At 46.6% G+C, this 144,179-nt stretch overlaps 1 protein-coding gene and 1 long non-coding RNA gene across 3 annotated transcripts; one reads left to right on the top strand and one right to left on the bottom strand.

The window, feature by feature from the left end:
- Positions 1 to 47,956: 47,956 nt before the first annotated feature.
- LOC146356446 (vomeronasal type-2 receptor 26-like) lies at positions 47,957 to 117,114 on the bottom strand. Of its 2 annotated transcripts, XM_084841115.1 has the most exons (9): positions 111,338 to 117,114; positions 99,936 to 108,917; positions 84,597 to 85,697; positions 65,031 to 65,322; positions 62,740 to 63,549; positions 56,300 to 56,527; positions 50,727 to 50,853; positions 48,384 to 49,328; positions 47,957 to 48,282 (listed from the first exon to the last, which is right to left on the bottom strand). In XM_084841115.1, the coding sequence occupies exons 3-8, from the start codon at positions 84,647 to 84,649 to the stop codon at positions 48,427 to 48,429; spliced, it is 2,412 nt and encodes an 803-aa protein (XP_084697241.1). In that variant the 5' UTR covers positions 84,650 to 85,697; positions 99,936 to 108,917; positions 111,338 to 117,114; the 3' UTR covers positions 47,957 to 48,282; positions 48,384 to 48,426. The 2 variants fall into 2 exon arrangements, with proteins under 2 accessions (XP_084697241.1, XP_084697242.1); XM_084841116.1 differs by lacking the exons at positions 84,597 to 85,697; positions 99,936 to 108,917; positions 111,338 to 117,114 and adding an exon at positions 64,449 to 64,598 and having other exon boundaries at positions 47,957 to 49,328; positions 65,031 to 65,137.
- On the top strand, positions 116,342 to 131,474 carry LOC146356445 (uncharacterized). The gene is made up of 3 exons (XR_014788654.1): positions 116,342 to 116,429; positions 125,726 to 129,166; positions 130,430 to 131,474. It is a non-coding gene; the product is annotated as an uncharacterized LOC146356445 (long non-coding RNA).
- The last annotated feature ends 12,705 nt before the right edge of the window (positions 131,475 to 144,179 follow it).

Here is a 144,179-nt window from a genome sequence, read left to right as displayed (position 1 = left end):
GCCCAAAGAACAGCCCGCTAAACAGGCCAACTCCTATTGACTTCCACTGCATGTACCACTGCAGGATTACATCTGACTTGATGAAAACTCTCCGTTAAATGGAATCGCTTTGGAAAACATCTCTGTGTTGATGGGGCCCAAGATTGTAGAATCCTGATTCTGGAAAGGAAATCATGATTACCACTAGTTAAATAGTCATAATTTGACCCCATTTCTCATATAAGCAAACTCATAAGAAAGTAGATTCAAATGCATTGGGGATACGGTAGGAATGCCAAGCCTGGAATTATACATTTCCTTTTCAAAAACCAGAGAAATGCAATGATAAAACAAACAAACAAAATCTGCCAAATTGGGCCTCAAAGACCAAGGGAAACTGGGGGTGCATTGAGGGCAGCTTGTAAACAAGCACAATATCTGACATTGCAAACTATCATCACTGATCACAGGCATATCAGTTAGGGCAGTGGTCTCCAAACTGGGAGGTGTGAGTGATGTAAGTGTGTCACCTATAAAACTCTCATAGCTGCACACTTAAAAAACATGGACATTGAATTTTCTAACCTGTTTCCAAATCTTCCACATGGAGCGTTTCAGGGGTTTTTGAATGCATTCGATAAAAACATAAAAATGCAACACCTTCCGATTAGTTTGCAAGAACAACAGGTTGACATCAGGGAAGATGGAAGTTTACTATCTGAATTTCAACAAAACCCTTTGCTTCACTGGTGGATGGGATTGAGAAATGTGGATCATGACTTACTAAGCGGAGCTAACGATGCACGTCTTCCATTTGGATCTCTGTATCTTTGTGAGGTGTCTTTTTCAGCTATGATACCCATTAAAACCAACTGTCAAAATAAGATTAGAAATCAGAAATCAGAAGCAGACCTTCAAATCGCTGTATCACAGAGTGTTGTACCAAGATTTTCAAAAATAATGAAGCATAAAATAATGAACCGTATTCAATCACACTGCTCACACTAAAAAGTAGTATTAATAATATTTTTTTAGTGAGACCAAAAAGGTTTTTTATACCATTAATAAATAAAATAAATTATTGTAAACATATTGCTTATTTCATCTTTATTTCATCCTTTTTTAATTTCTATTTGTGTATATGTTTTATAATGTACATAATATATTAGTACAGTAGTGCATGTATATCATTTATCAATAAATATACATATGTTAGGGGTGCGTACTCAAAAGACTTTCCCTGACATGGGTGCACGATCAAAACAGTTTGGAGACCACTGAGTTAGAGCATCCACCTTAGCTTCTGATTTTCTGGCTTTGCAGAGCTTGAGTCAACATGACGGAGCCCTAACTCTGGTCTTAAACTGCTAGGGTTTTGTAATCTTTACATAAGAAAGATTATTATATAAGAAAGACAGAAAGACCAACAACAGAGTATTAAAAATATATATCTTAAGATGCATGTTTCAGCTTCCACCCAAATCAGTAGTTGTGCTGTTAAAAGGACATCAGGAGTAGCACTTTACAATGCCAGGAGAGTAAAATTCATTAGGAGGAAAAACAATGAGTTATGATTTTGTAATTCTTACCTATTGTCCTCCAGATTAAGGCCATTTTGGCTAAGAGTTTTCAGTCTATATATCCAGAAATTTTCATTGTGTGTGTGTGTGTGCTATGTGTGTATGTGTGCTACATGTGTTATCTCATTTGTCTTCTCTCAGGCGTTGGCAGGATATGATGGATTTGTAATTAGGTCCTGGATTTGTCCTATGGTTGCTTATAATTGTTTTGATTATGTTGTCTGGGCAGTATCCAACTTTGTCACTCTGTCAGCAAAATGATATTCTGCCAGCAGAAACTAAGTTCCAAACTAAGCGCGAGGGAAGAATCCAATAAAGTTACATTTGCATGACTGTGGTTGTGCAAGCATTTTAGGATTATGCTTGTGCAATGCATTGTGTCACCTGTTGTGCAACTGGCTGTACAACCCATGAGGCATTCTGCTTCAGGTATGCAACTGCTTGCCCCCATTAGGCAAAAGGATGTGCAACCCCTTGTGCAACCCATTGCACAACTACTTTGCACCTGCTTTGTGACCAGTTGTGCAAGAGAAATATTCAGCAGAGCTTTGCTAGAGGTATTCGAGTTTGCGGAGCATCACAGTTGGATGCTGCTCTCTGTGTACACGCTGTCTGTTCATGTGATTTTATGTGAATGGTTATACACTTTGTATGATGTATTTTATTTTTTTTTTTAAATGTCCTGAGAGCATCAGTTACTTGAAGGCTGTGGATGGCTCTCTCCAGGAATGGAGCATGGTTTACAATCTTTGTTTTTTTAAAAAAACAAACAAACAGCAGATGGATATTTATTTACTTTAGAGACTGTTATTTCAGGGTAGGCTCTTCTGAGATTGTGGCTGATCTCTTTTAATTTCATTTATTATTTTTCAGTTTGCTATGTCCAAGGTACTGGCATATCCTGGCCTTCCTGTTTGCCATTCAGGAGATCAATCAGATTCCCAGGCTCTTACCCAACATCACCCTGGGCTATGACATCTATAAGTCCTATTTCGATGGCAGAACCACTTCCTATGCGATGCTACAGCTGGCTGCTGCTGGGGAAAGCAATCTTCCAAATTATCACTGTGGGAGACAGAATCACCCGCTGGCTGTCCTTGAAGCGGCTGAATCTGACCTCTCCATCCTGATTTCAACCATGTCAGGCATCTACAAAATCCCACAGGTATGAATTGGGAGTAGAAAGGATGCCAAGTGCATAGAAATGTGAGCTAAGCACTTGCTTGGCTCGGATTCAGCTTCAAAGTGCCTCTGCCCATTGGGGAAGCTGGTCCTCTTGAGTGTATGCTGGAGGTGAGTAGTGACAGTGGTGGAGCTTTGGAATGGGAGCCAGAGCATCAAAAGCACGTTTGGAGGAGGATGGTAATCATCTCTGGCGCCAGAGGTTGGAATGGCTGGGCAAGTGCCTAGGGACCATGGGCATCGGGCACACAACCCTTCAAATCCCAACTTCTCATCATTTGGTGGCATTGGGATGGAATCAGAGCCAAGACAGCATTTGGCTCCCAGATGCAGTTTTCAGCTACCCTGTTAATTACAGATTTAAGAATCTCCCAGGGCTCATCCTGACTTTCTGGGGTTCTTCAGTGTTTGTTGAAAAGATTCCTATCCTATCTCCTTTCTGTAGCTGAAATTACACTACAACATAAGGAAGTCGGCCCATTGCACATGACGACCGGGGAGGAGCTAAAGCAGGGGTGGGCAACATGGATACAACCCTGGTCACTGTCATGATTCTGCTGCTGCATTTCCCCACAGCCTGCCAGCGTGATTATGCCGGGAAACATGGCAAGCGCTCCCCACACAGTTTTCTTTCCCAGCAGAATCACTTGGAGTTGAGTCTAACTTGTCCCATTCATTTCAATGGGTCTACTCTAGGTAGGACTTTTGTTGGGCTCTACCCTTGGATTTCAGCCATGTGCCTTGTTTGGATGATAGTGGTGGCTTTTAGCCCCCGCAGGCTTCCCCTGGGCAAATGCGCCCCCAGATGCATGTTACCTCCAGTATCAGAGGCACTATGCCTACGTACACCAGTTGCTCGGGGATGTGGGACACCTGTCCTGCTCTGGGTTTCACATGGGCACTGGTTGGCCCCCTGGGGAACAGAATGCTGGACTAGATGGATGCTTGGTGTGATCCAGTATGGCTCTTCTTATGTTCCTATGATCTCCTTATGATGTTACTCAATGCTGAATGAAAGGCGCACCCCCAGAGACTTTTCTGCTCACGTTGTCAATTTATCGCTGTACTACCTGAATGAGGCTCTAGCATGCCCCCCAAACAGTTTCAGGAACATAAATGTGTGTGAGAGGGCTTAATATTCCCTGTACGATGGGCTCACTTGAGGCAAGGAGCAAGTTCAACCCACATCTAAAGGTGTCTTCAACTGTAAAGCTCTACTTGATTTTGGGTGAGTGAAAGCTTAGCCTTTGTTCTTCGGGAGAGCCCTTGAGATGCTGTTGCTGTGAGACTGGGTGGAGTAGCTTGGTTTCCACTGACAAGGAACCCAGTGCCCTTCTTTGGCAAGTGACAAGTCACACAAAGAATGGCTGCACCAAAAGGGATCCTTTGGGTGCTTTGGCACCCCACCTCAACATATACCCCACACCTATCAAAGTGGCATGCATTTTGTTAGATATTTATAATTTCTGGTAAACAGTTATTTCATCTATTTTATTTATTTTTTATTTATTTATTTATTTACAATAGATTAAAAAAAACAAGGTTTGAACATTAAAGCAAAATGAGAACTGTGCAGAATAAAACCAACTTAAAACCACCACCAGAATGAAACAAAACCATACAATATCCTCAAAAACACCAATGTTGAACACTAGTCTTTTCCTTTCCTCACTAGATGAGTTATGGCTTTGTTGCATATGTTCCTAATGATAAAACTCAGTTTCCTTTTGTCTACTGGATGGCCCCAAGGGAAGAAACCCAGTACCCAGGGATTGTCCAGCTCCTCCTGTTTTTCGGATGGACGTGGATTGGACTCTATGCTCCAGACACTGACAGTGGAGAGGGGTTCATGAGGGCCATGACACCCCTCATGATCCATCACGGAATTTGTGTTGCCTTCTCAAAAAGACTACTACGAAATATCTTGTACCAAATGTCCGAGAATGATCACCTGTCATGTGGAGAACAGTCAAAGTAATGGTTTTCGACGTGGACTCTCACTATGGCTTTTCTCCAATTCTCATTATACAATATATACTTGAAAATAAACAAACTGGGGCAAAACTCTGGATCACAACAACTTTTCAGGACATCAACATGATCTTGTCTGATAAACCTCATTTCTTTCCATTCCTCCATGGTTCTTTCTCCTCCATAATGAAGACCCCCAAAAGGACAAAATATGACTACTACGAACCATTTTCTTTAGCTACTAAACAGCTTTGGCAAACAGCCTTTCACTGTTTCTATTCAAAGCATGCATTATCCAAGAAAAGTTGGACCAGATGCACGCAGAAAGAGCAACTGGACAAGCTGCCCCAGGAGGAGAGAGAGAGAGTCCTGTCTCAAGACAGCTACAGTACGTACAACAGCGTCCAAGTTGTTGCACATGCCTTAGATGTGGCATATTCCTCCCGATCGAAACAGATGCTGATGGTGGGTGGAGGAGGCAGGTTGGAACATCAAAGGCTGCAGCCATGGCAGGTATTCCCTTCTCCTTTTGCAAAAATACCACCAGTGGAGGCTGGTGGTGGAGCGTATTTCAGTGGAGCTGCAAATCCACTCTGGGTTTTAGTCACAACTAGTACAACCTCTAAAGGAGCTAGCCAAGATGCTGGTCCCTGTTGCAAAATGGGTTCCAAACCTTGGATAGCTCCTTTAGAGTTCTGACTGAAACCCAGTGCAGATTCATATCCCCCTTGAAATAGCACCCAGAAGCCTCCACTGACAGCCTCAAATGGCAAAAGATTCAGGATCAAAATGACTGTGCATGTGTTGAAGCACATGATCATGCCTACAGTGTGGCAGTGCCAGCAACAAACAGAGCTTACTTTGTTTTTTGTTTGAAGCGATGGTTATCTTTTCTTGAACTACATTTGTTGCAGAAATCAGAGTCAGAGAGACCACGGGGTGAAGGAAAAAGAGTTTTTCTTTATTAACCCGTGGGCTTTATGGCTGGAATCTCTTCCAAAGAGCCAAAAGCCCCGATTTACATCAGCAGATTGTTTTTATAGATATTGTGACACATAGGAAACAGCTCCTCCTCTCCCTCCCTTGTGGGGTTGCAGTCCTCAACATTTCTTCTCCTAGCACCATTGTTTATATCCCAGGAAATGGGTTATAGGGCATGATAAGCAGAGAAGAGCAGAGAACAGCAGAGAACATGATATACAACTCTATGACCTTAGCCTTTGTTGACAAGATAAGAAATTCCTGTGTCTCGTCAGCTTACAAACATGTATTTCAGAGAGCAAGAGCTTAGTCTGACCCTCTACATTGCTACTACACGTTGAGGATAAAATCATGTGTCTTTGCAGTAAATTGATACTGTTCTTGTAGCAGATTCACTTGGTGTGTTTTCATGTTTTTTAAAAGCTGACTGTTTTCTCTCTCAATCTAGCTTCATACTATTTTAAGAGATGTCCAGTTTTCTAATGCTTCTGTGAGCAAACTGTATCTGGATGAGTGTGTGGAGCTGGAAGCTGACTTTGAATTCATTAACTGGGTGCTGTTTCCCAGTTCAACTCGAGGTAGAGTGAAAATCGGGAGTATAAAGAGACAAGGATCCACAGACAGAAAGCTCACCATTCACCCAGAAACCATTGTGTGGCCCAGGTATTTTAATCAGGTAGGGGAAATGATTAGTTTCATTTTGGGGGCTTATGGCATCCATTAATCTCTAATAATATGAGGTTAATGCATATGATGTGCCTAGAAGGGCTGTGTACCACTTGGGCCCGAGGTCCAACTCAGAATGGGCTGCTTTGGGCCACTTCAGACCCCTTCTGAGGTGAATTGGAGGGTGCACGAAGTGACCTGGAGCAGGTCAGGGGCTCTCTGAAGAGCTTGGGCGCACTTCAGCATGCCTGGCCCAGCTGAAGTTTGCCAAATCACCGTAATCGTCACCATCCCCACAGGAGGAGGAGGGCATGGTTGAGGAGGGGGTGGCGGCAGCAGCGGAAGAGGAAGAGTCAGCGGGGACCCACTGAAACAGCCAGAGCCGAATGGTGCCTGCCTCAGAAGCCACAAAGGGGCTTCTGAGTCAGATCGGGGGGTCCCTGCACAGCCATAGTGTGCAGTGATCACTCTTCACTGTTGTGTTTTATGGTCGTTTTTCTATTTCTCTTGTTAGTTCTGTTTTGCATTGGAGAAAGCAATCCTATGGCTGCCAGACAGTGGCTGGACAGCCATAGGATTTTGTGATTTCTGGGAACCACAATCCCTGCCCCTCCCCTGCCACCTCATACCTGGCAGTGTTTTCCCCATCTCCATGCTTGTAACTACCACACGGAGCAGGGGAAAAGGGGGTGCTCCCAGAGACAGGGAGGGGAGGAGACCACAGATGCACCGTTACAATGTTTCCTATGCATCATTCAGCCTCCTTGACCCCCACCCAGAAGCCCCTAGCTAAACAACCAAAAGCAGCTATTTGGCCTCCTTTGAGTTCAGACATCGCTGACTTTCCCAATAGGATTGCACCATTAGTTTATTTTGTTATTGTATCTCTCATCTTTCAGGTTTGCACTCTGCGTTCAATCTCATTATGTAGAAAAAACGTGTGATATCAATGTTGAAATGAACAAATGAACATCCAAAGAGCATCCTGGGGTCACTTCAGGTCAATGGGACTAGAAATCTCATCGGGTCCATTCCAAACTCTTAGATTCATTTCCATAGAAATAAACATTCCTAACATGTCTTCCTTTCTGCTCATTCTCTTTATCGCTAGACTGTGCCTCATTCCAGGTGTACCGAGAGCTGTCACCCTGGATACGCCAAGGAGGCCCAGGAAGGAGAGCCACCTTGCTGCTATGCTTGTGCACCATGTGCAGAAGGGACAATCTCCACTCAAGAAGGTGGGTGACCTCAGAGGAAAGGCTATTCCCTTGGGAAATAGAGCAAATATTTGAGCTTGGCTTTTTGCCTCAACACCACATTTGTAATCAGAGGCTCTCTTCTGGATCCCCCTGCCATCTGGAATGAGGGTACTGGGGACCTGATAGAGGGCCTTTTCAGTTGTGGCACCCCGCTAAAGGAATGCCCTCCCCAGAAAGGCTCATCAACTGTGATGCCATTCAAGTGCCAGGTGAAGATGCCTTTATTTGCCCAGCCATTTCAGCCCATAGAGTGAATCTGGTTTTAATCACAGGTTGCTCTGTTCTACCACATTTTGAGGCTGTTGTGCTTTGTTTTGTTTTTAACAATTAATTAATTGATTGATTGATTAAGCTTCTTTTCCTATCATTTCTTTTTCAGGTTTGCAAATCATCCTAACATGATGATGTTTGTAACTCATCCTATCCAAGCTGCTGCACCCATTTTAGGGATAGGGTCCAACACTTTGATAGCTCCTTTAGAGTTCTGGCTGGTCCTGACTGAAATGCTGAATGCATTTACAGCCCCACTGAAATCAGAGCCATCAGCCTCCATTGTGCATAGTGCAACCTCTTTTCCTTGGTTTAAGGCACCCCCTACAAGTAAGCACTGCAGTTAACATGACTGGGGCAGTGATGTCATTAAGACATAGGCCAGTCTACCAGTCTTTAGAGATTTTTTCTGTAATGTACTGTGATTCTGTGGCAGACATGCAGGCGTTCCTTGGCAGAAAGGGGGATGTGAAAAATGGTATAAAGCTGAAGATGCAAAGTTTGGAACCCTGTGCCCCACAATACCCCCCCCCCTCTGTTGATCAGACCACTCTCCTGTCCAGTGACAATTCATCCTTCTACACCTGTAAACCCCCTCAGCAAAATTGTCCATGAAAGGGAAAGATAAGAAGACTTTATGAAGAATTGCTACTCTGGGTTTGAAACTTAGGGAACTGCCCTTGGAAGTAGCCAGAATGATGACAGAGGTGACATGTTGGGCTTGGACAGGGGAGATCCAAGTTCAAATCCCTGCTCAGACACAGGGCTTGCTGCTTTGGCGTGATTGTTATGACTTAGAGAAAAAGTAGGATAACCACATAGATACTACCCTGACATATTGTTTAGCTACACGCAGCTGCTACTCGTGTCTTTGAACAAAATAGGAAATTTTGTCTTTACACCAAATCAACTCATCTAGCACAGCTTTGTATAATCTGACTTGCAGGAGCCCCGTGATCCCTCACAACAGTTTCCTGGCCACACTGTCTGGGATCCTGCATTTGTTATGAGGTTGTAGATTGTATAACCTGAACACAACACTTGTCCTCTACCAGAGAACATTGGTCTCTCTCCCTCCCCTACTACAGATTCTACTTTCCTGAATTCTCCAATTCCCTATCCTTGCTCAAAATGTAAGAGAACACCAACACTTCTGGATGGATGCCTGATCTTCGTCATCCTGAGGTGACTCTTCTTCTTTTCAGATGCATGCAGACCATTGCACCAAGTGTCCAGAAGAGCAGCATCCAAACAAGGACCAAGATCAATGTGTCCCCAAGGATATAACTTTTCTGTCCTATAACGAAACATTGGGGATCCTTCTGACTTCCTTTGTCCTATTCTTATCCCTAACAGCAGGTGTTGTTTTAGTAGTCTTCATTAAATTCCTCGAAACACCAGTAGTCAAATCTAATAACTGGGACCTGTCCTACATTCTCCTGATCTCCCTCCTGCTTTCCTTTTTGTCCTCCTTCCTATTCATTGGCTGGCCAAAGAAAGAGACCTGCCTTCTCCGACAAACAGCCTTTAGCATCATCTTCTCTGTTGCTGTCTCTTCAGTGTTGGCCAAAACAATCACTGAGGTGCTGGCCTTCCTGGCCACAAAGCCAGGGAACAAAGTGAGGAGATGGCTGGGGAAGAGTCTGGCAAACTCCATCATAATTTCTTGTTCCAGCATCCAGGTTGTCATCTGCTCCATTTGGCTGGGAATCTCTCTGCCCTTCCCTGACTCTGACATGCACTCTCAAAGTGGACAGATAATCCTGCAATGTAACGAAGAATCTGTGACCATGTTCTATACTGCACTTGGCTACATGGGCTTCCTGGCTGCCATCTGCTTCACGGTGGCTTACTTAGCCAGGAAGCTGCCTGGGGCCTTCAATGAAACCAAGCTGATCACCTTCAGCATGCTGGTCTTCTACAGTGTTTGGGTTTCCTTTGTGTCCTCCTACCTGAGCACAAAGGGAAAATACATGGTCGCTGTGCAGGTCTTCTCTATCTTGGCCTCCAGCACTGGGATACTGGGCTGCATCTTTCTTCCCAAGTGCTACATTATTTTACTGAGACCGGACCTGAATACAAAGGAGCATCTCATGATGAAAACCAAGCATGGCATCTGATGTTTAGTACTAGAAAGGGGTTAGAATTCTGGACTGACCAGGATCAGATAAGAACCATAACTTTTGGCAGGGGCAAGTATGGAAGGTGTCCATGTCTTTGGTTTCCAGTGGGATCCAGGTAGATCCAGAAATACTGGGCAGCCTTCCGGGCAGGGAACTCTCAAAAAATTGGAACCTTTTCATTTTGGGGTTACATCGCTCTAGCTGTGAAGAAAGGAAAAGTGTCTGCTTCTTTGTAGGGATGTCAGAGAATTTCCGGTGGTCAGAGAAAGCCAGTGCATTCAGCCCCCCAAAATCCATGGCGGAATGAAGCCCTCACCCCCCCCAACCCATGAAAGACGCGTGAAACGGAGTCCCCAACCTACGAAAGGCGCTCGAGATGGAGCACTTACCTGCTGCCGTCCGCACTGACTTGCGAATGGCGGCCGCCCTGCGGCCTCCATTCACTTCCTCATCATAGCTGTGATAGGCTACATAAATAATTATGTAGCCTATCATGGCTAATGCAGGGATGCCTTTTGCGTCCCTGCGGAGGCCGTGATAGGCTACGTAAGTATTTACGTAGCCTATCACGGCAGGCCAAAAAAAAAAAAAAAAACAGCTATGGCGGCCGCCATTTGCATTCCCTATTTTTCGCTGTTTTATCCTACGTAAATATTTACGTAGGATAAAACGGCAAAAAATAGGAAACACAAATGGCGGCCACCGTAGCCACCGCCATTTGCGTACGCTTTTTTTTGGGGGGGCCTGCTATGATAGGCTATGTAAATACTTAAGTAGCCTATCACGGCAGCCTGGCTGGTCGCAAATGGCGGCCGCTATGGCGGCCACCTTTTGCATCCACAGCAGCCCGTCTGCGACTGGAACTCTGACTGCGGATGGCCTTGGCCGGCTGCTCCATGGAGCCGCCGCGGAGCGGGGCCGGCCAGGCAGGATTCCAGGGTGGAGGACCGGATCTCCTCCCCCCCCATCGATGATTCTGGGGGGAGGGATGGAGCACCTCCCCCCCCCACAAATCACATCCGCAAAAAGGTAAGTGACTTTCATACATCCCTACTTCTTTGTTAGTTGAGGAGAGAAGGATGCATGATTGAGGCCCATGGTCTGCTTTTCAAAGAAAGCTATAGATTAGGAGGTTCTGGAAGGCTTCAGGGCTGGTCTTGAAAGAGGGACCCATGTCGCAGGGCCAAATTCCTTCCTCTTTTTTGTCAGCTCAGGTCCTGGCAAAGGGAGGGAACTGTTGGCCTGGTTTCACCTGTGTTACAGCAGCATCACCACCACTGCAGAGGCCCAGAGCTGATCACTCCAGTCTCCAGCAGAGCAGGGATCAGGGGACAAAAGGAGCCAACAAGGTCTCTGTTCCAGAGGCTGAGCCATTTGTGCAAACTGAGCTGCTGATCCTTCTGCTTTAACACCTGTGGGACAAAGCATTTTCCTTGGGCCGAGAATTAGGGTTGGCGGAGAATTTCTCCCCAAAACTTCAGGAGGCCGAGCGCCAACGTGTTCGGCCCCCCGAAGAAATTTCAGGGAGAAATTCTCCGCACCCCCCCCCCCGGGACGGGACTTACCTTTCCCGAATGTCCCTCCCGGTGGCGGGTCCCGGCGGCGGTTCGTCGGGTCTTCATCAGGGGTGGGGGCGGCAGCCGATCTTTCGACCGGCTGCCGCCGCCGCCATTCCAATAAAAGTAAAACAAAAACAAAAAAAAACGCCCCCGTGATAGGCTACGTGACGATTAACGTAGCCTATCACGGCTAGATTTGCAAAGTCAGCCATGATAGGCTACGTAAATTGTCACGTAGCCTATCACGGGTGACTTAAAAAAAAAAAAAGCGCGTATGGCTAATGGCGGCCCCCATAGGGAGCCGCCATTCACGTTCCTTATTTGGTCGCTGTAGTCTACGTAAATCTTTACGTAGACTACAGGGACTAAATAAGGAACGCGAATGGCGGCTCCCTATGGGGGCCACCATTAGCGTACGCGTTTTTTTTTTTTAAAGTCACCCGTCATAGGCTACGTGACGATTAATGTAGCCTATCACGGCTGACTTTGCAAATCTAGCCGTGATAGGCTACGTTAATCGTTACGTAGCCTATCACAGGGGCGTTGTGTTTTTTTTACTTTTCTTGTAATGGCAGCGGTGGCAGCCGGTCTTTCGACCGGCTGCCACCCCCGCCCCTGACGAAGACCTAGATTCATAGATTCATAGAATAGTAGGGTTGGAAGGGGCCTACAAGGCCATCGAGTCCATCCCCCTGCTCAAGGCAGGAATCCAAGTCAGAGCATCCCTGACAAATGGCTGTCCAGCCTCGTCTTGAAGGCCTCCAGTATGGGAGAGCCCACCACCTCTCCAGGTAATTGGTTCCATTGTCATATTGCTCTAACAGTCAGGAAGTTTTTCCTGATGTTCAGCCGGAATCTGGCTTCCTGTAACTTGAGCCCATTATTCCATGTCCTGCACTCTGGGATGATCAAGAAGAGATCCTGGCCTTCTTCTCTGTGACAACCTTTCAAGTACTTGAAGAGTGCTATCATATCTCCCCTCAGTCTTCTCTTCTCAAGGCTAAACATGCCCAGTTCTTTCAGTCTCTCTTCATAGGGCTTTGTTTCCAGTCCCCTGATCATCTTTGACCTGCGAAACCACCGCCGGGACCCGCTGCTGGGAGCGACATTCATGAAAGGAAAGTCCCATCCCGGGGGGGGGGGTGCGGGGGGGCAGAGAAATTCTCCCCGAACCTTCGGAGGACCGAATGTGTTGGCACTCAGCCCCCTGAAGTTTCGGGGAGAAATTCTCCCCCATCCCTAGCTGGGATGCAAATAGCATCCGCTACACCATTTGCGTCCCTGCTCTTTGCCATGACAGGCTACGTAGTGATTTACATAGCCTATTACTGCAAAGAACAGGGATGCAAATGGCGTCCACTATGACATTTGCATCTCTGCTCTTTGCTGTGATAGGTTACGTAGATATTTACGTAACCAATCATGACCAAGGTCAGGGACGCAAATGGCGTCCCCTACACCTGATGCCATTCACGGCTGCAGCCCGGCAGCAGATGGAAGTCCGGCTGTGGGCAGCCCCAGCCAGCAGCTCCAAGGACTCATCATGGAGCGGAGCCAGCCAGGGAGGATTCCGGGGGGAGGGACGGATCACCTTCCCCGCCCCAGCAGACACCCCAAATGGACGGGTGAGTGTGTTTCGTACACCCCGAACTGGGAAGTAGACAGGAGGAGTGTCTACCAGTTTTAACCCCAAAGCCTGCTGAGCCCCACCCAGAGCTCAGCTGCAGTACATTAGAGCTCTCTGGTCAGAGCCCTACTCATGAGGAGGCACTTTCTCCTGAGGAGATCTTCCTTGCAGTTGGGCACTTCTTACAGGAGCCCTGCTGATTGCCCTCTTTAGGAGATGATACGCCCTGTGACTGATGGGGGGGTTGTTGCTCAGCCTCTGTTTCTAAGCAGAGCTCCCCTCTTGCTCTGGGGATGGACCCATGGTCCTCTCCCCCGAGGGCCCAGGCTCCCCCAAGTCTCCTGATATACATGGTTCAAAGGCATTACTCTTTCTATGGGAGGTGTAGGTCCTTGGAGGAGGAGGAGCAGGAGGAGGAGGAGGCAGCCACCAGGAGCATGACATTGGGGGAGATTAAAAGGGCATCTAGACCCAGCCAGATAGCAGTGCTTGGGGTGCTGTCACCACAGCCAGGTATGGCCCTGGGCCCCCTGACAGAGCAGGGGCCTCTGGAGGACACTCGGGCCCCCTCAAACTTGGAGCAAGCCACGGCCTGTCCTCATGGATCTTCTTGGGATGTCAGCACAACCACCACTAAATCACAGGACACATCTGCCATGGAAGTGCTGGAAATGCTGGGTTCGTGATGTTTAGGGCTCAGTCCTTGGAGTCACGTGTGATCAGTGAAGGATTTGATGGTAGTTTGCAGAGAAAGTAGTTTGTCACAATCCTGCAAAATCAAGAGGATCCATTCTACTCAATCCATTTATCACCTCTGTGTTCATTTGGCCTAATGTCCATGTGTGTCTCTGTGTGTTGTGCTCTCCCCCACTCCAGAAACACACCTTTTCTCTCAGACACCCTGTGCTCTCTCAAGAGCATTTTTCTGTATTTGTGCCTCTCCCACCCCTTGCCTCTCTGGGTGCCCTTTCACTCTCCCTCCCTCTGACATTCCATTCTCTATCTTTGTGGCCCCTTTCTCTCCTATTGTGCCCTTTCTCTCTCTTGAGCCCTGCACCACCCTTCTCTCTCTCCCATCAGCCTCTGATGCAGGTTGTTCTGCATTCTGAACTCTTCCACCTGCTGCTGCCTGACCACCACAACTCCCGTTCCCAGGTAGGGAATTAGGGATTGTGAAAAGCCTGTTCAATTCCCAGATTGTCAGGCACCTTCTATTCCATCGTCCTCCCATTGGCAGACTCTGATTTTTCTTAGTTTCCAAACTTCTGCAAATTTGCATGGGCAAAATTCCCCCCAAAAGCACAAATTCCCCCCCCAAAAGCATTTTAACTCCCTAGCCTATGGGGAAAATGTGCATTTTCAGCCAGTTTTTTTTTTAAATTGTGACTTTTTTTACAACAAAATTTGTGCAGAACAGTCGAGGGTTAGAAACGTGGCTCCCCAAATCTGCAGAATCCACCCACCAGGGGAAAAGCCCATCCGCTGGTAGGGTTCAAAAAAATCTGAACTCTCTTAGTTCTCTTGCAGATTCCTCCAGCATCCCTACTCACAAGTCTCTCTGCCAGCCTGTCAAAAAAAGTCTTAAAAATAACTGCTGGGATGGGGCAGGGATGGGAGAACATGATCACAAAATGCAGGTGTCCAGGTTTGGGCAGTGGCCGGGGGTGAAGCTAGAGTACCAACTGTGCCCATTCCAGAGATGTCAGATCTGATCAAGGTGACACACACCTACGTTACACCTAGGGATTGTGGAGAATTCCGGCACGGATTTCAGTGAGGCCGAATGCTCTGGCATTCGGCCCCCCGAATCCCATGGCAGAATGGCCTCCCACCCCCACACCCCCGCGGAATCCCCCCCAGGATGAAAGCTTACCTGGGGTGGATGTTCCGGCAGCGGTGGCTCTGGTGGCGGCAGCTGGTCTCTCGGCCGGCTGCCGCCAACTCAAATGGTGGCCACCATGCCATTTGCGAAGGTGCCTTTGCCATGATAGGCTACATAAATACTTACATAGCCTATCATGGCAAGCAAAGCAAGAAACTGCAAACGCAAATGGCGGCAGCTACGGCGGCTGACACTTGCGTTCCCTTTTTTTCACTGTTTTAGCCTATGTACATATTTACGAAAGCTATTACGGTGAAAAAAGGGGAACGCAAATAGCATAGTGGGAGCCATTTGCATTCCTTTTTTTTTCCCACCGAAATAGCTTACATAAATATTTACGTAGGCTAAAACGGCGGGGGGGAAAGGAACGCAAATGGCGCCCACTACGCTATTTGCGTTCCACTTTTTTTCACCTTAATAGCTTACGTAAATATTTATGTAGGCTAAAACAGCGGAAAAAAGGGAACGCAAATGGTGGCCGCCGTAGCCACTGCCATTTGTGTATGCGGTTTATTTATTTTTTTCCGGAGGGCTGCCCCACGGCCAGATGTCCGGCTGCAGGCAGCCCCGGCCGGTGGCTCCGTGGAATCTCCACGGAGCGGAGCCGGCCATATCAGGATTTAGGGGGGAGGTGCAGAGCGCCTCCCCCCCACTTAAGTGACTTTCATAAATCCCTGGTTATACCCTGTTTGGGCTGCGGTAACATCCAGTATGTGGGGCTGCCTTTGGTAGGGCGGGTGAATGAGTGAGAATCAAGACTGCTAGGATCTTCCAAACATTGTATCATCGCTCATCACATTTCCTGTTCACGATGTCTGCTCACCCTGCAGGAACAAGGAAAATTGCACAAATCAAGCAGTAACTGAATGTGAAATGTCTGCACATTTCCCAAAATTTGTACCCATTTCCTGATTTGTGAAACTTTCCTCCGTAGACTAAAGTGGGGCTGAATCAGTCTCCAGGGAAATTTGCACAAATCGAACTGGGAAGTTGCACAAATTGAACACAAGCACACATCTGCCCATTTGCAAACATTTTCGCCAGACTTATGCTCATGATCACATTCAGAACTTCATTCTAGCAGTACTTGCGTGGTTTGCGAGCAAAAACAATATTCTCATATATCCCTGGTCTTTAGAAAGTGTTTCTAAACTGCAGACGGTGCAGAATGCTGCAGCCGGACTATTGACTGGGGCTTTTTACAGGTAAAATGGAACTCCCAAATTACAACAGCTTCACTGTTCGCTACTGGTCCATTTCCAGACAAAATTTATGGTGCTAGTTATTACTTAGAACGTCACGCATGACTTGGAATCAGGCTATTTGAAATATGAATGAATAGCATTTACTGCATTAATCCTTAGACCATAGTATCACAAAACCAAGTCACAGAACTTACTCAAAGTGACATAAGACTACAGTAATCGCTAATTAAAATTATTAGTTGAAATTGTTAGAATTAAAACAGATTCTTAAAATAACAAGCTTTACATCTACAATACATGATATTACAGACTGAGATAAGAATGCATTTCTCCTATTTTCCATTATCCCAGGCAATGCACCACAATGGGATCTACATACTTTCCCTCACATTTCCAGCCTTGACTGTAGAAGAAACAACCTTCCTGGCCACATCCTGGGGAGTTGCTTGTAGCAGAAAACACAATTTCCTCTCTACATCCCAACATTTCATTTCCCTTAAGAAGGGATCTAAATCACAATCTCTAATATCAGTATAGAGTTGACATTTGAGAATATAATGTGCCAAATCCCACAAAATGGGTTTCCCTCAAAGAGACAATCTCTCTTAGACTGGCACACCACAAAATCTACCCAGTTTCATCATTGAATCCATTCGTTTGAAGTGACATTAAGTGAAACCCTTCGACATTTTAGTGACAAGGGTAATATAAGGTACCCTTAGGATTGGTGCTGTCCTGTCATCCCTGCCAAGCACCTCACTGCTCTTAACCTATTTGGAATAGTGCTCAAGGTGACGAACAATACTAAAGTATAAGGTCAAATATAAATCTATAATTAAAACATAAATGCAAATAAGTTAAAGCCACATCAATAAAAGAAAAATTGCACCCGCCACTTCAAACCCACTTCAGCAAACAGCTTTGTAACCAAAACCTGCCCCGAATAAAGACCCCTTTGCCTGCTGCCGGGATGTCAACAAAGTGGTAGCTGCCCTGGTAACTTACCTTATAGGGATGTGCGAACTCACCCCCATCTCGGATTTCCGGGCACCTGCCCATCCCTTGCTCAGTTCTCAGATCCCACTTGAGCCCCTCCCATGCTCAGCAAGCAACCTGCACTCACCCCGGCAGCCTTGTTGAGCTCTGTGTTCGCCATTTTTTGAACAATAAAATGGTGATCACAAAATGCACATAGCACAAGAATGCACATTTTGTGAATGCGCATATTTGTGTGTGTGCAAAAATGCACATTTTTGCCACAATGATCATTTTTGCACATACGTAAATATGCACATTTTGTAATTTGGAGGGAGTTTCCTTGTAAAAGCCATAGAGCCATGTTTTTTTGCCATGGCGGTGCTGGAAATGATGGATGCATATTGTTTAGGGCTTAGTCCATGGAGTCCTGTGTGATCTGGGAAGGATTTGATAGTGGTTTGCAGGGATGGATCTCTGGGGCATCTTAGTACCTCAGCAGACTCACAGACATTACTTCTGAAAGTTAGGATATATAAATGAATGAAAGAAAGAATAATACATAGATACATAAACAATTAAAATAAAATGAGAAGCAGAAGGCGTAGAGAGAACCAAAACAGCTATGAGGGAGCGAGGAAGAGGGCGAAGAGGGTGGTTTCGGAGCCCTGGTCTCACCTCCATCCACAGAAACAGAGAAATCCTATGGCACTCTAAACACTGTCTATTACTGCACTGCAGAGCAAATCGACAACTGACCATGGCCAGGCATTTACTATAGAAGAAATATCACAGGAGACAATGCCAAGATACTCCTTTAGGATGAATGTCCACACAACACAGCCTGGCTGGGTACTGTACATTATGAAAGTTTATTCAGCTGAATTACAATGTCAAGCCAACGTGTACCAAAACTGAGTGTGTTAACCCAGGTAACAGCTCCTAGTGGAGGCGGGTGGCTCCAGTTTTGGTGGGGCTAGTTTCCATGCTGGTTCAGCACATTGGATTCCTCCTTTCGAGTTCTGACTGGTCCTGTCTGAAACCCAGAATGGGTTCACAGCTACACTGAAATCAGAGCTGCCAGCCTCCACTGGCAGCTGCCCCAAATCTCAGGCTGAGCATTTCAGGATCTAAAGTTTAAATGGCCTGGGACCAAAAACTGAGCAAATGACTATCCATGTCAAGTATCTCTCTGTTCAGGAGACTGTCCCCTTTGAGAAAAAACAATTCCCTCTGATCAAAAACATCATTTCTGTGCAGTAAATGTGTGATGACCATAGATGACAATGACAAGCAAGGAAAGGAAATTACCGAATTTAAATCCTGCATTCTTTGAGAATAATTCTTGATGACAACAAATGCATGAAACCATCATAGCAAGCAGAGTAATAATTGCAATAAACTAATCCCATATAACCACAAACAAAAAACCATTTTACATCTTGCCTTCAGGGCATTCCATGTGCCCTCAAAATGCAAAATGCTGGTACACTGCAGCTGTTAAGGGCCACACCTTCAGCAGATCCATTATTTAGACAGTGTGGGTATGGCATAGTCCCAGCCTCAACACTACCTCAGATGCAGATGGCGGTCACTGGCAGAGTAAGACCCTCAAGACTCAGCTTTCCCGATCTCCTGTATCAGAAACACTGAAACCGTGCAAGTGAAACGATAAGCACATCAAAACACTCTGTTAACTAAATCTCACCAAACTTGTATCTACTCCAAACCTACGCCAAATATTCTCCCACAACTTCTATGGATGAGATGCCCTTGTTTGTTTTGAACATGATATGCTCCTTCGTATTCAGATCAGGTCTCAGTACAATGATGTAGCACTTGGGAAGAAAGATGCAGCCCAACAGCCCAGCACTGGAGGCCAGGATCGAGAAGACCTGCACGGCCACCATGTATTTCCCCTTCGTGCTCAGGTAGGAGGGCACAAAGGACAGCCAAACACTGCAGAAGACCAGCATGCTGAAGGTGATCAGTTTGGCTTCATTGAAGGCCCCAGGCAGCTTCCTGGCGAGGAAAGCCACCATAAAACAGATGGCAGCCAAGAAGCCCATGTAGCCAAGGGCAGTATAAAAGAAGACAACAGATCCTTCATTGCATTGCAGGATGTTCTGTCCAGGCTGGGAGTGCATGTCAGAGGCAGGGAATGGGGCAGAGCTCCCCAGCCAGATGGTGCAGATGACAACTTGGACACCAGAACAAGAACTGACAATGGAGTTTGCCAGACTCTTCCCCAGCCATCTCTTCACTTGGTTCCCTGGTTTTGTGGCCAGGAAAGCCAACACCACCGTGATGGTTTTGGCCAACACCGAAGAAACGGCAACTGAGAAGATGATGCTGAAGGCCGTTTGTTGGAGAAGGCAAGTCACTTTCCTTGGCCGCCCCATAAACAGGAAGGAGGACAAGAAGGAAAGCATGATGAAGATGAGAAGAATGTAGGAGAGGTCTCGGTTGTTGGCCTTGATTATTGGAGTTTCTTGGTATTTAATGAAGATTCCTAATACGAAGCCCGTGGATAAGGACAAGAATAGAGCAAAGGAAATCAGGACAATCCCCAAAGGTTCTTCATAGGTGAGGAAGGTTATCTCCTTGGGGACACATTGATCTCGGTCCTTGTTTGGATGCTGATCTTCCGGACACTTGATGCAATGGTCGGCATCTGAGAAGATGGAGAGTGAGGATTCACATCAACTGTAGCTCCAGAAAAAAATGCAGTTGGGCAGGGAGAGAGTGAAACATTTGCCCACAGAGGACCTGTTTTGTGACCAGACCAGTCTATGACCTCATCACCAAGTGAGGACCTTAGTAGTAGCATGGACAGGAAAGGTACTGTAATATCTCTGCTGGGCATTAGAGAGTGGTTGTGAGTCAGAGAAGAACAGAGAAGAGTGGGCTAGATGAATTGATGGGCTGACTTGGAATAAACACAGCTCCCTGCCTGGTTTACATATGGAAAAGTATGGGTATTTATCCCAACATTGTTCAGGGTAAGGGAGCATCTGTGTGGTTATCCTGTTCTTATCTTCATAATAATCCTGTAAGGCATGTAAAGCTACCTGTCAGCTGAGTGGCTTGTGATTTATTTATGTACTCAACATATGCCCCACCTTTCTACCACAAGGCAGTGCTCAATGGACTCCTGGTTACGTTTGAAATCTGGAGTAGGAAAGGTCCATAAAGCTTTCTTATTTTTTAATCAAGTTTTACTAAACAGGTTTGAAGAAACAGAAGACTGAATCAGCATTGGTCAGGGGAGTACTCTGATCACCAAAAAGTGGGGGTTGCATCATTTTCATATCCCCTTTTCTGCCAGGGACCCCCTGCTTCCCTGCCACAGAATTGCAGCACAGTGCACACAATTCTCTGCGTATAATGGAGAAAGGCCCACCATGTCTGTACATGCTGCCTTGTCCCAATCATGGAAAAAGCAGAGTGATTTTTTTGGGGGAGGGGGCATGATTTATACCAGGAAGAGTGTGCACTAAGCATCCCCCCTGCTTTGCACCCCACAGATTCACTCCCATTGTCTTTTCATTCCCCTCACTTCATGGGATTAATGGTGGAGATTAAAAAAAACCCTGAAGCCAAGTAGGGGTCAGAGCTCAAAAAAGTCTGTAGCATCTGTTCCAAAGATGTATGAATATTCAATGTGTTAAATAAAATGCTTTTGAGCCTGCACATCAGGACAATGATCACAATGATGCACGAACTGGAAGAATAAAACATTGTAGAAGAAGAGCAAGTAATAACAAATAAAATTAGCTTTCAGTAGAATGGAACAAGTCTTCATTAAAATCACACTATGTACTAGAAGGGCATCATGAGGTATTTCAGGCTGAGCAGTAGTGAATGGCCCATGACCATAAGGGATTCCCATGATGTTTTGCACTTGGAGCAACAGTCATTCATGAAGCCTTCTTCTCTTACTTACTCATGGAATGTTTTGCTCAAGGGGTTTAAAAGAAAAGAAGACAGAATTAAAATAGGTCTGTGGAGACTATTTGGCGTACTCAAAGTGTTGCCCTCTTACCCTAGGGAACTCCCATTCTTCTGATCTGGCCTACCTTCCTGAATGGAGATTGTTCCTTCCGCGCATGGAGCACAAGCATAGCAGCATGGTGGCTCTCCTTCCTGGACCTGTTTGGTGTATCCAGGGTGACAGCTCTCAGTGCACCTAGAACGAGGAACTGTCTAGGATCAAAGAGAGGGAGCATCAAGGAAAACAGTGTTATGAATATTTGTGCCTATGGAAATGAGTCCTACAATTTAGACAGGACACAACAGGGATTCTAGCGCTTGTGGCCCAAAGTGAAATAGAGATGTGAACCCAGGTCCTTGTTTCAGGGAAGCACTTTTTATGCATCACAACATGGCATGGGAGATTTTGGTCTGTTTGTTTCAAAATGTATAGACAACCTATACTATACATGTACTCAAGCCAATATAAAAATAGGAGGGGAGAAAGTATGACAATGAAATAAACTAAAAGACAATCCCAGAGTTACAAAAATTACAAGCAACAGCAATAAAAGAACAACCTTCGAAACATGTGCATGCAATAACAGTGAACGATAGGGGGAGGGAGATGAGCTTTTTGTGGGAGGATAGGTACCACCATTGAAAAGGCCCTCTCCTCTTCCCTATTTTGATCTTCAGTGGCAGGGCAAAAGGCAAAGGAAGGATTGGAGGCCTCATGCCACAGCTTGAGATGGAAAGGCATTTTAAGAAGCAGGGGTAGAGCACCTTGGATAACTCTTATAGTTCTGGGTGGTTCTGACTAAAACCCAGAATGGATCCACAGCCCCACTGAAATCAAAGCAACCAGTCTCCACTGTACCAAACCACAGAATACATTGAATTAAATGAATACAAGCACTACGTAAAAACCGACAATTAAACACAAAAGGATCACAACATGAAAACCCCATTCAAATAATAAAAAGCCTCTTGAAACAGAAAGTACTTCCTGTGTGAGACTCATACCAGACCACAACATCCAGGGACGTTGTCACACCACTAAATGCCTTCCTGCCAATTGTCACCAGCCAAATCACAGCTGGCTGTGCCACTTGGAGGAGGCCTCATCAGATGCTCTAAGACAACATATCCAAGAGTCATGTGGAAGATGCCATTTTTACTAGGGCTGTTAATCACTTCAGTCTGAACCCTGAATCCCTAGCCTATCTGGGTGCTTCGGTCCAAAGTGGCGCAGTTCCGGAGCATGTCAGGATTAGGCCAAAGCATTCCAATATGGGTTGGATCACTCTGAAGAGCTTTGGGGTTTTCCAGCCTGTTGCAGATAGCAACCCCACCCTGTTGTGTGAGCCCCTCACTCCTTACCTGGTCTCCAGGGAATCACATGCAGCCATCACTCTTGTGGAGGGAGTTGCCATTTCCTTTCAAAATGGTGACTTTTCTTCTTCCAGGAAGAGGAAATACCATTTTAAAAAATAAATAAAAGGTGACTCCCTTTCAGAGGCCAATGGGTGCGGGCACTCCCGACAGATCCAGGTAAGGAATGGGGGTTCTGTGGGGGTAGCAACAACAGTGGGGGGTCACTCTCGGTGGGGTTTTCCCCCCTTCTGCTTTGGTTCTCTAGATGTTGCTTCAAATCTGGAGAAGTGGGTCAACCCGGCTTCAGGGGAGGTTGAGGCGAGGTCAGGCCCATTCGAGTCATCTAAATTGACTTCTGTATTAGGTTGGGTGGGCTGTGCACAGCCCTAATTTTTGCTACCCTGACACTTGTGTTGTTGTTGTTCAGTCGTTCAGTTGTGTCCGACTCTTCGTGACCCCATGGACCATAGCACGCCAGGCCTTCCTGTCCTGCGCTCTCGCCCGGAGCGTGCTCAGGTTCCCTTAATCTGCATCCTGAAGCTGAGCTTGAGCCAAAGAAGCTCTTTTAAAACAGGTGTGGTACTTTCTCTCTGCCCTGCCCCAGTTGTCAACTGAGGGGTCACCAGAACTCTCTCCACTGCCTTCAGAGGAAGCCCCACCGGGCACCTCCAAGCCTCCTTTCTGACCTCTGTACCACTCAAGCTTAGAGGAACGTCAGTCTTCCTGTGCTATTGCTCCCAAAATGCTCCATCCAAAAAGGATGATGGCATTTTGCGAATGGGTGAGGGTGGGAGGTCAGGGACAAGCAATAAATCCAAACCATATAAATGGGATAGGGGAGATAGGCATGAGAGAGGCAGGGAAGAACAAGAGCTGTATGTCCAAAGGGTAGAAACAAATGAGGACCAAGTAAGTTGTTTCCTGATGACTGGTGGCGGTGAGGGTCCTGGGACATCAATGCATTGAGCTGGAATGGAAGTACAGTAAAAGCTTTGTCCTCTGTGATGGATTAACTTGGCCAAAGACTTAGTCTTTGGCCAAGTTCAGATCTGGGAGATATTTTGCTCTTTCAGATTGCAGGGATGCTAAATTGTCCTGGAGGGGTCTTATCAGCAAGAGGGGTTATCACCCACCCTTCCTACAACTGCATGAGATGTGTGTGAAAGGGGGGAGGGCATTACTGTACTTTAAACCTTTTATTTTTAGGAAGATTCAGGTCTGTTAATGTAGCAAACTGCAGAGGCCAACCCTGAACCAGAATGATTTCATAATATCCCTCTATTGCTCCCCAGAACATATGGGGAGGATGGGCATCTCCTCACAAATCTCACCTTGACTCTGGCTCCAGAGTGTACTGCCCCCACTGGGCATTGTGTTACTCCTTATGGTCTCCCCCTTGTCTCTGCACTTAGAATCCGTACCACATCTCTTAACTCAATCCAATTCTACCCATACTGGGGCTGTAATTCAGCAGTAGAGTGCCTGATTTACATGCACAAGGTCCCAGGTTCAATCCCTGGCATCTCCTGGTAGGGCTGGAATAACTCCTGCCTGAAACCCTGGAGAGCCGTTACTAGTCAGTGTCAGCAATACTGGGTTAGATGAGCCTATATTTTTGGAGGCAGCTACATACATTGATCCTTGAATTCAGTATGAATTGGGAATAATGAATAACTGACTGGATAGACATGTAACCTAACACATATTTAGAAGCCAGGCGTGCGGGGTGGGACACACAACACAGGGTGGATATTATTAGAGCTTATAAGAGATGTCACAAGCCAATAATAGGACACAAATCCTTTCCCCTACCTCATTAAAATGGCCGGGCCATGCAATGGCTTCCTTCTTAACGGTGAGTTTCATGTCTGGAGATGCCTGTCTCTCCACACTCCCAATATTCACTCGAGCACGAGACTCATTGGGAAACATCACCCAATTCACAATATCATAGTCAGCTGCCAGTTCCCCAGCCTTATCCAGATAGAGTCCGCCCATGGAAGCATTAGAAAACTGGATTTCTCGTAAGAAAGGGTGAAGCTAGAATGACAGAGAAAATGGCCTGGATTTAGAAATCATGAAAATATAGTCAATAGCTTAGGCCTCATCACTTGAGCTCTAATCTTTGATGGTCAGTGGACATCCCATCTGGGCTCAGAATGCCATCCTTTGGCTGCAGAAGTAAACTTGCAGAACATTTTTTTTTTCGCATCAGGACGGAGGTGCAAGTCCACATTAGTACAAAGTGCGCCTTGGCACATGACCAGAATTTTCATACAAAAAAGTGCATCCCATCAATGAACAGATGGCAAAACTAAAGATGCCTGATCTTCTGCAGAGACTTTAAAACAAAACCTGTACATTCCTACTCATAATCAAGATACCAGGCATGTTCAGGCATCATGCTAAGCCATAGTGATTAAGGAATCTCTGCTAACCTTCATGGCTTAGCATGTCATGTGGGAGAGAAAACCACATTCCCCTTTCTGAGTAAGCCACCCCACTAACCACATACCTGCAAAAGTGTTAAGGGGCCCGACGTGACTTATTGTGTCATCTGGCGGGCTCCCCAGGGTTTCAACAGGCTCCAGAGGACTTCCAGGCCATGACCATAGAGTCTGCTGGATAGAGTCTCTTCTGCTGTGGGCAATGCTCTAACTGCCATGGGCCTTCTCTATGGCCAAGTGCTATTTTGGACCATGGAGCGGCCAACAGGAGTGACTGCCAGGAGCCCTTTCATGCCAAAGAAGATGGGATGCTCACAAAACACATCAGGAAGATAGCCAAATAACAATGGAGAGAGGATGGTTACCAAAATGAAAACAACATTGGTGGAAAAAGTCATATACCGTCTGGGATGCCACAGCTCAAGCGATCAAAGAATGATCACCAAATCTTAATTTCTGAAACCACCCCTGCAGGTAGCAGAGGAACTGGAGTTCAGTGCCTCCAACACCAGTGTAGAAGGCCCAGAAGGATACGAGGGCTGATGGAAGAATCATAGAATCATAGAATAGTGGGGTTGGAAGGGGCCTATAAGACCATTGAGTCCAACCCCCTGCTCAATCCAGGAATCCAAGTCAGAGCATCCCTGACAGATGGCTGTCCAGCCTCATCTTGAATGCCTCCAGTGTGGGAGAGCCCACCACCTGCTTAGGTCATTGGCTCCATTGTCGTATTGCTGTAACAGTCAGGAAGTTCTTCCTGATGGTCAGCCGGAATCTGGCTTCCTGTCACTTGAGCCCATTATTCCGTGTCGTACATTCTGGGATGATCGAGAAGAGATCGTGGCCTTCCTCTCTGTGACAACCTTGCAAGTACTTGAAGAGCACTGTCGTATCTCCCCTCAGTCTTCTCTTCTCAAGGCTAAACATGCCCAGTTCTTTCAGTCTCTCCTATTAGGGCTTTGTTTCCAGACCCCTGATGATCTTTCTTGCCCTCCTCTGAACCCTCTCCAGTTTGTCTGCATCCTTCTTAAAGTGAACTTGACCAGAACTGAACACAGTACTCCAGATGAGGCCTAACCAGTGCTGAGTAGAGGGGAACTTGTACTTCCCCTGATTTGGAAGCTGTACTTCTTTTAATGCAGCCCAAACTAGCATTTGCCTCTTTTGCAGCCACATCATATTGTTGACTCATATTCAGCTTGTGATCGACAACAATTCCAAGATCCTTCTCGCTTGTCCTTTGGAGCCAAGTCTCACCCATCTTGTAACTGTGCATTTGGGTTCTTTTTCCTAGGTGCAGAACTTGGCATTTATCCCTACTAAATTTTATATTGTTGTTTTCTGCCCAGCACTCCAGCCTATCAAGATCATTTTGAATTCTCTTTCTGTCTTCCACGGTATTAGCTATCCTGCCCAATTTTGTGTCATCTGCAAATCTTATCAGCATTCCCTGCACCTCTTCATCCAACTCATTAATAAAAATTTGGAAGAGCACTTGGCCCAGGACTGATCCCTGTGGTACCTCCCTTGTTAGCCCTCCCCAGTTGGAGAAGGTCCCATTAATAAGCACTCCTTGAGTCCAATTCTGCAGCTAACTGGATCCACCTGATGGACCCTTGCCAACAGTCCATCTTCCAGGAAGCAGTCAGGTTTTCAGTTTTCATGCTAAACACGTGGAATTTAGGAACCTTGCATCTGCCATGGAGAGGATTCCACCTGCCAAATTTCAGACAGTTTGGCAAAGTAGTTGTTGTGCTAGGCACTGCTAAAATGTGCTTTTCTCAGAAATACAAACCAAACGCAGAAGGAATAATAATCCGAGAAGTTAGCTGTTGAAGTGGAGGAGGTCACTGTCCCTGATCTTTGCTGTAGGTTGCTGTGAAGTGCCTCTATGCACTGCAACTTGCCTCCACATTCAGCTGCCCCACTACACCAGCACTCACTCTCTGGACCGGGGGAGGGCCTGACTGCCAACCAGGGCTGCTGATCCCAGCCCCACCTCGTCCACCTCTGCCCCTGCCAACAAGAACCTGAAGATGCCTCATATTGGGCTTGCTTACTTTGCAACACAGTGTAGTTTTGAATTGTTCAAATAATAGATGTTACCTTTTGTAGTGTTTTGCACCCCCCTCTTTTTTAAAAAAATGTGGACTGTATAGTGCTTTGACACACAGCGTTTGCTTGCAAACAACACAAACACAAAAACGAACACACAAACAGAGACAAAGAGAGACAAAGAGAGGGTCAAAAGAAAAGCAAATGCTGGACTACCTACAAGGCAGGAGGACAGCAGAAGACAAAGGGGATTTTAACTGCTGTTGTCCTTGCTGTTGTTTGAGGGAAATGTGATCAAAACTGGGAAAGGAAGGAATACAGGAATGGAGGAGGGTGGGGGCGGGTGGAGGAGAGCCACAAAAAAGGACAGGAGAGTAGTGTGTGTGTGTGTGTGTGTGTGTGTGTTTAAAATCTAGACAGAATGAAAGTAAGGGCAAACAGATGGCTGAGAATTGAGAAGGCTGGGGTGGAAGTGAAAGAAAGAGGCAAGGGAAGGAAAAGTAAAGTAGTTTTTATTTTATTTTTCCCTTTTTTAAAAAAAAAAAAAAATCAAGAAAAGAATGAAGTGGAAAACCTATTAGAGGAGGGGAAGGGGAAAGACAAAGAGCCAGGAACAGAAAGAGGGAAACTCAAACTCTGTACTTTTCAAGTGTTTGGTTTTTTAAGTCAAGGATCTACAATTGAAAGAAAGAAAAAATGAAAAAGAATAGTTGAATTGGGAAGGCAGAAGAAAGTACAAGCATACACACACCATATAGGTTTAGCCAAATCTCCTAACCAAAACTACCACATAATCAGTGCTCTCTCTCCATTCCTCCCTCTCTCTTTCTCTCTCCATCTCTATCACAAACACACATGCACACACACACACACACACTGAAATGAAAGCAGACTGATCTCTCCAATGTATCCACTCCAATACTGCCCCCCTCCTCCACCACTGTCACTGATTGGAGACTGCTGGGTTACACTCTGCCCTAATTGGGCAATTGGAGATGCCATTCACCAAGGCTCACCATTTCCTCCTCCCGCCTCCCCCTCCTCTCCCCCTCCCATATCTTTTGCAAGTTGCTACGTTGTGGAGATGGGTTGTCTGTGCTTCAGAAGGCATCAGAATGGATGGATGGACTCACCTCTGTCCAAGGCATGGGAGAGGTCCAAGAGCCCCCCGCCCAGCCTCGCAGCTTGCCTCGCAAGGTCATCCAAGAGAGCTGACCCACCCGCCTCCACAGGGGTTAACTGCTGGAGTCCTCAGCGCACATGGGCCCAGCAAGCAAGCCATCCTCTCTTTGCAAGGAAAAGATGGCTAGAGAGGGTGGTACGCTGAGGCCTCATCCAGACAATGCCAGCTGGGAAGAGCTTCCTTGATAGCTGACAGGGCAAGATGAGGCCTCAGTTCTGTATATAGCTCAGCCACACTTGCCATCTCCTCCTTGCAAGGAGGAGAGAGTGAGATTGTTTGGGGGGGTGAGAACTCGGGGCTGTTCCCAGCTGCTCAGAGGCCAGCACTGTCGGCTAGGGATGATAGAGAATTCCGCCACAGATCCCAGGGGGGCCAAATTCCAGTGAATTCGGCCCCCTGGAATCCGTGGTGGAACGGAGCCCCCCACCCCTCCGCCCCGCAAATGCCCCGCGAAACAGATGCGACCTGGCTGCAGCTCCAGCACCTCCAGCCACTGGCGGGCTGCTGTGGACACAAATGGTGGCCATCAGAGCAGCTGACATTTGTTTAGGGGTGGACGAAAGTCACTTACCTTTTCTCGCAGCTTGTTCGCGGTGGGGGGAAGCGCTTCGCTGCTCCCCCCGCGAAGTTCAGGCCGGGGGGGGAGGCTTCCCGCCTCGCCCGGCCGAAATTCAGGCCGGGGGGGGGGAGGCTTCCCACCTCGCCCGGCCAAAATTCAGGCCGGGGAGGAGGCTTCCCGCCTCGCCCGGCCGCGAACACGAAAGTAAAAAAAAAAAAAAACCAACGTCCCCTGATAGGCTACGTGACAATTCACGTAGCCTATCACGGCTAGATCTGGAAAGTCAGCCGCGATAGGCTACGTGAATCGTCACGTAGCCTATCACGGGTGACTTTAAAAAAAAAAAGCGCGTACGCGAATGGCGGCCCCCATAGGGAGCTGCCATCCGCGTTCCTTATTTAGTTGCTGTAGTCCACGTAAATGTTTACGTAGACTACGGCGAAAATAAGGGCAACGCTATTTGCGTTGCCCTTATTTTCGCCGTAGTCTACGTAAACATTTATGTAGACTACAGCGACTAAATAAGGAAGGGGAATGGCGGCTCCCTATGAGGGCCGCCATTATCTGTACACACTTTTTTTTTTTATGTCACCCGTGATAGGCTACGTGACGATTCACGTAGCCTATCACGGCTGAGTTTGCAAATCTAGCCGTGATAGGCTACGTGAATCGTCACGTAGCCTATCAGGGGACGGTTTTTTTTTTTTCTTTCATTGCAATGGCGGGGGCGGCAGCCGGTCAAAAGACCGGCTGCCGCTCCCGCCCCGCTCGAACACCGGATGAACCGCCAGCCGGACCCGCTGCCGGGAGGGACATTCAGGGAAGGTAAGTCCCGTCCTGCGGGGGTGCGGGGGGCGGGGGGGTGCGGAGGATTTCTCCTCGAAACTTGTTCGGGGGGCCGAACACGTTGGCGCTCGGCCCCCCGAAGTTTCGGGGAGAAATTCTCCGCCATCCCTAACTATTAGTACTTCCAGTGAGCTCATCAGAACTGTTCATTATCTTGTTTGGGAAGAAGTGAATTATATTCAACAAACTGGTTAGTTATGAACGCAGTTTGCAGAGAAAAATGAAATGTAAAGATAGGTTTAAGGTAACTAACTTTATTATTTGAAACATTCCAAGTGTTACATCTTTGAACTTTTCAAAACTTCCTTAAACACAGTGTTCTTGGTGTCGACTCCAGGGATGCCCCTGTAATGTCCTTGTTCTGGTCCATCAGTCACTTGATTCTGAAGGTTTACCAATGAGCGCACGCAACTCATGACAACATAGCATTGTCCGTGGCAGAAGAGAGGTGTTGGCAGACAACCATCAGCCAGAGGAAAGCCATCCAAGCTAACAACACAGAAGCAATTTCTGAGACATGGGAAACATTAGATCTTACAGTCTGAGCCAGAAACTTCATCATTCTGCCATCGTGATGGAGGCACAATGATACATCCATAGAAACAGCAAATGCAGCAGAGTTCTCATGCTCAAGGACTTCATTGACATGCCAGTTCTCAGTAGCACATGGGTAAACATTGAGTAGCATGTTAGTGAGTGACTCCAGCAAGGTGCAGCCCAGTGTGCTGTCCTCTGCTCGCTCGAGCCAAGCCATAGTGGCCTCATCGGTGTCAAGCATGTACAGCTGGCCATAGCTTGGAGGCGCATCTGACCGCACAGTGCTCATCAGATCGCAAAGTGACCGTTGTACTCTGAACACAAATGGATTGGGAGCTTGTGGCTGTGCAATCTTGAGGGGTGCATACCAGGAAGCAAAGCCTAGTGTACTGCTATCCTTGTGAATGTCCTTCAGAAATTTCTTGCCCAGAATGGAGCCATCGGTGACAATGTTGCATGGGAACCGAGGGTGGTGGTAGTGAAAACTTTCTGCCATTGCAACAAAGAGTTGACAATTTACACTCGAAAAGGAAGGTGTCACAGCACTCACAACCCTTAACACAGTTGCCGATATCAAACCTGTCGAGGTTGGTTACAGGACGCAGGATGAAAGGCGCAGTCTGCCTCCTGTGTCTGGGCTGGTTTCAGATGTTGATGGATGCAAGGCTGGCCAGAGCTTTGTCGGCTCCCAAAGCCAAGGGATTGCCTGCATATGTAAGCTTCTTGAGGCGGGGGTGGAATCATCCTGGCTGGGCCACAAAGCTCCTTCTCTAGGGCTGGAGGGGTAGAATTGGTGCAGTGGCATGAGTTGCACTGGGACTCATGGTTCACCTACTGGTTGCTGTTACCAGCAAGCGTTTCATGTCTAGGCATGTTAGTAATGTGTGGACTACTGTATATAAAGGCCATTTTGTTAAATGTAACAGCTTGAGACTTCCTTTCTGAGCAACGAATAAACTTTGGCTGGGTTACTTTTAACTGTTTGTTGTTAATTCGTTCAGTCACTTCCGACTCTTTGGGACTTCATGGACCAGCCCACGCCAGAGCTTCCTGTCGGCCGTCACCAGCCCCAGCTCCCTCAAGGTCGAGTCGTCACCTCCAGAATATCACCCATCCATCTTGCCCTTGCTCGGCCCCTCTTCCTTTTGCCTTCCACTTTCCCTAGCATCAGCATCTTCTCCAGGGTATCCTGTCTTCTCATGATGTGGCCAAAATACTTCAGTTTTGCATTTAATATCATTCCCTCAAGTGAGCAGTCTGGCTTTATTTCCTGGAGGATGGACTGGTTTGATCTTCTTGCAGTCCAAGGCACTCTCAGGATTCTCCTCCAACACCACAGTTCAAAAGCATCTATCTTCCTTCTCTCAGCCTTCCTTATGGTCCAGCTCTCGCAGCCATAGGTTACTCATCATCATCATGGCGATCACTCGTGACTGAGTAAGATTGTCTTCCAAAGATAGGGTCTATATGGATAACTCTTTATAAGGATTAGACATTCATAGAAGATAGGTCAATCAACACATTAATTTCTAGCTGTGGGTCTGCAGGTGGCTATAAATGCAGATTCTGGATCTACACAGCCTCCCACAGCAAGGACATAGGTTTCCAGGCGGAAGGTGGTCACAGTGAGGGTTTGCTTGACATGCCTTCCACTGAGCTCATTTCTCCCTTTCGCTCTGTAGTCGTGCATCTTCAGAGTCTGTAGCACCTTTAATATAGGCTGACCTCCAGTTGGAATGCTCATGAGTTAGAGCTTCACAGTTTTCAATGCTTATATTACATTTTTTCTGGATTAGCTTTAAGAACATCTTTCAATCTCTTTTGCTGTAAACCAATATTCCATTTTCCATTCATCAGCTGGGAATAGAGTAACGGCTTTGGAAGACGATAATCAGGCATTCGAATAACATGGCCGATCCAGCGAAGTCGATGTTGGAGAATCATTATTTCAATGCTGGTGGTCCATGTTTCACAGGATTTGTAGATGGTCCATGTTTCACAGGCATACAGTAAGGTTGGTAGTACAGTGGCTTTGTAAACAAGCATTTTGGTCTCCCTGAGTATGTCCTGAACCTCAAAAACTCTACATTTAATTCGGGAGAATGCTACAGTCGTAGAGCTCGGGCGATGCTGAATTTCAGCATCGATGTCGGCTTTTGTGGAGAGATGGCTGCCAAGATAAGAAAGGTGGTCAACATTTTCCAGCATCACACCATTAAGCTGGATTGATGGCACTACAAAGGGGTTGGTTTGTAGGGATATACGAAAGTCACTTACCTTTTCATGGAATGTTTCGCATTGGGGCTGGCATCCTCGACGGCTGGCTCCGCTCCCTGGCCGGGCCGTGGAGCAGCTGGCCAGGGCTGTCCGCAGCCAGATTTCAGCCATTTGCATCCACTAACGCAGCCGTGACAGGCTACGTTAGAATTTACATAGCCTATCATGGCTAACCCCCCCCCCCAAAAAAAAAGCGTACGCAAATGGCGGTGGCTACAGCAGCCGCCATTTACATTCCCTATTTTTCGCTGATTTATCTGACGTAAATATTTATGTAAGATAAAATGGCGAAAAAAAGGGGAACGCAAACAGCATAGTGGGCGCTATTTGTGTTCCTTTATTTTTTGCCGTTCTAGCCTACTTAAATATTTACATAGGCTAGAATGGCAAAAAATAAAAGAACGCAAATAGCGCCCACTATGCTATTTGCGTTCCCCTTTTTTTCTCTGTAATAGCCTACATAAATATTTACATAGGCTGGAACAGCGAAAAATAGGGAACACAAATGGTGGCCGCCTTAGCAGCCGCCATTTGCATACGCCATTTTGTTTTGGGGGTTTTTTGATTGGCTTGCCCTGATAGGCTACGTAAATACTTACGTAGCCTATTACGGCAAAGACCAGGATGACAATGGCGGCCACGGCAGCCGGTTGAAAGACCAGCCGCCCCCCCCCGCCGCCGGACCCTCCACTGGACCCGCCACCATTTGGAACATCCGCCCCAGGTAAGCCTCATCCCAGGGGAAATCTGGAGGGGCAGGTGGCAGGCCATTCCGCCATGGATTTCGGGGGGCCAAATGCCAGTGCATTCTGCCTCACTGAAATCCCTGCCAGAATTCTCCGCCATCCCTATCAATGGTTTGTGCTTGCTGGTAAAGCACTTTGGGGGTTTTTGATGTTAAGCGAGAGGATAGTTTAGGATAGTTTGGAGATCTTCCTCTGAATGTGCGCAGATTATGTTATCATCAGCATATTAGGGATGTCAGAGAATTCCACGACGGATCTCGATGAGGCCGAATGCCAGTGCATTCAGCCCCCCGAAAACCATCACGGAATGAAGCCCCCGCCCCCCCACCCCACGAAAACCACGCGGGATGATGTGCCCTCCACCCCCACCCCACAAAAGGCACGCGAAATGGAGCAGTTACCTGGTCCCATCCGCGCTGCTGTGCGAATGGCGTCCGTCCTGCGATGGCCATTTGCTTCCTCCTTCTTCAGCCGTGATAGGCTACGTAAATACTTACATAGCGTATCACGGCTAATGTAGGGGGGCCGTTATTCAAGGCCCCCCTACGTTTGTGTATGTTGGGGTTCCCCCCCGCCCCATTCACGGCAGGGGGGAACCCCAACGTATACAAATGGCTGTGGCTACCGCCATTTGCGTACGCTGGGTTTTTTTTTTCCCCTGCCATGATAGGCTATGTAAATATTTACGTAGCCTATCACGGCTGACTACAGGGATGCAATTGACGGTGGGTACGACAGCTGCCATTTTCGTCCCTGCAGGGCTGTCCAGTGGCTGAATGTCCAGCCATGGGCAGCTGGAGCCAGCTGGCCGGGATTCCGGGGGGAGGTACAGAGCACCTCTCCCCCCCCGCTGAAGATTCTGGGGTGAGGGACAGAGTGCCTCCCCCCACCTGCAGAGCCCTGCGGAGCCAGGTAAGCAGGGTTTCGTACACTCCTACAGCATATTGACATTCCATGACACAGGATCTAATTACCTTACTTTTTGCTTTCAGCCTACTGAAAAAGGGGTTTGTACCATGGTTTGTTGGTCCATAAATGGCCTTTTCAGCATTAAAACAGCCCCGTGAGTCATGGGCATCTACAAAATGCTGGATTTCTTGAGCTTTCTTTATCCACCAGGTCTTCTTAAGTTCTCTAGTTCTTCTATGGACCTCAGCCTTTGCACTGGCATAGATTTCTTTCTTAGCAGCACAGTTGATGTCTTTTTGCCATATCTGGAAATCTTTCCTTTTCTTATCAATAATATGTTCACTCTCCCTATCATTCTCATCAAACCAGTCCTGATGTTCCTTAGTTTGGTATCCGATAGTTTCTTCACAGGCTGCAATAATGGAAGTCTTCAGTTTATTCCAGTATTCCTCGACATTTTCAGGGGATTCCATAGGCAGATGTTCCCTGAGGGTTGTTTGAAAGCAGGCTCAGTTAATAGGGTCTTGAAGGGCTTGTGTGTTCATTTTACACCTTGGTTTTCTTCCTTGGAGCCTACGTTAAGGGACAATCTTAATGTCCATCATGGAATGAATTAATCGGTGGTCTGTCCAGCAATCGTCAGCATTCGTCATGCCTCTAGTGAAGAGTACATCGCAGCGGTCTCTGGCATGGACAATTACATAATCTAGAATATGCCAGTGCTTTGACTGGGGGTGCATCCATGATGTTTTAAACCTATTTTTCTGATGAAAAAGTGTGTTGGTAATGACGAGATTATGCTCTGCACATTTAGTCAGAAGTAGAATTCCATTCTGGTTGGTATTGCCGACTTCTTCTTTCCCAATGGTCCCTGGCCACAAATCAAAATCACGCCCAACTCTTGCATTAAAATCACCCAGGGTGATGATTTTATCCTCCTTAGGTATCTCTGATAAGATGGTGTCCAGATGGGAGTAACATTTTTCTTTGATGTCTTCATCAGCATCTAATGATGGTGCATAGGCACTTAGAATAGTTGCCTGCTGGTTTTGGTGAGTTTTATTCGAATGGTTGAGAGTCGTTCATTAATGCCAGTAGGAACTTCTGTCAAGAGCTTCATAAGATCATTTTTTAATAGCAAAGCCTACTCCATGTATTTGTCGTTCTTGTTCAGGCAGTCCTTTCCAGAAGAAGGTGTAACCTCCTTTTTCTTCCTTCAGTTGTCCCTCTCCTGCTCTTCAAGTTTCTTGGAGTGCTGCTATGTCAATGTTAAAATGTCTCAGCTCCCTTGCATTGATGGCAGTCCTGCATTCAGGGTGTTCACTATCTGTATTGTCCAGCAGTGTCCATATATTCCATGTTCCAAAGTTCATTTGTCTTTTGCAACCGCTAAATGGTGACCCCACTGGATGCGGTAACCCAGTGAGGGAGAAGATGAGGCAGACTGTGTTTAGAGCACCGTTTCTAGCCTCCTCCCCATACGGGGTGAGCGGAGTGGATCCTGAATAGGACTGCTCAGGTGTGGATATAGCTGCCAAACTACTCAACAGCCTCGGTCCTTGAGTCAGCATGACTGAATCTGTATCCACCACCCATGTGCCGGTCCATGACTAGAGGCTTCTGGATTTCACAGTCCTGCCCCCATTGCCATTCGCCGATCGACATGGGACTTTTGGTTGGTTGGGTTTAGCTTGGAAGATGCCTGTGCGTGAATTTGCTTTGTGTGGAGATCAGTATACAATGATCAACACACAGTCTTCACAGAAAAGGCTCTAATCCAATGGCATGAATATCATGACAATTGGTGGTCCTTTATCTGCTGCAGCCTTCATCCGCCTTCTCAGCCATTGTAACATACAGTCAGGGCCAGAAATACTGGAACAAGGATAACTGTTCTGGCTGTTGGCCTCTGTACACCACCACATTGAAGTTGAAAGGAAACTAGGGATGGCAGAGAATTCCACCATGGATTCCAGTGAGGCTGGATTCTTTAGAAATCCATAAATATTTACATAAGATAAATCGGCGAAAAATAGGGAACACAAATGGCGGCTGCTGTATCCGCCGCCATTTGCGTACGCTGGGGGGGTTTTTTTGGGGGGTTAGCCATGATAGTCTATGTAAATTGTTATGTAGCCTATCACGGCTGCTTGGCTAGATGCAAATCGCTACGGCGGCCGCCATTTGCGTCCGCAGCAGCCCGTCCGCAGCCGGAAATCCGGCTGCAGACGACCCTGGACGGCTGCTCTCTGGCTTAGCCGTGGAGTGGAGCTGGCCGTTGAGGATTCCGGGGGGGGGGGGATCAGATCGCCTCCCCCCCCATTGAGGATTCCAGGGGGATGGATGGAGCGCCTCCTCCCCACCGCGAAAGGTTCCGTGATAAGGTAAGTGAGATTCGTACATCCCTAATTAGGAAACACACCCAGATGGGAGTAAAGTCAGGACTTTCAGCTGTAATTCAAGGGGTGTGACAAAAGTGGGGCACTAACCATTCAGGAATTACAGGCAGTGGCATACAGAGGCCAACTGTCAAAACAGTTATCCTTGTTCCAATATTTCTGGCACTGAACGTACACTTTGTTATCTTCTGCCTGTTCTGCTGTTGAGGACTTTCCTGGATTGTTCTTTGTCTGGTTCCTCCCCCTTGACCTTGCCGCCATGGGTAACCCTGCTGGGAGTACATAACTCCCGATGGCTTCACTCACGGGGTTCACTGGAACACACAAGCCCACTCACCACAGCAAGGTGACTATCCAGCAGAGTAGGTTAGGAATTATACTAGTAATTGGGAACGTGTGGCCCTCCAGATAGCACTGGACTGCACATTCAGCAGCCCTAACTGGCCTAGCCCATGGGGAAAAATGATGGGAGTTGCAGTCCGAGAACATCAGGAGGGCCACATCTTCCCCATTCCTTATGCGCATGAAGGTGCACACTACTTGGGGGAGTTTCCCAGCCCTGCTCCCTTTGCAACCCTCCCAATTGCACTCCTTGTGCTGGATTAGCCAGGATTTTGTTGTTTATTCAGTCAGTCGCTTCCGACTCTTCATGACTTCATGGACCAGCCCACGCCAGAGCTTCCTGTCAGCCGTCGACATCCCCAGTTCCCCCAAGGTCGAGTCCGTCACTTCCAGAATGTCATCCATCCATCTTGCCCTTGGTCGGCCCCTCTTCCTTTGGCCTTCCACTTTCCCTAGCATTGACATCTTCTCCAGGGCATCCTGTCTTCTCATGATGTGGCAAAAGTACTTCAGTTTTGCATTGAATATCATTCCCTCAAGTGAGGAGTCTGGCTTTATTTCCTGGAGGATGGACTGGTTGGATCTTCTTGCAGTCCAAGGCACCCTCAGAATTTTCCTCCAGCACCACAGCTCAAAAGCATCTATCTTCCTTCGCTCAGCCTTCCTTATGGTCCAGCTCTCGCAGCCATAGGTTACTATGGGGAATACCACTGCTTGAACTATGCGGACCTTTGTTGTCAGTGTGATGTCTTTGCTCGATGCAGGAGAGCCATAGTGGCCTCCTCGGTGTCCAGGATGCACAGCTGGCTGTAGCTCATCAGAGGCTGAACTGAGCCTTGCACCCTGAACACAAGTGCACTGGGACCTTGCAGCTGCGCAGCCTTGAGTGGTGCAGACCAGGAAGCCCTGCCTAGAGGCCTGTTGTCCTTGCGAACGCCCTTCAGGAACAGCTTGCCCAGAAAGGAGCCATCAGTGTCAGTGTTGCGGGTGAAATCCGGACCTGCGAGTGGAGGTAGTGAAAACTTTCTGCCATGGCAGCTGGGAGTTGATGATTCAATATTGAAAAGACAGACGTTGCCGATATGGAAACTGTCGATGTTGGTTGCAGGATGCAGGCTGAAAGACACAGTCTGCCCCCATGCCTGGGCTGGTTTCAGGTATTGACAGATGCAAGGCGGGACAGAGCCTGTTGTCAAAAGGCCAAGGGGTTGCCTGCATATGCAAGCTTCTCCAGGCGGGGGTGGAAGCATCCAGGCCGGACCACAAAGCGCCTTCTCTAGGGGCTGGAGGGGTAGAATTGGTGCAGCGGTATGAGGTGTGCTGGGACTCATGGTTCACCTACTGGTTGCTGTTACCAGTAAGCATTTCATGTCTAGGCATGTTAGTAATGCATGGAATATGTAAAGTTCATTTTGTTAGATGTAACAGCTCAAGACTTCTTTTCTGAGCAATAAATAAACTTCACCTAGCCAACTTTTAACTGCAGATTTCTCTTAATCCCATCATGATTCGTTTGCCGGTTGTATGTTACTGGCATATAGGGATTAGGGATGGCGGAGAATTCCACCACAGATTTCAGTGAGGCCGAATGCACTGGCATTTGGCCCCCCGAAACCCAGGGCAGAACGTCCTGCCACCCCCCTGCACCCCTGCAGATCCCCCCGGGATAAGACTTACCAGGGGTGGATGTTCCGGATGGCAGCGGCTCTAGCGGTGGCTTCGGCGGTGGCTGGTCTTCCGACCATCTGCCACCACCACCATTTCCAGTCTGGTCTTTTTTTTTACATTGACATGATAGGCTACATAAGTCTACGTAAGTAAGACTACCTATCACGTCTGGGTAGGTGAAAAAAAAAAGCGGACGCAAATGGTGGCGGCTACCGCCGCCGCCATTTGCGTTCCTAATTTTTTGTCGTCTTAGTCTACATAAATATTTACATAAGCTACTACGACGGAAAAAAAAGGAATGCAAATAGCGCCCACTATGCTATTTGCATTCCCCTTTCTTTTCCCCATAATAGCTTACGTAAACATTTATGTAGGCTAAAACAGCGAAAAAAAGGGAACGCAAATGGCGGCCACTGTAGCAGCCGCCATTTGCATATGCAGGGGCTTTTTTTAGCTTGCCATGATAGGCTACGTAAATACTTACATAGCGTATCACGGCCTCCGCAGGGATGCAAAAGGCCTCCCTGCATTAGCCATGATAGGCTATGTAAGTATTTACGTAGCCTATCACGGCTATGATCAGGATGCAAATGGCGGTCTCAGGGCGGTCGCCATTCGCAAGTCAGCGCGGATGGCAGCAGGTAAGTGCTCCATTTTGCACGCCTTTCATGCATTGGGGGGGCGGGGGCTTCATTCCGCCATGGATTTTGGGGGGCCGAAGGCACTGGCATTCGGCCTCACCGAGACCCATGGCGGAATTCTCTGACATCCCTACTGGCATATCATGGTACTTTGGCCTGCACCTCTGTTTACCCAGGTGTTCAAAGACTTTTGTGTGTGTTCATATTTGCTTTCACTCCAATTTGCAATAGATTAATTAAACTTGACTGTTTTGATATTAAATATAAACCTTTATAGTACAGTATTGTATCCGTGGAATCCGCATGTCAAGAGCAGTCCAATGAAGTGTGTTTCAAGGGAATCTCGCAACAGGAAGGCAGTCGAAAAGGGATGGCAAACCTACTCCCAACTTGCAAATGGAGAGATACATGCACACGGACACACAATCTTCTGAGCTGGTGTCAGTACATGGTGTCCATGGGCAGTTTCCCAGTCCCTGTGCCCTGTCCTGGTCCACTGCTGATGCCCACCATGAGCCTCCCTCAATTTCCCCCCTGCCTAGCTGTGGCCTCCACAATTTTTGAGTGGATGGAGTAACCATGCAGAAAGGTAATGAAACGGGCAAAGGTGAAAGCACAGATAAGCAGACAGAGGTCAAAACACAGTTGGGCGGTCAGTCATAGGGATGTCGGAGAATTTCTCCACGAATCTCCAGGAGGCCGAATGCCAACGCATTCAGCCCCCCAAAATTGGTGGGGAAATTCTCCGCCACCCCCCGCCATTCCCCCCCGGGATGGGACTTACCTCATGCGAATGTCCCTCTCGGCAGCGGGTCCTCGCGGCGGTGCAGCGGCGGTGCAGCAGCGGCCGGTCTTCCGACCGGCTGCCGCTATTACAAAGTAAAAAACAACAACAACATGATAGGCTACATAAAGATTTACGTAGCCTATCATGGCTAGATTTTCAAAGTCAGCCATGATAGGCTACGTAAATCTTTACGTAGCCTATCACAGCTGACTTTGGGGGGGAAAAAAAGCACATACGCAAATGGTGGCGCCCATGGGCACCACCATTTGCATTCCTTATTAGAGCACAGGTAGCCTACATAAAGATTTATGTAGACTACGGTGAAAATAAGGGCAACGCTATGAAATGGGCAACGGTGAAAGCACAGATAAGCAGACAGAGGACAAAACACAGTTGAGCAGTCAGAGACCTTGCACAGTCCATAAGCAGAGTCAAGAAAAAAGCAAAGGTTTAGTAACACCAAGCATCCATCACAGGGCAAAGTCCACAAGGCAAGACAGAAGCCACAGAACCTGAAGGAACACCACTGATTCTAGCACTGGCTAGGCAGACACTGAAGTCTTTTAACTGCAAAGCCTGCTGAGCCCCACCCAGAGCTCAGCTGCAGTACATTAGAGCTCTCTGGTCAGAGATCTACTGATGAGGAGGCACTTTCTCCTGAGGAGACCTTCCTTGCAGTTGGGCACTTCTTACAGGAGCCCTGCTGATTGGCCTCTTTAGGTGATGATACTCCCTGTGACTGATGGGGGGGGGTTGTTGCTCAGCCTCTGTTTCTAAGCAGAGCTCCCCTCAAACCTCCCCTGCTTAGGACCCATGGTCCTCTCCCCACAGGGCCCAGGCTTCCCCAAGTCTCCTGATATACATGGTTCAAAGGCATCACCCTGTCTCTGGGAGGTCTATGTCCTTGGAGGAGGAGGAGGAGGAGGAGGAGAAGTCCAGCAGGGTCATGCCATCCCCTGACTTGGCCACCTCTGATCTAGCCACCTTTACATTCCCCACCATGTCCCCACAGTACCATTTCTCTGGGGCATTGGGGGAGATTAAAAGGGTGTCTAGAGCCAGCTTCCCTGATGTTTACAAAGGTCCGCATGGCTTATGGCTTTACTGAGTTACGCAAGCCCTTTCGCCACAACAAGGCAGTGATCCATGAAGGGGTCTTGCAAGGTAGACTCCAGCAATTCATGGAACGAGAATTGCCAGATGTACAAGCTGGGTTTCAAAAAGGCAGAGGAACTAGAGACCAAATTGCCAATATCCGCTAGATAATGGAGAAAGCCAGGGAGTTTCAGAAAAACATCTATTTCTGTTTTATTGACTATTCTAAAGCCTTTGACTGTGTGGATCATCACAAATTGTGGCAAGTTCTTGGTGGGATGGGGATACCAAGTCATCTTGTCTGCCTCCTGAGGAATCTGTATAACGACCAGGTAGCAAGAGTAAGAACAGACCACGGATCAATGGACTGGTTTAAAACTGGGAAAGGAGTACAGCAGGGCTGTATACTCTCACCCTACCTATTCAACCTGTACGCAGAACACATCATGTGACGTGCTGGGCTTGATGAAGCCAAGGCTGGAGTTAAAATCGCTGGAAGAAACATTAACAATCTCAGATATGCAGATGATACCACTTTGATGGCTGAAAGCGAGGAGGAGCTGAGGAACCTCATGACGAAAGTGAAAGAAGAAAGTGCAAAAGCTGGGTTGCAGTTAAACCTAAAAAAAAACACAAGATTATGGCAACCAGCTTGATTGAGAACTGGCAAATCCAGGGAGAAAATGTGGAGGCAGTGACAGACTTTGTCTTTCTAGGCGCAAAGATTACTGCAGACGCTGACTGCAGCCAGGAAATCAGAAGACATTTACTTCTTGGGAGGAAAGCAATGACAAATCTTGATAAAATAGTGAAGAGCAGAGACATCAAACTGACAACAAAGGTCCGCATAGTTCAAGCAATGGTATTCCCCGTAGTAACCTATGGCTGCGAGAGCTGGACCATACGGAAGGCTGAGTGAAGGAAGATAGATGCTTTTGAACTGTGGTGCTGGAGGAAAATTCTGAGAGTTCCTTGGACTGCAAGAAGATCCAACCAGTCCATTCTCCAGGAAATAAAGCCAGACTGCTGACTTGAGGGAATGATATTGAAGGCAAAACTGAAGTACTTTGGCCACATTATGAGAAGACAGGATACCCTGGAGAAGATGCTGATGCTAGGGAAAGTGGAAGGCAAAAGGAAGAGGGGCCGACCAAGGGCAAGATGGATGGATCATATTCTGGAGGTTATGGACTCAGCCTTGGGGGAGCTGGGGGTGGCGACGGCTGACAGGAAGCTCTGGCATGGGCTGGTCCATGAAGTCTCAAAGAGTCGCAAGCAACTGAACGAATAAACAGCAACAACAAAGATCCAGCTAGGTAGCATGATTTTTAGGGCTCAGTCCGTGGAATCACGTGTGATCTGTGAAGGATTTGATAGTAGTTTGCCGGGAAGGGATCCCATGATCCGACACACCTTTTCTCTCTGCCACCTTGTGCTCTCTCAAGAGCATTTTTCTGTATTTCTGCCTCTCGCACCCCTTGCTCTCTGGTTGCCCTTTCTCTCTCCCTCCCTCTGACATTCCATTCTCTATCTTTGTGGCCCCTTTCTCTCTTATTGTGCCCTTTCTCTCTCTTGAGGCCTGCACCACCCTTCTCTCTCTCCCATCAGCCTCTGTCACTGGTTGTTCTGTACTCTGCACCCTTTTCCCCCAGTCGCTGCCTGACCACCACAACTCCCGTTCCCAGGTTGGAAATTAGGGATTGTGAAAAGCCTGTTCATTTTGCGGATTGTCAGGCACCTTCTACTCCATCGTCCCCCCATCGACAGAGTCTGATTTTTCTTAGTTTCTGAACTTCTGCAAATTTACATGGGCAAAATTCTCCCAAAAAGCATAAATTCCCCCCAAATATACATTTTAACTCCCTAGCCTATGGGGAAAATGTGCATTTTCAGCCAGTTTTTTTAATTGTTTCATTGTTTTACAATAAAATTTGTGCAAAACAGTTGAAGGTTAGCAACAGTGTTCCCCAAATCTGCAGAATCCACCCGCCAGGGGAAAAGGTCATCCGCTGGTAGGGTTCAAAAAAATCTGAACTCAATTAGTTCTCTTGCAGATTCCTCCAACATCCCTACTCAGAAGTCTCTCTGCCAGCCTGTCAAAAAAAGTGTTAAAAATAACTGCTGGGAAGGGGCAGGGATGGGAGAACATGGTCACAAAATACAGGTGTCCAGGTTTGGGCAATGGCCAGGGGTGAGGCTAGAGTACCAAATGCACCCATTCCAGAGATGTCAGATCTGATCAAGGTGACACACGCCTAAGTGACACCCTGTTTGGGCTGTGGTGACATCCGGTATGTGGGGCTGCCTTTGGTAGGGACGGGTGAATGAGTGAGATACGAGACTGCTAGGATCTTCCAAATATTGTATCATCGCTCATCACATTTCCTGTTCACGATGTCTGCTCACTCTGCAGGAACAAGGAAAATTGCACAAATCAAGCAGTAACTGAATGTGAAATGTGTGCACATTTTCCAAAATTTGTACCCATTTCCTGATTTGTGAAACTTTCCTCCATAGACTAAAGTGGGGCTGAATCAGTCTCCAGGGAAATTTGCACAAATCGAACTGGGGAAGTTGCACAAATTGAACATGAGCACACATCTGCCCATTTGCAAACATTTTGCCAGACGTATGCTCATGATCACATTCAGAATTTCATTCTAGCGGTACTTGCGTGGTTTGCGAGCAAAAACAATATTCTCATATATCCCTGGTCTTTGGAAAGTGTTTTTAAACTGCAGATGGTGCAGAATGCTGCAGCCAGACTACTGACCAGGGCTATTTACAGGTAAAATGGAACTCCCAAATTACAACAGCTTCACTGTTCGCTACTGGTCCATTTCCAGATACAATTTATGGTGCTGGTTATTACTTAGAATGACATGCATGACTTGGAATCAGGATATTTGAAAAATGAATGAATACCATTTACTGCGTTAATCCTTAGACCATAGCATCAAAAAACCAAGTCACAGAACTTACTCAAAGTGACGTAAGACTACAGTAATCACTAATTAAAATTATTAGTTGAAATTGTTAGAATTAAAATATATTCTTAATATAAGAAGCTTTACATACGCAAAGCATGATATTACAGACTGAGATAAGAATACATTTCTCATATTTTCCAATCTCCCAGGCCAGGCACTACAGTGGGAGCTACGTATTTTCCCCCATATTTTGCAGCCCTGGCTGTAATAGGGATGTCAGAGAATTTCTCCACGAATCTCGGGGAGGCCGAATGCCAGCACATTTGGCCCCCAGAAATTGGTGGAGAAACAGTCTGCCCCCCCGCCCCCCCCCCCGGGATGGGACTTACCTTGCTCGAATGTCCCTGACGACGGCGGCTCCGGCAGCAGTTTGGCGGCGGTTCAGCGGCGGCAGCCAGTCTTCCGACCAGCTGGCGGCAGCAGCAGCCGGTCTTCCGACCAGCTGCCGCCGCCGCTGCCATTTCCAAGTAAAAAAACCAAACAAACATAATAGTCTACGTAAAGATTTACGTAGCCTATCACGGCTAGATTTTTAAAAAACGCTGCGATAGGCTACGTAAATGTTTACGTAGCCTATCATGGCTCGCTTTTTTTAAAAAAAAAAGTGTGTATGCAAATGGCGGCGCCCATGGGCGCCGCCATTTGCGTTCCTTATTTTAGCATGTGTAGTCTACGTAAACATTTACGTAGACTACGGTGAAAATAAGGGCAAAGCTATTTCCGTTGCCCTTATTTTCGTCATAGTCTACGTAAATGTTTACGTAGACTACACATGCCAAAATAAGGAAAGCAAATAGCGGCGCCCATGGGCGCCGCCATTTGCGTACGTGCTTCTTCTTCCTCTTTTTTTAAGTCAGCCGTGATAGGCTACGTAAACATTTACGTAGCCTATCACGGCTGACTGCAGGGATGCAAACGGCGGTGGCTATGGCCGCCGCCCTTTGCGTCCTGGCAGTAGATGACGTTTCGCAGCCGGAGGGATGGGGTGCCTCCCCCCCGGCCAGAATTTCGGCAGGGAGGGACAGGGCGCCTCCCTCCCCGGCCAGAATTTCGGGGGGAGGGACAGAGCGCCTCCCCCCCACCGCGAAGCAAGCTTCGGGATCAGGTAAGGGACTTTCGTCCTTCCCTAGCCATAGAAGAAGCAGTCCTCCTGGCCACACACTGGGGAGATGCTTGTAGCAGAAAACACAATTTCCTTTCTACATCCCAAAATTTCATTTCCCTTATGAAGGGTTCTAAATCACAATCTCTAATATCAGTATCTTTAGCAAAGGAGATCGTTACCTTGTCGTGGTGCTGGAGCTTGAGCACCTCAATGACATCATGAGCTAAACCGTGAAGACACCCAAGACGGGAAGGTCATGGCAGAGAGGTCAGACTAAATACAATCCCTGGGGAAGGAAACAGCAACCCACCCCAATATTCTTGCCATGAAAACTCAATGGATCAGTACAACCAGAGATATGTTGGTATTCCATCAGAAGATGGGACTCCCAGGTCGGAAGATGGTCAAAATGCTACTGGGGAGGAACAGAGGATAACTTCAACTAGCCCCAGATGTGATGACGCAGCTAGCTTCAAGCCGAAAGGGGGGCTAGCTGCCGATGGTGCTGGTGGTGAACGACGAATCCGATGTTCTAAAGATCAACACACCATAGGAACCTGGAATGTAAGATCGATGAGCCAGGGCAAATTGGATGTGGTTATTGCGGAGATGTCAAGATTAAAGATAGACATTTTGGGTGGCAGTGAACTGAAATGGACTGGAATGGGCCAGTTCACATCAAATGACCACCAGATCTACTACTGTGGACAAGAGGACCACAGAAGAAAAGGAGTAGCCTTCATAATTAATAATAAAGTGGATAAAGCAGTGCTTGGATACAATCCAAAAAATGACAGAATGATCTCAATTCGAATTCAGGAGAAGCCATTTCACCTCACAGTGATCCAAATATATGCCCCAACTACAGATGCTGAAGAAGCAGAAGTAGATCAGTTCTATGAGGATCTGCAGCCCCTACTGGATATTGCGCCAAACAAAGATGTTATTTTCATTACAGGAGACTGGAATGCTAAGGCGGGTAGTCAAACGACACTTGGAATTACAGGCAAGCATGGTCTGGGAGAACAAAGTGAAGCAGGACATAGGCTGATAGAATTTTGCCAAGACAACTCACTGTGCATAACAAACACTCTCTTCCAACAACCTAAGAGATCACTTTATACATGGACTTCACCACACGGTCGACATCGAAATCAGATTGACTACATCCTTTGTAGCCAAAGGTGGCGGACATCTATGGAAAATATAATGTACCCTTCGGACTGGTGCTGTCCTGTCATCCCTGCAAAGCACCTCACTGCTCTTGGAATAGTGCTCAAGGTGACGAACAATACTAAAGCATAAATCAAATATAAATCTATAATTAAAACATAAATGAAAATAAGTTAAAGCCACATCAATAAAAGAAAAATTGCACCTGCCACTTCAAACCCACTTCAGCATACAGCTTTATAACCAAAACCTGCCCCGAATAAAGGCCCCTTTGCCTGCTGCCGGGAGGTCAACAAAGTGGTAGCTGCCCAGGTAACTTACTTTATAGGGATGTGCGAACTCACCCCCATCTCGGATTTCTAGGCACCCGCCCATCCCCTGCCCCCACTCACCAGTTCCCAGATCCCACTTGAGCCCCTCCCATGCTCAGCAAGCAACCCTCACCGACCCCAGCAGCCTTGTTGAGCTCTGTGGTCACCATTTTATGACAAATAAAATGGTGATCACAAAATGCACATAGCACGACAATGCACATTTTGTGAATGCGCATATTTGTGTGTGTGCAAAAAAGCACATTTTTGCCACAATGAGCATTTTTGCGCATATGCAAAAATGCGCATTTTGGGATTTGGAGGGAGTTGCCTTGTAAAAGCCATAGAGCCATGTTTTTCTGCCATGGCGGTGCTGGAAATGATGGATGCATATTGTTTAGGGCTTAGTCCATGGAGTCCTGTGTGATCTGGGAAGGATTTGATAGTGGTTTTCAGGGATGGATCTCTGGGGCATCTTAGTACCTCAGCAGACTCACAGACTTTATTTCTGAAAGTTAGGATATATAAATAAATGCATGAATGAAAGAATAATACATATATGCATACACAATTACAATAAAAAGAGAAACAGAAGGCATAGAGGGAACCAAAGCAGCTTTGAGGGAGTGAGAAAGAGGGCGAAGAGTGAGGTTTCAGAGCCCTGGTCTCACCTCCATCCCCAGAAACAGAGAAATCCTATGGCACTCTCAACACTGTCTATTACTGCACTGCAGAGCAAATCGACAGTTGACCTTGGCCAGGCATTTACTATAGAAGCAATATCATAAGAGACAAGGCCAACATACTCCTTTGGGATGATTGTCCACACAACACAGCCTGATTGGGGATTGTACATTATGAAACTTTCTTCAGTTGAATCACAATGTCAAGCCAACGTGTACCAAAACTGAGTGTTAACCCAGTCAACAGCTCCCAGTGGAGGCTAATGGCTCCAGTTTTGGTGGGGCTAGAGTCCATGCTGGTTCAACACGTTGGACTCCTCCTTTCAAGTTCTGGCTGATTCTGTCTGAAACCCAGAATGGGTTCACAACTCCACTGAAATCAGGGCTGCCAGCCTGCACTGGCAGCTGCCCCAAATCTCAGGCTGAGAGTGTCAGGATCTAAAGTTTAAATGGCCCGGTACCAAAAACTGAGCATAGGATTATCCCATATCAAATATCTCTCTGTTCAGGAGACTGTCTGCTTCAAGATAAACCATTCCCTCCAATCAAAAACATCATTTCTGATGACCACAGATGACAATGACAAGCAAGGAAATTGAAGTACCAAATTAAAATCCTGCATTAATTGTGAATAGTTCTTGATGACAACAAGTGCATGAAATCATCATAGGAAGCAGAGCAATTACAATACACAAGCCATTAACAAGCAAACAAAAATCCATTTTATGTCTTGCATTCAGGGCTTTCCATGTGCACTCAAGCTGCAAAATGCTGGCACACTCAGCTGTTAAGGGCCACACCTTCAACAGATGCATTTTTTAGACAACCTGGGTATGGCATAGTCGCAGCCTCACCCTATCTCAGATGCGGATGGTGGTCACTGGCAGAGTGATAGCCCCAAGGCTCAGCTTTGCCTGTCTCCTGTAACACAAACACTGAAACTGTGCAACTGAAGCGATAAGCACATCAAAACGCTCTGTTAACTATGATCTCACCAATACTAGTATCTCTTCCAAACTTACGCCAAATATTCTTCCACAACTCAACTTCTATGGATCAGATGCCCTAGTTTGTTTTGAACATGATATGCTCTTTCGTATTCAGATCAGGTCTCAGTACAATAATGTAGCACTTGGGAAGAAAGATGCAGCCCAACAGCCCAGCACTGGAGGCCAAAATCGAGAAGACCTGCACAGCCACCATGTATTTCCCCTTGGTACTCAAGTAGGAGGGCACAAAGGACAGCCAAACACTGCAGAAGACCAGCATGCTGAAGGTGATCAGTTTGGCTTCATTGAAGGCCCCAGGCAGCTTCCTGGCGAAGAAAGCCACTGTGAAACAGATGGCAGCCAAGAAGCCCATGTAGCCAAGGGCAGTATAAAAGAAGACAACAGATCCTTCATTGCATTGCAGGATGATCTGTCCAGGCTGGGAGTGCATGTCACAATCGGGGAATGGGGCAGAGCTCCCCATCCAGATGATGCAGATGACAACTTGGACACCAGAACAAGAACTGACAATGGAGTTTGCAAGACTCTTCCCCAGCCATCTCGTCACTGTGTTCCCTGGTTTTGTGGCCAGGAAAGCCAACACCACCGTGATGGTTTTGGCCAACACCGAAGAAACAGCAACTGAGAAGATGATGCTGAAGGCTGTTTGTCGGAGAAGGCAAGTCACTTTCCTTGGCCACCCCATGAACAGGAAGGAGGACAAGAAGGAAAGCATGATGAAGATGAGGAGAATGTAGGACAGGTCTCGGTTGTTGGCCTTGATTATTGGAGTTTCTTGGTATTTCATGAAGATTCCTAATACGAAGCCCGTGGATAAGGACAAGAATAGACTAAAGGAAATCAGGACAATCCCCAAAGGTTCTTCATAGGTGAGGAAGGTTATCTCCTTGGGGACACATTGATCTCGGTCCTTGTTTGGATGCTGATCTTCCGGACACTTGATGCAATGGTCAGCATCTGAGAAGATGGAGAGTGAGTTCAGCAGGATTCACATCAACTGTACCTCCAGAAAAAAAATGTGCAGTTGAGCAGGGAGAGAGAGAAACATTCCCTCACAGAGGACCTGTTTTGTGACCAGACCAGTCTATGGCCTCATCACCAAGCGAGGACCTTAGTAGTAGCATGGCCAGGAAAAGTACTGTAATATCTCTGACTAGAGAGCAGTTGTCAGTCAGAGAAGAACAGAGAAGAGTAGGCTAGATGGATTGATGGGCTGACTTGGAATAAACACAGCTCCTTACCTGGTTTAAATTTGGAAAAGCGAGTCTATTTATCCCATCATTGTTCGGGGTAAGGGAGTGTCTTTGAGGTTATCCTCTTCTTATCTTTATAATAATCCTGTAAGGCATGTCAAGGTACCTGGTAGCTGAGTGGCTTGTGATTTATTTATTTACTCAACTAATGCCCCACCTTTCTACCACAAGACGGTGCTCAAGGGACTTCTGGTTACCTTTGAAATCCGGAGTAGGAAACTTCCATAAAGCTTTCTTATGTTTTAATCAAGTTTTACTAAAGAGGTTTAAAAAAACAGAAGACTGAATCAGCATTGGGCGGTGGGGTACTCTGATCACCAGAAAGTGGGGGTTCTACCATTTTCACATCCCCTTTTCTGTCAGGGACCCCCTACTTGACTGCCACAGGATCGCAGCACAGTGCAGACAATTCTCTGCATATAATGGATAAAGGCCCACCATGTCTATACATGCTGCCCTGTCCCAATCATGAATAAGTCAGAGTGGTGTTTTTTTGGGGGGAGGGCATGATTTATACCAGGAAGAGTGTGCACTAAGCATCCCCCCTGCTTTGCACCACACAGATTCACTCCCATCGTATTTTCTTTCTACTCACTTCATAGGATTAATGGTGGAGATTACAAAATAAACTAAAGCCAAGTAGGGGTCAGAGTTCAAAAAGTCTTTAGCATCTATTCCAATGATGTATGAATATTTAATGTGTTAATTAAAATGCTTTTGAGACTGCACATCAGAACAATGATCACAATGATGTACAGACCAGAAGAATAAAACATTGTAGAAGAAGAGCAATAACAAATAAAATTAGCATTCATTCAAATGGAACAAGCCTTCATTAAAATCATGTTATGTACTAGAAGGTCATCATGAAGTATTTCAGGGTGAGCAGAAGTGAATGGCCCATGACCATAAGGGAGTCCCATGATGTTTTACACTAGGAGCAACAGTCATTTATGAAGCCTTCTTCTCTTACCTACTCATGGATTGTTTTGCTAAAGGTGTTTAAGAGAAAAGAAGAGAGAAGTAAAATAGGGCTGTGGAGACTATTCGGCATATTCAAGGAGTTGCCCTAGGCAACTCCCATTCTTCTGATCTTGCCTACCTTCCTGAATGGAGATGGTTCCTTCCGCACATGGAGCGCAAGCATAGCAGCATGGTGGCTCTCCTTCTTGGACCTCCTTGTAGTATCCACAGCGACAGCTCTCAGTGCATCTGGAATGAGGTATGGTCTAGCAACAAAGAGAAGGAGCATCAAGGAAAACAGTGTTATGAAACTATGGAAATGAGTCCTACAATTTAGACAGGATCCAACAGGGTTTCTAGCTCTTGTGACCCTGAGTGAAGTAAAGAAGTGATCCCAGGTCCTCATTTCTGGGAACCACTATTATTCATCACAACATGGCATGGAAGTTTTTGGTCTGTTTGTTTCAAAATGTATATGCCCCCTATACAATAATGTACTCAAGCCAATATAAAAACTGGAGGAGAAAAGGTACGGCAATGAAGTAAACTAAAAGACAATCCCAGAATAACAGAAATTACAAGCAACAGCAATAAAAGGGCAATCTTCAAAACAGGTGCATGCAATGACGGTGAACGATGGGGGAGGGAGATGAGCTTTTTGCTGGAGGATAGGCACTACCATTGGAAAGGCCCTCTCCTCTTCCCCACTTTGACCTTATACCAACCATTCAACACAAAAGGATCACAACATGAAAATCCCATTCAAATAATAGATAGGCCTCTTGAAAAAGAAAGGACTTCCTGCCTGAGACTCATGGCAGACCAACATCTCCAGGGGCGTTGCCACACCACAAAAGGCCTTCCTGCCAATTGTCACCAGCCAAATCTCAGCTGGCCTTGCCACTTGGAGGAGGCCTCATCAGATGCTCTAAGGCGACATATCCAAGAGTCACATGGAAGAGGGCATTTTTACTAGGGCTGTTAGCCACGTCAGTCTGAAGCCTGAATCCCTAGTGTATCTGGGTGCTGCGGTGCAAAGGGATGCAATTCCGGAGCAGGTCAGAATCAGGCCAAAGCACTCCAATATGGGTTGGATCACTCTGAAGTGCTTTGGGGGTGCTTCAGCCCGATGAGGACAGCAACCCCACCCAGCTGTGTGAGCCCCTCACTCCTTACCTGGTCTCCAAGGTAAGACTAAGACGGTCAAAAATAAGGAGCGCAAATGGCAGTGGCCGTAGCCACTACCATTTGCGTACATGGTTTTGTTTTTGTTTTGTTTTTACGCAGAGCCATCCGCGGCCGGAAATATGGCTGTGGACAGCTCTGGCCTGGGCCTGGCCAGCTGCTCCATGGAGCTGCCACGGAGCACAGCCGACCATTCAAGGATTCCGGGGGGAGGAACGGATCGCCTCCCCCCCCGTCAAGGATCCGGGGGGTGGGACAGAATGCCTCCCCTCCACACACTATAAACATAATCCGTGGAAAGGTAAGTGACTTTCGTACATCCCTAGCCGCAGCCCGAGTTCTGGCCGCGGCTGGGCTGCTGCAGCCGCAAATGGCGGCCATTGTAGCGGCCGCCATTTGCGTCCTTCCAGGCTGCTGTGATAGGCTACATAAGTATTTATGTAGCCATTCACAGCAACGAGCAGGGACCCAAACAGCATAGCGGTGGCCATTTGCGTCCCTGCTCTTTGCCGTCATAGGCTACGTAAATACTTACGTAGCCTATCATGGTACCTGGAAGGATGCAAATGGCAGCTGCTATGACGGCCTCCATTTGTGGCTGCAGCAGCTGGCTGAGAGACCAGCTGCCACTGCCGGAGCGGCCGCCGGCCCACCGCCTCTGCACCTGCCCCAGGTAAGCTTCATGCTGGGCGATTCTGCGGGGTGGTGGGGGGTGGGAGGCCCTTCCGCCACAGGTTTCACCACCTCTTTAACTCAATCCCATTCTACCCATAGTGGGGCCATAATTCAGCCGTAGAGCACCTGATTTACAGGCACAAGTCCCAGGTTCAATCCCTGGCATGATCTCCTGATAGGGCTGCAATAACTCCTGCCTGAAACCCTGGAGTGTTGCCAGTCAGTGTCAACAATACTGGGTTAGATGAGCCCATATTTTTGGAGGCAGCTACCTAATTTGACCCTTGAATTCAGTACGAATTGGGAGTAATGAATAACTGACTGGATAGACATGTAGCCTAACACATGTCTGTCCAGGGGCTCGGGGAGATGCCAACATAACTGTGGTCACGGGCAGGGGGAGGTATGGCCTTGGCAGATTAACAGGCCAGTTGAGGAGAAGGGGGGCTAGACACCTTACAGCTGTCCCCTCTTCTGGTTCTTCCCCCAACCTGATGGTTCCTGACGGCCTTACCGGTCTGCCCTCGGGTCTGATGGTGCTGATGCTGAATGCCTGGTGGGCCCCAAATAAAATCTCCCTCATCCATGATTTGATTGTGGATGAGGGGGCTGACCTCGTATGTATTACTGAGACTGGGGTCTCACTGAGAGCCAGTGTGGTGTAGTGGCTAGAGTGTTAGACTGGGAGCCAGGAGATCCGGGTTCTAGTCTTCACTTGACCACAGAAGCTCACTGGGTGACTTTGGGCAGTCACAGACTCTCAGCCCAGCCTACCTCATAGGGTTGTTGTTGTGAGGCTAAATGTAGAGGAGAGGGATTAAGTATGCTGCCTTGGGTTCCTTAAAGAGGAAAAAAGGCAGGTTATAAATGTAATAAAAAAATGGGGTGGGGGAACTGGGAGGGGTCACTCTCTCGCAGCTGTGCCCTCCTGGCTACTCAGTGCAGCACCAACACCAACTTGAGGGCCGGGGAGGGGGGGTTGCCCTGGTCTATAGGAATTCAATCTCCCTCTCTAGGCTTCCTGCTCATTCGAGTGCAGATCTTGAGTGTCTTTACCTTGTGTTGGGTACGCAGGACAGATTAGGGATTCTGTTGGTGTACCGCCCATCCCACGGCCCATCAGACTCCCTGCCTGAGCTGATGCAGGTGGTCTCAGAGTTGCTGTTGAGGACCCCTCAGGTGATGGTCCTGGGGAATCTCAACTTCCATCCCAAGGCTGCTGTATCTGTGGCGACTCCAGACTTCATGGCCGCCATGACAACCATGGGGCTGTCCCAATATGTCATCGGCCGAACGCATATAAAAGGACACACGCTTGATCTGGTTGACTTGACTGGGCAGGAGGATGGTGATCTGAAAGTGGAGGAATTAACATCTGTCCATTTGGCATGGTCAGATCACTTCCTGTTGAGGTTTAGACTCCTGGCAGCCTTTCCCCTCTGCAAGGGTGGGGGACCTATTAAAATGGTCCACCCCCAAAGGCCCCCAGGGGGGTTCTGCTGGTATGGCTGGTGCTCCTGTCAAAGCCCAGGTCACTCTGGGGAATGCAGAGATGACTCGGGCGGTTGACACGATCGTGCCCAAGCGCCCTCTCCCTCTGGGCAGAGCCCAGCCAGCTCCTTAGTATTAGGGATGGCAGAGAATTCCGCCACAAATCTCAGTGAGGCCGAATGCCAGTGCATTCAGCCCCCCTTAATTCATGGCAGAATGAAGCCCCCCCTGGCCCACAACCACACGAAAGTTGCGTGAAACGGAGCACCTACCTGGTGCCATTCACGCTGCTTTGCGAATGGCGGCCAGGTCTGCGGCTGCCATTCGCTTCACCATTTTTCCCGTGATAGGCTACGTAAATACTTACATAGCCTGTCACGGCTAACTCAGGGATGCCATGATAGGCTATGTAAATATTTATGTATCCTATCATGGCGAAAAAATGGGATGCAAACGGTGGTGGCTACGGCAGCCGCCATTTTCATCCCTGCTCAGGCGAGAAGCAGCCAGATGAAATGAAATGAAATGAAATGGAACAGGTGAGTCATTTCGTACATCCCTACTTGGTATACGCCTGAGCTGAGGGCAATGAAGCAAGCGAGGAGACGGCTAGAATGCAGATGCAGGAAAACTCGTGCTGAGTCTGACCAAACACAGGTAAGAGCTCACTATCAAGCCTACTCTGTGGCGGTGAGGGTGGCCAAGAGACAGTGCTTTTCCACCAGTATTGCATGTTCTCAGTGTCATCCAGAGGAGCTTTTCTGAGTGGTTTGCGGCCTGTTACATTCTGGGCCAGGGAAAGACAACTGTGGGATTCTCGGTTGCATGCTGTGACGGGTTTGCATGGCACTTCGAAGATAAAGTCACTCAGAATTTGTCATGAATAACCTCTCGCCTGGATTACTGCAATGCGTTATACGTGGGGCTACCTTTGAAAACATTCCAGAAACTTCAGTTGGTCTGAAACAGGGCAGCAAGAGTGTTAACAGGGAGTGGCCTGAGAGATCATATTACGCCAGTACTTTTCCAGCTGCACTGACCGCCAGTCCATTTCCAGCCCCAATTCAAAGTGCTGGTAGTAACATTTAAAGCCCTTAACGGCTTGGGATCAGGCTATCTGAAGGATCGCCTCCTCCCATGTGTTCCTTCCTGCCCAGACCCTGAGATCATCCTCAGAGGCCATTCTGCCAAGGAAGTGAGGCTGGTGGCTGGCGCGAAGAGAGCCCTTTCTGTGGTGGCTCCCTAGCTGTGGAATGAGCTCCCTAGGGAGGTTTGCCTGGCACCTACGTTGTACTCCTCCTGGCACCAGGTGAAGACCTTTTTATTCTCCCAGTATTTCAGCGTTTCAGCTTCCTAGTCTTTTAGCTTCAGTGTTTTAAATCTGTATTGTAAAATCTCTGCATTGCTGAAAGGTTTCATTCTGGTTGTAGCGTTCTGTTGTGGTTTCAAGCTTTCATATTTTGCATTGTTTCATGCTGCGCTTTGTAGTTTTAATTTCTGTGAACCACCCAGAGAGCTTCGGCTATTGGGAAGTATAGAAATGGAATAAATAAACAAATCAAAGGCTTCTAGCACTGGCATATGTAGTGAGTTGGTTTGTGAGCAGAAAATGTGAACTCCACAGAGCTGAAGGTGAGTTGTCCTGAGTATCACAGTAGGATTGGGCGACTCTCCCAACCCCGTCCCCAGGTCAATTAGATTCCCAGGCTAAATGTTTCGAGCACCTGTTGGGTAAGGGAGAAGCCCCCCTACTCTTGTGAATGTGTCAGCCGGTTGGTGTGAGAGAGGAGGGAGAGGCATTGCTCATGGGTAGAAGGAGGCATCTAACAGAGAAGCTTGTAAGATCCCGCTTGCTGGCTCCCTTGGTCGTGCTCTAAGGAGGAATAGGTGACTATTAGGAGGAGGGCTTTTTCTGCTGTAGCCCCCCGGCTGTGGAATGAGCTCCCTAGTGAGGTTTGCTGGCACCTACATTGTATTCCTTCCAGTGCCAGGTGAAGACCTTTTTATTTTCCCAGGCATTTTAGCATTGTAGCTTTCAAGACTTTTAGCTTTGCTGTTTTAAACCTGTATTTTAAATTCCTACACCGCTGCTTGGTTTTATTGTGGTTGTATTGTTATATTGTGGTTTAGATGTTCTATATATTTAAAATTGTTTTATTGTGGGATGTTTGGTTTTAATTTTTGTGAACCACCCAGAGAGCTTCGGCTATTGGGCGGTATAGAAATAAAATGAAATAAATAAATAAATAAATAAATATTTAGAAGCTGGGGGTGGGGGTGGGAAACACAAGACAGGCTGGATATTCTTAGAGCTTAAGAGATGTCACAAGCCAATCATAGGATGCAAATCCTTTCCCCTACCTCATTAAAATGGCTGGGCCATGCAATGGCTTCCTGCTTAATGGTGAGTTTCATGTCTAAAGATGCCTGTCTCTCCACACTCCCAATCGTCACTCTAGCACGAGACTCATTGGGAAACATCACCCAATTCACGATATCAAAGTTAGCTGCCAGTTCCCCAGTCTTATCCAGATACAGTCCGCCCATGGAAGCATTCGAAAACTGGATGTCTCGTAAGGAAGTGTGAAGCTAGAATGACAGAGAAAACAGCCCGGATTTAGAAGTCATGAAAATGTAGGCCATATCCTAGGTTTCATCACTTTGAGCTGTGAACTTCCATGTTCAGTGCACATCCCATCCGGGCTCACAATGCCATTCTTTGGCTGTTCACAGTCACAACTAGAGTTGTCAGAATAATCTGCAATCAATTCAAAAGTGATCATATTTAAGAGAGGGCTTTTCCCAAATTGCACAGATTAGGGAAACCTGCAGGACTTTTTGTTGTTGTTTTACCGGGGGGGGGGGAGGTGCAAGTGCACATTAGTAAAACGTGCACCTTGGCACATGACCAAAATGCTCGTACAAAAAAGTGCATCCCATCAATGAACAGATGGCAGAAGTAAAGATGCTTGATCATCTGCAGAGATTTTAAAACAAATCCTGCCCATTCCTACTCATAATGAAGATACCAGGCATGTTCAGACATCATGCTAAGCCATAATGGTTAAGGAATCTCTGCTCACCTTGGTGGCTTAGCGTGCCATGTGGGGGAGAAAACCACATTCCTCATGCTTAGCAAGCCACCCCGACTAACCACCCCTCTGGAAAAGTGTTAAGGTGCCCGAGGTGACTTATCGTGTCATCTGGTGGGCTCCCCAGGGTTTCAACAGGCTCCAGAGGACTTCCAGGCCATGACCATAGAGTCTGCTGGATAGAGTCTCTTCCGCTGTGGGCAATGCTCTAACTGCCATGGGCCTTCTCTATGGCCATGTGCTATTTTGGACCCTGGAGAGGCCACCAGGACTGAATGCCAGGAGCCCTTTCGTGCCACAGAAGTTGGGATGCTCACAAAATATATCAAGAAGGTAGCCAGATAACAGTGGAGAGAGGATGGTTACCAAAATGAAAACAACATTGGGGGAAAAGGTCATATACCTTCTGGGGTGCCACAGCTCAAGAGATCAAAGAATGATCACCAAATCTTAATTTCTGAAACCACCCTTGCAAGTAGCAGGGGAACTGGAGTTCAGTGCCTCCAGCACCAGTGTAGAAGACCCAGAAGGATACGAGGTTTGATGGTAGAATCATAGAATCATAGAATACGATGAATGGAAGGGGGATATAAGACCATTGCATCCAACCCCCTGCTTAATGCAGGAATCCAAGTCAAAGAATCCGTGACAGGTGGCTGTCCAGCCTCGTCTTGAATGCCTCCAGTGTGGGAGAGCCCACCATCTCCCTAGGTCATTGGTTCCATTGTCGTATTGCTCTGTCAGGAAGTTTTTCCTGATGCTCAGCTGGAATCTGGCTTCCTGTAACTTGAGCCCATGATTCTGTGTCCTGCATTCTGGGATGATCGAGAAGAGATCCTGGCCTTCCTCTTTGTGACAACCTTTCAAGTACTTGAAGAGCGCTGTTGTATCTCCCCTCAGTCTTCTCTTCCCAAGGCTAAAGATGTCCAGTTCTTTCAGTCTCTCCTATTAGGACTCTGTTTCCAGTCACCTGATGATCTTTCCTGCCCTCCTCTGAACCCTCTCCAGTTTGTCTGCATCCTTCTTAAAGTGTGGTGCCCAGAACTGGACACAGTACTCCAGATGAGGCCTAACCAGTGCTGAGTAGAGGGCAACTTGTACTTCATGTGATTTGGAAGTCTAATAATCAGCTTGTGATCGACAATAGGGATGGCAGAGAATTTCTCCCCGAAACTTCGGGGGGCCGAGCGCCAATGTGTTCGGCCCCCCGAACAAGTTTCGGGGAGAAATCCTCCGCACCCCCCGCACCCCGCACCCCCCGGGACGGGACTTACCTTCCCTGAATGTCCCTCCCGGCGGCGGGTCCGGCTGGCGCATCGGCGGGTGTTCAAGTGGGGCGGGGTCTTTCGACCGGCTGCCGCCGCCACCATTGCAATAAAAGAAAAAAAAAAGTCCCCTGATAGGCTACGTGATGATTCACGTAGCCTATCACGGCTAGATTTGCAAAGTCAGCCGTGATAGGCTACGTCAATCATCACGTAGCCTATCACGGGTGACTTAAAAAAAAAACAAAAGTGTGTAGGGATAATGGCGGCCCCCATAGGGCGCTATTTGTGTTTCTTTTTTTTTCGCCATAAAAGCCTACGTAAATGTTTATGTAGGATAAAATGGCAGGGAAAAAAAGAATGCAAATAGTGCCCACTACGCCATTTGCGGTTCCCTTTTTTTTGCCGTAATTGCCTTCGTAAATATTTACGTAGGATAAAACGGTGAAAAATAGGGAACACAAATGGTAGCCGCCGTAGCCGCTGCCATTTGCGTATGCCATTTTTGTTGTGTGTGTTTTGCTTGGCTTGCCGTGATAGGCTACGTAAATACTTATGTAGCCAATGACGGCAAAGACCAAGATGGAAATAGCAGCCTTGGCAGCCGGTCAAAAGACCATCCTCCGCCGGAGCCGCTGCCATCCGGACCATCCGCCCAAGGTAAGCTTCTTCCCGGGGGGCATCCACGGGGGTGGGTGGGGGGCAGGCCATACCCCACGGATTTCGGGGGGCAGAATGCCAGTGCATTCGGCCTCACTGAAATCTGTGGTGGAATTCTCCGCCATCCTTAGCTTTATGTTTCTTGTTTTCTGATTGTACTGAAATTGCCTGTGTTTTGTCCTCTATTCACTGGAAGTTCACTAGTATGGAAGTGTGTGTTACAAGAAAAATATTTTTTTAAAAAGAAAAAAACCCCATCATTAGCTGCCTCCCCCTTGACCTCCCCTGCCGAACTCCTCTGGCCAACTCCTGTTTTCTCTCCCTGTTCACTCCCTCTGATCGTTCGCTCTTTGGGAGCTGGCTTCCTTGCTTAGCCCCTAGACCAGCTAGAGCAGCTTCCTCTGCTCTGCTCACCTGGGAGGTGGGAAACAGATTGAAACTTCCTGCTCACACAGCTGCAGGGATCACTCAGGCCACACCCCCTCAATACAATTGGAGCTCTCAGGAGCACATGGTGAGCACACGGAGACTCAGAAGGGAAAGAACAGCCTCCTGGGCTTACTCCATCCCACTCACTGCTTTGCCTTCATCGCCTCTTCCCCTGCAACTCTCCTGCAACTCCTATCTGCTCTCCCTGTTCGCTTGCTCTGATCACTCACTCTCTGGGAGCTTGCTTGCTTCTATAGTCCCGAGACCAGCTGGAGCAGCTTCCTCTGCACTGCTCAGGTAGGAAACAGGAAACAGACATATCAAAGGAGATGTGAGATCAAGTAGAATCAACAGCGTGGATTTTCCCTTGTTTCTTTTAATGGTCATCCTTCATGAGACCAAGACTGATTCAGTCACATAACCAGAGAGGGAATCCAAATGGAAAGGAGCTAGACAATCAGGAACTGCAGCTAGGCTGCCAACGCCCTCCCTCTTGAGTTGTTTTTGTTCAGTCGTTCAGTCATGTCTGACTCTTCATGACCCCATGGACCATAGCACACCAGGCCTTCCTGTCCTCCACTCTCTCCCGGAGTCTTCTCAAATTCATATTCATTGCATCGGTGATGCTATCTAGGCATCTCATCCTCTGCTGTCCCCTTCTCCTTTTGCCTTCAATCTTTCCCAGAATCAGGGTGTTTTCCAGATAGTTTTCTCTTTGCATTAGGTGGCCAATATATTTGAGCTTCAGCTTCAGTATCTGCCCCTCCAATGAGCACTCAGGGTTGATTTCCTTTAGGATGGACTGATTTGACCTCTTTGCAGTCCAGGGGACTCGTAAGAGTCTTCTCTAGCTCCCTCTTCAGACCACTAGCCAAAGGGGGGTATTAGGACTGGCAGCAGTTCTCCAAAACCAGGGCTGTGAACAGAGTCCCCATCATCGTTTGGATGCAACTCTGGGCCTTTTGAAGCAGCCCTGCTTTGCTTCAGGCTGATTCTGACCCCATCCACTTCTCTTCAGACCCCAATCCAAAGCAAAATTTGGAATGGATATCTGAATCATTCTGATATGACATGTTCTCATTGACTGGCATTGAAAAATGGAAATGGCTGTCAGGTTTACAGTTTTTGTGCTAAACACATGAAATTTGGGAACCTGGGATCTTCCATGAAGCGGATTCCACCTGCCAAATTTCAGACAGTCTGGCATAGTAGTTGTTGTGCTAAAGGTAAAAAGGTAAAGGTGTCCCCAACCAGTCATGTCCGACTCTAGGGTGTGGTGCTCATCTCAGAAATACAAACCACACTCAGGAGGTATAATAATCCGAGAACATAGTTATTGAAGTGGAGGAATTCACTCTCCCCAATTCTGCTGTAGGTTTCTGTGAACTGCTTCCTTGGTCAGTGACGAATGAACACTGCAACTTGCCTCCGCATTCAGCTGCTCCACTACACCAGCACTCACTATCTGGACCAGGGGAGAGCGTGACTGCCAACCAGGGCTGCGAGTCCCAGTCCCACCTTGTCCACCCCTGCCCCTGCCTACAAGATCAAAAGAAAACAAATGCTGGACTGCCTACAAGCAAGGCAGGAGGACAACAGAAGACAACGGAGTTGTCAACTTTTGTTGTTCTTGCTGTTGTTTAAAGGAAATGTGATCAAAAATGGGAACGGAAGGAATACAGGAATGGAGAAGTGTGGAGGCGGGGGGAGGAGAGACAAGAAAAAGGACAGGAGAGTAGTGTGTGTGTGTGACTGTGTGTGTAAATCTAGAGAGAATGAAAGTAAGGGCAAACAAATGGTTGAGAATTGAGAAGGGTGTCGTGGACGTGAAAGAAAGAGGCAAGGGAAGGAAAAGGAAAGTAGTTTTTATTGTATTTCTCCTTTTTAAAATAAACAGTCAAGAAAAGAATGAACTGTAAAACCTATTAGAGAAGGGGCAGGGGAGAGACAAAGAACAAAGAACAGAAAGAGGGAAACTCAACCTCCGTACTTTTTGAGTGTTTGGTTTTTCAAATAAAGGATCTACAAATGAAAGGAAGGAAGGAAGGAAGGAAGGAAGGAAGGAAGGGAAAGAAAAGAAAAGAAAAGAAAAGAAAAGAAAAGAAAAGAAAAGTTTGATTGGGAAGGAAGAAGAAAGCACAAGCACACACACCCCATATAGGTTTAGCCAAATCTCCCTAACAACACTCCGTAAACCAAAACCACTTCCTAATCAGTGCTCGCTCTCTCCCTCTCCCTCTCCCTCTCCCTCTCCCCCTCTCCATCTCTCTCTCTCTCTCACACGCACGCATGCACGCACACACACACACACACACACACACTCTGAAATGAAAGCAGACTGATCTCTCCAATGTATCCACTCCAATCCTGCCCCCCTCCTCCACCACTGTCACTGATTGGAGACTGCTGGGTTACAATCTGCCCTAATTGGGCAATTGAAGATGCCATTCACCAAGGCTCACCATTTCCTCCTCCCGCCTCCCCCTCCTCTCCTTTAGCCTATCATGGCTAAAACAGGGACGCTAATGGCATCCCCTACGCCATTTGCGTCCCTGCTTTAGCTGTGATAGGCTATGTAAATATTTACGTAGCCTATCACGGGCTTGCGTAGGGACGCAAATGGTGTCCCCTATGCACGACGCCATTTGCATCCGCACCAGCCCAGCAGCGGTTGGAGGCCCCGCTGTGGGTTGTCCCGGCTGGCCGCGGAGCGGAGCCAACCGGGCAGGATTCTGGGAGGAAGAATGGATCACCTCCCCCTCATCGAGGATTCCAGGGGGAGGAATGGATCACCACTCCCAACAGGGGAACCCGGCAGTGCCAGGTAAGCGGGGTTACATACACCCCTCCTGTCAGCGCCACATGGCTCAGTGAGCGGGGTCAAAGGGGCTGGGTGGGGGGAGTCTGCTGGCCTCTCAGATGAAGGTGGGGCTTGTGACATCCCTGTTGACCACAGGCTGCACCCACCTGGTCATACCCCATCCTCCACAGCTAGCTTTTATTCGGAGGGCATGTAATCAGGCACATTGCTGCAAACTCCCTGTGTACTTCATGAGACCACAATCAGAGAAATGGATTCCAATGGGTCTTCTAAAACAAAAACATTAGGTTGACTGCAGGGTATCCTGATGGTGCTTCACAAAAAAACAACAACTTGTTCTCAATGGGCCTGGGGCTTCATTTGTAAGGGATTTTTGGAGGAGGGAAGCTACTTGAGCATGTAACGGTGGCAGGAAACAGGGTCTACTGGCTGCCTGCACTGCCATGCAGGACAAACAATTATCTGCTCTAACATATGTTTGGTTATCTTCATCATGAGTCTTTATGGAGGTGTTGCCCAAGGAAAAGGCAATACCTGCCAGGGCTGCAGCATTTGACAGTCCCGCCTTCCTCCTTCAACCAGCCTCAACGTCCACTTGGGTCGGGATGAATATGCAGCATGTAAGGCATGGGCCACAGCTTGGATGCTGCTATAAGTAACGTAGCTGTCCTGAGACAGGGCTCTCTCAATCTCCTCCTGGGGCAGCGTCGCCTGTTTCTCTTTCTCTCTGCAACTTGTCCAAACTTTCATGGACAAAACATGCATTGAACTTGAACACTGAAAAGTTTCATCCCAAAACTGTTCCAGAGAAGAGGAGTATGGCTCATAGTAGTCATATTTTGTCATTCTTTTAGTCTTCATTCGGAAGGACAAAGAACCGTGGAGGAAATGGAAGTAAGGAGGTCCAATAGACAAGTTGATGTCAATGTTCGGAAAAGCTGGTGTGATCCAGAGTTTTGCCCCAGTTGGGTTCTTTTCAAGTGTTCTTTGAATAAAAATCAATGGAAAACAGCCATAGTGGGAGTCCGCATAGTAAACAATTACCTTCACTTCTTTCCCCAAGAAAGAAAGGTCGATCTGGTATATGTAATTTAAGAAATGTCGTCCTAGTCTTTTGGAGAAAGCGACACAAATCCCACTGCTGATCATCAGGGGTGTCAAGGCACCCAGGAACCGCTCCCCATTCTCAGTGTCTGGAGCGAAGAGACCGACCCACGTCCATCGGAAAAACAGGAGCAGCTGGACGATCCCCGAGTACTGGGCTTCCTCCTTCGGGGCCATGCGGTAGACAAAAGGGAACTGACTTTTGTCATTAGAAACAGGAGTAGCAATGCCATAACTGATCTAGGGAGCAAAGTAAAGTCAGAGACCGTAGTTTAGTATCAGTTTGTTTTCTGGATGAAGGTCAAATATTTTTGGCTAAAATGGAAGGACGATTATGTACCCTGTCTTGGGTTCCATAAAGAGGAACAAGGGCAGGATATAAAATACATACATACATACATACATTTTTTACTAGTGTACAAAGAGCTAAACAACTTTGGAACAGGATACCTGCCAGAGCACCAATACAATCCAGTTCTATTGAAAATATTTTTCTTTCTCCCTCTCTATCTTCTTTAAAAAATAATTTTTAACATGGAGTTTTACTGTTTTACCTTATCTTGTATCTTTTATTGCCTCCTCCCATATGTGCCTGCCCGGACCTTAAGATCATCCTCAGCCGCCCTCCTCCGTGACCCCTGCCAAAGGAAGTGAGGCGGGTGGCTACTAGGAGGAGGGCTTTTTCTGCTGTGGCACCCCGGCTCTGGAATGAGCTCCCTGGTGAGGTTCCCCTGGCACCTACATTGTATTTCTTTCGGCTTCAGGTGAAGACCTTTTTATTTTCCCAGGCAATTTACCATTTTAGCTTTCTAAACTTTTATCTTTGCTGTTTTAAATCTGTATTTTAAACTCCTGCACTGCTGCTAGGTTTTATTGTGGTTGTATTGTTATATTGTGGTTTTAATGTTCTATATATTTTAAATTGTTTTATTGTGTGCTGTTTGGTTTTAATTTTTGTGAACCGCCCAGAGAGCTTCGGCTATTGGGTGGTATAGAAATAAATAAATAAATAAATAAATAAATAAATAAATATTGTTCACCACTCCGGAATCTGTCTAGACATGGAGTCAAATATAAATGTAAATGAATAAATACAGAAATGAATTCAGAAATAAACAAAGAAATAATAAATGCCCTACCGGGCCATGCCTTCAAGAGAGAGATGGGTGACATCATAACTTCTGGGGCAGAATCATGGCAGTGGTCATGTGGGGGCTGCAAGAACTGCTGGGGAGGGTTCTCGTTCCTGTCAGCCACGACTGTTTTCTGCAACATCTGCGTTGGAGAGCCTTTCAAGACATGATTAAAGGTGCAATCCTATACAGATCAATGGGCACTCAGACCTCCGCTGAAGTCAGAGGCAACCTCCAATCCAATGCAGGGCAGAACCAGCGCAAAGAAGGGGATTCCCTCTGTGTTGCACTTTGCCTTAGATGGACGTTTTCACTTCTGTATGTGTGGCTTCGGGAAGGGGCAGGAACCGGGCTGGGGATCATATGGAAAGCTGAATAATACAGCTTCTGTGGTCTCCTGCCATCCCTGCCCCCAGGGATGCCCAGCCTCCCATCCCAGAGCTCCACCACTGCCATGACTCACCTCCACACACTCCAGGGAACCATTATGCCCAGGAGGCACAGGGACTGAAGAGCGAGAGCTGAGCCCAAGCAGTGCTCAGCTCCCCTTTCTATGCACCTGGCCTCCTTTCCGCTCCCCATTCTCACCTGTGGGATTTTGTAGTTGCTCGACATGGAGGAAATGTGGAGGGAGAGTTCTGATTCAGCCCCTTCCAGAACGGCCAGCAGGTGATTCTTCCTCCCGCAGCTGTAATGTGGAATGTCGCTTTCGCCCCCAGCAAGGAGCTGCAGCATGGCGTAGGAGGTGGCTCTTCCGTCAAAGAAGGACTTGTAGATGTTGTAGCCCAGGGTGACATTGGGCAAGAGCCTGGGGTTCCGGTTGATCTCCTGAACAGCAAACGTGAAGGACATGATGTGCCAGTGCTTTGTAGTGTGGAAACTGCAAAAAATAAAGAAAAATTAAATGCAATGCCTCGTGCTGTCGTTCTCCACTGAATGAAAACATATCTCAGGTTCTTTCTTTTATACCCCCAAATTCTTTTTCATGTGTTTTCAATCCCAGAAGAGCCGATCATCACATAATGCTTTGGACATTCATAGGGGGCAGCAAGCATACCTGTGTTGCAAAGCAATTGGGTATCCATCTAGCTGATGAAAGGGAAAATGGAGATATTTGAACCACATTCCTTGAGAGGGGATGTTGGAAGATTGCAAGGATCAAGGATATATGTGTCTGTCTGTCTGTCTGTCTGTATTTAGATAGGTAATCTCTCTCTCTCTCTCTCTCTCTCTCTCTCTCACACACACACACACACACACACACACACACACATTCCTTTTGTTAAGGCTTATCAGTAAAAACTATCGTTCTGTCATGTAAAATCATAATAGGGGTGGGGTATCATTCAGAATGGTTTCACCAATGTTATTGAAAATTACAGGTGCCAGAAGAAGTGTTACGTTTACATGCCATGAAGTTTCCAGGTCTACTGGTGAACTATGGGGAGAGAAACAGCACTATAAAGAGAAAAAGCAAGCAAGCAAGCAAACCATCTCCTCTCTCTGTCCAAAGTGACTTGGGGAGTATGTTTCAGCAACTGTGTTTGGATCAGAGTTTCTGAAGAAGAAAAACAAACTTTTTAAAAGTCTAAATCATTGATGATTTCCCACCTATTCCTCCTGTGTTGGGGATGGTGGAATTTTTTTTTTTTTAAATAACCCTTTTTAACATGTATGCAAGTCATCAGCTGCCATTGTAGGCCTTGTTTTCATTTTGTTTTCTGCATCATGTCATGTTTTCTGGTGTTTGAGAGGGAAATGAAAACGGCCACAGCCATTAAAGGAAAAAAAAAAAGTTCCACAATTTGCCAGGGATATGAACTGGAAAAAAAATGTCTGGAGGGACATGTAGTGGGTATGTACTGGCCAATGAAGTGATAGTAAAGTAGGCTGATGTATTTAAAAGTAAGTAAATGCTTTGAAGAAATGCTAATTTCAGGTCTTCTCTGTGCGCCCGTGTGTGTGGGCATGGGCGTTCACAGGTCTACGGGTCTCCACCTTCCTGCCTTTATCGTTCTATGTGTTTCAAGGGATTTCACTTCTGGTTTGAGTTCAGCTTCACTCTCTCCTTTCCCCAAAATTCTCTTTAAATCACTTCTCTTTTAGCTTTGCAAGCTTTGTTACCGAATATCACCCATAGAGACTTAAAAGTGAGTAATATGGGGAGGGGATGTCATAGATTAACTGTGCCCTCTTATCCATGCTGTTTCAGTATGTATGAATAAAAATAACAATGTTTTTTATTATTACCTACATAGACCTTATAGTGTATACAGTATTTAAAGTGTTAAGGGCTCGGGAACGTTGCCTCAAAGAAAAGCTGTGTCCCACTCACTTTTACTCACTGAGAATCACATCAAAGTGGAAACTGAAAACGAAGCACTCTTTAACGCTTCTGGAAGGATCACCAATATTTTGGCGACCTAATGCGAAGAGAAAACTCCCTGGAAAAGACCCTGATGCTGGGAAAGACTGAAGGCAAAAGGAGAAGGGGATGGCATAGGATGAGATGGCTAGATAGCATCACGGATGCAATGAATATGAACTTGAGCACGCTCCGGGAGAGAGCGCAGGACAGGAAGGCCTGGCGTGCTATGGTCCATGGGGTCACGAAGAGTCGGACACGACTGAACGACTGAACAACAACAACAAAGTCACACAACCTGTAGAACCTTAAAAGGAGGGTTACAGACACTTGCTTTTGCCATCTTAGCTCACCGCAGACAGGATATCCAAAAAACACAGCCCCTCAGCTCAGCTTGGTGACCCCAAATGCTCAACCTTCCCCCCCCAGCATCCCCCTTGCTACCTGAAGGATCATCTCCTCCCATATACACTTGCCCAGATCCTGAGATCAGCTTTAGCAGTCTGACTGCAGAAGCCCCCGCCAAAAGAAGCAAGGTGGGTGGCTAGAATGATAAGTGCCTTTTCTCCTGTGGCTTTCCAGTTGTGGAGGAGAAAATTGGGGTATCATATTCACTTATGACCAGAGTTTGGGGGGGGAGTAGATTCTATTTCTTATATTAAGAAAATGCCTCAGTGGACCAGTCTTGAATCTTCATAGTGGAGGAGAAGTGTATTTGAGGATGGCCTGTGGCAATTTTGAAGTAGAACTGGTCAGAAATGGCTTTTTTCTAGGAGGTTTAATTTTGATAGGCGAGCTCCTGCAGTTTGACAGATTTTGTCCGGATTTTTTTCCCACTTGAGTTACATGGGCTACTTTGGAAGATCATTTCTCCTGTTTGTATAGCATCTCTTGGAAAACAGTTTATCCTCTTAGGAAGGAAGAAGGTGTAGAATATACTGTGCCTCAGTAACTATAAGGCATTTCTAGGTTTTAACCCCATTTAAAGCCAGAATTCAAATAGAAAGGACTTTCCACACCAGCCAATCAGCCATTCTGGAATATTAACTAGTCCTTAATAGCATGAAGGATGTTAATAGTCTTAAGCCATGTTATGTTCGGGGTGAGAAGGGGGAGAGAAAAAGTGATCTACCTATTAATAAGCCAAGAGGCGTAGCTCGGTGCCGATGATCTGCCACTGTATATTTGATATACACGGATATAGATGAACAAAATTTGGAGACAGATTCTTAATTCTCCTATCTCTAATAACCTAAATGAACAGATCACCAAAAAGATAACGAAGGGCTTTGGTTCATTGCCATCCCAGAAGCCTTTTCTCCATTATCGGGAATCTATGCACAGAACACAAAATGAACTCAACTGGTGGTTGGCTTGAATCTCTGCTAACGCAGGAGCAACCACAGGCATCTGCAGTCTTGATTCAGAGACTTGATGATACTGAGTGACAGGAACTATACTACTGCCCAGCAAAACCTGTTCCCCCATGACCCCATGTGATGCTGCCTAGTTCTGGTACTTCACTCTCTTCTTTGATGTCTCTTCAGAATAAACAGGGCCATCAAGCATCCATTCATGCAAGACTTAATCTTGGACCAGCAGCAGCACTTCAGGGGAGGTTTTGGGAAACTCCATTCCAAAGCAGATCGTGTCTGTGTAAGGCAGGAGTCCCTGCAACTCTGACCCAAGGACTCTTTTCTTGTAATTTTATTCTGATTTGAGAGGCCGTATGCTGTATGCTCTGCTGACTAACTTCCCAGGTCATTCTGAGGAAAGATTGGTCATTCACTGTCCTGGGAAAAGTCAGCTATCTCAACAAAGAGGTGGCTAATTATTTTCTAATCATCATGCGTATGAGCACTCAGCTGATTGTAGGAGCTAAACTGAAGAAACTGTATCCCTGTATCCCGTTATTATGTCTTGTATTTTATCTTGAATGGGGCTAACACCCATTTTACACACACACACACACACACACACACACACACCCCTGGCTTCTTCTGAAGTAAATCCCACAGATTGAAGTACTGTAGTGGATGAGGAAGAAAGGTGCTCACCCTTAACAAAGGGCCACAACTATGGCCCTGTAATTATTCTGGACAGGGAACCTCTGTGCGGACATTTGCATTTGGACAACTCCCAAGAAACTACCACCCCAGCTCCAGCCTGTGTCTTATCACAACATCTACTATCAAAGAGGCTGCGGGTTCTTTTGGCTGAAAAAATGCAAGGGAACCCCATGGATCCAGTCATATGTGAGCATACTGAACTAAACGGTGCCTTCTCTTTAATGAAGCTCCGAATTCTTCTTCAAAAAGGACAGAGTGGCAAAAGTCAGAAGAGCAATTTATCAGGGATGACCAGAGATACCAGAAAAGATGGACAGTCTCCCGTAAATGGGGACAACCGGAGTGCGGGTTTGGAAGCATTACATCATCTGCATCACTTACTTCACAACCCTGGTTAAAGGGGACTCAGAGAAAACGTATGGTTCGTTGCACATGAAATACTGTGAAGACAGGACTCCACTGATGAGGTAGTCTCCTGGCCAGTAATAATAGGATCCTAACTCTTGCTCTTTGTTCAGAGTGGTCAAGCAGTCTGTCTTCTGCAGTTGACCAGCCGCATAAGGAAGGAGCAGCAGCAGCAGCAACGATATCATTCTGGGTCTGCCTCCCTCCTGCTGTTCTTGCTTTCTGAGTTTCCTTTCACCTCCACAGCCAGCTAATCAGAAGATGTGAGAAAAGTCTTGCAAGATCGAGGCTGCAGTGTCTTTCCAATGACATCCTACTCTGAGCCGAATGCAGCGGTGGCAGGTGGTGTACTAAACTATACCACAGGCATGGTCATCTCAGCCTGTCCGAAATCTGAGCCCAGGCTCTCGGGAGCTCAGGAGAGATTTTATGCACCAAGCTTTTCAGGCACGGTGCAGGAGGGTTTCTGGAGCTGCCTTTCATTCTGATGTTTACATCATTTGTCTCCAAGGAAAACAGAAAGCAAAACATCTCTTGAGCTCTGGCAAGACTCAGAATAGATCACTATGTTTTTGATAATGATCAGGGGAAGCTTCACAGCTGCAAGAATTGGGGAAAAACATGTTTGTGAGAAGTCACACAGGCAGCTCCATCTTCTGGTTGGCAAGGGGGAATGATGAGGCTGGCCTGGCCTGTATTCGAAAAACTCACACAAAAGAGCCAAGATCAAGAACATCTCTCCAGATGCATACCAGTGGTTGGGAATGTGTGGCCCCCCAGGATAATGGCCTAGCCAATGGGGAGGTATGATGGGAGTTGCAGTCCAAGAACATCAGGAGGGCCACATCTTCCCCATTCCTTATGCAAAGAAATACAGTCCGGATTACCAGTGATCAAACAACAATTGGTGGCCGCCATACAACTGAAGGATCTCCCCCTATTAGTACTTCCAGTGAGCTCATCAGAACTGTGCATCATCTTGTTTAGGAAGAAGTAAATTATATTGAACAAACTGGTTAGTTACAAACACACTTTGCAGAGAATAAAGAAAGGTAAAGATGGGTTTAAGGTAACTAACTTTATTATTTGAAACGTTCCAGGTGTCACATTTTTCGTCTTTTCAAAACTTCCTTAAATAACTGTCCAGTCCTTGTTCTGGTCCATCAATCGCTTGATTCTTAAGGTTCACCGATGAGCACACGCGACACATGATAAGATAGAGTTGTCCATGGCAGAAGAGAGGTGTAGGCAGACAACCATCAGCCAGAGGAAAGCTAACAACGCAAAAGCAAGTTCAGAGATTTGGGGAAGATTGTGCATCTAGAGTAGGGATGTCCGAATCCCTTACCTGGTTCCGGTGGGGGCATCTGCTTGGGGGGGAGGTGATCCATTCCTCCCCCCGGAATCCTCGCTGGGTGGAGGCGATCCAGTCCTCCCCCCAGAATCCTCAATGGGGGGGAAGGCAATCTGGTCCTCCCTCCCGGAATGCTGCCCAGCCGGCTCCGCTCCATGGCCAGTCCATGGATCCGCTGGCCAGGTGATCTGCAGTGGGCCTCCAGCTGCTGCTGGGCTGGTGCAGACTAGGGATGTTCGAAAGTCACTTACCTTTTCGATGGGGTGATTTGCGGTGGGGGGAAGGCGCTCCACGCCTCCCCCCGAAATCCTAATCCTGCTGGCTCTGCTCCATGGAGATTCCGCAGAGCCACCAGCCAGGGCCACCCTCATCCAGACATCCAGCCGCTGGGCAGCCTGCAAGCAATAAGACAAAACAAAACAAAAACCATGTACGCAAATGGCGGCGGCTATGGCAGCTGCCATTTGTGTTCCCTTTTTTTCGCTGTTTTAGCCTACGTAAATATTTGCGTAAGCTATTATGGCGGGAAAAAAGGGGGAACGCTAATAGTGTAGTGGGCTCCATTTGCGTTCCTTTTTTTCCCCACCGTTTTAGCCTACATAAATATTTATGTAAGCTATTACGGCAGGGGAAAAAAAGGAACACAAATAATGCCCACTACGCTATTTGTGCTCCCCTTTTTTTGCCGTAATAGCTTACGTAAATATTTACGTAGGCTAAAACAGCGGAAAAAATGGAACGCAAATGGCAGCCACTGTAGCTGCCATCATTTGCGTACACTTTTTTTGTGTGTTTTTTTTGGCTTGCCGTGATGGGCTACATAAATACTTACGTAGCCTATCACGGCCTCCACAGGGATGCAAAAGGTGTTCCTGCGTTAGCTGTGATAGGCTACATAAGTATTTACGTAGCCTATGACAGCTATGATGAAGAAGCGAAAATGATGAAGAAGCCTTGCGGCCGCCATTCACAAGTCAGCACGGACAGCAGCAGGTAAGTGCTCCGTTTCGCGCACCTTTCGTGGGTTGGTGGGGGCAGGGGCTTCGTTCCGCGACGGATTTCAGGGGGCTGAATGCACTGGCATTCAGCCTCACTGAGAGCCATGGAGGAATTCTCTGACATCCCTAGTGCAGACAAAACTGGCATCCTGCGTAGGGGATGCCATTTGCATCCCTACGGTAGCCCGTGATAGGCTACGTAAATTTTTACGTAGCCGATCACAGCTAAAGCAGGGACGTAAATGGCAGCCACTACGGCATTTGCACCCCTGCTCTTTGTCGTGAAAGGCTATGTATTTATGTAGCCTATCACAGTAAAGGCAGCTACGGAAATGGTGGCTGCTACGCCATTTGCAGCCGCAGCAGCCTGGCAGCGGCCGGAGCCCCTGCCGCCGCATCCGCCTCAGGTAAGCTCCGTCCCAGGGGGATTCCGTGTGGTGGTGGGGTGTGGGAGGCCATTGCAAGGTGGGACAGAGCTTGGCTGTTGTCAAAAGGCCGAGGGGTTGCCTGCATATGCAGGCTGATTGAGGTGGGGTGGAAGCATCCAGGCTGGGCCACAAAGCGCCTTCTCTAGGGGCTGGAGGGGTGGAATTGGTGCAGCAGCATGAGGTGTGCTGGGACACATGGTTCACCTACTGGTTTCTGTTACCAGTAAGCATTTCATGCCTCGGGATGGTAGTAATGCGTGGAATATATAAATGTTATTTTGTAAAATGCAACAGCTCAAGACTTCCTTTTTGAGCAATAAACAAACTTCAACTAGCTAACTTTTAACTGTCCGTATCTCTTAATCCCTTCATTATTTGTTTGCCGGCTGTATGTTACCTGTATATCATTGTACCTTGGCCTGCACCTCTGTTTATACAGGGGTCAACCCTGAGGGCTCATTGGAAGGGCGGATACTGAAGCTGAAGCTCAAATATTTTGTCCATCTAATGCGAAGAGAAAAGTCACTTTTCTAAAGCAATCCATCTGGAAGCACCTTGAAAACAATGCCATGATTACTCGAAGACAACATGGATTTGTCAAAAACAAGTCCTGCCAGACAAATCTGATCTCATTTTTTGATCAAGTCACCTCCCTTGTGGACCATGGGAATGCTGTGGACATCATATATCTCGACTTCAGCAAAGCTTTCAACAAAGTGCCCCATGATCTCCTGATGAGCAAACTAGCTCAAAGTGGGCTAGATGAAACAACGATCAGGTGGATCCACAGTTGGATACAGAATTGGACTCAAAGAGTGCTTATCAATGGGAACTTCTCCAGCTGGGGAGAGGTAATGAGTGGGGTACCGCAGGGCTGAGTCCTGGGCCCAGTGCTCTTCAACATGTTTATTAATGACTTGGAGGAAGATGTGCAGGGAATGCTGATCAAATCTGCAGATGACACAAACTTGGGTGGGATAGCTAATACTTTGGAAGACAGAAACAAAATTCAAAGTGATCTGGATAGACTGGAGCGCTGGGCAGAAAACAACAGAATGACTAGGGGTGGACGGAAGTCACTTACCTGTCGTCGAAGCTTGTTCGCGGTGGGGGGGAGGCGCTTCGCTGCTCCCCCTGTGAAGTTCAGGCCGGGGGGGGAGGCTTCCCGCCTCGCCCGGCCGAAATTCAGGCCGGGGGGGAGGCTTCCGGTGATAGTTAAAAACAAAAACAAAACACCCCCGTGATAGGCTACGTGATGATTTACGTAGCCTATCATGGCTGACTTTGCAAATCTAGCCATGATAGGCTACATTAATCGTCACGTAGCCTTTCACGGGGCGTTTTTGTTTTGTTTTCTTTGATTGCAATGGCGGCGGCGACAGCCGGTCGAAAGACCGGCTGCCGCTTCTGCCCCGCACGAACACCAGCCAAACCACCGGCCGGACCCGCCACCGGGAGGGACATTCGCCAAAGGTAAGTCCCGTCCTGGGGTGGGGTGGGGGGTGGGGGGGTGGAGAATTTCTCCCTGAAACTTGTTCGGGGGGCCGAACACGTTGGCGCTCGGCCCCCCGAAGTTTCGGGGAGAAATTCTCTGCCATCCCTAAGAATGACATTTAATAGGGATAAATGCCAAGTTCTGCACCTAGGAAAAAGAAACCAAATGCACAGTTACAAGATGGGGGATACATGGCTCAACAACACTACAAGCGAGCGAGAAGGATCTTGCAATTGTTGTCGATCACAAGCTGAATATGAGCCAACCATGTGATGTGGCTGCAAAAAAGGCAAATGCTCTTTTGGGCTGCATTCATAGAAGCATAGCTTCCAAATCCCTGGAAGTACTAGTTCCCCTCTACTCAGCACTGGTTAGGCCTCATCTGGAGTACTGTGTCCAGTTCTGGGCACCACACTTGAAGAAGGATGCAGACAAATTGGAGAAGGTTCAGAGGAGGGCAACGGGGATGATCAGGGGACTGGAAACAAAGCCCTATGAAGAGAGACTGAAAGAAGTGGGCATGTTTAGCCTTGAGAAGAGAAGACTGAGGGGAGATATGATAGCACTCTTCAAGTACTTGAAAGGTTGTCACAGAGAAGAAGGCCAGGATCTCTTCTTGATTATCCCAGAGTGCAGGACACGGAATCATGGGCTCAAGCTACAGGAAGCCAGATTCCAGCTGAACATCAGGAAAAACTTCCTGACTGTTAGAGCAATATGACAATGGAACCAACTACCTAGGGAGGTGGTGGGCTCTCCCACACTGGAGGCATTCAAGATGAGGCTGGACAGCCACCTATCAGGGATGCTCTGACCTCGATTCCTGCATTGAGCAGGGGGTTGGACTCAATGGCCTTGTAGCCCCCTTCCAACCCTACTATGCTATGATTCTATGATTCTAAGGCCTGGTGTGCTATGGTCCATGGGGTCACGAAGAGTCGGACATGACTTAACGACTGAACAACAACAACACAGAGACTTTTGTGTGTGTTCATATTTTCTTCCACTCCAATTTGCAATAGATGGTTTAATTAAACTTGACGTTTTTGATATTAAATATAAACCCTTATAGTACAGTACTAGAGAAAATAGCCTCAATCTTTTCTTCTTCTTTTTAAGATTTATACAGAAACTCCTGACTTTGAATTAGAGTGAAAATCATTGTTATCCATGGAATCCACATGTCAAGAGCCTTCCAATGAAGTGTGTTTCAAGAGAATCTCTCAACAGAAAGGCAGTGAGAAAGGAGTGGCAACCTACTCCCAACTTGCAAATAGAGAGATACATACACACACACACACACACACACACACACACACACAACTGATTTACTAGTTATCAGAGCAGCCCTCTTCTGAGTCTACTAGGGAACACGAAAGTCACTTACCTGGTCTTGCAGCTTGCTTGTAAATCTTTACGTAGACTACAGCGACCAAATAAGGAACGGGAATGGCGGCTCCCTATGTGGGCCACCATTAGCGTACGTGCTTTTTTTTTTTTCTTTTCAAAGTCACCCGTGATAGGCTACGTGACGATTGACGTAGCCTTTCACAGCTGACTTTGCAAATCTAGCCGTGATAGGCTACGTGAATCGTTACGTAGCCTATCAGGGGGCGTGTTTGTTTTTTTTTCCTTTTATTGCAATGGCAGCGGCTGCCACTCCCGCCCCGCTTGAACACTCGCTGAACCGCCGGCCGGACCCGCCGCCGGGAGGGACATTAGGTGAAGGTAAGTCCCGTCCCGGGGGGGTGCGGGGGGAGGGGGGTTCAGAGGATTTCTCCCCAAAACTTGTTCAGGGGGCCGAACACGTTGGCGCTCGGCCCCCCGATGTTTCGGGGAGAAATTCTCCGCCAACCCTAGACTACAGTAATCGCTAATTGAAATTATTAGTTGAAATTGTTAGAATTAAAACAGATTCTTAAAATAACAAGCTTTACATCTACAGTACATATTACAGACTGAGATAAGAATACATTTCTCATATTTTCCAGTCTCCCAGGCCAGACACCACAGTGGGATCTACGTAGTTTCACTCACATTTCGCAGCCTTGGCTGTAGAAGAAACAACCCTCCAGGCCACACACCGGGGAGTTGCTTGTAGCAGAAAACCCAATTTCCTCTCTACATCCCAAAATTTCATTTCCCTTAAGAAGGGATCTAAATCACAATCTCTGATATCAGTATAGAGTTGACATTTGAGAATATAATCTGCCAAATCCCACAAAACGGGTTTCCCACAAAGAGACCATCTCTCTTAGACTGGCACACCACAAAATCTACCCACTTTCATCATTGAATCCATTTGTTTGAAGCCCCATTGAGTGAAACCCTTCAACATTTTAGTGACAAGGAGAATTTAAGGTACCCTTCGGATTGATGCTGTCCTGTCATCCCTGCCAAGCACCTCACTGCTCTAAAACTATTTGGAATAGTGCTCAAGGTGACGAACAACACTAAAGTATGAGATCAAATATGAACCTATAATTAAAACATAAATTCAAATAAGTTAAAGCCACATCAATAAAAAAGAAATCGCACCCGCCACTTCAAACCCACTTCTGCAAACAGCTTTATAACCGAAACCTGCCCTGAATAAAGACCCCTTTGCCTGCTGCCGGGAGGTGAACAAAGTGGTAGCTGGCCTTGTAACGTACCTTATAGGGATGTGCAAACTCACACCCATCTCAGATTTCCGGGCACCCGCCCATCCCCTGCCCCCACTCACCAGTTCCCAGATCCAGCTTGAGCCCCTCCCATGCTCAGCAAGCAACCTGCACTCACCCTGGCAGCCTTGTTGAGCTCTGTGGTCACCATTTTTTGAAAAATGAAATGGTACGGACGTCAGAGAATTCCACCACAGATCTCGGTGAGGCCAAATGTCAGTGCATTTGCCCCCCTGAAATCTGTGGCAGAACGAAGCCCCCCCGCCCCGCGAAATGGGCCCGGAACGGAGCACCTACCTGCTGCCATCCGTGCTGACTTGCGAATGGCGGCCGCGTCTGCGGGTGCCATTTGTTTCTTCCATGTAGCCGTGATAGGCTACATAAGTATTTACATAGCCTATCATGGCTTAACTAAGGGAACACAAATGGCGGCAGCTACGGTGGCCGTCATTTGCGTTCCCTTTTTTTTTTTTTGCTGTTTTAGCCTACGTAAATATTTATGTAGGCTAAAATGGCAAAAAAAGAAAGAAAAGGGGAACGCAAATGGCGCCCGCCGTAGCCGCCGCCATTTATGTCCACTGTTTGTTTGTTTTTTCCGTGATAGGCTACGAATATATTTACATAGCCTATCATGGCAAAATACAGGGACGCAAATGGCGGAAGCTACAGCAGCCAACATTGGCATCCCTGCAGGCTGACCAGCGGCAGGATGTCCAGCTGCGGGCTGCCCTGGCCAGTAGCTCCCCGGAATCTCTGTAGAGTGGAGCCGGCCAGAGAGAATTTCGGGGGGAGGGACGGAGCGCCTCCCATTCACCGCAAATGTCACCCTTGGAAACGGTAAGTGACTTTCGTATATCCCTGTAAAATGGTGATCACAAAATGCGCATAGCACGACAATGCACATTTTGTGAATGCACATATTTGTATGTGTGCAAAAATGCACATTTTGTGATTTGGAAGGAGTTCCCTTGTAAAAGCCATAGAGCCATGTTTTTCTGCCATGGCGGTGCTGGAAATGATGGATGCATATTGTTTAGGGCTTAGTCCATGGAGTCCTGTGTGATCTGGGAAGGATTTGATAGTGGTTTGCAGGGATGGATCTCTGCGGCATCTTAGTACCTCAGCAGACTCACAGACTTTATTTCTGAATGTTGGGATATATAAATAAATGAATGAATGAATGAATGAATGAATGAATAATACATATATATGTACACAATTAAAATAAAAAGAGAAGCAGAAGGCGTAGAGAGAACCAAAGCAACTATGAGGGAGCGAGGAAGAGGGTGAAGAGTGTAGTTTCGGAGCCCTGGTCTCACCTCCATCCTCAGAAACAGAGAAATCCTATGGCACTCTAAACACTGTCTATTACTGCTTTTACATAGGTCTGTGCACTGCAGAGCAAATGGACAATTGGCCTTGGCCAATCATTTACTGTAGAAGCAATATCATAAGAGACAAGGCCAAGGTACTCGTTTAGGATGAACATCTACAAAACACAGACAGGTTGAGTACAGTACATTATGAAACTTTCTTCTACTGAATCACAATGTCAAGCCAACTTGTACCAAAATTGCCTGTGGAGATTGGTGCTGACAGTCCTGGGTTATAAATGCATTGAGCTGGGATGGAAGTAGAGTAAAAGCTTTGTCCTCTGTGATGGATTCGCCCTTGTTTGGCCAACGTCAGATCTGGGAGATATTTTGCTCTTTCAGATTATAGAGGTGATCCTTTGGCCCAGGCGGGTCTTATCTGCAAGAGGGGTTATCACCCACCAATCCTACAACTGCATGAGATGTGGGTGAAAGGGGGGGCATTATTGTACTCCAACCCTTTGCTTTTTAGGAAGATTCAGGTCTGTTAATGAAGCAACCTGCAGAGGCCAACGCTGAACCAGAATGATTTCATAATATCGATTGCTCCCCAGAACATATGGGGAGGATGGGCATCTCCTCACAAATCTCACCTTGACTCTGGCTCCAGAGTGTACTGCCCCCACTGGGCATTGTGTTACTCCTTATGGTTTCCCCCTTCTGCACTTAGAATCCATACCACCTCTCTTAACTTAATCCAATTCTACCCATACTGGGGCCATAATTCTGCAGTAGAGCACCTGATTTACATGCACAAGGCCCCAGGTTCAATCCCTGGCATCTCCAGAAAGGGCTGTAATTTCTATATTTCTATCCCCCAAATATGTTCAGCACCTTGGATAACTCTTTTAGAGTTCCAGTGGGATCTGATTAGAAATCCCATTCCAATGAGAAAAAAGCCCCATGAAACAGAAAGGACTTCCTGCTAGGGATGGCAGAGAATTCCTCCACGGATTCCAGTGAGGCCAAATGCACTGGCATTCGGCCCCCCGGAATCCATGGCGGAACGGCCTCCTGCCCCTCCGCCTGCCCCGTGGAATCCCCTGGGACGGCAATTACCTTGGGTGGGGGGGCGGCGGGAGCGGCGGGAGTGGCGGCGGCAGGGCAGAGGCAGTTACAGTGGCGGCGGGGCGGCAGTGGGGGCGGCGGGAGCGGCGGGAGCGGCGGCGGCAGGGCAGAGGCACGTACAGTGGTGGCGGGGCGGCAGCGGGGGCGGCGGGGGCGGCGGCGTGGCAGCAGCGGCTGGTCTCCTGGCCGGCCGCAGCTGGGCGCAGCTTATGCAAATGGCGGTGGCTACGGCGGCCGCCATTTGCATTCGCTATTTTTCGTCGTTCTAGCCTACGTAAATATTTATGTAGGCTAGAACGGCGAAAAATAGCAAACGCAAATGGTGGCTGCCGTAGCTGCCGCCATTTGCGTACGTGTTTTTTTACTTTGCTGTGATAGGCTACGTAAATATTGATGTAGCCTATCACAGTTAAGCACAGGGATGCATACGGCGGCCGCTATGGCCGCCACCATTTGCATCCCTGCTGCCCAGCGGCCAGATGTCCGGCTGTAGGCGGAGCCGGCCAGCGGCTCCGTGGAATCCCCGCAGATAAGCAGTGAGAAACATGGGGCCAGGCTAATGCTGGAGTGGTTGAGATAACAGACAGAGGTCAAAACACAGTTGGGCAGTCAGACACTTTACACAGTACAGAAGCAAAGTCAAGAAGAAATCCAAGGGCCAATAACACCAAACCATAATCCCAGGGCAAGGTCCAGGAGGCAAGAGAGGAGACAGAAATCTTTGGGGATGGAACCACGGTCCTCTCTCCCGAGGGCGCTGGCTCCCTCAAGTCCCCTGATATAGGTGGTTCAAAGGCATCACTCCACCTCTGGGATTTCTAGGTCCTTGGAGAAGGAGGAGGGGTCCAGCAGGGGCAGGACATCCCCTGACTTGGCCACCTCTGATCTAGCCACCTTTGAATTTCCAGTAATCACAGAACACATCTGTGGACACAGGGAGGTGATATGATGGTTTTGGAGGGAGTTACCATGTTAAAGCCATGGATCCATTACACTCTTGTATGGATGGGCAAATGAGTGATATTCGAGAGTGCTTGGATCTGGTGGCGGGGATGGAGGAGGGAATGGTGGTGGCGGAAGTGAGGGAGGCGACAGAGGCAGTGGCCTTGGTAACGAGCTGGGGGATTTTGTGGGGGCCTCGGGGGGGGGACCGGGATTTGGCCATCCGAATCCCACTTCAGATTCAGGGCCAAGTCAGGTCAAGGCCTCCCCGAGTCAGCCTGAGTCGAATCGGGCCCACTTCTGAAGCCACGAAGCTGCTTCCGAGTAGGATCGGGGGGTCCCTGCACAGCCCTGCTTTTATACACATCATCAGAGAAGGCTATCTCACATTGTTTACCTACAAGCACCCTCTAAAGCTGGGGGTGAGTGGAAGGAAGTAAAGGCCTAGGATATGGTTCCTTGCTTCCTTGTTGCAGAGGCAGAAGAGGAAGAAGGAAGAGGAAGGGGAGGGGCAGGAAAAGGAGAAGGAACTGCTCAAGCTGCAGGACAGCAAGGGGGTGAACAAGACAAGTGGCTGTTGATTTGACACACGCTCTATCACCCCCCAGTGTCTGGAAGCATGTGGAGTTGTTGCTACTATCCAACACAAAGCATGTGGTATGGAAGTGTGGTCTGGCATGGGGGAGGGGAGATTCTAGGGTTGCCTTTGCTTACATTCACTTAAAGTGAATGAAAGCCCACCATGTCTCAAGACCATCTCTTCCGCTTTCGAACAACTCTTAACCATTAGGAAGTCCTTCCTCCTGATGAAAAGGAGGCACATGAATGAAACACTCCTAGAGCTGTGGTGTGTAATTACAGGTCCCCAAAACTTCGTTTTGGGCTGCACACTACAGTTCCTTATTCCTCTCTCTCTCTCTCTCTCTCTCTCTCTCAGCAATGATTGGCAGGGAGGCATACGCTTCACAACATCTGGTACCAAAGGGAACCATTGGACAAGACACTCATTGGCAATTATTAATTGGGGCCAAGACAGTGTTTTGAGGCCAAAAGAAATGTTGGGCCAGACACAAAGATTGGGTCTGTCATTGAGGACACTGTCTGGTTGTATCAGTGGATGACATGTGGTTGATTTCATGTGGCCCAAACCTTAGGATGGTGTGTATACTCCTCTTTCTGGATCTTTCAGTGTGTGTGTTCAGAGGGTATAAGAATTAATATGTCACAGAGTGTTACACAAAGCCAATGGTTTGGACTGGAGAGAATTGTTCTGGCTCTCAAAGGGGGCATTCGCCCGGTCATGGAGATATAACACATAGAATAGCCTAAGCTTTATTAGGGCACAGGGGTTCTTGGGGCTGAGCATTCAGCTACATTTCAAACTTTCTGGGAATGAGGAAGTGGGAAGCTAGTCCCCAACTTCAGCCTTGTCCTTGACACAGCCCTCCACTGCATTCCCTTTTCTGACACAGATGGAGTCCAGCCATTGCTTCAGATCCAAAGGGGATGATAGAAAATCTCACTTGGGCAGAGTTCTCTCCACGTCCAGCCTTCCCACCAATCTTTCAGCCCAGGATCTCAGGGGAACAGGTGTCAGTTAACTCTGTGTTGCTCCAAGGGCAGGTGCATGGATGGAGGAAAACCCATTTGTGCAAATTCACTGATGCCACTCCATATGCTGGTTGGGAGTCAACAAATGGACAATTGACCTTGGCCAGTTATTTACTAATATACAAGCAATATCATAAGAGACAAGGCCAAGTTACTCCTTTAGGATGAATGTCTACACAAAACAGACTGGATGAGTAATGTGCATTATGAATCTTTCTTCTACTGAATCATAATGCCAAGACAACTTGTACCAAAAATGTGTGTCGACACAGTCCGAGAGCTTTGAGTATAGGCTGGTGGCTCCAGTTTTGGTGACTCTGTGAATCCATGCTGGTTCAGCACATTGGATTCCTCCTTTAGAGTTCTGGTTGGTTCTGTCTGAAACCCAGATTGGCTTCACAGCTCCACTGAAATCAGAGCTGCCAGCCTCCACTGGCAGCTGCCCAAAATCTCAGGCTGAGAATTTCAGGATTAAAGTTTAAACAGCCCTCTACCACAAACTGAGGATAACACTATCCCATATCAAACAACATTCTGTTTGGGAGACTGTCCACTCGGAGATAAACAATTCCCTCCGCTCAAAAACATCATTTATGTGCAGTAGATGTGTGATGACCACAGATGACAATGACAATGACAAGAAAGGAAATGGAAGCACTATATTAAAATCCAGCATTCTCTTAGAAGGTCGTAATGACAAAAAGTGCATGAAAACTTCGTAGCAAGCAAAGCAAATACAATACACAAATCCCATTAACCAACAAACAAAATGCCATTGAAAGTCTTGCATTCAGGGCTTTCCATTTGCACTCAAGCTGCAAAATGCTGGTACACTGCAGCTGTTAAGGGCCACATCTTCAACAGAAGCATTATTTAGACAATGTGGGTATGGTATAGTTCCAGCTCCACCACTACCTTAGATGTGGAGGGTTGTCAGTGGCAGCGTGAGAGACCCAAATCCCAGATTTTCCTACTTGCTGTGACAGAAACATGGAGACAATGCAACTGAAGCTATAAGTGCATTAAAAGTCTCTGTTAACTATGACCTCACCAATACTAGTATCTCCTCCAAACCTTTGCCAAATATTCTTCCACAGACTCACTTCTGTGGAGCAGATGCCCTAGTTTGTTTTGAACATGATATGCTCCTTTGTATTCAGATCAGGCCTCAGTACAATGATGTAGCACTTGGGAAGAAAGATACAGCCCAACAACCCAGCACTGGAGGCCAAGATCGAGAAGACCTGCACGGCCACCATGTATTTCCCCTTGGTGCTCAGGTAGGAGGGCACAAAGGACAGCCAAACACTGCAGAAGACCAGCATGCTGAAAGTGATCAGCTTGGCTTCATTGAAGGCCCCAGGCAGCTTCCTGGCGAAGAAAGCCACTGTGAAGCAGATGGCAGCCAGGAAGCCCATGTAGCCAAGGGCAGAATAAAAGAAGGCGACAGATCCTTCGTTGCATTGCAGGATGATCCATCCAGCCTGCGAGTGCATGTCAGAGTCAGGGAATGGGGCAGAGCTCCCCAGCCAGATGGTGCAGATGGCAACTTGGACACTAGAACAAGAACTTACAGTGGAGGTTGCAAGACTCTTCCCCAGCCATCTCTTCACTTGATTCCCTGGTTTTGTGGCCAGGAAAGCCAACACCACAGTGATGGTTTTGGCCAACACTGAAGAAACGGCAACTGAGAAGATGATGCTGAAGGCCGTTTGTCGGAGAAGGCAAGTCACTTTCCTTGGCCGCCCCATGAACAGGAAGGAGGACAAGAAGGAAAGCATGATGAAGAGGAGGAGAATGTAGGAGAGGTCTCGATTGTTGGCCTTGATTATTGGAGTTCCTTGGTATATAATGAAAATTCCTAATACGAAGCCTGTGGAGAGGGACAAGAATAGAGCAAAGGAAGTCAGGACAATCCCCAAAGGTTCTTCATAGGAGAGGAAGGTCACATCCTTGGGGACACATTGATCTCGGTTCTTATTTGGATGCTGATCTTCTGGACACTTGGTGCAATGGTCTGCATCTGAGAAGAAGGAGAGTGACTTCAGGATTCACAGCAACTCTAGTTTGATGAATTTGAAATCTGTGGCCTCATCACCAAAGGAAGACCTTAGTAGCAGAGCCAGGAAAGCTGGATCTCTGGGACATTACAGAGCCTTTGTCAGTCAGAGAAGAACAGAGAAGAGTGAGCTAGATGGACTGATGGGTTGATAAGGAATAAAGACAACTTCCTACCTTGTTTAAATATGGAGAAGTGAGTGTGTTGATACCAACGTTGTTCAGGGTAAGGGGGTTTCTGTGTGGTTAACCTGTTTTTATCTTCATAATATTCTTGTAAGCCATGTTAAACTACGTGGTAGAGGATCGGCTTGTTATGTATGTATTTACTCAAATTATGTTGCTCCTTTCCACAACAAAGTGGTGCTCGTGGGACTCCTAGTTAAGTTTCAAATCCGGAGAAGGAAAATTTCATAAAGCCTTCCACTTTTTTTTTACTACAGTTTTACTAAAGGGGTTTGAGGGAACAGAAGACTGAATCAAGGTTGGGCAGGGGAGTGCTCTGATCACCAGAAAGCAGGGGACGTACCATTTTCACATCCTTTTTCTGCCAGGGACCCCCGGCTTGCCTGCCACGGAATGGCAGCAGAGTACAGATGATTCCTTGTGTGTAATGGAGAAAGGCCCACCATGTCTGTACATACTGCCCTGACTCAGTCATGGAAAAAGCAGAGCAGTTGGGGGGGGGGGGATGATTTATACAAGGAAAAGTGTAAACTAAGCATCCCCCCTGCCTTGCACCCCAGAGATTGACTCCCATTCTCATTTTTGTTTCACTCACTTATGGGATGAATGGTGGGGATTAAAAATGCTGAAGGGGACAGAGTTCAAAAAAGTCTTTGCCATTTGTTCCAAAGATGTATGAATATTTAATGTAGAAATTAAATGCTTTTGACCGTGCACATCCGAAGAATTATTGTAGAAGAAGAGCCACTAATAACACATAAAATAAGCATTCTGTGAAATCGATCAAGGCATCATTAAAACCATGCTGTGTACTGGAATGGCTGGGTGAATAAACCACAGCACTGTGAGCTATTTTAGCCGGAGCAGCAGTGAATGGCCCATGACCACAAGCCCCGTCTCTGAGCAGGGATTTGAACTCAGGTCTCTCCAGTCCACGTCCAACCCTCCCGTTGCGTCATCAGTCTGTCTAATTCCAAGGAATTGCCATGATATTTTCAACTAGGAGCAACAGTCATTTAAGAAGCCTTCTTCTCTTACCTACTCATGGAATGTTTTGCTCAAGGGGTTTAAAAGAGAAGAAGATGGACTCAAAATAGGGTTGTGGAGACGATTGGGTGTATTCCTCTGATGTCACCCACCTTCCAGAATGGAGATTGTTCCATCTGCGCATGGAGCGCAAGCATAGCAGCATGGTGGCTCTCCTTCCTGGACCTCCTTGGCGTATCCAGGGAGACAGCTCTCAGTGCACCTGGAACGAGGCACGGTCTAGCAGCAAAGAGAAGGAGCATCAAGGAAACCGTGTTATGAATAGTTGTGCCTATGGAAATGAGTCATACAGTTTAGAGAGGACCCAACAGGCTCTCTAGTGCTAGTGACCCTAAGTGAAATAGAGAGGTGAACCCAGGTACTTGTTTCAGGGAAGCATTATTTACGCATCACAACATGGCATGGAGGCCAACGCTGAACCAGAATGATTTCATAATATCGATTGCTCCCCAGAACATATGGGGAGGATGGGCATCTCCTCACAAATCTCACCTTGACTCTGGCTCCAGAGTGTACTGCCCCCACTGGGCGTTGTGTTCCTCCTTATGGTCTCCCCCTTCTGCACTTAGAATCCATACCACCTCTCTTAACTCAATCCAATTCCACCCATACTGGGGCCATAATTCAGCAGTAGAGCACCTGATTTACATGCACAGGGTCCCAGGTTCAATCCCTGGCATCTCCAGAAAGGGATGTAATTTCTCCTGCCTGAAACCCTGTAGGGCCTCCTCCAGTCAGGGTCAACAATACTGTGTTAGATGAACCCATATTATTGGAGGCAGCTTCCTACATTGATGTTTGCATTCACTATGAATTGGGAGTTGTGTTTAACTGACTGGATACTTAGCCATGTAGCCTAACACATGTTTAGATGCCTGGAAAAAAAATCACAAAAATAGGACAGATATTATTACAGCTTAAGAGATGTCACAAGCCAATAATAGGACACAAATCCTTTCCCCTACCTCGTTAAAATGGCCGGGCCATGCAATGGCTTCCCAGTTAATGGTGAATTTCATGTCTGGAGATGCCTGTCTCTGCACACTCCCAATATTCACTCTAGCACGGGACTTATTGGGAAACATCACCCAATTCACAATATCAAAGTCAGCTGCCAGTTCCCCCGTCTCATCCAGATACAGTCCGCTCATGGAAGCATTAGAAAACTGGATTTCTCTTAAGAAAGTGTGAAGCTGGAATGACAGAGAAAACAGCCCAGATATAGATGTCATGAAAATATAGTCATTATCTTAGGCCTCATCACTTTGAGCTGTAATGTTCCATGGTCAGTGCACATCCCATCTGGGCTCAGAGTGCCATTTTTTGGGTGTTCGCAGTCACAAACAGGGATGTCAGAATAATCCTCAATTGATTCAGATGAGATTGGATTCAACAGTTGATGCACTTTTTCCAAGCTGCACAGATTCCAGGGACTTGCAGACCGTTTTTTTTTTTACTGGGGGGGGGGCAAAATTATGGTAAAAAAAAAAGGGTTCCATCAATGAACAGATGGCAGACTTTCTCTATGGCTGGGGGCCTAATTCAGATGCTCAAGCAGAAGCCAGGAGTGAGCGCCAGGAGACTTTTCATAAGATGGAGGATGGGATACTCAGGAAACACACCAGGAAGGTAGCCATATAACTACGGGGAGGGGATGGTCACCCAAATATAAATTGTTGTTTTTGTTGTTCAGTCGTGTCCGACTCTTCGTGACGCCATGGACCACAGCACGCAGGCCTTCCTGTCCTGCGCTCTCCCCTGGAGCGTGCTCAAGTTCATATTCATTGCATCGGTAATGCCATCTAGCCAACTCATTCTCTGCTGTCCCCTTCTCCTTTTGCCTTCAGTCTTTCCCAGCATCAGGGTCTTTTCCAGAGGGTTTTCTCTTCGCATTAGGTGGCCAAAATATTTGAGCTTCAGCTTCAGTATCTGTCCTTCCAATGAGCACTCACGGTTGTTTTCCTTTAGGATGGACTGATTTGACCTCCTTTCAGTCCAGGGGACTCGTAAGAGTCTTCTCCAGCACCACAGTTCGAAAGCATCAATTCTTCGGGGCTCAGCCTTCCTTATAGTCCAGCTCTCACAGCATATGTTAGTACTGGGAAAACCATAGTTTTGATTAGACGGATCTCTGTCGGCAAGGTGATGTCTCTGCTTCTTACTATGCAGTCTAGGTTTGCCATAGCTTTCCTCCCAAGGAGCAAGCATTGTTTAATTTCATCGCTACAGTCACCATCTGTGGTGATCTTGGAGCCCAAAAAAATAGAATCTGTCACGGCTTCCATTTCTTCCCCTTCTATATGCCAGGAAGTGATGGGGCCAGATGCCATTTTCTTCGTTTTTTGACTGTTGATTTTCAAACCAGCTTTTGCACTCTCCTCTTTCACCCTCAACAAGAGGCTCTTTGGATCCTCTTCGCTTTCTGCCATTAGGGTGGTATCGTCTGCATATCGGAGGTTGTTGATCATTCTCCCAGCAGTCTTAATTCCGACCTGTGATTCATCCAACCCGGCGTTTCTCATGATGTACTCTGCATATAAGTTAAATAAGCAGGGTGACAATATGCAGCCTTGTCGTACTCCTTTCCCAGTTTGGAACCACTCGGTTGTTCCATGTCTGGTTCTTACTGTTGCTTCTTGACCCTCGTACAGGTTTCTCAGGAGACAGGTAAGGTGGTCTGGTACTCCCATCACTTTAAGAATTTGCCACAGTTTGTTGTGATGCACACAATCAAAGGCTTTAGCGTAGTCAATGAAGCAGAAATAGACGTTTTTCTGGAATTCTCTTGCTTTCTCCATGATCTGGCGAAAGTTGACGATTTGACCTCTAGTTCCTCCGGCTCTTCGAAACCCAGCTTGTACTTCCGGTAGTTCTTGGTTCGCATACTGCTGAAGCCTAGCTTGTAGGATTTTGAGCATCACCTTGCTGGCATGTGAAATGAGCGCAATTGTGTGGTAGTTTGAACAATCTTTGGCACTGCCCTTCTTTTGAATTGGAATGTAAAATGACCTTTTCCAGTCTTGCAGCCACTTTTGATTGTTCCAAATTTGTTTGCATATTAAGTGCAGCACTTTAACATAGGGATGTACAAAAGGGACTTACCTTTTCGCAGCTTGGCTTCGCGGTGGGGGGGAGGCGCTTCGCTTCTCCCCGCGAAGATCACGCGATGGGGGGGAAGCGTCCCACCTCGCCCAGCCAAAATGCAGGCCGTGGGGGAGGCGCCCCGCCTCGCCCGGCCGAAATTCAGGCCCGGGAGAAGCGCCCCGTCTCCCCGGCCACGAAACAAAAAGTAAAAAAAAAAAGACCCCGTGATAGGCTACGTAACAATTTATGTAGCCTATCCGGCTAGATTTCCAAAGTCAGCCATGATAGGCTACGTAAATCGTCACGTAGCCTATCACTGGTGACTTTGGGGGGGAAAAAAAAGCGCGTATTCCTTGTTTTGGCATATCTAGTCTACGTAAAGATTTTCGTAGACTACGGCGAAAATAAGGGCAACGCAAATAGTGTTCCCTTATTTTTACCATAGTCTACGTAAATCTTTACCTAGACTAGACGTGCCAAAATAAGGAACGCAAATGGCGGCGCCCCATGGGCACCGCCATTTGCATATGTGTTTCCCCCCCCCCAAAGTCACCCGTGATAGGCTATGTGACGATTTACGTAGCCTATCATGGCTGGCTTTGGAAATCTAGCCGTGATAGGCTACATAAATCGTTACATAGCCAATCACGGGGTCTTTATTTTTTTTTTACTTTTTTATTTTGTAATGGCGGCGGGGGCAGCCGGTGGGGAGACCGGCCACCGCCCCCACCCGCGACGAATCCCCGCTGAACCGCCGCCGGGACCCGCCGCCGAGAGTGACATTCGGCGAAGCTAAGTCCCGTCCTGGCGGGGGGGGCGGGGGGCCTACGGAGAATTTCCCCAACACTTTCGGGGGGCCAAATGCTTCGGCGCTCGGTCTCCCGAAGATTCGGGGAGAATTCTCGGCCATCCCTACTTTAACAGCATCATCTTTTAGGATTTTAAATAGCTCAGCTGGAATATTGTCATCTCCACTAGCTTTGTTGTTAGTAATGCTTCCTAAGGCCCACTTGACTTCACTCTCGAGGATGTCCAGCTCAAGTTCAGTGACCGCACTATCATGGCTATCAGGGACATTCAGATCTTTCCTGTATAGTTCTTCTGTGTATTCTTTCCACCTCTTCTTAATCTCATCTGCTTCTGTAAGGTCCCTGCCTTCTTTGTCCTTTATCATGCCCGTCTTTGCACAAAATGCAAAGATCTTGAGGTCTCCGACTTTCTTGAAAAGATCTCTAGTCTTTCCCATTCTGTTGTTTTCCTCAGTTTCTTTGCATTGTTCATTTAAGAAGGCCTTCTTGTCTCTCCTTGCTATTCTCTGGAACTCTGCATTCAGTTGGATATATCCTCCCCTTTCTCCCTTGCTTTTCGCTTCCCTTCTTTCCTCAGCTACTTGTAAAGCCTCATCAGACAGCCACTTGACTTTCTTGCATTTCTTTTTCTTTGGGAGGGATTGAGTTGCTGCCCTCTGAACAGTGTTACAGACCCCCGTCCATAGTTCCTCAGGCACTCTGTCTATCAGGTCTAATCCCTGAAATTTATTCCTCACCTCCACTGTATATTCATCAGGGATATGATTGAGGTCATACCTGAATGGTTTAGTGGTTTTCCCTACATTCTTCAATTTAAGCCAAAATTTTGCAAGAAGCAGCTCATGATCTGAGCCACAGTCAGCTCCAGGTCTTGTTTTGACTGACTGTATAGAGCTTCTCCATCTTTGGCTGCAAAGGACATAATCCATCTGATTTCGATATTGACCATCTGGTGATGTCCATGTGTAGAGTCGTCTCTTGTGCTGTTGGAAAAGAGTGTTTGCTATGATCAACGTGTTCTCTTGGCAAAACTCTATTAGCATTTGTCCTGCTTCATTTTGTACACCATGGCCATGCCTGCCAGTTATCCCGGTGATTTCTTGACTTCCTCCTTTAGCATTCCAATCCCCTATGATGAAGAGGACATCTTTTCTTGGTGTTAGTTCTGGAAGGTGTTGTAGGTCTTCATAGAACCGATCAAGCTGAGCTTCTTCGGCATCAGTGGTTGGGGCATAGACTTGAATTACTGTGATGTTGAATGTTTGCCTTGGATTCGTACTGAGATCATTCTATCATTTTTAAGATTGGAGCCCAGTACTGCTTTTCCCACCCTTTTGTTGACTATGAGTGCTACTCCATTTCTTCTAAGGGATTCTTGCCCACAGTAGTAGATATGATGGTCACCTGAATTAAATTCGCCTATGCCTGTCCATTTGAGTTCGCTGATTCCCAAGATGTCAATGTTCAGTCTTGCCATCTCATGTTTGACCACCTCCAGCTTACCTTGATTCACTGACGTGACATTCCAGGTTCCTAGACAATATTGTTCTTTACAGCATCAGATTTTCTTTTCACCACCAGACACATCCACAGCTGAGTGTCCTTTCGGCTTTGGCCCAGCCGCTTCACTCTTTCTGGCGCTACTTGGAAATTCCCTCTGCTCTTCCCCAGTTGTATATCGGACACCTTCCAACCTGAGGGGTTCATCTTCCGGCGTCATTTCTTTTAGCCTTGTGAGACGTTCCATGGGGTTTTCTTGGCAAGAATACTGGAGTGGGTTGCCATTTCCTTCTGCAGTGGACCACATTTTGTCAGAACTCTCTGCCATGACCTGTCAGTCTTGGGTGGCCCTGCACGGCATAGCTTATGGCTTCACTGAGTCACGCAAGCCCCTTTGCCACAACAAGGCAGTGATCCATGAAGGGGAAATATAAATAGCATTGGTGAAAAAAGTCATATACCCTCTGGGATGCCACAGCTCAGGAGGTCAAAGAATGATCACCAAAGTTTAATTTCTGAATCCACCCTTGCAGGTAGCAGAGGAACTAGAGTGCAGTGCCTCCCCCTCCAGGGTGGACGGCCCAGAAGGGTACGAGGGTTGATGGTATCAAAAGCAGATGTGGGATCCAGTAGAATCAATGGCATGTCTTTCCCCATGTTTCTTTGGATGATGGTCATCCTTCATGAGACCAAGACTGAATCAGTCACAAAACGAGAGAGGAAATCCGAATGGAATGGGTCTAAAGCATCAGGAGCTGCAACTGGGCTGCTCCCACCCTCTTGAGCCCATTAGCCAAAAAGGGGGTAATAGGACTGGCAGTAGTTATCCAAACCTAGGGCTGTGAACAGACCCCCCCCCTTCCCTTTGGATGCCACTTCAGACCTTCAAAATCCAAGTCATTCTTACATGATATTTTCCCTTGGCCTTTCATTGGGAAATAGAAATGACCATCATGTGTTCAGTGTTCATGACAAACACATGAATCTGGGAACCTAGCATCCCCCGTGGACCGAATTCCACCTGCCAAATTTCAAACATTTTGGCCAAGTAGTTTTTGTGCGAAGTTCAGGTGAAATTTGATTTTTTTAACAAAAACTCCCAAAGCAAAGAGCTATAACTTTTCCCTGGTTGCACAGAGGTACATGAAATGTGGGAAACTGTCAGCTGCCCTGGAGAGATTCCCCTCATCCCCACCTGCCAAATCTGACACTGGTTGGCTGAGTAGTTGTTTGTTTTTTGCTAGGGAGAGCATGTGCTGTTCTCAGAAACTCATACCAAACTCAGAAGGGCTAATAATCAGGGAAGTGAGGTGCTGAAGCAGTGCAGGTCACTATCCCTACTCTCTGCTGTACATTTCTTTGAAGTGCAATAGCCCTCCCCCCCTTCCCATTAAGCTTCACAATGGATGAGCCCAGGCTCTCTTTGGCTGAGTGTGGCATCCACAACTCATGTACCATGGAAGAGCAGTTCTTGTGTTAATGTGCTTTTTTTTTTTTTTTAGGACACACAAAAGGAATATTTTTGTTCAAGTAAAAAAAAAAAATTAGCCACACCTAGGGATGGGTGGATTCCCTACTTGCCGGTCCTCTGGGGAATCCGCCCTTGGGGGGAGGCAAACCGTCCCCCCCCCGGAATCCTCTCCAGCCAGCTCCACTCCACAGCAATCCCATGGAGCTGCTGGCCAGCTCTGGAGCACCAGCAATATGGCCTCCATTGCTGTATCGCTGGCTGAGGCTGACTAACTCCGGACACAAATGACATCCACTATGCCATTTGCTGCCGTAAAGCTCTTAGATTAAGCTCAGTGCAGCTGCAAATGGCTTCATTTAGCTTAATCTAAGAGCTTTACGGCTGCAAATGGTGTAGTGGATGCCATTTGCATCTGGAGTCAGTCAGCCTCAGCGAGCGACATGGTAATGGCGGCCGTATAGCTGGTGCTCCAGAGCCGGTGGCAAGGAGGATCCAGCCAGGGAGGATTTCTCAGGGAGGCGTAGGTAAGTATCTGTTCCTCCACGGACTCTAGAGGCTGGATTCAAAAGAGTCTGGCCTCACTGGGGTCCATAGAGGAATTCTCTGCCATCCCTAGCCACACCACACCTTCCAAATTTCAGACAGTTTTTAATTTTAAAAAAATGATGTAAGTGAACATAAGGAAGTGAGAGTGTAGCAAAGTGCACATCATTATCCGGTTCATATTTATATATGCAGTTGGTGGCCGGCTCCGTCTCAGCTCCTATCTGTGTGGAACGGTGCTCTCCGGACACAAATGGCGTCAGCTACTCCATTTGCGTCCTCGTTTCTTCTCACGAAAGGCTACGCATTTCAATTTACATAGATACTTATGTAGCCTATCGCGTGAAAAACCAGGGATGCAAATGGCATCCACTACACCGTTTGCATCGCTGTTTTTTCACGCAATAGGCTATGTAAGTTTCTATGAAAATAGAGATGTGTAGCTAGGGATGTTCGAAAATTCCACCATGGATCTCGGGGAGGCCGAATGCCAGCGCATTCGGCCCCCCAAAATCGGTGGCAGAACGGTCTGCACCCCCCGGGACGAGACTTACCTTGGGCGGATCTTCCTGGCGGCGGCGGCGGCTCCGGCGGCGGCTCCGGTGGTGGTTCAGCGGCGGCAGCTGCAGCGGCTGGTCTTCCGAACGGCTGCCAATGCCACCATTTCCAGGGGTTTTTTTGTTTTTTTTTTTTAAGGGATAGGCTACATAAAGATTTACGTAGCCTATCACGGCTAGGTTTTAAACAAAAAAAGGTGATAGGCTACGTAAATATTTAAGTAGCCTATCACGGCTGACTTTTTTAAAAAAACACACACACGTGTACGCAAATGGCGGCGGCCATGGCCGCCGCTATTTGCATTCCTTATTTTGGCACATCTTACTCTATGTAAACATTTACGTAGACTAAGATGGCAAAAATAAGGGGAACGCAAATAGCGTAGCGTCTACGCTATTTGTGTTCCCTTACTTTCGTCGTCTTAGTCTACGTAAATGTTTATGTAGACTAAGACGTGCCAAAATAATGAACGCAAATGGCAGCGGCCATGGCCGCCGCTATTTGCATACGCGCGTTGCTGTTGTTTTTTTAAGTCAGCTGTGATAGGCTACGTAAACATTTACGTAGCCTATCACAGCTGACTGCAGGGACGCAAATGGCCACGACTACGGCCGCCGCCATTTGCGTCCCTGCTAGCCAGCGGTCGGATGTCCGGCTGCTGGCAGATCCAGCCGGCAGCTCCGCAGAATCCCTATAGAGCACAGCCAGACGGCCAGGATTCCGGGGGGGGGGAGGAACGCCTCCCCCTCAACTGTAAACATAATCCGCAAAAGGTAAGTGTCTTTCGTACATCCCTATGTGTAGCCTATTGCGAGGAAAAACGGAGACGCAAACGGTGTAGCCGACGCCATTTGCACCTGATCACTTACTTCCAGGTTCTGCACAGATGGTGGGATGGAATCAGCCCGGGGGGGGATATTCGGTCTGGGGAGGCACAGGTAAGCGCGTTCATTCTGCCGTGGACTTGGGGGGGGTGAATTAACTGGAATTCAGTCCTCATTGGAGTCTGCGGTGGATTCCACGGACATCCCTAGAAGCCTCCTCATTGGAGTGAGATATGCAGAGCTTGCAGGAGTTCCAGCACCCCCAGCCTTCTGCTTGCCCCTGCTGCCTGCCAGCTGGGACATGGGGAGCTCTTCCCCAAGCAAGACCAATTGGTGCTGCCTCCATAAGTGCAGGAGCAGGCTGCTGGTGCTGGTGTGCCCTGAATGTTTCCCCTGCTCAGAGACACCTTGCTATAGTGGCAGACAGCAGTGCTGGGATCCACTCCCACCTCAAAGTGGTCCCACACAATGCTTCCCTGACCTATCTGTGGAGACAGAGACTGCCTGCCTTGATTCTCGGGGGTCACCACATGAGCAGGGCAAACAATGGAAGAGGGGTCAGGTGCTGGAGTCTCTGCCTGCTGGTCATCCCCCCCCCACAACCTGGAGGATCTCCTTCCCTTGACCCTCCGCCATGTGGAGGACATCAGACGTCTCTGACGTAACATCCATCAGTGGTCTCCCCACTTCTACTACAGAAGGAGACGCTGCTCCATTGGCAAGAGTGGTACTGCTGCTGCCTGCACCAGCCTCCTCTGACAGTGACCTCCAGGCACTGCAACTGCCCTCCGCACTCGGCTGCCCTACTCCACCAAGAAGCACCATCTGGACTGGGGTAGAGCCACCCTCCTACCAGAGCTGCTGATCCCAGCGGCACCTCACCCACCTCTGCCCCTGCCAACGAGACCCTGAAGACGCATCATATTGGGCTCGCTTGCTTTGCAACACAGTGTAATATTAAATTATTTAAATAATAGGTGTTAATGTCTGTAGTGCTTTGCCCAATGTTTTTTGAAATATGGACTATGGAGTGGTTAGACACACACTGATTGCTTGTACACAACACAAGCACACATACAGAGAGAGAGAGAGAGAGAGAGAGACGGAGGGAGTGGGGGAGAGAGAGAAGTAAAAGAAAAGCAAACGCTGGAATACCTACAAGCGGGGGGGGGGACTACAGAAAAGAAAGGGGTTGATGATGATGATGATAGGGATGTACAAAAGTCACTTACCTGGTCTCGCAGCTTGCTTCGCGGAGGGGGGGAGGCGCTTCGCTTCTCCCCCGAAGTTCATGCCAGCAGGGGGAGGCTTCCCGCCTCGCCAGGCCGAAATTCAGGACGGGGAGAAGCGACCCGTCTCCCCAGCCGTGAACTTCAAAAGAAAAGTTCCGCGTTCCTTATTTGGTCCCTGTAGTCTACGTAAAGATTTACGTAGATTACGGTGAAAATAAGGGCAATGCTTTTTTTTTTTTTTTAAGTCACCCGTGATAGGCTACATGACGATTAACGTAGCCTATCACGGCTGACTTTGCAAATCTAGCCGTGATAGGCTACATTAATCGTTATGGAACCTATTACAGGGGCGTGTTTTTTTTTTTACTTTTCTTGTAATGGCGGCAGCGGCAGCCGGTCGAAAGACTGGCTGCCGCCCCTGGCCCTGACGAAGACCTGCCAAACTGCCGCCGGGACCCGCCACCGGGAGGGACATTCGTGAAAGGTAAGTCCCATCCCGGGCAGGGGGGCAGAGAATTTCTCCCCAAACAACCTTCGGAGGACCGAATGCGTTGGCACTCAGCCCCCTGAAGTTTCGGGGAGAAATTCTCCCCCATCCCTAGATGATGATGATGATGATGATTTTAAGGGAAAAGGGATAAACAATGGGAAGGAAAGGAATACAGGAATTGAGAAGGGTGTTGGTGGTGGGGAGCCAAGAACAGGGATAAGAGAGAGAGAGAGAGAGAGAGAGAGAGAGATGATTAGATAGAAAGATAGATGGATAGATAGATAGATAGATAGATGACAGATGATAGATAGATAGATAGATAGACAGACAGACAGACAGACAGATAGATACATGACAGACAGACAGACAGACAGACAGACGTGTATGTGTGTGTGTGTGTGTGTGTAAAATCTAGATAGAATGGAAGTAAGGGCAAACTAATGGTTGAGCATTGAGAAGGGTGGGGGAAGCGAAAGAAAGAGGCAAGGGAAGGAAATGTAAAGTCGTGTTTTGTTTTGAATTTAATGTTTTTTTAAATAAACAAGAAAAGAATGAAGGGTAAAACCTATTAGAATGGGGGGGTAAAGAACTAGGCACAGAAAGGAGGAAACTCAAACTCACGACTTTTTAAATGTTCTTTTTAAAGAATCTCAAAGAAAGTACAAACACACACACTCCATATAGATCCAGCCAGCTCTCTCTAACAACACGTTGTAAACCAAAACCGCCACCTAATCAGCGCTCTCCGACACAATGAAATGAACGCAGGCTGCTCTCTCCAATGTATGCTCTCCAGTATTGCCCCCCTCCACCAGTGTCACTGATTGGAGGCTGCTGGGTTTTGTTCAGCCCTAATTTCTCAACTAGAGTTGCCGTTCGCTAAGGCTCCCTCCATCCTCCCCCCTCCTCCTCTCCCCCTCCCTGATCTTTTGCAAGTTGATACATCGAGAGACAGGCTGTCTGGGCTTCAGAAGGCACCAGAACACCGACGAACCTCCAAGCGGCAACGAGGCACCGTGGCGACGACCGATTTGCTTTGGGTTGCCTCGGTGCTGTTCCGATCACTTTAGACATTAGCCAAGGCTAAACCTGGAACCCCAACTAGTGACATTGCTAAGGCCAATTTTTCTGAGTCAGAATATAACTGCACATGACTATTACAATTTTTAGTTAGTTGGAGTGCTCGAGGCTGCCATTGACGGATTTTTTCAGGCTACAGGGGAAGAATTGGCACCAGTTCAATTGGCGGCTGAGGCAACATGGGTGGTTATCAGACAAGTTGGCAGGAATGAATGACCAAGTGCGGGAATTACATGTCTAAAACCATCCATGAGGCAAAAGTATGTGGGCATCATTAAAAGATATGTTTTGAATTTTATTACAGTGGAAGGGGGCCAGGGATAGCTTTGTATTTTCTGGAAAAAATTTTGACAATTAAGCATTTGTGCACACGTAGCATTTGTTTCAGCAACGATGGGGGTGCGTAGAGTGAACTCTGTAGGGGGTAGGATCTTTGCAACCACGCCCCAATTAGCATTTTGGGAATAAGTTAAACTTACACCATAAACTCTTAACATGGTATCTTTTTGAATTTTCCCAGGATGTCTACAGACAGGTATTAAGCAAGAGCTAATAAGCCTGTTTGCAGGTATACCTCTTGGCAAACAAAAATGTTTTACTCTCGTGATGTTAGCCAGGTGAAGCCAGTAATTATCAGCAAATCACTGGGACAAACTTCTTTTTCTAGGGGCAGACCCCCCTTTTTGCACCTTATTAAGAAAACACAATGCAACACTACTAACACTACAACACGCATGTTTGATCTTCTTTGGGATCTGACCGTACGCTGGGCAGCTATTCACCTGGCAAGCTGCAGTAGGGTCTAGTCCCCTTCTTCAATTCTCCAGTTGCAGGTCTGACCGTACGCAGGGGGACAGTTTCCCGGTGTGTCCACAGTAAGGTCTAGCCTGAGTCTTCTTACTGCTTTTTCAGAATGATTTTTAAAGGATTTTTAGGATTTCTGTTTACAGTCTACTCTCCCCCTCTCGCTCTCTTGACTCGTGTCCAATGTATCTAGGGTTTAACTCTAGCTGCTTTCATAACTGTGGGGGTGGAAAGTATGACAGTTTTCAGTCTTCTCTATCTGGGAGTCAAAGGGTTATTTTTTCCTCTTTAACTCATACTTTAACTCTTGGTTGGAAAGGATGAACTTCTGTGATGGGAATTGGGGGCTTATTTTCTTAAGACAAAGCGGCGCTGGGCTTGAAGAACTTTGCTCAGTGTTTGGACTTCTTGTTGCTTGCTTTTGATGCTGCTCCAGTGTCAATTATGAAGTCAATGTCACTGCCCCTCACAGTCAATGTCACGGCCCCTCTCAAGCTGTCTCTCTCTTCGCCCATTCTGGCCCCTTTGGTTTTCTCCTTTGTGTATTTGATTTATTTTATTTGGGCATTCATGCCACTAATGTCCATCTTGTCCACACTGGGCACACTGGTTCTTTTTTTAAGAATCTTCTGCCTCTGCCGGGTCTTCTTTTTTTTCCTTTCGTCCACGTCTTTTTGGGCCTCTGGGTTGAGGGAGGTATACTGGCGATAGGCATTTGAAAGACGCTCCAAGTACGCTCTGGGGCCTCGGTGGCACCTTGCAGCACTTTAGACACTTTGGTCATATTAATTGACTTCTTTATACCTGCCTTTCATGGCTTCTAACAGCAGGGTTTGATACTGGGTGAGGCACTCTAGCCCCACGTGTTTTGGGATTCCAGCGGGGGGGGGGTTACTTACAAGGAGGCTTTATTGGGTAACTTACAGCACACAGGCGTACTTAATGGTTGGATCAGAAAGCTTCTCTGAACCACGAGCTATTGCGCTAAATGGGTTTTATACCATACATGTTACCCATAACACTAGCAAGCATTTTCAGCATAGGCTAGAAGTGTTTGGTTCTCAGGCACAGCTTCCTGTAAACAACTTCGCTTCCCAAAGTGCTTGATAACACTTTTTATTTATTAGTATGGGAAGACAAATTTTTTCTCTTTCTTTTGCTTTCTTTTTCTTTGCTGATCTGCCTGTATTGCAGATCATGTTTCAAACTTTTTATATAAAACTTTCTGCTCCATGCACCAGCCTTGTCTCTTTATTTGTCTTTTTCAAGTTAAACTTACTTAAACTTTTCTGCCTTACACTAGTCCCACTGACACACATTTGGGATAGGCCCCTCCTCTCCCTCTAGCTACATCTTCTTCATTTTAAAGAACTATTACATTATTGTGGCTACTTTACCCCAGGTAATAAGCTCCAGGCACAATCAGCTGCTTTTAATTTACCCTGGGGGCAACTATGGCCACGCTTCTTTTTTATAAATGTTTTTTCTTTGCCTTTTGCCTTTTCTTTTTCTCTTTTCTCTATCTGTCTTCTACTTTCTCTATTCCTTCTTTTCTACTTGCTTTTGTCTTTTCTCTTCGTTATCCATTGGGAACCACACTTAGTATCATTTGGAGTTGCAACTAACACTAATCTGCAAATATCACATATATTTTATGATATCTAAGAAATCATAAAATATACACAACAAACTTTTTCTGCAATTTAACACAATGAATGGAAAACACTTCTTTCATGGTAAGGCATGATGGAGCAGATCCAGCAATCATACTGGTCTTCTGGCTGAAAGCTCAGGGCTCATTAAAATCAAGGGACGGGCATACCCACACACGCAGAGTTCTAGGTCACCATTTTTGCATCGGCAACTCTATGCTGCATGAGTTCTGGCAGAAGGAAATCTAAAAGTCACAGATCAAACTCAGCCTGCTGTACACTGAGCTGACTACAAACATAGACACACGGTCCACAGCGATGAGAGTTCAAGTTTATCAAAAGCTTCATAGCACTGTCCATGGCAAGTCTTTGACAATTTAAAATTTTAGTTCATGTGCAGAGTGTCTCTAAAAAGCCTAGATGATGATGGAGGCAAACAGTGAAGGCTCTGGGCAATGAAGATGCGATGTTTCCAGCAAAGGCTCTCTACTTTTGCATGAGTTTAAAAAGGGAAAGTGTGGCCCTACACCCCTTCTGACAGACAAGGGCCTTTAACTTTTTAGCAAGGCTTCTGTTTAAACAGAGCGGCACAGCTCAGCTCTCTAGCCATGATGCTTTAACTTGGGCAACTCCTCTGTAAATTTTATTTTACTTCTGTCAGGTTCTCTCACAGACATTTTAAAAACTTACTCTTTTTTTTTTTTCTCTTCTAACCTGGTACACAAAAGCACTGAAACACTGAGTGCCGAAACTCAGGACGCTGGGGGGTGATGGGCATCGCTTTATACTTGCATTTTTCAGGCAGCCATTAATCTTCGGGGAGGCAGTGGGGTGATTTGCAGGACTTCAAAGGCAGGCTTCTCAGTTTGTTTGTATTTGTAAATCCCAAGCTCAAAACAGGACACGATGAGGTACAGGGCCACCAAATTCTTGCTTTGGCACGGGCAACAAATAACTCGGGTTAGCTTTCTTCGCTGGGGTCTCAAACAGGAAAACAGTCTTAATTTAAAGTTGTAACATCACTGACAGCGTCAGCCAGCCAGCTACACAGATCTCATTGTTTTTTAAGACAGTTGCTCCAATATCTTCTTTTCTTCTCAATCAGGTTGGGTCTCCCAGCTTACACAGTTTATTGCAGCTTTCAGGAGCATGGCAGTAGCATGATTTTGGCTTGGCCAGGAACATGCTGTCTGGTTTCTCGGTCTCTTTAGCACACACACTTAGGCAGTGTAACACTGGACACTCAAATCAGTGAGATTTCTTCATTGCAGGGAATCCCACGGCAAAAGCTTAATGGTTACGCTCTTCAGAAATCATATAGCTGATGGTCAGTAGCTACAGGCTCTATGCAATTCTAACACAGTTCAAAGCTAAACACAGTTACCTTGACAGAGATCTTCAACATGGTCTTTCCGCTTCATTCTGCTTTGGGACAGTCTTATGGCACACTTTTCACTCGAAGAGGGGTCTAGCCTGTGCTCTGGGGGCTGATTCTTCACCTTTATTTTCTATTTTGCCTTCATCTTCTGGGTCTTTATTTTCAGTTTCCATTTCTTAGGGATTTTATCTCAATTAGGCGAGGTGATGATGTTGCACAACTCAGAACGTTGTGGGCAATTTTCCTGCCCCCCCTCTCTCGGCGCGCTAGGCTAACAGCTACTTCTTCGGCCTTACACTCTCACGCTCCCACGCTTTGTTAAAAGCCAGACTGTCCTGCAACATTTTTCTAATTAACAGCCTCAGATCTTGTTTTTTTTCCTCTCAGCTCGACCTTGAGCTTTTTGCTGTTTTCTCTCTCTATTCTGAATCTTTTTTTAAAAAAAACCTTTTTCCTTCTTTGTTTGACATACATCTCAAGGGGGTGCAAGGTTTGCTTCCCCCACCACCCATAGCCTCCCTCCTAAATTGAAGACAGACACAATTAGGGAATGGGAATTGGTCAGTGAGTAAGGGGTCTCACTGGCCGACACAAGAGGATTTTTTACATCACGCACTTTGCTACTGGCCTGGGCACCCGGACGGTCAACGGTATGCTTCAGAAACCGCAGTAGCCACTCACACAATCATCAATCTCTCCACTACATCCATATGTCCCTGCCACCCACTTTTCCCACTTTTTACCAGAGCGGAAAACGGCTTCCCCAGCTTCCTCAGCTTCCTACTGAGTACTGGCGTGCTAGGTACTGGCGCCCACTCGGGGGTGTGATCAGGCCCCTCTTCTACCCGCAAGGAGTAGGTTCTTTTGTATACGTATACCACCAACACTGACCTTCTTCATAAGGCGGGGCCCTCTTTTTTTCTGCCCAGTGGCCTTTCTCCCTAAAGGCGGGGCCCTCTTTTTCCCATATACTTGCCTTTCTCCTGAAGGCTCCCAATGTGGGTTTCAACTCAATTGCAGCTGCGATATAGGCAGGGCTCAAGTTCCTTCCTCCGCTTCCCAAGGTTCTCTTGCTGCTCGCTGCCGTTTGGGCGATCCCGGTGCAGGCTTTCTCCCATTCACTCGACAAAAAGGTCGGTGGCGCCAAGAAAGGGAGGCATGCGCCGAGCTCGTCTTCCCGGTGCGGCGATCAAGAGCAGGCAACTGCCACCTGTCTGGCTCAGAGCCTGCCACATCCGAGTCACGGCACCATTTATGTTGCAGAACCCAGAGTCAGAGAGACCACGGAGTGAAGGAAAAAGAGATTCTTTATTTAACGCGCGGGCTTAAGGCTGGAATCGTTTCCAAAGAGCCAGAAGCCCCGATTTACATTAGCACATTGGTTTTATAGACATTGTGACATATATGAAATGGCTCCTCCTCTCCCTCCCGCATGGGGTTGCAATCCTCAACATTTTTCCTCCTAGCACCATTGTTTATAATACAAGAACTGGGTTATAGGGTAGCCATGATAAGGAGAGAACAGAAGAGAACAGCAGAGAACAAGATATACAATTGTATGACTTTTGACAAGATAAGGAATTCCTGTGTCTCGTCAGCTTACAACAATATATTCAAGGGAGAAAGAGCTCAGCAAGAACATGAAGCATGAGACTGCATGAGGCTACTTAGTCTGACCCCCGATATGGCTGCTACATTCCCCCCTTAAATGCATAATTTCATTACAATTATAGCATTTCTGATAACCATACAAAGCTTTTTGTGACATACATATTACTTAGCCTCTTGTTGGGCTATTAGAGCATAGAGGGCAGCAGTTTTACTAGCTGAGACATAAAACAGATTGGTTAAACAGCGCATAAGACAAGGAACGCAGAGACATAACAGTATCTCTATGAACAACACTGGTAGAATTAGGATGAACAATGCTTTCAAGCCAGCTAAGATCTGGAAGCCAAGGGGTTAACTAATTTAGCTAATTGTTTTGTCTTATTGTTTTGTTAGCTACTATATTGTGCAGCTTGTTGATCTGTTCATCTACAGCATTGCCATTATTAGTTAAGTTAAAACAACAGAGCTTTTGGTGTGTCTCACAACTTAAATGATGAAGAAGGAAGAGGTAATCTATACCAGCTCTGTTTTCTAGAACTGCACCTCTTAGATCACGCAACTCTTTATTTAACAATGACAATGCTCGTGAGGTGGCATTTATGCATTTGGCTAAGCTGCAAGCTAACCGGTTGATTTCCAGACCATCAGCCACGGCTAAACTTGGAACCTCAACTAGTGACATTGCTAAGGCCAATTTTTCTGAGTCAGAATATAACTGCACATGACTATTACAATTTTTAGTTAGTTGGAGTGCTCGAGGCTGCCATTGACGGATTTTTTCAGGCTACAGGGGAAGAATTGGCACCAGTTTAATTGGCGGCTGAGGCAACATGGGTGGTTATCAGACAAGTTGGCAGGAATGAATGACTAAGTGCGGGAACTACATGTCTAAAACCATCTATGAGGCAAAAGTATGTGGGCATCATTAAAAGATATGTTTTGAATTTTATTACAGTGGAAGGGGGCCAGGGATAGCTTTATATTTTTTGGAAAAATTTTTTGACAATTAAGCATTTGTGCACACGTAGCATTTGTTTCAGCAATGATGGGGGTGCGTAGAGTGAACTCTGTAGGGGGTAGGATCTTTGCAACCATGCCCCAATTAGCATTTTGGGAATAAGTTAAACTTACACCATAAACTTTTAACATGGTATCTTTTTGCATTTTCCCAGGATGTCTACAGACAGGTATTAGGCAAGAGCTAATAAGCCTGTTTGCAGGTATACCTCTTGGCAAACAAAAATGTTTTACTCTCGTGATGTTAGCCAGGTGAAGCCAGTAATTATCAGCAAATCACTGGGACAAACTTCTTTTTCCAGGGGCAGACCCCCCTTTTTGCACCTTATTAAGGAAACACAATGCAACACTACTAACACTACAACACGCATGTTTGATCTTCTTTGGGATCTGACCGTACGCTGGGCAGCTATTCACCTGGCAAGCTGCAGTAGGGTCTAGTCCCCTTCTTCAATTCTCCAGTTGCAGGTCTGACCGTACGCAGGGGGACAGTTTCCCGGTGTGTCCACAGTAAGGTCTAGCCTGAGTCTTCTTACTGCTTCTTCAGAATGATTTTTAAAGGATTTTCAGGATTTCTGTTTACAGTCTACTTTCCCCCTCTCGCTCTCTTGACTCGTGTCCAACGTATCCAGGGTTTAATTCTAGCTGCTTTCATAGCTGCGGGGGTGGAAAGTATGACAGTTCTGAGTTTTTTCCATCTGGGAGTCAAAGGGTTATTTTTCCCTCTTTAACTCATACTTTAACTCTTGGTTGGAAAGGATGAACTTCTGTGATGGGAATGGCTTATTTTTTTAAGACAAAGCGACGCTGGGCTTGAAGACCTTTGCTCAGTGTTTGGACTTCTTGTTTAAGGCTAACGTTTGCTTGCTCTTGATGCCACTCCAGTGTCAATTATGAAGTCAATGTCACTGCCCCTCACAGTCAATGTCACGGCCCTTCTCAAGCTGTCTCCCTCTTCGCCCATTCTGGCCTCTTTGGTTTTTTTCCTTTGTGTATTTGATTTATTTTATTTGGGCATTCATGCCACTAATGTCTATCTTGTCCACACTGGGCACACTGGTTCTTTTTTTAAGAATCTTCTGCCTCTGCCGGGTCTTCTTCTTTTTTTTTTTTCGTTTACGTCTTCTTGGGCCTCTGGGTCAAGGGGGGTGTACTGGCGATAGGCATTTGAAAGATGCTCCAAGTACGCTCTGGGGCCTCGGTGGCACCTTGCAGCACTTTAGACACTTTGGTCATATTAATTGACTTCTTTATACCTGCCTTTCATGGCTTCTAACAGCAGGGTTTGATACTGGGTGAGGCACTCTAGCCCAACTTGTGTTTTGGGATTCCAGCAGGGGGGGGTTACTTACAAGGAGACTTTATTGGGTAACTTACAGCACACAGGCGTACTTAATGGTTGGATCAGACAGCTTCTCTGAACCACGAGCTATTGCGCTAAATGGGTTTTATACCATACATGTTACTCATAACACTAGCAAGCATTTTCAGCATAGGCTAGAAGTGTTTGGTTCTCAGGCACAGCTTCCTGTCATTTGGAGTTGCAACTAACACTAATCTGCAAATATCACATATACTTTATGATATCTAAGAAATCATAAAATATATACAACAAACTTTTTCTGCAATTTAATACAATGAATGGAAAACACTTTTTGCATGGTAAGGCATGATGGAGCAGATCCAGCAATCATACTGCTCTTCTGGCTGAAAGCTCAGGGCTCATCAAAATCAAGGGACAGGCATACCCACACACACAAAGAGTTCTAGGTCACCATTTTTGTATCGGCAACTCTATGCTGCATGAGTTCTGGCAGAAGGAAATCTAAAAGTCACAGATCAAACTCAGCCTGCTGTACACTGAGCTGACTACAAACACAGACACATGGTCTACAGCGATGAGAGTTCAAGTTTATCAAAAGCTTCACAGCACTGTCTATGGCAAGTCTTTGACAATTTAAAATTTTAGTTCATGTGCAGAGTGTCTCTAAAAAGCCCAGACATTGATGGAAGCAAACAGAGACGGTTCTGGGCAATGAAGATGCGATGTTTCCAGCAAAGGCTCTCTACTTTTGCATCAGTTTAAAAAGGGAAAGTGTGGCCCTACACCCCTTCTGACAGACAAGGGCCTTTAACTTTTTAGCAAGGCCTCTGTCTAAACAGAGCGGCACAGCTCAGCTCTCTAGCCATGATGCTTTAACTTGGGCAACTCCTCTGTAAATTTTATTTTACTTCTGTCAGGTTCTCTCACAGACATTTTAAAAACTTACTCTTTTTTTTTTTTTCTTTTCTAACCTGGTACACGAAAGCACTGAAACACTGAGTGCCGAAACTCAGGACGCTGGGGGGTGATGGGCATCGCCTTATACTTGCATTTTTCAGGCAGCCATTAATCTTCGGGGAGGCGGTGGGGTGATTTGCAGGACTTCAAAGGCAAGCTTCTCAGTTTGTTTGTATTTGTAAATCCCAAGCTCAAAACAGGACACGATGAGGTACAGGGCCACCAAATTCTTGCTTTGGCACGGGCAACAAATAACTCGGGTTAGCTTTCTTCGCTGGGGTCTCAAACAGGAAAACAGTCTTAATTTAAAGTTGTAACATCACTGACAGCGTCAGCCAGCCAGCTACACAGATCTCATTGTTTTTTAAGACAGTTGCTCCAATATCTTCTTTTCTTCTCAATCAGGTTGGGTCTCCCAGCTTACACAGTTTATTGCAGCTTTCAGGAGCATGGCAGTAGCGTGATTTTGGCTTGGCCAGGAACATGCTGTCTGGTTTCTCGGTCTCTTTAGCACACACACTTAGGCAGTGTAACACTGGACACTCAAATCAGTGAGATTTCTTTATTGCAGGGAATCCCACGGCAAAAGCTTAATGGTTACGCTCTTCAGAAATCATATAGCTGATGGTCAGTAGCTACAGGCTCTATGCAATTTTAACACAGTTTAAAGCTAAACACGGTTACCTTGACAGAGATCTTCAACGTGGTCTTTCCGCTTCATTCTGCTTTGGGACAGTCTTATGGCACACTTTTCACTCGAAGAGGGGTCTAGCCTGTGCTCTGGGGGCTGATTCTTCACCTTTATTTTCTATTTTGCCTTTATCTTCTGGGTCTTCATTTTCAGTTTCTATTTCTTAGGGATTTCATCTCAATTAGGCGAGGTGATGATGTTGCACAACTCAGAACGTTGTGGGCAATTTTCCTGCCCCCCCTCTCTCGGCGCGCTAGGCTAACAGCTACGTCTTCGGCCTTACACTCTCACGCTCCCACGCTTTGTTAAAAGCCAGACTGTCCTGCAACATTTTTTTTAACAAACAGCCTCAGATCTTGTTTTTTTTCCTCTCAGCTCGACCTTGAGCTTTTTGCTGTTTTCTCTCTCTATTCTGAATCTTTTTTTAAAAAAACCTTTTTCCTTCTTTGTTTGACATACATCTCAAGGGGGTGCAAGGTTTGCTTCCCCCACCACCCATAGCCTCCCTCTTAAATTGAAGACAGACACAATTAGGGAATGGGAATTGGTCAGTGAGTAAGGGGTCTCGCTGGCCGACACAAGAGGATTTTTCACACCACGCACTTTGCTACTGGCCTGGGCACCCGGACGGTCAACGGTATGCGTCAGAAACCGCAGTAGCCACTCACACAATCATCAATCTCTCCACTACATCCATATGTCCCTGCCACCCACTTTTGCCACTTTCTACCAGAGCGGAAAACGGCTTCCCCAGCTTCCTCAGCTTCCTACTGAGTACTGGCGTGCTAGGTACTGGCGCCCACTCGGGGGTGTGATCAGGCCCCCCTTCTACCCGCAAGGAGTAGGTTCTTTTGTATACGTATACCACCAACACTGACCTTTTTCATAAGGCGGGGCCCTCTTTTTTTCTGCCCAGTGGCCTTTCTCCCTAAAGGCGGGGCCCTCTTTTTCCCATATACTTGCCTTTCTCCTGAAGGCTTCCAATGTGGGTTTTAACTCAATTGCAGCTGCGATATAGGCAGGGCTCAAGTTCCTTCCTCCGCTTCCCAAGGTTCTCTTGCTGCTCGCTGCCGTTTGGGTGATCCCGGTGCAGGCTTTCTCCCATTCACTCGACAAAAAGGTCGGTGGCGCCAAGAAAGGGAGGCATGCGCCGAGCTCGTCTTCCCGGTGCGGCGATCAAGAGCAGGCAACTGCCACCTGTCTGGCTCAGAGCCTGCCACATCCGAGTCACGGCACCATTTATGTTGCAGAACCCAGAGTCAGAGAGACCACGGAGTGAAGGAAAAAGAGATTCTTTATTTAACGCGCGGGCTTAAGGCTGGAATCGTTTCCAAAGAGCCAGAAGCCCCGATTTACATTAGCACATTGGTTTTATAGACATTGTGACACATATGAAACGGCTCCTCCTCCCCCTCCCGCGTGGGGTTGCAATCCTCAACATTTTTCCTCCTAGCACCATTGTTTATAATACAAGAACTGGGTTATAGGGTAGCCATGATAAGGAGAGAACAGAAGAGAACAGCAGAGAACAAGATATACAATTGTATGACTTTTGACAAGATAAGGAATTCCTGTGTCTCGTCAGCTTACAACAATATATTCAAGGGAGAAAGAGCTCAGCAAGAACATGAAGCATGAGACTGCATGAGGCTACTTAGTCTGACCCCCGATATGGCTGCTACATTTGCAAATATTTTTTTGCAAATATTTTTTGCAAAAATAAAAAAGGGGTTCTGGCTCTTTGGAAATTATCAGGACAGAATGGGGAAATTATCATGGGAAATTATAATGGGAAATTATCAGTAATTATCAGGGGCTGGCCCCCCTTTTTGCACCTTATTAAGGAGACACAATGCAACACTACTAACACTACAACACGCATGTTTGATCTTCTTTGGGATCTGACCGTACGCTGGGCAGCTATTCACCTGGCAAGCTGCAGTAGGGTCTAGTCCCCTTCTTCAATTCTCCAGTTGCAGGTCTGACCGTACGCAGGGGGACAGTTTCCCGGTGTGTCCACAGTAAGGTCTAGCCTGAGTCTTCTTACTGCTTTTTCAGAATGATTTTTAAAGGATTTTCAGGATTTCTGTTTACAGTCTACTCTCCCCCTCTCGCTCTCTTGACTCGTGTCCAATGTATCCAGGGTTTAACTCTAGCTGCTTTCATAGCTGCGGGGGTGGAAAGTATGACAGTTCTGAGTTCTTTCCATCTGGGAGTCAAAGGGTTATTTTTTCCTCTTTAACTCATACTTTAACTCTTGGTTGGAAAGGATGAGCTTCTGTGATGGGAATGGCTTATTTTTTTAAGACAAAGCGGCGCTGGGCTTGAAGAACTTTGCTCAGTGTTTGGACTTCTTGTTTAAGGCTAACGTTTGCTTGCTTTTGATGCTGCTCCAGTGTCAATTATGAAGTCAATGTCACGGCCCCTCACAGTCAATGTCACGGCCCTTCTCAAGCTGTCTCCCTCTTCGCCCATTCTGGCCTCTTTGGTTTTTTCCTTTGTGTATTTGATTTATTTTATTTGGGCATTCATGCCACTAATGTCCATCTTGTCCACACTGGGCACACTGGTTCTTTTTTTAAGAATCTTCTGCCTCTGCCGGGTCTTCTTCTTTTTTTTTTTTCGTTTACGTCTTCTTGGGCCTCTGGGTCAAGGGGGGTGTACTGGCGATAGGCATTTGAAAGATGCTCCAAGTACGCTCTGGGGCCTCGGTGGCACCTTGCAGCACTTTAGACACTTTGGTCATATTAATTGACTTCTTTATACCTGCCTTTCATGGCTTCTAACAGCAGGGTTTGATACTGGGTGAGGCGCTCTAGCCCAACTTGTGTTTTGGGATTCCAACAGGGGGGGGTTACTTACAAGGAGACTTTATTGGGTAACTTACAGCACACAGGCGTACTTAATTTTTGGATCAGACAGCTTCTCTGAACCACGAGCTATTGCACTAAATGGGTTTTTATACTATACATGTTACCCATAACACTAGCAAGCATTTTCAGCATAGGCTAGAAGTGTTTGGTTCTCAGGCACAGCTTCCTGTAAACAACTTCGCTTCCCAAAGTGCTTGATAACACTTTTTATTTATTAGTATGGGAAGACAAATTTTTTCTTTCTTTTGCTTTCTTTTTCTTTGCTGATCTGCCTGTATTGCAGATCATGTTTCAAACTTTTTATATAAAACTTTCTGCTCCATGCACCAGCCTTGTCTCTTTATTTGTCTTTTTCAAGTTAAACTTACTTAAACTTTTCTGCCTTACACTAGTCCCACTGACACACATTTGGGATAGGCTCTTCTTCTCCTTCTAGTTACATTTTCTTCATTTTAAAGAACTATTACATTATTGTGGCTACTTTACCCCAGGTAATAAGCTCCAGGCACAATCAGCTGCTTTTAATTTACCCTGGGGGCAACTATGGCCACGCTTCTTTTTTATAAATGTTTTTTCTTTGCCTTTTGCCTTTTCTTTTTCTCTTCTCTATCTGTCTTCTACTTTCTCTATTCTTTCTTTTCTACTTGCTTTTGTCTTTTCTCTTCGTTATCCATTGGGAACCACACTTAGTATCATTTGGAGTTGCAACTAACACTAATCTGCAAATATCACATATATTTTATGATATTAAAGAATATCATAAAAATACATAGATGTATTTGACATACATCTCAAGTATGTCGGCACATGCCGAGTCACGGCAACTACATTGGTAGTTGCATTACTACTGGGAAAAGCACAATAAAAAAAGGTGTTTTTTTAAAGATTCAGAATAGAAAGAGAAAACAGCAAAAAGCTCAAGGTCGAGCTGAGAGGAAAAAAAACAAGATCTGAGGCTGTTAATTAGAAAAATGTTGCAGGACAGTCTGGCTTTTAACAAAGCGTGGGAGCGTGAGAGTGTAAGGCCAAAGAAGTAGCTGTTAGCCTACTGCGCCGAGAGAGGGGGGGCAGGAAAATTGCCCACAACGTTCTGAGTTGTGCAACATCATCACCTCGCCTAATTGAGATGAAATCCCTAAGAAATGGAAACTGAAAATGAAGACCCAGAAGATGAAGGCAAAATAGAAAATAAAGGTGAAGAATCAGCCCCCAGGGCACAGGCTAGACCCCTCTTCGAGTGAAAAGTGTGCCATAAGACTGTCCCAAAGCAGAATGAAGCGGAAAGACCACGTTGAAGATCTCTGTCAAGGTAACCGTGTTTAGCTTTGAACTGTGTTAAAATTGCATAGAGCCTGTAGCTACTGACCATCAGCTATATGATTTCTGAAGAGCGTAACCATTAAGCTTTTGCCGTGGGATTCCCTGCAATGAAGAAATCTCACTGATTTGAGTATCCAGTGTTACACTGCCTAAGTGTGTGTGCTAAAGAGACCAAGAAACCAGACAGCATGTTCCTGGCCAAGCCAAAATCACGCTACTGCCATGCTCCTGAAAGCTGCAATAAACTGTGTAAGCTGGGAGACCCAACCTGATTGAGAAGAAAAGAAGATATTGGAGCAACTGTCTTGAAAAACAATGAGATCTGTGTAGCTGGCTGGCTGACGCTGTCAGTGATGTTACAACTTTAAATTAAGACTGTTTTCCTGTTTGAGACCCCAGCGAAGAAAGCTAACCCGAGTTATTTGTTGCCCGTGCCAAAGCAAGAATTTGGTGGCCCTGTACCTCATCGTGTCCTGTTTTGAGCTTGGGATTTACAAATACAAACAAACTGAGAAGCTTGCCTTTGAAGTCCTGCAAATCACCCCACCGCCTCCCCGAAGATTAATGGCTGCCTGAAAAATGCAAGTATAAAGCGATGCCCATCACCCCCCAGCGTCCTGAGTTTCGGCACTCAGTGTTTCAGTGCTTTTGTGTACCAGGTTAGAAAAGAAAAAAAAAAAGAGTAAGTTTTTAAAATGTCTGTGAGAGAACCTGACAGAAGTAAAATAAAATTTACAGAGGAGTTGCCCAAGTTAAAGTGTCATGGCTAGAGAGCTGAGCTGTGCCGCTCTGTTTAGACAGAGGCCTTGCTAAAAAGTTAAAGGCCCTTGTCTGTCAGAAGGGGTGTAGGGCCACACTTTCCCTTTTTAAACTAATGCAAAAGTGGAGAGCCTTTGCTGGAAACATCGCATCTTCATTGCCCAGAGCCTTCTCTGTTTGCCTCCATCAATGTCTGGGCTTTTTAGAGACACTCTGCACATGAACTAAAATTTTAAATTGTCACAAACTTGCCATGGACAGTGCTATGAAGCTTTTGATAAACTTGAACTCTCATCGCTGTAGACCATGTGTCTGTGTTTGTAGTCAGCTCAGTGTACAGCAGGCTGAGTTTGATCTGTAACTTTTAAATTTCCTTCTGCCAGAACTCATGCAGCATAGAGTTGCCGATGCAAAAATGGTGACCTAGAACTCTTTGTGTGTGTGGGTATGCCTGTCCCTTGATTTTGATGAGCCCTGAGCTTTCAGCCAGAAGAGCAGTATAATTGCTGGATCTGCTCCATCATGCCTTACCATGCAAAAAGTGTTTTCTATTCATTGTATTAAATTGCAGAAAAAGTTTGTTGTGTATATTTTATGATTTCTTAGATATCATAAAATATATGTGATATTTGCAGATTAGTGTTAGTTGCAACTCCAAATGATACTAAGTGTGGTTCCCAATGGATGACGAAGAGAAAAGACAAAAGCAAGTAGAAAAGAAGAAATAGAGAAAGTAGAAGACAGAGAAAAGAAAAAAAGAAAAGGCAAAAGGCAAAGAAAAAACATTTGTAAAAAAGAAGCGTGGCCATAGTTGCCCCCATGATAAATTAAAAGCAGCTGATTGTGCCTGGAGCACAATTTCTGGATGAAATTGAGATGAAATCCCTAAGTTTATGTTGCAGAACCCAGAGTCAGAGAGACCACGGAGTGAAGGAAAAAGAGATTCTTTATTTAACGCGCGGGCTTAAGGCTGGAATCGTTTCCAAAGAGCCAGAAGCCCCGATTTACATTAGCACATTGGTTTTATAGACATTGTGACATATATGAAATGGCTCCTCCTCTCCCTCCCGCATGGGGTTGCAATCCTCAACATTTCTTCTCTTAGCACTATTGTTTATAATACAAGAACTGGGTTATAGGGTAGCCATGATAAGGAGAGAACAGAAGAGAACAGCAGAGAACAAGATATACAATTGTATGACCTTTGACAAGATAAGGAATTCCTGTGTCTCGTCAGCTTACAACAATATATTCAAGGGAGAAAGAGCTCAGCAAGAACATGAAGCATGAGACTGCATGAGGCTACTTAGTCTGACCCCCGATATGGCTGCTACATTCCCCCCTTAAATGCATAATTTCATTACAATTATAGCATTACTGATAACTATACAAAGCTTTTTGTGACATACATATTACTTAGCCTCTTGTTGGGCTATTAGAGCGTAGAGGGCAGCAGTTTTACTAGCTGAGACATAAAACAGATTGGTTAAACAGCTCATAAGACAAGGAACGCAGAGACATAACAGAACTTTTATGAACAATACTGGTAGAATTAGGATGAACAATGCTTTCAAGCCAGCTAAGATCTGGAAGCCAAGGGGTTAACTAATTTAGCTAATTGTTTTGTCTTATTGTTTTGTTAGCTACTATATTGTGCAGCTTGTTGATCTGTTCATCTACAGCATTGCCATTATCAGTTAAGTTAAAACAACAGAGCTTTTGGTGTGTCTCACAACTTAAATGATGAAGAAGGAAGAGGTAATTTATACCAGCTCTGTTTTCTAGAACTGCACCTTTTAGATCACGCAGCTTTTTATTTAACAATGACAATGCTCGTGAGGTGGCATTTATGCATTTGGCTAAGCTGCAAGCTAACCGGTTGATTTCCAGACCATCAGCCACGGCTAAACTTGGAACCCCAACTAGTGACATTGCTAAGGCCAATTTTTCTGAGTCAGAATATAACTGCACATGACTATTACAATTTTTAGTTAGTTGGAGTGCTCGAGGCTGCCGTTGACGGATTTTGTCGGGCTACAGGGGAAGAATTGGCACCAGTTCAATTGGCGGCTGAGGCAACATGGGTGGTTATCAGACAAGTTGGCAGGAATGAATGACCAAGTGCGGGAATTACATGTCTAAAACCATCCATGAGGCAAAAGTATGTGGGCATCATTAAAAGATATGTTTTGAATTTTATTACAGTGGAAGGGGGCCAGGGATAGCTTTATATTTTCTGGAAAAAATTTTGACAATTAAGCATTTGTGCACACGTAGCATTTGTTTCAGCAATGATGGGGGTGCGTAGAGTGAACTCTGTAGGGGGTAGGATCTTTGCAACCATGCCCCAATTAGCATTTTGGGAATAAGTTAAACTTACACCATAAACTTTTAACATGGTATCTTTTTGAATTTTCTCAGGATGTCTACAGACAGGTATTAGGCAAGAGCTAATAAGCCTGTTTGCAGGTATACCTCTTGGCAAACAAAAATGTTTTATTTTCATGATGTTAGCCAGGTGAAGCCAGTAATTATCAGCAAATCACTGGGACAAACTTCTCCTTCCAGGGGCAGACCCCCCTTTTTGCACCTTATTAAGGAAACACAATGCAGCACTACTAACACTACAACACGCATGTTTGATCTTCTTTGGGATCTGACCGTACGCTGGGCAGCTATTCACCTGGCAAGCTGCAGTAGGGTCTAGTCCCCTTCTTCAATTCTTCAGTTGCAGGTCTGACCGTACGCAGGGGGACAGTTTCCCGGTGTGTCCACAGTAAGGTCTAGCCTGAGTCTTCTTACTGCTTTTTCAGAATGATTTTTAAAGGATTTTCAGGATTTCTGTTTACAGTCTACTCTCCCCCTCTCGCTCTCTTGACTCGTGTCCAGTGTATCCAGGGTTTAACTCCAGCTACTTTCATAGCTGTGGGGGTGGAAAGTATGACAGTTTTCAGTCTTCTCTATCTGGGAGTCAAAGGGTTATTTTTCCCTCTTTAACTCATACTTTAACTCTTAATTGGAAAGGATGAACTTCTGTGATGGGAATGGCTTATTTTCTAAGACAAAGCTACGCTGGGCTTGAAGAACTTTGTTTAGTGTTTGGACTTCTTGTTTAAGGCTAAGGTTTGCTTGCTCTTGATGCTGCTCCAGTGTCAATTATGAAGTCAATGTCACGGCCCCTCACAGTCAATGTCACGGCCCCTCTCAAGCTGTCTCCCTCTTCGCCCATTCTGGCCCCTTTGGTTTTCTCCTTTGTGTATTTGATTTATTTTATTTGGGCATTCATGCCACTAATGTCCATCTTGTCCACACTGGGCACACTGGTTCTTTTTTAAGAATCTTCTGCCTCTGCCGGGTCTTCTTTTTTTTTTCTTTCGTCCACGTCTTTTTGGGCCTCTGGGCTGAGGGAGGGGGGTGTACTGGCGATAGGCATTTGAAAGACGCTCCAAGTACGCTCTGGGGCCTCGGTGGCACCTTGCAGCACTTTAGACACTTTGGTCATATTAATTGACTTCTTCATACCTGCCTTTCATGGCTTCTAACAGCAGGGTTTGATACTGGGTGAGGCGCTCTAGCCCCACTTGTGTTTTGGGATTCCAGCGGGGGGGGGGTACTTACAAGGAGGCTTTATTGGGTAACTTACAGCACACAGGCGTACTTAATGGTTGGATCAGACAGCTTCTCTGAACCACGAGCTATTGCGCTAAATGGGTTTTATACCATACATGTTACCCATAACACTAGCAAGCATTTTCAGCATAGGCTAGAAGTGTTTGGTTCTCAGGCACAGCTTCCTGTAAACAACTTCGCTTCCCAAAGTGCTTGATAACACTTTTTATTTATTAGTATGGGAAGACAAATTTTTTTCTCTTTCTTTTGCTTTCTTTTTCTTTGCTGATCTGCCTGTATTGCAGATCATGTTTCAAACTTTTTATATAAAACTTTCTGCTCCATGCACCAGCCTTGTCTCTTTATTTGTCTTTTTCAAGTTAAACTTACTTAAACTTTTCTGCCTTACACTAGTCCCACTGACACACATTTGGGATAGGCTCTTTTTCTCCTTCTAGTTACATTTTCTTCATTTTAAAGAACTATTACATTATTGTGGCTACTTTACCCCAGGTAATAAGCTCCAGGCACAATCAGCTGCTTTTAATTTACCCTGGGGGCAACTATGGCCACGCTTCTTTTTTTACAATTTTTTTTTTTCTTTGCCTCTTGCCTTTTCTTTCTTCTTTTTTCTATCTGTCTTCTACTTTCTCTATTCCTTCTTTTCTACTTGCTTTTGTCTTTTCTCTTCGTCATCCATTGGGAACCACACTTAGTATCATTTGGAGTTGCAACTAACACTAATCTGCAAATATCACATATACTTTATGATATTTAAGAAATCATAAAATATACACAACAAACTTTTTCTGCAATTTAACACAATGAATGGAAAACACTTCTTGCATGGTAAGGCATGATGGAGCAGATCCAGCAATTATACTGGTCTTCTGGCTGAAAGCTCAGGGCTCATCAAAATCAAGGGACGGGCATACCCACACACGCAGAGTTCTAGGTCACCATTTTTGCATCGGCAACTCTATGCTGCATGAATTCTGGCAAAAGGAAATCTAAAAGTCACAGATCAAACTTAGCCTGCTGTACACTGAGCTGACTACAAACACAGACACATGGTCCACAGCGATGAGAGTTCAAGTTTATCAAAAGCTTCACAGCACTGTCTATGGCAAGTCTTTGACAATTTAAAATTTTAGTTCATGTGCAGAGTGTCTCTAAAAAGCCCAGACATTGATGGAAGCAAACAGAGACGGCTCTGGGCAATGAAGATGCGATGTTTCCAGCAAAGGCTCTCTACTTTTGCATCAGTTTAAAAAGGGAAAGTGTGGCCCTACACCCCTTTTGACAGACAAGGGCCTTTAACTTTTTAGCAAGGCCTCTGTCTAAACAGAGCGGCACAGCTCAGCTCTCTAGCCGTGACACTTTAACCTGGGCAACTCCTTTGTAAATTTTATTTTACTTCTGTCAGGTTCTCTCACAGACATTTTAAAAACTTACTCTTTTTTTTTCTCTTCTAACCTGGTACACGAAAGCACTGAAACACTGAGTGCCGAAACTCAGGACGCTGGGGGGTGATGGGCATCGCCTTATACTTGCATTTTTCAGGCAGCCATTAATCTTCGGGGAGGCGGTGGGGTGATTTGCAGGACTTCAAAGGCAAGCTTCTCAGTTTGTTTGTATTTGTAAATCCCAAGCTTAAAACAGGACACGATGAGGTACAGGGCCACCAAATTCTTGCTTTGGCACGGGCAACAAATAACTCGGGTTAGCTTTCTTCGCTGGGGTCTCAAACAGGAAAACAGTCTTAATTTAAAGTTGTAACATCACTGACAGCGTCAGCCAGCCAGCTACACAGATCTCATTGTTTTTTCAAGACAGTTGCTCCAATATCTTCTTCTCAATCAGGTTGGGTCTTCCAGCTTACACAGTTTATTGCAGCTTCCAGAAGCATGGCAGTAGCATGATTTTGGCTTGGCCAGGAACATGCTGTCTGGTTTCTCGGTCTCTTTAGCACACACACTTAGGCAGTGTAACACTGGACACTCAAATCAGTGAGATTTCTTCATTGCAGGGAATCCCACGGCAAAAGCTTAATGGTTACGCTCTTCAGAAATCATATAGCTGATGGTCAGTAGCTACAGGCTCTATGCAATTCTAACACAGTTCAAAGCTAAACACGGTTACCTTGACAGAGATCTTTAACGTGGTCTTTCCGCTTCATTCTGCTTTGGGACAGTCTTATGGCACACTTTTCACTCGAAGAGGGGTCTAGCCTGTGCTCTGGGGGCTGATTCTTCACCTTTGTTTTCTATTTTGCCTTCATCTTCTGGGTCTTCATTTTCAGTTTCCATTTCTTAGGGATTTCATCTCAATTAGGCGAGGTGATGATGTTGCACAACTCAGAACGTTGTGGGCAATTTTCCTGCCCCCCCTCTCTCGGCGCGCTAGGCTAACAGCTACGTCTTCGGCCTTACACTCTCACGCTCCCACGCTTTGTTAAAAGCCAGACTGTCCTGCAACATTTTTTTAACAAACAGCCTCAGATCTTGTTTTTTTTCCTCTCAGCTCGACCTTGAGCTTTTTGCTGTTTTCTCTCTCTATTCTGAATCTTTTTTTAAAAAAAACCTTTTTCCTTCTTTGTTTGACATACATCTCAAGGGGGTGCAAGGTTTGCTTCCCCCACCACCCATAGCCTCCCTCCTAAATTGAAGACAGACACAATTAGGGAATGGGAATTGGTCAGTGAGTAAGGGGTCTCACTGGCCGACACAAGAGGATTTTTCACATCACGCACTTTGCTACTGGCCTGGGCACCCGGACGGTCAACGGTATGCTTCAGAAACCGCAGTAGCCACTCACACAATCATCAATCTCCCCACTACATCCATATGTCCCTGCCACCCACTTTTGCCACTTTCTACCAGAGCGGAAAACGGCTTCCCCAGCTTCCTCAGCTTCCTACTGAGTACTGGCGTGCTAGGTACTGGCGCCCACTCGGGGGTGTGATCAGGCCCCCCTTCTACCCGCAAGGAGTAGGTTCTTTTGTATACGTATACCACCAACACTGACCTTCTTCATAAGGCGGGGCCCTCTTTTTTTCTGCCCAGTGGCCTTTCTCCCTAAAGGCGGGGCCCTCTTTTTCCCATATACTTGCCTTTCTCCTGAAGGCTTCCAATGTGGGTTTCAACTCAATTGCAGCTACGATACAGGCAGGGCTCAAGTTCCTTCCTCCGCTTCCCAAGGTTCTCTTGCTGCTCGCTGCCGTTTGGGCGATCCCGGTGCAGGCCTTCTCCCATTCACTCGACAAAAAGGTCGGTGGCGCCAAGAAAGGGAGGCATGCGCCGAGCTCGTCTTCCCGGTGCGGCGATCAAGAGCAGGCAACTGCCACCTGTCTGGCTCAGAGCCTGCCACATCCGAGTCACGGCACCATTTATGTTGCAGAACCCAGAGTCAGAGAGACCACGGAGTGAAGGAAAAAGAGATTCTTTATTTAACGCGCGGGCTTAAGGCTGGAATCGTTTCCAAAGAGCCAGAAGCCCCGATTTACATTAGCACATTGGTTTTATAGACATTGTGACATATATGAAATGGCTCCTCCTCTCCCTCCCGCATGGGGTTGCAATCCTCAACATTTCTTCTCTTAGCACTATTGTTTATAATACAAGAACTGGGTTATAGGGTAGCCATGATAAGGAGAGAACAGAAGAGAACAGCAGAGAACAAGATATACAATTGTATGACCTTTGACAAGATAAGGAATTCCTGTGTCTCGTCAGCTTACAACAATATATTCAAGGGAGAAAGAGCTCAGCAAGAACATGAAGCATGAGACTGCATGAGGCTACTTAGTCTGACCCCCGATATGGCTGCTACAGGATCACACTGAGGCACCTCTGAAACAGCAGGCTTCACTTCGTTATTCAGGATTCAGTCCAAAGCAGTGCACAGCCCTAACCAACCAAACCCATAGAGTCCAGAGCAGGTTTCAAGAGAAATGGTCACACTACTGGCCCCTTAGGAAGAGCAGGCACCATCCGGGGTGTGGGGGAGCTGCAAGAGCCCCCCCCCACCGGCCTCCCGGCATGCCTTGCCCCATCAGCCAAGCGAGCCGCCCCTCCTCTGTGTGCACAAGAGCTTGACTGCTCTAGCCATTTCTTGCTTGACTGCACTAGCCATTCCTTGCTCGACTGCACTAGCCATTTCTTGCTTGACTGCACTAGCCATTCCTTGCTCGACTGCACTAGCCATTCCTTGCTCGACTGCGCTAGCCATTCCTTGCTCGACTGCACTAGCCATTCCTTGCTCAACTGCGCTAGCCATTTCTTCCTCATAAGTCTGGGGCTCTCGGGCCTCATACTAGCCCTGCCAGCTGTTGAGGGCTTGCTTGACAGCCAACAGGGCAGGACGAGGCCTTGCATGGAGAAGATAGTGAGAGTCATTGTTATGCCTGTGAGCTGTTCAGAGCTGTTCCCAGATGCTCAGTGGCCAAATCCATCAGCACCACACAGCTCAGGGACTGGGCTCAAGCGGGCTGGGAGGAGGAGTCTGCCAGGTTCTGATAATGCCCCTATTAGGGGTGGACGAAAGTCACTTACCTGTCCTCGAAGGTTGTTCGCGGTGGGGGGGAGGCACTTCGCTGCTCCCCCCGTGAAGTTCAGGCCGGTGGGGGGAGGCTTCCCGCCTCGCCCGGCCACAAACTCCATTGTTGTTTTTTTTTTAAAAAAAACCGCCCCCTTGATAGGCTACGTTAGTCATCATGTAGCCTATCACGGGTGACTTTAAAAAAAAAAAAAGTGCGTACGCTAATGGCGGCCCACATAGGGAGCCGCCATTCGCATTCCTTATTTTGTCGCTGTAGTCTACATAAATCTTTACGTAGACTACAGTGACCAAATAAGGAACGGGAATGGCGGCTCCCTATGGGGGCCACCATTATCCGTACGCACTATTTTTTTTTTTAAAGTCACCCGTGATAGGCTACGTGACGATTAACGTAGCCTATCATGGCTGACTTTGCAGATCTACCCATGATAGGCTACATTAATCGTCATGTAGGCTATCACGGGGGCATTTTTTTTCTTTCCTTAATTGGAATGGCGGGGGCGGCAGCCAGTCGAAAGACCGGCTGCCGCTCCTGCCCCACACGAACACCCGCTGAACCGCCGGCCGGACCCACCGCCGGGAGGGACATTTGGCAAAGGTAAGTCCCGTCCCGGGGGGGGGTGCGGGGGAGGGGGGGTGCAGAGAATTTCTCCCCAAAACTTGTTCGGGGGGCCCAACACGTTGGCGCTCGGCCCCCCGAAGTTTCGGGGAGAAATTCTCCGCCATCCCTAGCCCCTATATACTACAGGCTGCACCCACCTGGTCATACACCCTCCCCAAACTAGCTTTTATTTGGAGGACATGTAGTTGGGCACATTGCTGCGAATGACTTCTGCACTCCATCAGACCACAATAACTGAAATGGCTCCCACTGAATCTTCTACAACAAAAGCATTAGATTCACTGCGAAGTCAAGAGATGATATCCTTAAAGTTCTTCACAAAACAACAACAACTGGTTCACTATCGGTCTGGGTCTCCATTTGTAAGGGATTTTTGGAGGAGGGCAGCTACTTGGGGATGTAATGGTGGCAGAGAAACAGGATGTATTGCCTGCCTGCACTGCCACGCAGGAGGAACAATTGTCTGCCCAAACACATCTTTGGTTATCTTCATCATGAGTCTTTATGGGGATGTTCCAGAAGGGAAGGGGAATACCTGCCATGGTTGCAGCATGTGACGTTCCTGCCTTTCTCCTTCACCCATCATGAACATCTGCTTGGATCGGGATGAATATGCAGCATGCAAGGCATGGGCCACAGCTTGGATACTGCTGTAAGTAACGTAGCTGTCCTGAGACAGGACTCTCTCGATCTCCTCCTGGGGCAGCATTGCCTGTTTCTCTTTCTCTCTGCAACTTGTCCAAACTTTCATGGACAAAACATGCATTGAACTGGAACAGTTAAAGGTTTCATCCCAAAACAGTGTCAGAGCAGAGGAGACTGGTTCATAGGAGTCATATTTTGTCATTATTTTAGTCTTAATTATAAAGGACAAAGAACCATGGAGGAAATGGAAGTAATTAGGTTCATAAGACAAGTTCGTGTTGATGTCCTGAAAAGCTGGTGTGATCCAGACTTTTGCCCCAGTTTCTCTCTTTTCCAGTGTTCTTTGTATTAACATAAATGGAAGACAGCCATAGTAGGAGTCCGCATAGTAAACCATTACCTTCACTTCTTTCCCCAAGATGGATAGGTCGATCTGGGATATTTGTTGTAAGATATTTCGTGGTAACCTTTTTGAGAAGGCAACACAAATCCCACTGCCAATCATCAGGGGTGTCAAGGCACCCAGGAACCGCTCCCCATTCTCAGTGTCTGGAGCAAAGAGACCGACCCACGTCCATCGGAAAAACAGGAGTAGCTGGACGATCCCCAGGTACTGGGTTTCTTCCTTTGGGGCCATGCGGTAGACAAAAGGAAACTGACTTTTGTCATTAGAAACAGGAGTAGCAATGCCATAACTGATCTAGGGAGCAAAGTAAAGTCAGAGACTGTAGTTTAGTCTCAGTTTGTTTTCTGCATGAAGGTCAAATATTTACTAGCCTGGAAGTATTAGTATCTAATGCAATGCCTGTCACTATGAAGTGGTATACGTAGAGGGGGAGTGCAAAAATATCTCAGTCCTCATTTGTGGTGCAGCCCAAGAGGAACACTGGGGTCCTTTTCATGCATTCAAAATGCTGTAGAGTGATACACTTCAGGAACCAATCGATGGAGGTGAGACCTGCTCGCTGCCTTGCATGAGCCAACTGAAGAGGATAGATTTAGCCCCGCCCCAACTATGTTCTAGATGCTGTTTGGGGAGCACACAGGATCCTTATTCAAGAATTAAAGCCATGAAGGGGCAACATGAGTACAAAAGCAACCCACTCTGGGTTTTGACCTGGTAACAGGACCGAATCAGCATTAGCTGCCTGTATTGCCTGTGCAGTAGGCCTCCTAATTTAGAGGTGCCAAGATTGTAATAAGCCAGGTCCAAGTTTGCTTACAAGAAGACTTTACTGAGTACTTACAGCGCACAGGCATACCCAATGGTTGGATCAGACAGCTTCTCTGAACCCAGAGCCATGGGGTAAGATGGGTTTTATACCATACATGTCAGCACTGGGGCAGCATGACAGCAGCAAGCATTAATTAGCGTTCATCTGCAACTTTCCCAGCATAGACTAATCGTGCTTGGTCAGAATGAAAACAATCAGAACTTTCCCAGCACAGATGCCTGTAGCTTTAAGACAAACAAGCTTCACTTCCCAGGCACATCCTAGACCCTGATAAGACCAGCGCTCATTAGCGTGGGATGTGCTGAGGCGGTGATATCGACCTTTGACTCATCTTACCAGCCAAGAGGCCCACCTTGCAAGAGAATTGCACTAAAAACGAACCAAAGCAGAGAGCACTATAGATCTCCAAGCCGCTGTGAAACTACTGTTAACGTGGGGTTTCAGGCCTGGGGCCAATACACTCCACTTTCTATGGAACCCTTTTCTATGGAACTCCCTGCCTTTGGAGGTCAGGCAGGCGCCAACACTCTGCTGTTCCCTGAAAACATCTTTATTTCAGCAAGCCTTCCTTGGCTGAACAGCCACAGTTGTATCAGGATTCTGTTTGTTTCTCTTTTTATTTTTATTTTTTTTTTAACATGGAGTTTTATTCTTCCACCTTATGTTGTATCTTTTATTGTTGTGGATGTGTCTGGTGGTGAAAAGAAATCCAATGCTGTAAAGAACAATGTTGTTTAGGAACCTGGAATGTAAGATCAATGAATCAAGGTAAGCTGGAGGTGGTCAAACATGAGATGGCAAGATTGAACATCGACATCTTGGGAATCAGCGAACTAAAATGGACAAGCCTGGGCAAATTTAATTCAGGTGACCATTATATCTACTACTGTGGGCAAGAATCTCTTAGAAGAAATGGAGTAGCACTCATAGTCAACAAAATGGTGGGAGAAGCAGTACTGGGGTACAATCTCAAAAATGACAGAATGATCTCAGTACGAATCCAAGGCAAACCATTCAACAGCACAGTAATTCAAGTCTATGCCCCAACCACTGAGGCCGAAGAAGCTGAGGTTGATCAGTTCTATGAAGACCTACAACACCTTCTAGAACTAACACCAAAAAAAGATGTCCTCTTCATCATAGGGGATTGGAATGCTAAAGTAGGAAGTCAAGAAATCACTGGGATAACAGGCAAGCATGGCCTTCGTGAACAAAATGAAGCAGGACAAAGGCTAATAGAGTTTTGCCAAGAGAACACGCTGATCCTAGCAAACACTCTTTTCCAACAGCACAAGAGAAAATTCTACACATGGACATCACCAGATGGTCAATATCGAAATCAGATTGATTATGTCTGATGAGGCTGTCTGATGAGGCTTTAGTAGCTGAGGAAAGAAGGGAAGCGAAAAGCAAGGGGAAAAGGGGAAGATATACCCAACTGAATGCAGAGTTCTAGAGAATTGCAAGGAGAGACAAGAAGGCCTTCTTAAATGAACAATGCAAAGAAATCGAGGAAAACAATAGAATGGGAAAGACTAGAGATCTTTTCAAGAAAATCAGAGATATTAAGGGAACATTTTGTGCAAACACGGCCATGATAAAGGACAAAGAAGGCAGGGACCTAACAGAAGCAGATGAGATTAAGGAGAGGTGGAAACAATAGACAGAAGAACTATGCAGGAAAGATCTGAATGTCCCTGATAGCCATGATACTGCGGTCACTGAACTTGAGCCAGACATCCACGAGAGTGAAGTGAAGTGGGCCTTAGGAAGCATTACTAACAGCAAAGCTAGCGGAGATGACCGTATTCCAGCTGAGCTATTTAAAATCCTAAAGGATGATGCTGTTAAAGTGCTGTACTCAATATGCCAATAAATTTGGAACACTCAGCAGTGGCCACAAGACTGGAAAAGGTCAGTTTACATTCCAATTCCAAAGAAGGGCAACGCCAAAGAGTGTTCAACCTACCGTTCAATTGTGCTCATTTCTCATGCCAGCAAGGTTATGCTCAAAATCCTACAAGCTAGGCTTCAGCAGTATGTGTAGGGATGGACGAAAGTGACTTACCTTTTCGTGGATTCTGTTCATGGTGACGGGGGAGGCGTTCCGTCCCTCCCCCCAGAATCCTCAATGGCCAGCTGTGCTCCACGGTGGCTCCACAGAGCAGCCGGCCAGGCCCAGGCCAGGGCCGTCCACAGCCAGACTTCCGGCCACAGAGGGCTCTGGGTAACAAAAAAAAAAAATGCATAGTGGGTGCTATTTGCGTCCCATTTCTTTTCTTCATCTTAGTCTACGTAAATATTGACAAAGACTAAGACGGCGAAAAAAAAGGAATGCAATAGCTGCCGCCATTTTTGTACGCATTTTTTTTTTAAACCCAGACGTGATAGGCTACGTAAGTCTTTACGTAGCCTATCACGTCAATGGGGGGGAGGGAAGAGAGACTGCAAATGGCAGCTGCAGCAGCCGTTTGGAAGACTAGCTGCTGCCGCCACCAGCGCCGAAGCCGCTGCTAGAGCTGCCGCTGTCTGGAACATCTGCCCCAGGTAAGTCTCATCCCAGGGGGGATCCGCGGGTGGTGGGGGGGTAGGCCATTCCGCGATGAATTGCACTGGCATTCAGCTCACCGAGACCCGTCACGGAATTCTCTGACATCCCTAAGTATGTGAACCAAGAACTACATTGACTACATTCATTGACTACGCTAAAGCCTTTGATTGTGTGGATCACAACAAACTGTGGCAAATTCTTAAAGAGATGGGAGTACCAGACCACCTACCTGTCTCCTGAGAAACCTGTATGAGGGACAAGAAGCAACAGTAAGTACCAGACATGGAACAACCGAGTGATTCAAAATTGGGAAAGGAGTACGACAAGGCTGCATATTGTCACACTATGGCGTTGCCCTTATTTTCGCCGTAGTCTACGTAAATCTTTACCTAGACTATAGGGACCAAATAAGGAACGCAAATGGCGGCTCCCTATGGGAACGTGCTCTTTTTTTTTTTTTTCAATGTCACCTGTGATAGGCTACGTGACGATTTACGTAGACTATCATGGCTGACTTTGGAAATCTAGCCGTGATAGGCTACGTAAATCCTTACATAGCCTATCACGGGGGTGGTGTTTTTGGGGGTTTTTTTGCGGCTGGGTAGACGGGGCACTTCTACCCGGCCTGAATTTCGCCGCCGCGGGATGGGGTGCCTCCCGCCCGTCCTGAATTTCGGTCAGGCGAGGCGGGGCGCCTCCCCCCCCTTGCATGAACTTCGGGGGGAGAAGCGAAGCACCTCCCCCCCACCGTGAATCAAGCTTCGAGGACAGGTAAGGGACTTTCGTCCATCCATAGTTTTAAAAGTCAAAACCAGCACCTTGAATTTGGCCTGGAAAACAACTGGTAACCAGTGCAACTCCTTCAGCACTGGAGTAATGTGATCTCACCGGCGGCTGCCTTTAATCAGGCGAGCCGCCGCATTCTGTACCAGCTGCAGCTTCCGAACCGTCTTCAAGGGTAACCCCGCGTAGAGCGCATTACAGTAGTCTAAACGAGAGGAGACCAGGGCATGTACTACCGATGGGAGCAGATGGTTGGGAAGGAAGGGGCGCAGCCTCCGTATCAGATGGAGTTGATACAGTGCTGTCCGGCTCACAGCTGACACCTGAGCCTCCATGGACAGCTGGGAGTCCAAAATGACCCCCAGGCTGCAGACCTGGTCTTTCAAGGGTAGCCGTACCCCATTCAACACCAGGTCAACATCCCCCAGCCTCCTCTTGTCTCCCTCCAAAAGTACCTCGGTCTTGTCAGGGTTCATCTTCAGCCTATTCCTCATGTGGGTCCTGCAAAAATTTCTGGGGAGGGTTCTCATTCCTGTCAGCCACTAGTGTTTTCTGCAATGTCTGAATGGAAGATCCTTTTGGGACATGCTGAAGGGTGCAATCCAATAGAGAAACACGGGTGCCTCTGACCTCCTCTGACGTTGGAGGCGACCTCCATTCCAGTGCAGTGTGGAAGCAGCGCAGAGGAGAGGATTCCCTCTGCTGTAGCAGCCCTGCAGTTTGGTTTAGAGATGGACATTTTCACATGTCTAAGTGCAGCTTCAGGAAGGCGGCAGGAACAGGGCTGGAGATCACATCGGAAGCTGTCTCAAACAGCTTCCGTGGCCTCCTGCCAACCCTGCCCCTGGGAATGTCCTTTTTTTGCCCCTCCGTGCTCTGTCTTATGAGCAGAGCAGTTCTCTCAGTGCAAGCTACAGGGGGCAGGGGAGTGAGCAGGGTGTGCAGTTTCTGGCAACCGAGCTCAGAGGAGTGTGGTTGCCAGAAGCCAAAAATTCCTATGGCCACCTCGACAACGTCTAGTAGCCACACGATTGCTCTCTCCGAAGATTGCTAACTGTGTCATTGAACATGGTCGGCAGCTGACACTGAAGAGGGCCAAGGGCTTGTTTGGCTTTGTTTCCATTCAATCCCTGCCAAAAGAAGCAGGGATTGCCAGGACTGGGGTATGGGACCTCCTGAGCCTGTGGATTCTTGGCACCTGTCCAACCATGCTGACCCCTGATTGTACTCTTTCTCCAGCCTCATTTCTCCCTCAGAAACTCCCAACCATTCCAACTCTCGAGGCCAGAACTGGTTATGGTCCTCCTCCAGCTTCACTGTTTGATGCCCGGCCTGAGCGGCCTCCCATTCGAGAGCTCCACTGCTGCCAAGACTCGCTTCCAACACACACTGCAGAGGACAAGCATATCCAGCAGGCACAGGCACTGTAGAGTGAGAGCTGAGCCCAAGCAGTGCTCATCTCCCCTATCTATGCGCCTGGCCTCCTGTCCACTCCCAATTCACACCTGAGGGATTTTGTACATGCTCGACATGGAGGAAATGTGGAGGAAGAGGTCCGATTCAGCCCCTTCAAGAATGGCCAGCAGGTGATTCTTTCTCCCACAGCTGTAATGTGGCATGTTGCTTTCGCCCCCAGCAAGGAGCTGCAGCATGGCGTAGGAGGCGGATCTTCCATCGAAGAAGGACTTGTAGAGGTTGTAGCCCAGGGTGATGTTGGGCAAGAGCCTGGGGTTCCGGTTGATCTCCTGAATGGCAAACATGAAGGACAGGATGTGCCAGTACCTTGTACCGTGCAAACTGCAAAACAATAAATAAAAATAATATTCTGTGCCTCATACTGCCATTCTCCACTGAACGAAAACCAATATGCTTCTTTCTGTTATACCCCTATAATCTTTTTTCATGCAATTTAAATTTCAGAAGAGCCGATCATCGCATAATGGTTTGGAAGTTCCTAGGGGGCAGCGAACATATCCATGTTGCAAGGAATTGAGTATCCATTTACCTGATAAAAGGAAAGATGGAGATATTGGTACCCCATTCCTTGAGAGGGGATGTTGACAGATTTCAAGGAACACACACACACACACTCACACACACAATTGGATCCTTCATTACGGCTTATCAGTACAAACAAGCTGTGGGATCGTTCAGAACAGTTTCACCAATGTTTTTGAAATGTACAGGTGCCAGGAAGAAGTGCTGGGTTTACATAGCATGAAATTGCCAGCATCTATTGCTGAAATACTGAGAGAGAAAGAGCAGTTTAAAGAAAAAGGCAGGTAAACAAACAAACAAAACCCTCCCTCTGTCCTAAGTGACTTTGAGAGTTCATATCAGCAACCTTTTTTTACCAGAATTTGTGAAAAAAACAATGTTTTCTTTTGGGGGTTTTTAAGTCTAAAACATTGATGATTTCCATGGTGGAATATAATTAAAAAAAAAAACTTTTTAACATGTATGCAGGTCAATAGGAGTGCCTGTCACTGTTGACTTTGAATGTTGCGGAGGAAGGGGAGAAAATCTGCAGCCATTGTACGCCTTGTTTTCATTGCAGTGGTCAGTTTGTTTTCTGCATCATGCCAAGTTTTCTGGTGTTTGCAGGGGCAGCGGGAATCAAAATGACCTTCGCCATTAAAAAAAAAAAGCCTAATTTGCCAGGGATATCTACTGGGAAATTTGTCTGGTGGGACATTTACTGGTTAGGTATTTAGGCTGGGGTATTTAAAAGTAAGTAAATGCTTTGAAGAATGTCTGCGTGTCTGCTTCTTCCTGCCTGCATAGTTCTCTGTGTTGCAAGAGATTTTACTTCTGGTGTGAGTTTAGCTTCAATCTTTCCTTTCCCCCAAATTATCTTTAAATCATTTCTCTTTTAGCTTTGCAAAGTTGTGTTACCGAATATCACCCACAGAAGTTTAAAAGTAACCAATTTAGGGAGGGGGGAGTCATAGATTAACAATGCCTTCCTATGCATGCTGTTTTGGAATGTATAAATAAAAATAACAATTATTTTATTATTACCTACATAGTGCTTATATTGTTTACAGCATTTGAAGTGCTCAGTAATGCTGCCTCAAAGTAAAGCTGTGTCCCACTGATTTTTACCTAGCACAAATAACATCAAAGTGGAAATTCGGAAAGAAACCCACTTCAAAGCTAATACAAGGAACATAATGTTTGTAGTTAGTACTTAAACAACCTGTAGAACCTTGAAAGAAAGGTTACAGACGTTTGCTCTTTGCCACACTAGCTCACTGCAGACAGTACATTAAAAAAAAACACAGCCCCTCAGGTCAAGTTGGCACCCCCTCAGCTCATACCCCCCCCAGCTCAGCTCCATGGGCAACCGGCCAGCTCGCCCACCCCTAAGGCCACGCCTGGGATGGATGCTTTGTCCTCAGATGATCCTGACTGTTCCATCTTCACACTGGAAGGAGAATAAGCCAATAAACACCACTTTCCTCCATTAATCCAGGAGCCTACTGGGAGTTTGGATTTGCCCTTTTACAACCCAGTGTGTCCAGCAGTGAATCATGACCAGTGTAAAAGGCCACACACTCAACATTTAAATTCAATTATTGATACACGCCAAAAAATACTTTATTTCGTATGCTACCTGAAGGATCATCGCCTCCCATATACACTTACCCAGACCCTGACATCAGCTTTAGCAGTCCTACTCCAGAAGCCCCTGCCAAAGGAAGCAAGGTAGATGGATGCCAAGATAAGGGCCTTTTCTCCTGTCCCACCCCAGTTGTGTAGGTGTGAATTGGGTGAATCGTATTGTATTTTAACCAGATATTTAAGGGGGGAGTAAATTCTATGTCTCATATTGAGCAAACAATGGAAACAATGACCTAGGGAGGTGGTGGGCTCCCCGACACTGGAGGCATTGAAGACGAGGCTGGACAGCCATCAGGCATGGTCTGACCTGGATTCCTGCACTGAGCAGGAGGTTGGTCTTGATGGCTTTGTAGGCCCCTTCCAACCCTACTATTCTATGATTCTACTATTCTATGATTCTATGAAAAGGGCTCAACGGATCAGTCTGAAACTTGGCAGCAGAGGAAAAGTGTCTTTGAGGATGGCCTGTGGCCATTTTGAGGTAGAACTGGTAAGAAATTGCGTTTTTCTATGAGGTTAAATTTTGATAGGGGAGCTCCAGCAGTTTGACAGATTTTGCCTGGATTTTTTCCCCCTTAGACTTACACGTGCTACTTTGGAGGATCATGTCTCCTCTTTGTTCAGCATCTCTCGAAAAACAGTCTGTCATGCATGCCTCAGAAGAACCATAAGGTATTTGTTGGTTTTTACCCCATTTTAACCAAGCATTTAAATAAAAAGAATTTCCACACCAGCCACTCAGCCATTCTGGAACATTAACCAGTCCTTAATAGCATGAAGGATGTTAATGGACTTGAGCCTTGTTCTAGTAAGGGGGTGGGAGTAAAGAAAAATAGATCTATCTATTAATACTACAAGAGGCATAGCTTGGTGCCAATGATCTGCCACCATATATTTGATATTAACAGGTACAGACGGACAAAATTTGGAGACACATTACAGAGATTCTTAATTCTCCTATTTCTAATAACCTATAAAAGATGATGCTGTTAAACTGCTGCATTCAATATGCCAACAAATTTGGAACACTCAACAATGGCCGCAAGACTGGAAAAGGTCAGTTTACATTCCAATTCCAAAGAAGGGCAATGCCAAAGAGTGTTCAAACTACCCCACAATTGCACTCATTTCACATGCCAGCAAGGTGATGCTCAAAATCCTACAAGCTAGGCTTCAGCAGTATGCGAACCGAGAACTACTGGAACTACAAGCTGGGTTTCGAAGAGGCGGAGGAACTAGAGATCAAATTGCCAACGTTCGCTGGATCATGGAGAAAGCAAGAGAATTCCAGAAAAATTTCTATTTCTGCTTCATTGACTATGCTAAAGCCTTTGATTGTGTGGATCACAACAAACTGTGGCAAATTCTGAAAGTGATGGGAGTACCAGACCACATTACCTGTCTCCTGAGAAACCTGTACGAGGGTCAAGAAGCAACAGTAAGAACCAGACATGGAACAACCGAGTGGTTCAAAATTGGGAAAGGAGTACAACAAGGCTGCATATTGTCACCCTGCTTATTTAACTTATATGCAGAGTACATCATGAGAAACGCCGGGTTGGATGAATCAGAGGTCGGAATTAAGATTGCTGGGAGAATGATCAACAACCTCCGATATGCAGACGATACCACCCTAATGGCAGAAAGCGAAGAGGTTCTCAAGAGCCTCTTGTTGAGGGTGAAAGAGGAGACTGCAAAAGCTGGTTTGAAACTCAACATTCAAAAAACGAAGATCATGGCATCTGGCCCCATCACTTCCTGGCAGGGGAAGCAGGGGAAGCAGTGACAGATTTTACTTTCTTGGGCTCCAAGATAACCGCAGATGGTGACTGTAGCCATGAAATTAAAAGACGCTTGCTCCTTGGGAGGAAAGCTATGGCAAACCTAGACAGCATAGTAAGAAGCAGAGACATCACCTTGCCGACAAAGGTCCGTCTAATCAAATCTATGGTTTTCCCAGTAGTAAATAAAGTAGCAAATCGTGTCTGTGTAAGGCAGGATTCCCTGAAACTCTGACACACCTACTCTATTGTATTGCCTTGTAATTTTTATTCTGATTTGAGATGTCATATGCTGTACCCTCTTCTGACTAACTTCCTAGGGCATTCTGATGAAAGATAAGTCATTCACTGTCTTTGGGATAAGGTTGGATATCTCACCAAAGAGGTGGCTAATTATTTTCTAATCATCATGCGTATAAGGTCTCAGCTGATTGTAATAGCTAAACAGAAGAAACTCTGTCCCTGTGTCCTGATATTATCTCTTGCATTTTATCTTGAATGAGTCTAATGCCCGCTATCTATCTATCTATCTATCTAGCTATCCATCCATCCATCCATCCATCCATCCATCCATTTACGTAGACTACGGCGAAAATAAGGGGAACGCTATCACGGAATCATGGGCTCAAGTTACAAGAAGCCAGATTCCGGCTGAACATCTGGAAAAACGTCCTGACTTTTAGAGCAGTATGTCAATGGAACCAATTACCTAGGGAGGTGGTGGGCTCTCCCACACTGGAGGCGTTTACATGCCATGAAGTTTCCAGGTCTACTGGTGAACTATGGGGAGAGAAACAGCACTATAAAGAGAAAAAGCAAGCAAGCAAACAAACCCCTCTCTCTGTCCAAAGTGACTTGGGGAGTATGTTTCAGTGACCTTGTTTGGATCAGAGTTTGTGAAGAAGAAAAATAAACTTTTTTATAGTCTAAAACATGGATGATTTCCTATTCCTCCTGTGTTGGGGATGGTGGAATTTTTTTTTTTTTTAAATAACCCCTTTAACATGTATGCAAGTCATTAGCCACCATTGTAGGCCTTGTTTTCGTTTTGTTTTCGGCATCATGCCATGTTTTCTGGTGTTTGAGACGGAGATCAGAATGGCAACAGCCACTAAAAAGAAAGTTCCCCAATTTGCCAGGGATATGGACTGTTAAAAAATGTCTGGAGAGACATTTAGTGGATATGTACTGACCAATGAAATGAGAGTAAAGTAGGCTGGCATTTTTAAAAGTAAGTAAATGCTTTGAAGAAATGCTAATTTCAGATCTTCAGATCTTCTGTGTGTGCCCGTGTGTGTGGGCATGGGCATGCACGGGTCTACGGGTCTCCTTCTTCCTGCCTTTATCGTTCTATGTGTTTCAAGGGCTCTCACTAATGGTTTGAGTTCAGCTTCACTCTCTCCTTTCCCCAAAATTATCTCTCAATCACTTCTCTTTGAGCTTTGCAAGCTTTTGTTGCTGAATATCACCGACAGAGACTTAAAAGTGAGTAATATGGGAAGGGGGAGTCATAGATTAACAGTGCCCTCTTATTCATGCTGTTTCAGTATGCGTAAATAAAAATAACAATTATTTCATTATTACCTACATGGTCCTTATAATGTAAACAGTATTTGAAGTGTTAAGTGCTTGGCAACGTTGCCTCAAAGAAAAGCTGTGTCCCACTCACTTTTACTCACTGGAAATCACATCAAAGTGGAAACTGAAAATGAAGCACACTTTAACACTTCTAGAAGGAAGACGATTTTTCCAGTTAGTACTCACGCAACCAGTAGAACCCTGAAAGGAGGGTTACAGGCACTTGGTTTTGCCATCTTAGCTCACTGCAGACAGGATATTAAAAAAACACAGCTCCTCAGATCAGTTTGGTGCCCCGAATGCTCAATCTGCCCGCCCAGCACCCCCCCTTGCTACCTGAAGGATCATCTCCTCCCATATACACTTGTCTTGCCCAGACCCTGAGATCAGCTTTAGCAGTCTGACTGCAGAAGCCCCCACCAAAGGAAGCAAGGTGGATGGCTACTATGACAAGGCCTTTTCTCCTGTGGCATCTCAGTTGTGGAGGAGAAAATTGGGGTATCGTATTCTCTTATAACCAGAGTTTGGTGGGGGGGGGGGAGTAGATTCTATTTCTTATATTAAGAAAATACCTCAGTGACCAGTCTGAAGCTTTGTAGTTGAGGAGAAGTATATTTGAGGATAGCCTGTGGCAATTTTGAAGTAGAACTGGTCAGAAATTGCTTTTTTCTAGGAGGCTTAATTTTGATAGGCGAGCTCCTGCAGTTTGACAGATTTTGTCTGTTGTTTTTTCCCACTTGAGTTACATGGGCTACTTTGGAGGATCATTTCTCCTGTTTGTACAGCATCTCTTGGAAAACAGTTTGTCCACTTAGGAAGGAAGAAGGAGAGGAATATAGTATGCTTCAGAAAACTATAAGGCATTTCTAGGTTTTTACCCCATTTTAAGCTGGCATTCAAATAAAAAAATAATTTCCACACCAGCCACTCAGCCATTCAGGAATGTTAACTAGCACAAAGGATGTTATAGTCTTAAGCCATGTTATATTCAGGGTGAGGAGGGGGGAGAAAAAGAGATGTACCTATTAATAATACAAGAGGCGTAGCTCGGTGCCGATGATCTGTCACCGTATATTTGATATACATGGATATAGATGGACAAAATTTGGAGAAACATTATACAGATTCTTAATTCTCCTATTTCTAATAACATAAATGAACAGATCACCAAAAAGATAACCAAGGGCTTTGGTTCATTGCCATCCCATAAGCCTTTTCTTCATTAAAGGGAATCTATGCACAAAACACAAAACAAACTCAAGTGGTGTTTTGCTTGAGTCTCTTCTAATGCAGGAGCAACCCCAGGCATCTGCAGTCTTGATTCAGAGACTTGATGATGCACAGGGAACCTCTGTGCAGGCATTGGCATTTGGACCACTGCCAAGAAAGAACCTCCCTGGCTCCAGCCTGTGTCTTATCAAAACATTTACTATCAAAGAGGCTGCTGGTTCTTTTGGCTGAAACAATGCAAGGGAACCTCATGGATCCAGTCATATGTGAGCATACTGAACTAAATGATGCCTTCACTTTAATGAAGCTCCGAATTCTTCTTCAAAAAGGAGAGAGTGGCAAAAGTCAGAAGAGCGATTTATCAGGGATGACCAGAGATACCAGAAAAGATGGACACTCTCCCATAAATGGGGACAACCGGAGTGCGGGTTTGGAAACTTTAAATCATCATTATCACTTACGTGACAACCCTGGTTACAGGGGACTCAGAGAAAACGTATGGTTCGTTGCACATGAAATACTGTGAAGACAGGACTCCACTGATGAGGTAGTCTCCTGGCCAGTAATAATAGGATCCTAAGTCTTGCTCTTTGTTCAAAATGGTCAAGCAGTCTGTCTTCTGCACTTGACCGGCCGCATAAGGAAGCAGGAGCAACAACAGCAACAGCAACGATATCATTCTGGGTCTGCCTCCCTCCTGCTGTTCCTGCTTTCTGAGTGTCCTTTCACCTCCACAGCCAGCTAATCAGAAGATGTGAGAAAAGTCTTGCAAGATAGAGGCTGTAGTGTCTTTACAACAACATCTAGTTCTGAGCCGAAGGCAGCGGTGGGAGGTGGTGTACTAAACTATACCACAGGCATGGTCTTCTTAGCCTGTCCGAAATCTGAGCCCAGGCTCTCGGGAACACAGGAGATGTTTTATGCACCAAGCTTCTCAGGCACGGTGCAAGAGCATTCCTGGCGCTGCCTTTCATTCTGATGTTGACATCGTTGGTCTCCAAGGAAAACAGAAAGCAAACATCTCTTGAGCTTTGGCAAGACTCAGAATAGATCACTATGTTTTTGATAATGATCAGGGGAAGCTTCACAGCTGCAACTTCATGGATTCTCTGAGTGCCTCAAGGCGAGCTGCAGAGCTGGGGAAAAACATGTTTGTGAGAAGTCACACAGGCAGTTCCATCTTTTGGTTGTCCAGGGGGAAAGGTGAACCTGGCCTGGCCTGTATGCGAAAAACTCACACAAAGAGCCAAGATCTAGGAAATCTCTTCGGATGCATACAAGTGTTTGGGAATGTGCGGCCCTCCAGTTAGCACTGGACTGCACGTTCAGCAGCCCGAACTGGCCTAGCCCATGGGGGAAAAATGCCCAGTGTGCTCTTCTCTGCTCGCTCAAGGTGAGCCATAGGGGCCTCATCGGTGTCAAGGATGTACAGCTGGCCATAGCTTGGCGGCACATCTGACTGCATAGTGCTCATCGGATGGCAAAGTGACCCTTGCACTCTAAACACAAACGGATTGGGAGCTTGTGGCTGTGCAATCTCGAGGGGTGCATACCAGGAAGCAAAGCCTAGAGTACTGCTGTCCTTGCGAACGTCCTTCAGAAATCTATTGCCCAGAATGGAGCCATCGGTGACGATGTTGAAGATGGAAATGGGAACCAAGGGTGTTGGTAGTGATTGAAAACTTTCTGCCATGGCAGCGAAGAGTTGACAATTCACACTTGAAAAGGAAGGTGTCACAGCACTCACAAGCCTTAACACAGTTGCCCATATCAAACCTGTCAATGTTGGCTGCAGGACGCAGGATGAAAGGCGCAGTCTGCCTCCTGTGTCTGGGCTGGTTTCAGATATTGAGGGATGCAAGGCTGGCCAGAGATTTGTTGGCTCCCAAAGCCGAGGGGCTGCCTGCATATGCAAGCTTTTTGAGGCGGGGGTGGAATCATCCTGGCTGGGCCACAAAGCTTCTTCTCTAGGGCTCAGGGGTAGAATTGGTGCGGGGGCACGAGGTATGCTGGGGCTCATGGTTCACCTACTGGTTGCTGTTACCAGTAAGCATTTGATGTCCAGGCATGGTAGTAATGTGTGGATTACTGTATATAAAGGTCATTTTGTTAAATGTAACAGCTTGAGACTTCCTTTCTGAGCAACGAATAAACTTCGACTGGGTTACTTTTAACTGTTTGTTGTTTATTCGTTCAGTCACTTCCGACTCTTTGGGACTTCATGGACCAGCCCATGCCAGAGTTTCCTATCGGCCCTCGCCACCCCCAGCTCCCCCAAGGTCGAGTCCGTCACATCCAGAATAGCATCCATCCATCTTGCCCTTGGTCGGCCCCTCTTCCTTTTGCCTTCCACTTTCCCTAGCATCAGCATCTTCTCCAGGGCATTCTGCCTTCTCATGATGTGGTCAAAGCACTTCAGTTTCGCGTTTAATATCATTCCCTCAAGTGAGCAGTCTGGCTTTATTTCCTGGGGTATTGAACTGGTTTGATCTTCTCGCAGTCCAAGGCACTCTCAGCATTTTCCTCCAACACCACAGTTCAAAAGCGTCTATCTGCCTTCGCTCAGCCTTCCTTATGGTACAGCTCTTGCAGCCATAGGTTACTCATCCTCATCATGGCGATCACTCGTGACCGGGTAAGGTTGTCTTCCAAAGTTAGAATCTATATGGATAACTCTTTAAAAGGATTAGACATTCATAGAAGATAGGTCAATCAACACATTAATCTCTAGCAGTGGGTCTGCAGGTGGCTATGAACGCCGATTCTGGATCTACACAGCCTCCCACATCAAGGACTTAGGTTTCTAGCTGGAAGGCGGACACAGTGAGGGTTTGCTTGACATGCCTTCTGCTGAGCTTGTTTCTCCCTTTCGCTCTGTACTCGTGCTTCTTCAGAGTCTATAGTGCCTTTAATATAGGTTGACCTCCAGTTGGAACGCTCATGAGTTAGAGCTTCCCAGTTTTCAATGCTTAGGTTACATTTTTCTAGATTAGCTTTAAGAACATCTTTAAAGCTCTTTTGCTGTCCACCAATATTCCGTTTTCCATTCATAACTGGGAATAGAATAACGGCTTTGGAAGACGATAATCAGGCATTCGAACAACATGGCCGATCCAGCAAAGTCGATGTTGGAGAATCATTGTTTCAATGCTGGTGGTCTTTGCTTCTTCCAGTATGCTCACATAAGCCGTCTGTCTTCCCAAGTCATTTGCAGAATTTTTGGGAGGCAGCGTTGGTGGAATTTTTTGAGAAGTTGGGAGTGGCATTTATAGATGGTCCGTGTTTCACAGGCATACAGTAAGGTTTGTAGTACAATGGCTTTGTAAACAAGCATTTTGGTCTCCCTGCTAATGTCCCGATCCTCTAACACTCTACGTTTCATTTGGGAGAATGCTACAGTCGCAGAGCTCGGGCGATGGTGAATTTCAGCATCAACGTCGGCTTTTGTGGAGAGATGGCTGCCAAGATAAGAAAGGTGGTCAACATTTTCCAGCATCACATCATTAAGCTGGATTGATGGCACTACAGAGGGGTTGGTTTGTGCTTGCTGGTAAAGTACTTTGGGTTTTTTTGATGTTAAGCGAGAGGCCAAGCTGTTCATATGCTTCTGCAAAGATGTTTAGGAAAGTTTGGAGATCTTCCTCTGAATGTGCGCAGATTACATTATCATCAGTGTATTGACGTTCTATGACACAGGAAGTAATTACCTTACTTTTTCCTTTCAGCCTACTGAGATTAAAAAGTTTTCCATCTGTTCGATATATGATTGTATGTTGAATGTAACTATGGACGGAGGTCCATAACATTGTTCAGGAGGCAGCAACTCAATCCATCCCAAAGAAAAAGAAATGCAAGAAAGCAAAGTGGCTGTCTGCTAAGGCTTTACAAGTAGCTGAGGAAAGAAGAGAAGTGAAAAGCAAGGGAGAAAGGGGAAGATATATCCAACTGAATGCAGAGTTCCAGAGAATAGCAAGGAGAGACAAGAAGGCCTTCTTAAATGAACAATGCAAAGAAATCAATTCTTCGGCGTTCAGCCTTCCTTATAATCCAGCTCTCACAGCCATACATTACTACTGGGAAAACCATAGCTTTGATTAGACGGACCTTTGTCGGCAAGATGATGTCTCTGCTTCTTACTACGCCGTCTAGGTTTTCCATAGCTTTCCTCCCAAGGAGCAAGCGACTTTTAATTTCATGGCTACAGTCACCATCTGCAGTGATCTTGGAGCCCAAGAAAGTAAAATCTGTCACTGCTTCCATTTCTTCCCCTTCTATATGCCAGGAAGTGATGGGGCCAGATGCCATGATCTGAGTTTTTTTAATGTTGAGTTTCAAACCAGCTTTTGCACTCTCCTCTTTCACCCTCAACAAGAGGCTCTTGAGATCCTCTTCGCTTTCTGCCATTAGGGTGGTATCGTCTGCATATCGGAGGTTGTTAATAATTCTCCCAGCAATCTTAATTCCGACCTGTGATTCATCCAACCCGGCGTTTCTCATGATGTAATCTGCATATAAGTTAAATAAGCAGGGTGACAATATGCAGCCTTGTCTTACTCCTTTCCCAATTTGGAACCAATCGGTTGTTCCATGTCTGGTTCTTACTGTTGCTTCTTGCTTGACCCTCGTACAGGTTTCTCAGAAGACAGGTAAGGTGGTCTGGTACTCCCATCACTTTAAGAATTTGCCACAGTTTGTTGTGGTCCACACAATCAAAGGCTTTAGCATAGTCAATGAAGCAGAAATAGACATTTTTCTGGAATTCTCTTGCTTTCTCCATGATCCAGCGAATGTTGGCAATTTGATCTCTAGTTCCTCTGCCTCTTCGAAACCCAGCTTGTCCTTCCGGTAGTTCTAGGTTTGCATACTGCTGAAGCCTAGCTTGTAGGACTTTGAGCATCACCTTGCTGGCATGTGAAATGAGCGCAATTGTGTGGTAGTTTGAACACTCTTTGGTGTTGCCCTTCTTTGAAATTGGAATGTAAACTGACCTTTTCCAGTCTTGCGGCCATTGTTGAGTGTTCCAAATTTGTTGGCATATTGAGTGCAGCACTTTAACAGCATCATCTTTTAGGATTTTAAATAGCTCAGCTGGAATACTGTCATCTCCGCTAGCTTTGTTGTTACTAATGCTTCCTAAGGCCCTCTTGACTTCACTCTCGAGGATGTCTGGCTCAAGTTCAGTGGCTGCACTATCATGGCTATCAGGGACATTAAGATCTTTCCTGTATAGTTCTTCTGTGTATTCTTGCCACCTCTTCTTAATCTCATCTGCTTCTGTTAGGTCCCTGCCTTCTTTGTCCTTTATCATACCCGTCTTTGCACAAAACGTTCCCTTGAGATCTCCGATTTTCTTGAAGAGATCTCTAGTCTTTCCCATTCTGTTGTTTTCCTCGATTTCTTTGCATTGTTCATTTAAGAAGGCCTTCTTGTCTCTCCTTGGAAATCTGCATTCAGTTGGATATATCTTCCCCTTTCTCCCTTGCTTTTCGCTTCCCTTCTTTCCTTAGCTACTTGTAAAGCCTCATCAGACAGCCACTTTGCTTTCTTGCATTTCTTTTTCTTTGGGATGGATTTCGTTGCTGCCTCCTGAACAATGTTACGGACCTCCATCCATAGTTCCTCAGGGACTCTGTCTATCAGGTCTAATCCCTTAAATCTATTCCTCACCTCCACTTTATATTCATAAGGGATATGATTTAGGTCATACCTGAATGGTTTAGTGGTTTTCCCTACGTTCTTCAATTTCAGCCGAAATTTTGCAACAACAAGCTCATGATCTGAGCCACAGTCAGCTCCAGGCCTTGTTTTGACTGACTGTATAGAGCTTCTCCATCTTTGGCTGCAAAGGACATAATCAATTTAATTTTGATATTGACCATCTGGTGATGTCCATGTGTAGAGTCGCCTCTTGTGCTGATGGAAAAGAGTGTTTGCTATGATCAGCGTGTTCTCTTGGCAAAACTCTATTAGCTTTTGTCCTGCTTCATTTTGTACACCAAGGCCATGCCTGCCTGTTATCCCGGTAATTTCTTGTCTTCCTACTTTAGCGTTCCAATCCCCTATGATGAGGAGGAGATCTATTTTTGGAGTTAGTTCTAGAAGGTGTTGTAGGTCTTCATAGAACCGATCAAGCTCAGCTTCTTCAGCATCAGTGGTTGGGGCATAGATTTGAATTACTGTGATGTTGAATGGTTTGCCTTGGATTCGTACTGAGATCATTCTATCATTTTTAAGATTGTACCCCAGTACTGCTTTTCCCACCCTTTTGTTGACTATGAGTGCTACTCCATTTCTTCTAAGGGATTCTTGCCCACAGTAGTAGATATGATGGTCACCTGAATTAAATTCACCTATGCCTGTCCATTTGAGTTCGCTGATTCCCAAGATGTCAATGTTCAGTCTTGCCATCTCATGTTTGACCACCTCCAGCTTACCTTGATTCATTGATGTGACATTCCAGGTTCCTAGATAATATTGTTCTTTACAGCATCAGATTTTCTTTTCACCACCAGACACATCCACAGCTGAGTGTCCTTTTGGCTTTGGCCCAGCCGCTTCACTCTTTCTGGTGCTACTTGGAAATACCCTCTGCTCTTCCCCAGTAGTATATTGGACACCTTCCGACCTGAGGGGCTCATCTTCTGGCGTCATCTCTTTCAGCCTTGTGAGACGTTCCATGGGGTTGTCTTGGCGAGAATACTGGAGTGGGTTGCCATTTCCTTATCCAGTGGACCACATTTTGTCAGAACTCTCTGCCTTGACCTGTCCGTCTTGGGTGGCCCTGCATGGCATAGCTTATGGCTTCACTGAGTTACGCAAGCCCCTTCGCCACAACAAGGAAGTGATCCATGAAGGGGCTAGCCGTGATAGGCTACGTTAATCGTTATGTAGCCTATCACGGGGTTGTTGTTTTTTTTTTGCTTTATTTTGTAATGGCGGCGGCGGCAGCCGGACAGAAGACCGGCTGCCGCCCCCGCCGAACCACCACCGAACCGCCTCCGGGACCCACCGCCGGGAGTGACATTCACAGGAGGTAAGTCCCATCCCAGGAGGGGGTGGGGGGGCGGAGAATTTCACCGCCAATTTCGGTGAATTTGAAATTTCAATTTCAACGCATTCGGCCTCCCGGAGATTCGGGGAGAAATTCTCCGCCATCCCTATGTGGTGCTGGAGAAGACTCTTACGAGTCCCTTGGACTGCAAGGAGGTCAAATCAGTCCATCCTAAAGGAAATCAACCCTGTCTGCTGATTGGAACGACAGATACTGAAGCTGAAGCTCAAATATTTTGGCCACCTAATGCGAAGAGAAAACTCCCTGGCAAAGACCCTGATGCTGGGAAAGATTGAAGGCAGAAGGAGAAGGGGACAGCAGAGGATGAGATGGCTAGATAGCATCACCGATGTAATGAATATGGTTTTGAGCACACTCCAGGGGAGAGTGCAGGACAGAAAGGCCTGACGTGCTATTGTCCATGGGGTCATAAAGAGTCGGACACGACTGAACGACTGAATAACAACTTATCTATGCTTTTTCAGTACCTATAAATAAAAATAACAATTATTTCATTATTACCTACATAGTCCTTATAATGTATACAGTATGTGAAGTGTTAAGTGCTTGGGAATGTTGCCTCAAAGAAAAGCTGTGTTCCACTCACTTTTACTCACTGGGAATCACATCAAAGTGGAAACTGAAAACAAAGCACACTTTAACGCTTCTAGAAGGAAGACCATTTTTCCAGTTAATACTCACACAACCTGTAGAACCTTGAAAGGAAGCTTATGGACCCTTGCTTTTGCCATCTTAGCTCACTGCAGACAGGATATTCAAAAAATAAAAGCCCCTCAGCTCAGCTTGGTGACCTCAAATACTAAATCTGCCCCCCAGCACCCCCCCCTTGCTACCGGAAGTATCATCTCCTCCCATATACACTTGCCCAGACCCTGAGATCAGCTTTAGCAGTCTGACTGCAGAAGCCCCCGCCAAACGAAGCAAGGTGGGTGGCTACTATGACAAGGGCCTTTTCTCCTGTGGCATCCCAGTTGTGGAGGAGAAAATTGGGGTATCGTATTCTCTTATAACCAGAGGTTGGGGGGAGGGGAGTAGATTCTATTTCTTATATTAAGAAAATGCCTCAGTGGACTAGTCTGAATCTTCGTAGTGGAGGAGAAGTATATTTGAGGATGGCCTGTGGCAATTTTGAAGTAGAACTGGTCAGAAATTGCTTTTTTCTAGGAGGTTTAATTTTGATAGGTGAGCTCCTGAAAAGAATTTCCACACCAGCCACTCAGGTTTTGGGAAACTCCATTCCAAAGCAGATCGTGTCTATGTAAGGCAGGAGTCCCTGCAACTCTGACACAAGGACTCCTTTATTGTAATTTTTATTCTGATTTGAGAGGTCTTATGCTGTATGCTCTGCTGACTAAATTCCCAGGGCATTCTGAGGAAACATTGGTCATTCACTGTCCTGGGAAAAGTCAGATATCTCAACAAAGAGGTGGCTAATTATTTTCTAATCATCATGCGTATGAGCACTCAGCTGATTGTATAAGCTAAACTGAAGAAACTATCCCTGTGTCCTGATATTATGTCTTGTATTTTATCTTGAATTGGTCTAACGCCCATTACACACACACACACACACACACACACACACACGTAGTTTCTTCAGAAGTAAATCCCACAGAGTGCAGTAGGATTTACAGTGAAGTACTGTAGTGGATGAGGAAGAAACAGTGCTCACCCTTAAGAAAGGGCCACAACTATGGCCCTGTAATTATTCTGGAGAGGGAACTGCTGTGCGGACATTTGCATTTGGACCACTCCCAAGAAAGAACCACCCCAGCTCCAGCCTGTGTCTTATCACAACATTTAAAAGCAAAGAGGCTGCTGGTTCTTTTGGCTTAAACTATGCAAGGGAACCCCATGGATCCAGTCATACATGAGCGTACTGAACTAAATGATGCCTTCACTTTAATGAAGCTCTGAATTCTTCTTCAAAAAGACAGAGTGGCAAAAGTCAGGAGAGCGATTTATCAGGGATGACCAGAGATACCAGAAAAGATGGACACTCTCCCATAAATGGGGACAACCGGAGTGCAGGTTTGGAAGCATTAGATCATCTGCATCACTTACTTCACAACCCTGGTTAAAGGGGATTCAGAGAAAACGTATGGTTTGTTGCAAAAGAAATACTGTGAAGACAGGACTCCACTGAAATCTCTTTCTCTTTCTCAAGGAAATCTCTTTGGATGCATACCAGTGTTTGGGAATGTGTGGCCCTCCACATAGCACTGGACTGCACATTCAGCAGCCCGAACTGGCCTAGCCCATGGGGAAAAATGATGGGCGTTGCAGTCGGAGAACATCAGGAGGTCCACATCTTCCCCATTCCTTATGCGCATGAAGGTGCACACTACGTGGGGGCATTTCCCAGCCCTGCCCCCTTTACCAGCCCTCCCAATCGCACTTCTTGTGCTGGATAGGCCAGCATGACCAGTGATCCAAGAATGAATGGTGGTCGCCACACAACGGAAGGATCTCCCCCTACTACTACTTCCAGTGAGCTCATCAGAACTGTTCATCATCTGGGTTGGGAAGAAGTGAATTATATTCAACAAACTGGTTAGTTATGAACCCAGTTTGCAGAGAAAAATGAAATGTAAAGATAAGTTTAAGGTAACTAACTTTGTTATTGGAAACATTCCAAGTGTCACATCTTTAAACTTTTCAAAACTTCCTTAAACACACTCTTCTTGTTGTCGACTCCAGGGATGCCCCTGTAACGTCCTTGTTCTGGTCCATCGGTCACTTGATTCTTAATTTTTACCAATAAGCGCACGCGACTCATGACAACATAGCATTGTCCATGGCAGAAGAGAGGTGTTGGCAGACAACCATCAGCCAGAGGAAAGCCATCCAAGCTAACAACACAGAAGCAATTTCAGAGACATAGATCTTACTGATTGAGCCAGAAATTTCATCATTCTTCCATTGTGATGGAGGCACAATGATACGTCCATAGGTATAGCAAATGCAGCTGAGTTCTCGTGCTCAAGGACTTCAATGACATGCTAGTTCTCAGTAGCGCATGGGTAAACATTGAGTAGCATGTTAGTGAGTGACTCCAGCAAGGTGCAGCCCAGTGTGCTGTTCTCTGCTCGCTCAAGCCAAGCCATAGTGGCCTCATTGGTGTCAAGGATGTACAGCTACCATAGCTTGGAGGCGCATCTGACCACGCACACAGTGCTCATCGGATGGCAAAGTGACCATTGCACTCTGAACACAAATGGATTGGGAGCTTGTGGCTGTGCAATCTTGAGGGATGCGTACCAGGAAGCAAAGCCTAGAGTACTGCTGTCCTTGCGAACATCCTTCAGAAATTTCTTGCCCAGAATGGAGCCATCGGTGACAATGTTGCAGATGAAAATGGGAACCAAGGGTGGTGGTAGTGAAAACTTTCTGCTATGGCAGCAAAGAATTGACAATTCACACTTGAAAAGGAAGGCGTCACAGTGCTCACAACCCTTAACACAGTTGCCGATATTGTAGCAGCCATATCGGGGGTCAGACTAAGTAGCCTCATGCAGTCTCATGCTTCATGTTCTTGCTGAGCTCTTTCTCCCTTAAATATATTGTTGTAAGCTGACGAGACACAGGAATTCCTTATCTTGTCAAAGGTCATACAATTGATATCTTGTTCCCTGCTGTTCTCTTCTGTTCTCTCCTTATCATGGCAACCCTATAACCCAGTTCTTGTATTATAAACAATGGCGCTATGAGAAGAAATGTTGAGGACTGCAACCCCACGCGGGAGGGGGAGGAGGAGCCGTTTCATATGTGTCACAATGTCTATAAAAACAATGTGCTGATGTATTTCGGGGCTTCTGGCTCTTTGGAAATGATTCCAGCCTTAAGCCCGCACGTTAAATAAAGGATCTCTTTTTCCTTCACTCCGTGGTCTCTCTCACTCTGGGTTCTGCAACAATATCAAACCTGTCGAGGTTGGTTACAGGATGCAGGATGAAAGGCGCAGTCTGCCTCCTGTGTCTGGGCTGGTTTCAGATGTTGATGGATGCAAGGCTGGCCAGAGCTTTGTTGACTCCCAAAGCCAAGGGATTGCCTGCATATGTAAGCTTCTTGAGGTGGAGGTGGAATCATCCCACGGGCACCGCCACTTGCGTACGCGCTTCTTCTTTTTTTTTTTTAAGTCAGCCGTGATAGGCTATGTCAACATTTACGTAGCCTATCACGGCTTACTGCAGGGACGCAAACGGCGGCAGCTACGGCCGCCGCCATTTGCGTCCTGGCAGGAGATGGGGTTTCGCGGCTGGAGGGATGGGGCGCCTCCCCCCCAGCCAGAATTTGGGGTGGAGGGATGGGGCGCCTCCCCCCCGGCCAGAATTTTGGCGGGGAGGGACGGAGCGCCTCCCCCCCACCGCGAAGCAAGCTTCGCGATCAGGTAAGGGACTTTCATCCA

This window comes from Heloderma suspectum, chromosome 2, assembly GCF_057233095.1.
Source record: "Heloderma suspectum isolate Gila_16-S chromosome 2, 16-S_ref, whole genome shotgun sequence".
Classification (NCBI taxonomy): domain Eukaryota; kingdom Metazoa; phylum Chordata; class Lepidosauria; order Squamata; family Helodermatidae; genus Heloderma; species Heloderma suspectum.
This window is presented reverse-complemented; position numbering and strand designations above follow the sequence as displayed.

Excerpts from the sequence above, each read along its gene's own strand:
- LOC146356446 (XM_084841115.1), bottom strand. The coding sequence starts at position 84,649 with ATGCTGCTATGCTTGCGCTCCATGCGCAGATGGAACAATCTCCATTCT. Across the intron at positions 56,528-62,739 it reads AAATGCTGCAGCCCTGGCAG|CTTCACACTTCCTTACGAGA; the intron begins GTATTGCCTTTT and ends CTGTCATTCTAG. Across the intron at positions 49,329-50,726 it reads AACCATCTCCATTCAGGAAG|ATGCTGACCATTGCATCAAG; the intron begins GTAGGCAAGATC and ends CCATCTTCTCAG.